This window comes from Quercus lobata, chromosome 3, assembly GCF_001633185.2.
Source record: "Quercus lobata isolate SW786 chromosome 3, ValleyOak3.0 Primary Assembly, whole genome shotgun sequence".
NCBI lineage: Eukaryota > Viridiplantae > Streptophyta > Magnoliopsida > Fagales > Fagaceae > Quercus > Quercus lobata.
This window is the reverse complement of record NC_044906.1, coordinates 39,348,659-39,492,837: the sequence shown is the minus strand read 5'-3', so window position 1 is coordinate 39,492,837 and position 144,179 is coordinate 39,348,659. Positions and strand designations below refer to the sequence as shown.

At 34.0% G+C, this 144,179-nt stretch overlaps 7 protein-coding genes across 12 annotated transcripts; 2 read left to right on the top strand and 5 right to left on the bottom strand.

The window, feature by feature from the left end:
* Positions 1–7,428: 7,428 nt before the first annotated feature.
* Positions 7,429–12,900, bottom strand: LOC115982098 (D-galacturonate reductase-like). The gene is made up of 4 exons (XM_031104613.1): positions 12,476–12,900; positions 12,088–12,331; positions 8,243–8,422; positions 7,429–7,835 (listed from the first exon to the last, which is right to left on the bottom strand). Exons 1-4 carry the CDS (start codon positions 12,793–12,795, stop codon positions 7,623–7,625), a joined length of 957 nt encoding a protein of 318 aa, XP_030960473.1. The 5' UTR covers positions 12,796–12,900; the 3' UTR covers positions 7,429–7,622.
* A 13,960-nt stretch (positions 12,901–26,860) lies between these two features.
* Positions 26,861–29,055, bottom strand: LOC115979225 (D-galacturonate reductase-like). Its single transcript, XM_031101205.1, has 4 exons — positions 28,682–29,055; positions 27,976–28,219; positions 27,612–27,791; positions 26,861–27,314 (listed from the first exon to the last, which is right to left on the bottom strand). The coding sequence occupies exons 1-4, from the start codon at positions 28,996–28,998 to the stop codon at positions 27,102–27,104; spliced, it is 954 nt and encodes a 317-aa protein (XP_030957065.1). The 5' UTR covers positions 28,999–29,055; the 3' UTR covers positions 26,861–27,101.
* An 11,824-nt stretch (positions 29,056–40,879) lies between these two features.
* Positions 40,880–44,039, bottom strand: LOC115982004 (transcription factor JUNGBRUNNEN 1-like). Its single transcript, XM_031104474.1, has 3 exons — positions 43,810–44,039; positions 43,146–43,450; positions 40,880–41,509 (listed from the first exon to the last, which is right to left on the bottom strand). The coding sequence occupies exons 1-3, from the start codon at positions 44,003–44,005 to the stop codon at positions 41,129–41,131; spliced, it is 882 nt and encodes a 293-aa protein (XP_030960334.1). The 5' UTR covers positions 44,006–44,039; the 3' UTR covers positions 40,880–41,128.
* A 2,904-nt stretch (positions 44,040–46,943) lies between these two features.
* Positions 46,944–58,790, bottom strand: LOC115981709 (CBBY-like protein). 6 transcript variants are annotated; one of them, XR_004089415.1, is made up of 12 exons: positions 58,428–58,788; positions 56,667–56,716; positions 56,481–56,544; positions 56,014–56,062; positions 55,831–55,899; positions 55,090–55,151; positions 51,820–51,900; positions 51,160–51,314; positions 50,953–51,037; positions 48,677–48,820; positions 47,320–47,534; positions 46,944–47,174 (listed from the first exon to the last, which is right to left on the bottom strand). XR_004089415.1 is itself a non-coding variant. In XM_031104030.1 (11 exons), the coding sequence occupies exons 1-11, from the start codon at positions 58,709–58,711 to the stop codon at positions 47,432–47,434; spliced, it is 1,146 nt and encodes a 381-aa protein (XP_030959890.1). In that variant the 5' UTR covers positions 58,712–58,788; the 3' UTR covers positions 46,944–47,431. The 6 variants fall into 6 exon arrangements, 3 of the variants coding, with proteins under 3 accessions (XP_030959890.1, XP_030959892.1, XP_030959891.1); XR_004089416.1 differs by having other exon boundaries at positions 55,090–55,148; XR_004089417.1 differs by lacking the exon at positions 48,677–48,820 and having other exon boundaries at positions 58,428–58,790.
* A 12,538-nt stretch (positions 58,791–71,328) lies between these two features.
* On the top strand, positions 71,329–71,943 carry LOC115980871 (RING-H2 finger protein ATL57-like). Its single transcript, XM_031103078.1, has one exon. It carries the CDS (start codon positions 71,329–71,331, stop codon positions 71,941–71,943), a length of 615 nt encoding a protein of 204 aa, XP_030958938.1.
* A 10,921-nt stretch (positions 71,944–82,864) lies between these two features.
* LOC115980870 lies at positions 82,865–84,491 on the top strand. Its single transcript, XM_031103077.1, has 2 exons — positions 82,865–83,110; positions 83,415–84,491. Exons 1-2 carry the CDS (start codon positions 82,865–82,867, stop codon positions 84,489–84,491), a joined length of 1,323 nt encoding a protein of 440 aa, XP_030958937.1.
* Positions 84,492–96,973: 12,482 nt separating this feature from the next.
* On the bottom strand, positions 96,974–97,742 carry LOC115982927 (dirigent protein 11-like). Its single transcript, XM_031105693.1, has one exon. It carries the CDS (start codon positions 97,683–97,685, stop codon positions 97,104–97,106), a length of 582 nt encoding a protein of 193 aa, XP_030961553.1. The 5' UTR covers positions 97,686–97,742; the 3' UTR covers positions 96,974–97,103.
* Positions 97,743–144,179: the final 46,437 nt, after the last annotated feature.

The window sequence follows — 144,179 nt, the reverse complement described above, 5'->3', positions numbered from 1 at the left end:
ATTGCCACATGTTTGAAATGAATAAGGTACTCGTTGGTTTCAGTAGTAATATCTGAATGGTCGAGGTATCATGCAGCTAATGGTTGAGTATAACAGGGTTGGACTAGAGTCACTTGACTAGCTGGGTAGTGTGGTATCTGAGGTTACAAGTAGTTCCCTAGAAGGAGCCAATGCTGGGAGGTCTTGGACTCCTGGTAGTGAATTTTGAAAGGTTTGCACCACAATAATGTCTTAAACAATGCTTCATTTTTCTTTCCCGGCATAACAGGGTCTAGTTAAGATCCAAAAGAAAGGGGTAGATCTTCCTATTTTTATTTTTATTTCTTGAACCAACTAGTAATCCATAAATATACTAAAAATAAGTCGCAATAGTGAGATCACAATAATACCAATCCAATGATAGGAATAAGATGAACATCTAAATAATATAAAAAAGAAACGCATCAGCAATTGGTTTGTCGTTTCTGCTGGTAGCCTGGTATTCAAGAAGTCTTCATTAGAAATTCTAAGAGGTGACAATGACAATCCTCCATTTCTATTTCGGAGGAGTTTGGTCTACCAAAAGGTCATCTAGAGGGATAAAGTGACTGGAGTTCCTTCGTTCAGTTCACAGTATTATAACCTGGATGGCCCTCTACTCTGGGCTTCTTACAGCAAATCGAGTTAGCAAATTTGTTGCTTTAGCTGAGTTCTAAGGGGTTTTTGTCTAGAGTGATATGCCTCTTTGAGCCAGCTTTTAGTGCCTCCTATAATTGCTGTCTTTTAATTCAACAATTGGCCAAATTTTGGATGGTTGAGGATTCAGGAGATGATTTTATTCCTTGGTGCCATTAGTAGCATGGGTGACTGTATTAGAGGTCATATTTAGGACCATCTTCATTTCCTTGGCCATCTGTTTACGTTTGATCGGTCATAAAGTGGACTTGGTTAATTTGTGGTTAGTCTTCCTCTAGTTTGGTTGCTGGCCTGCATTGAGGTTAGTGACTTGGCTATTAAGGTAGGTTCTTTCTTCAGTAAATCTTTTCTGTTTATTTTTTTGGAGGGGGGGAGGGGGTGGGCCTTCATAAGCTAACGAAAATAAAAGTGAAAGAGAACCTGGATACGGATAATAGTTTCCTTCCTTTTAATTAATTATATATATAAATATATATATATATATATATATTTATATATATTTGCATGTCCATCTCCATGAGACATGATATGTCTTGTCATTTAAAGTTAAACCAACACCACCACAAACACCCCCCCCCCCCCCTCTAAAATGAGCTTCAATGCGTATTTATTTTCCATTTTTATATACTAATCATAGTGAAATGCAACACGTCTTTTCTTTATGGTGGATCTACCGGCCTGTTTATCTATGGCTACTGTTTCTATTATTACTATGCACGATCAGATGTCTGGTTTTATGCTGACCTCATTTTTCTTTGGTTGCATGGCTTGCATCTGCTATGGCTTCTTTCTCCTGCTTGGGGCTGTCGGAAAATATAGAGATGAAAAACAAGTTTTGATTCAACAATATAAATCCTAAAACTTAGCAATAACAAAAAGTAAATAGATAGAGTTAAAAAGATTTCACAAACTACAGAATTATGCAAAATTCGTTGTCCTTAAAGGTTGATTCGTGTCACCTGGAGTAAAACTTGGGTGCGAATGACTCTCTTAGCCGAACAAACTCCCATGATTAGATTATAGTAATTTCTTCAAGTTGAATGCACACTCAAGCAAAAAGAACTAAGAACAACCTTATTTGCCTTTCCTAAAAACGAAAAAATTGATGTTGAAATTTTGGTTAAGATGAGCAAAAAATAGAGCAGAATAAATGTGTAGCTGAGAAAACTGAAGAAAACAATAGGGGAATAAGAGGTTTTGCAAGCCAACTAAGTAGAGGACTTATGGGCTGCAACGGTCATTGTGCATGCCCAATTGGCAGCATATTAAATGCCCTCAACGGGCTGTTTGGTTAATGCCCAATGGGCTGAACTGAATTGGACTAAAATGAAAAAAAAAAAAAAAAGAAGGAAAAAGGGTATAGCCCAAGAGAGATAGAGATAAGTCTAAATCCAACCCAAGCCCAACTCTAACCCTTAGCCCATTATCTTTCAAAGTTTCAAGTTATTACTTAAGTTGTACTATAATTTATAAACACACATAAAGACTCATATCTAATCAATGTGAGACACAAGCAAAGTTTTAGTGTTTAAAACACACACACTCCAACAATCCCCCACATGTTACAAACACTAAATTAGGAAAGACGATAAACTCAAGAAGACATAAATCAATATGGTAACATAGTTATTGTTCTTATTGTTGTTGAAGTTGCCTCTTGCCCTACATGTTGTCGCATAATGATCTACCTTGCCACAAATAAAACAATTATCTTTTTTCTTTTGGATTTGAGGATTTGGGCCATTTTCATTATGAAAATTTTCTTTTCCCTTGAAATCATGTTTCTTATTATGTTGTGGAGTTTTAGAGGGTCTTCCCTCTACAACATTCACATTGGAAGTAAATTCTTTAGCTCTAGAAACATTTTCTGACATCCTATTTGTTTCTTCAATTTGAATATCAACGATAATTTGTTGAAGATTCAAATAGGTTCTATGGTGGCTATACCAGTGTTAATACTCTTTCCAAGAGTCTGACAACTTAAACACAAGGCCATGAGTCACAAACCTCTTGGGTAAAACATCACCCTCTTTAGTTAGGTCGGATACTAATTTTTGAAAATCTTCAATTTGGCAAGAAATACTTTTTTCTTCAACCATTTGAAAAGACATAAATTTAGCCGTAGCAAACTTTTTAGCACCCCCATCTTCAAACCCATAACGATCATTAAGTTCATCCCATAAATCTTTAGCACGAGTAAAATGATAATAATTATCAAACAACTTGTTAGATAAACCAAACTTAATAGTATGAACACATAATTTATTTGTTTTTTTTCCCACTTTGCTATATTTTTAGGATCATCTAAGGTTTTGGCTCATAAAGAACCCAGTCAATTTCGGCAAATTCCAAGATGAGCAAAACCCTTTCTTTCCAATGTTTAAAATCATTTCCATCAAAAGCCTCAAGCTTTGTAATTTCTAAAATGACCTTAAGAGAATCAATAACTTGTTTCTTCTTTTTTAAAACACAAATGTCAATCTACAAGATTGTTGGAAAATATAGAGATGAAAATTTTTTTTTGATTCAACAATATAAATCCTAAAAATTAGCAATGACAAAAAGTAAATAGATAGAGTTAGAAAGATCTCACAAACTATAGAATCACGCAAAATGCGTTGTCTTTAAAGGTTAATTCGTGCCACTGGAGTAGAATTCGGTGCGAATGACTCTCTTGGCCAAACAACCCCCCCAAGATTAGATTATAATGATTTCTTCAAGTTGAACGCACACTCAAGCAAAAAGAACTAAGAACAACCTTATTTGCCATTCCTAAAAACCAAAAAATTGATGCCGAAATTTTAGTGGAGATGAGTAGAAAATAGAGCAGACAAAGGGAGAGAGGCGGTTGTGTGTAGTTGAGAAAATTGAAGAAAACAATAAGGGAATAAGGGGTTTTATAAGCCAACTAAGTAGAGGACTTATGAGTTGCAACAACTACTGTGCATGCCCAATGGGTAGTAGATTAAATGCCCTCAACGGGCTGCTTGGTTAATGCCCAATGGGCTGAACTAAATTGTGCTAAAAGGAAAAGAAAGGAAAAAGGGCCCAAGAAAGATAGGGACAAGTCTAAATCCAACACAAGCCCAACTCTAACCCCTAGCCAATTATCTTTCAAGTTATTACTTAAGTTGTGCTATGGTTTACAAACTCACATGAAGACTAATGTGGGACACAAGCAAAGTTTTAGTGTTTGAAACACACATACTCCAACTGGGGCTTTGGATTTTCGTGCCTCTTTGCTCTTTGTCCATCACAGTTACTGGTCAATCAAGTGTGAATAGTGGCTTGATTGGTCTTGTAGGTAAATTCTTTCTTGCCTCTTTGTTTGTTATAGAGAAAGGTCTATGAATTTTGTGAAAAGTAGGTTCATTAGTGCCTCTAGAAGCAAAGGAAGCAAGCCTTTGACTAGTTCCCTAAATTCAGTTTCTTTAGATTCTGCTGTGTTCACTCAGGCCTTGGGAAATTATGGGTATTTTGGGATTTATTGATATTTGGCATATGTATTTATGAGACAGATGTATCTGGGGAAGCTGCTTGCTACATTCACCTTTGCTCTTAGGAAATAACTTCTTTCTTATATGATAATACTGAGAGTGACCTAGTATGTAAGTTCTTACTGTTCTGTACTCAATGTGTCTTTGCATCCCTAGTTGAGCTTATAATTGTGTTCACCTTTTGAACAGTGGGTTAAATCTTAAATGCCATTATTTATTTTTAGATTTTGTTTCTTTTACACAAATATTGAAAGATGCTATCACACAGACAATCGTACTCAATTTTATGGAATTGTTTGATCTTAAAGTTTAAAAAACTCCATGTGGCTTAGTGATATTATCATCTCTCTACATGGAGAACTCGAGTTTGAATCTCCCAAGTATATAAAAATCCTTTTAGGCCTTGGGGACCAATTCCTTACTACATGACATTGTTTGTAATCTCTCCCCCTTTAATTTATCGAAGCTTCTACTGACCTTGAAGTTGTATATATATATGTGTGTGTGTGTGTGTGTGTGTGTGTGTGTGCGCGCGCGTGTGTGCGTGTTTATGTTGGTGAAGTTGTAGAAATGTGCTAAATAGACGAAAAAGTTTTAGTTGGCTTGGTGTAAAGTTTGGCTAACCACTTAAATAATAAAGCTTTATATACTATCTCCTAAATTTTCCCAAGTACCTTACCAACCTATAGTTGAACCCTTACTCCAATACCCAATTGCACTTGTTCTGTAGTGACAGTTCCCCTTTTCAAATGCACGACTCCCAAGTACGTGACTAACCAATTGCGTGGATCCCAGTACGCAACTTCAATCACCAACTAAGAAGGTTGTTGGTTGCAAAGTTCTTCAATTCATCCACACGATGAATATCAAGAAGATGCTTGGTTACAAAACCTTACGGTACACATACACAGCAACTTCTTCAAGAGAAAGAGATGAACTAGGGCAAGAACTTCGTCTCCGGTCACAATTTGCTTGAACAGAGTTTGCTCAATGCTGGTTCAACTTGTGAACTATTTGACGGCCCTTAAAACAATCATTTTATATGTCTAGGGTTAGGAGAAAAGAAAGCCCAAAAACATATTCATGGATCTCAAGAAAATCATATCAGAATTCTGAAATTCTTAAACCTCGACAGATAGGAGGTGTCGAGCAGCTGTCGAGCACACGGGGCTTAAACAGCTTTCTTAAACTTGATAGATGCAGCTGTCGAGTTTTAATGAATTTGCACTATCAGCTTGTTTTCTTGAACAGACTTGAAAGCTTCAACACTTGATCTTGAAACATAGTTTCTTAAAGTATTTAAACACATCCTAAATCTACCCAAATACAAGTAAAGTGCGTTTTGTCAAAGGATAAGCCAATTACATAAAATAGTGACATATGTTCTTAACAAGTGAAACACATATGTCCTAACAGAAAGAACAAAGGTCAGCCTTCTAGGACCCCTTAGAATGGGAAAGTTAGTTAGAGGCTTTTGAAGAAGGAATTTTAAAAGAAGAAAATAACGAAGAATGAGGAAGGGACCAGCCACCAATGTTGCTGACACAACATTGGTTCTGGTACCCAGGGGAGCAAATGGAGGGAATCAATGGTATCCTATAAACCTTAAGATGACACTAAAAAAAGGGTAAGCAGCCAACAATGAAGGGATTCAGCAACAGTGAAGGGGAGTAAAAATACTTGAGAAAACTCTACCAGAATTCAAAAAAGGAGAGAAAGATAGGGAAAAACAACGTCCGGGATCCTCAAATTGCCACTAGAGAACACATTTGGATTCAAGGGGATTCAAACTTCATAATTCTTATAGGCCTGAAGAGCTATCAAAGTCTATGATTTTTGAACTTATTTGAACCTTGTAACCCGTCCTAGTGAGTGTGATGTATCATAAAAATTAAGAAAATAATGAAGTATTTCACGTTATTTTAAGGACCCCTAACACCTCTTACATTATTTTTCCTTTCTTTTTTCTTCTTTATTTCGTTCTTTACTGTTCCTTTCTGTTCAATACGTATATGCTTGTTGTATGTTAGTATGCATGTGTTTTAGGATCCATGCTTTGTGCACCACTTGATTTGAAATCAGCCCAATTTAGCTGCGGTGAACCAAGTTTAGTCCCTTAAAGCATAAAGCATCAAGCCTAGGATCCTTGCTCTTTAACTTGGGCCTATGTGCTGTTTTACAAAAAAAAGAACCCACACAGATGCCTATAGCTTTCTTGCCAAACCATTAACAATGACACCTAAAAGAGCCCCATTAATTAAGCTACAATTGTGACTACTTTGATTTTAGAGCATTTTTGGAGGATAAAAACTAGGTATGTTTGTTTATCAAATACTTCTTGTTTTAATTGGATTTATAATAGAGTATCTCCCCCCCCCCCCAAAAAAAAAGCAACAAACTAGTTGACGACATAGTCATTGCAAAGTCTGTGAGCTTTAAGAGATTTAGGGCTCCAAGAACACCATCGAGTGGCAGTGTTTTCTCAAACTGGAAGTTGCTTCACCCAAAAAACAAAAGGTTTTTTCTCAACCTAACAAATGGGTTTAACAGTGTTTGCTCACTTAATTAATTAGCCATGTGGCTAAAATTTAAGTATGGAACTCAAGGTGTAACACATAAGCACTAGCATTGGGGATTTTCAGTTGCTATTTTAGCAACTCACAAGTCAAAATCCACCCACATCCGGGGGTGGGTATCTATTTATTTATACCAACTATGAATAGATTTTTTTTTTTTTTTTCTCTCTCTAAGAGTAGTTGGTTCTCATATATGAAAACCAACTATTCACAAAGATGTAAAAAAATATTATTTTAATGAGGAAGGAGAGACAAAAGGTAGAGAGGAAATATAGATGAAAGATAAGAGAGAGAAACTAATTTTTTTTAAATATTATTTGTTGGTATAGTTTATATTATTTTAATGAGTTGTATGTAAAAATAGAAACTGAGATGTTTGGTGAGTTGTAAAATGAGATGATAAATAGATAAAGTAAATTTTGAGAATGCAAAATAGACACTTCATTGCATCCCTGGATGCTAATACTCAAGGTACTATATCTATAAGTTTTACCCAAAACGAAATCACATTAATGTCAAAAGTAGTCGCATTCGTGTTTATTTTCTAACTCATGTATCCATGTGAGAACATGTTGAATAGCGGTATATAATTTTGTCTTCTAAGAAATCGGAGAACTAAAGAATGTCTAGCTTATCATTTGTCTTAGTCAAAGCTTTGGATAATTAGACACAAATACATGGACAGTTGTAAGAATTGGTTGTTTTTTTATTATCCCCTTTCATATATAAATAGCCTTATCCCATAAGTAGTAAAATCCATAGCTCGAATGAAAGACAAATGACTCGTTTACTTTTGGCATGCCTAAGGTCCTTTGTCTATCATACAAGAGATTATTATTATTATTATTATTTTTATTATTATTATTACAACAAATTATATTTCTGCTTCAATCTCCCTCACTAGGTCACTCGGTTCCATCATCATGCTAGGGAGAATCCCTCTGCGCTGTGGAAGCTTACTGATCTTGTTTAGCTCCTCCTCTGTTAGTGACCAATCGAAGATATCAAGGTTCTGCTTCAACCTATCCTTGTTGAAGCTCTTTGGTACAAAACTCACCCCTTGCTCATACACCCATCTTAGAGAAACCTACAATGCATATGCCAATTACCCAAGAGTATTGCAGCGTCAATATTGGGCTAATAAACCAAATTACCCTATAGGTTTACAAACTCGTTTAAGGACAATGTGTCATAAAGCAAGTCTGTTCTCGATTCTACACAGTTTGAGATGAATAAATATTTGGTATTTCAGATAGAATGTTTCTTGCTTTCATATAATAGTGGATCCTATTAATTAAGTTCATAATAGGATTCATCATTCATATGAGAAGAGAGAACATTACCTCAAAATATTGAATATTTCCGTTTAGAAGAAGTGGTTATAGAATTACTCTCAAAGTCTGAAGAGTCTAATTACCAACTACTCATTCATATGTATCCTTACAATTATTTCGATTTAAGTAGAAATAAATAAAAGTAGTAGAGAAAATAAACCTGGGCAGCAGTTTTCCCTTTAGCCTTGGCAATCTCTTCTAGCACTTTGTACTCAAGGCTTTCGCTGTCTCCCCATTTTGCGCCTCTCGAACCCAGTGGCGAGTAGGCAGTAATATGAATACCCTTTGCCTTGCAAAACTCCCTCAGATCCTTTTGCTGCCAAAGTGGATTCATCTCCACCTTTCATTTGAACCACAAGATAGCATTTGTTACTAGCTAGCTTAGCTATCTAGATAGAACACTATATAGTTTTTTGCTTCTTTAATTTTGATTTTATTAAGGAATTAATACTCCAATCCCTGCGTTTCATTGTTGTATTATCAGTTTTTTCTTTTTTACACATCCTCCTTTTATAATGTGAAATCATGGCTGTTGGGTTATTTTATTTTAAATAGTTTGATAGTTGGAAAATGAGAGATTTGAATTGTGGACATTTGCATTGGAAACAATAGAAAGTGTGAGTTGAGCTACAAAATTCTTGATGAATTTATACTCATTATACATTAACTCTATCTAGGACTTGGGTAATTGAATCACTTATCAACTGATTTGTCATAGGTTGAACTGCTTGATTAATCAAAAAATAAAAAATATATTTTTATAAAAATAAAAAGTAAATAAATATAAGATTGTATTCAATGGACAAAGTTTTTGCTTCTGCTGGGTTTAAGAGAGGTAATTTGTATTGCTGTATTATAGGCATTGCTCCTCTTGTTTTTTTTTTTCTTTTCTTGAGAAATTGATTCTTGAACTTAAATCTCCAACATCTCGCTTCAGTGGAAAATAGTTATAATTGCACCAAGGCTCAAGAGGAATATATATATATAGACACACATCACCGAATATGACTATTATAACTAAATATGATGATTATATTTTTCCTTTTTTCCACTTTATTAGTATATATATTAGAGATTAAATAAAGCAATATAAAAGAAAATTATAAAATTAACTCAAGATGTAAAATAAAATATTTTATAAAGAATATATTTATGACATTTAATGTTTATCAATCTTAATAAACATTGTCTTAGATTAGACAAAAGAAATTAGACACTATTTACAAATCTTTGCTCAATTATTAGTGAGTTATAATGTATATACAAAAGGAAATATAATCTCGTAAAATATGTAAAGGGAAATGAAATACAAAAACTAGATTTTTCAATCAAAACCATAGCTAATGATGTATCAAATTTGTAATAAAATTTTCATTAATTTCTCTTTCAATATAAATTATCAAATTATCTAACAAATACTTATCCGTGGATATTCTTAAGATGGTAGTTGGAAATTGAAACTTTAGTAATATAATCTAAAGATGGGCTTGACCATTGGTCTCAACTCTCAACCAACAAAAGTAATGTCTAAAAGAAAAATGAATTATTTTGTTTTGGAAAATGTATCTTACACCTACGGTACACTTACATACATATGCAATTTTTCATGATTTCTATCTTGAAAATTGTGACTTTTGGTAAAAAAGTGGCACGTGTGTAGGTGGGCGTGTGTGTAATCTTAGTCTCCCAAATGTAGTGTAAAAAAACTGTGGATATATATATATATATATATATATATATATATATATATATTTTTGACTTTTTGATTGAGGTGATAAAATCAATTTAGTTTAATATTTTAATATTTTATTTGAGGGTTGTGGACAATTATAAAAATTGTTGAGAGAGAGAGAGAGATACACAATCCCATTATTTTTTATTAGAATAATATTTTTTGAAATTTTAATGTTGGTTTACATATTCTCTTTATTCTTAACATGTGTACCAAAGTTTGTATCAATAAGATTATATATATATATATATATTAAACTCATGTTTTGTGTAAAATTTTAAAGTTAAAATACTTGAAATTTAAATATTTTATGATGAGATAATTATTAATATCTAATTTTTTGATATTTTACAAGCATGAAGATTATAATTAAAAAAAATGTAATTCAATGATTGATTTGCCAAAATACGTGTTTAATATAGAGTGGTATAATAACTTAGTAAGACAGTGTTACACTAGGTATCCGTTTGGCAACAAAACATAGTTTTTTCTAAGACTTTTTGCCAAATGGACACTAGTTATAATTTGACCTTGACTATATATATAAATTTATTTATTTATTTTTTACTCTAGGATATTAATCCTTCAAATTAAACAAATAGTTCATCTTAGGTAACAGTTCATTAGATTACACTATTATAGTAGACTGGTTTGATTTAACAACTATATATATATATATATATGTATGTATAGTCCTCACTAGCCACTACACTATAATAAATATATTAAAATTATTAAGCTAATTTTACTCTAAATGAAAATTTATCACCACAGTTCTAGTGAGCTAAATACCTATTTTAGAATAACTCAAGTATTTTTTTTTTTTTTTAGTAGTATGTTATTGTTCTATAAGAATAAATTTATGTATGCACAAGAGCGTACCACTTATAACATCTTTCATAAGTAGGGATGACAATTTTACCCCACCTCGCTTGACCCGTCCCTCTCTGTGTGGGTTTTCCCTGCCCCACAAAGGTGGTGGGGTAGGGATGGGGGGAGATTTTAGCTTTGCACCACGGGGCGGGGTGGGGCGTGGATGAGTTTAGACTTTTTAGACCCACCTGCCTCGCGTTGATAGGGTTAAATTGTAAATTTTTCATACCCTAAAACTCTAAAATTTAAACAAACATATAATCAACTTATTATATTCTACCTAATGTGGTTCTCTACATTTTTTTTTTCTCTTTCTCTCTAGCAATGTTGGAAATAAGGTACCAATTTCAACGTTTTCTTTTGTATTTATTAGAAACAAATTTATATACCATTGAATCATTGATTTTGTACTATGAGATTTTTGTTTTTATTATGATAGTGTCTTGTTAAACAATTGGATAATATTATTCAGTATTTGCTAAAAATTATTTTGATTTGATGGAATAAATTTATTTGTAATTTCAAGTATATTTTTATTAATAAAATAGGTTTATCAATTTTTTTTTAATAACTTGGGACAAATAAACAAAAACTAGAGTTTTGCGGGATGGGGCAAGGTTGAGTGGGGCTCCAAGGGGCGAGGATGGAGGAAGACAAAACCATGTAGGTAGGGACGAAGATCCCATCCTTCAGCCCCGTTCCGCCCCATTACCATCCCTATTCATAAGTCACATTTCTCTAGATATGAGTGCATAGTCTATGGGAATTTATATGCATTTATTATATCTATTTATTCTATTTCTTAATCAAAAAAAGCTCTTAAATCTCAACAACCCATTTATTGGATAAGCCTCACTCTAATTAGAATAATTAACTTATTAAGAAGCTTGTGGGTGGGGGCGAAGATCCCATCCTTCTTCCCTACCTTGCTCCATTGCCATCCTTATTCATAAGTCATATTTCTCTAGACATGAGTGCATAGTCTAAGAGAATTTATCTGCATTTATTATATCTATTTATTTTATTTCTTAATAAAAAAAAGCTCTTAAATCTCAACAACCCATTTATTGGATAAGCCTCACTCTAATTAGAATAATTAACTTATTAAGAAGCTTATTAAGAAGCGGATTATTGACGTCAACTCATGTTAAGGCCACACAATGCTTATCCAATAAAACAAGATAAAAAACGAAGCTATTGGTTAGATGGTTATTACACACAGTTGTTTGTTAGTCTAATCTAATTATACCTCTCAACTTCATAAAGGTGAAGGCATTCTTTTTCTTTTTTATTTTTAATTATTGGTGAAGGTTCTTAGTCATTATTGGTATCGAAAATCATGGAGTTAATTAAACTTTTTTAATTGTTTGAGAAGAAAAATTGAAATTATTTAGACTTACTTGGTTGACTGATGGAGGGATTTTGGCAAAGGAAAGGAGTTCATCAAGCCTCCTGGTCGAGAAGTTGCTTACACCAATGGCTTTGGTTAGGCCAAGATTTTGACACTCTTCCATAACTTCCCAAACTGCCTTGATATCAATGGGAAATATAGTTTCTTTAGGAATTGGGAGTCGTTTTACCTCCCCACTAATCTTCAATGGCCAGTGAACCAAAAAAAGATCAAGATAGTCCAGTTGAAGATTCCTACATGCAAACCATCACAAATAACTTTAAAAAGCAATAAATAATTTAACTATAAGGAAACACATATGTGCATGTGTGTGTTTGAAAAATGATTTCTCTACGTGTTATCATGGAACAGATGTAATAGGTTCAAGTTATATGTACTTGAGACTTGTCTTAATTGCGGGCAAGACAAGTTCTGGACTGGCAAAGGTGCACCATAGCTTGGAAGTGATGAAGAGTTCATCTCTGGATTTGATAAGGCCTGTTTTGATGGCCTCAGCAATTGCTTCTCCAAGTGGTTGCTCCGACCCATATATAAAGGCTGTGTCAAAGTGGCGATAACCGATTCCGATTGCATCAAGAACGGCAGATTTTGTAGTCTCTGCCACTTGGGGTTGTGTTGCTGTACCCAGCCCAATTACTGGCAGTGGCATAGTTTGGCTGCCATTGCTTATTGTAACCTTTGGGACATTTGCAGCCATTGCTAAAATCTTTTGCAAATTCTTGGCAAATTGTGATTGCTTTGCTCTATCTAGGACAGACTTGTTTTGGACAGACTACACTAAACTTAGGCAAAACTGACATCTGAGGAAGTAGCTATAAATACAGTAATTTCATGCTCGCCAGGTGGAATCAGATCGCCTGCAATAATTTCTCCTGCAATGTGGTAACAGAATAATTTAATTAGACAATGACAGCTCATCTTTAAACGCAATTACCATAATACCATTTACCAACCTTATTTTGATTTTTTTTTTTTAAACCATAAACTTTTTTTTTTAGGAAGAAAAAAATCATATACCTGGAACAGCAAAATGTATAACAAAAATAAAAAATAAAACCTAGAATACATGGCCTTGGGTGAGGTGCTCCTATGCGCTGACCCGACAAAATTGTAAGATATGGTCAAAAGTGAACAAATGTCATAATTCTAATGAGTCAAATATACAGGATTACTAAATCCTATCTTTACCCCCCTAGTTTTGGGCCTAGGAGAAAGGTGGAGACTGGCAAAGTCATTTGCAATGTATTCTATTTGATTTAAAGGGTAATAATGTCCATCATTCCCTCTTATCTTTTTTTGTAACAATAAATTTAGTATTTACCATATTTGTAATTATTTTTCATCAAAAAAGTGTCGAAAACTTTTTTATTTTATTTTGATTTAATGAAAAATATTAAGAATAGAGGTAAAGTGCTCATTAGGAAAAAGTAAAATGAGGACATTGCTGCATAATAGGGAATTGAAATTTTCCCTTGTAGTTATCGTTTACTTGAAAATAATAATTAGTTAAGTTAGAGAAATGTTGGATATAAACCGAGGCAACAAAAATGAATTTTATTTGATTTTATAAATTATGGGCAAATCATATCATATACTATATAATAAAAGTTGGGTTTCTAAGCCGTGATTGTATCAAGTGATTTCACCAAATTACAGAAATGTTTTTAGAAAAATATATATAATTTTTTTTCTCCTATAATTTCTAAGTTGATAAAAATTATAATTTGATTACAATCCAAAATTTTCATCTAATCCATCTAATCTTTATTTTTTACATGTAGTGTATTATAATCCAAAATTTTCATCTAATCCATCTGATCTGGATATTAATTCGTTATCTACTTTTTTTCAAATATATTTTGTTTTAATTTATTTTATTAGATAAATATCAAATTTTTGGATTTAAAAGAAAAGGCGAATAACAACATGATTTTTACATTATAAAGGAAAAAAAAATTATAATTAACGTTAACAGCTTCATTTTTATGATATTTGATTTTAAATAAATTCCTTATTCTTTTTGCTTATATCAACTTCATCACAACTTTCATTGAGGATATACACAAGGGGAGTTATTGATAATAAATTTGTAATCTACTTTTTTTTCAAATATTTTTTTAATTTAATTTTTTTGGATAAATATCAAATTTTTGAATAACCAAAAAAAAAAGAAAAAAAAGAAGAAGAAGAAGAAGCTAATAACGTTAATTAACAACATGATTTTTATGGTATAAAAGAAAATAAAAAATTGTAATTAACGTTAACAACTTGATTTTTATGGTATTGGATTTTAATTTAAATTTCTTCTTTTTTTGCTTATACCAACTTCTCCACAACTTAAAATTATTGCTTTAAATAGAAACAACTTCTTATCAACTTTTGTTTTTTGGTTGAAGTTTAATTTTATTTGTAGGCCGGATATATATAGGAATGATTATGGATAATAGTTTTATTATACCACGACTAGCTCTCATCTTTAAAGTTCTAGGACACTATAAATAATAAGGCTAGATTCATGATTTTTTTATTAATATTTTAAACGTCCAAGTACCTATCACTTTTTAGGGTTATTTGTTATTTGTTTAATTTTTTTTTATGGAATTTCCTTGAGGTTTCAAAGCAATCGATCAAACAATACTCTTGGTATTGAGTTTTTCTCAAAAAAAATTCTTGAAGTTTATATTTACACATTTTGTTTCGATAGGGTGAAATTTGGTGCCTCTGACCTCATTTTCAAAGACAAAAATTCAATTAATTTGTTAGTTTATATACTTTTATTTTTTAATGTTTAGTAATTTGGGTTGTTCATAATTCTTAACTATTACGTTGAGGTTACCACTTAAATATGCTTTCAATTATTTTTTATTTATTTATTGAAGTCAAGGTTTTTCATTTAAATATGCACTTGAGATTTAATTATGCAAACTCCCTTTATATTTTTTAGGCATCTCCTTTTATATTAGTTGCATAGTTATTTACCATATTCCATTCAATTAATTTTGGACTTATATATGATTTTATTGATTTATAAAAACTTAATCTTACACAATATGCATTCACTATATAACTTAAAGTAAAGGGTTACTTTGTTTTTAAAAAAATAGAGTAAAAGATTACTTTATTTTTATTATCTATTTAATTTTAATTAATATAAAAATTATTATTTTTTCATTAATATACATGTAGGGCCGGGAAGCTTATGATCCGGCCCACGCTTTATCCGGGCTCAGGGCCCGTGCCGAGGAGGTAGTGTGCCAAGGACGAGTGATCAAAGGCCGAGGGGTTAAGGGGAACAGCTGAGGACGACCCTGTCCTCGGCACTCCAAGGTTTTGATGAGAAGAGCAACGTCTAAGTGAAGGTCATCCCCAAACAGTCCCCTGAAGGGGATGTGAGTGGAATAAGGCCCACATGGAGGTACGGTGCAAAATAGGTTCAAGAAAAATACGTCCCAGAAAAATACGTCCCCTTCGCATTAAATGCACCGGCCAACGTCTTGATCATGTTAATGAGAAAAGACGCTTGGACGATGTAACTTCGATCCTCGCGACTAAACAGAAAAGTAAGAGGGGACAGCTGATGGGACAGGTACAGAAGTAAGCACCTGCCTGACCAATAAGTGGAGGGCTAGGATCAACTAAGAAGGACTATATAATGTAAAAGTTAGTGTGCCAAGGAAGGGGCTGGAAAAAATGGCCAAAAACCAGAGCCTCCCAGCCCGCCTCCAGGAGAAAAACTCCTAGGGCGAAGACGACTTAACCATGTATAGATATCACGAAAAACCCACCGTTTGGCGACCAAGGCCTAGCCTTTCAAACCCACGCTCTACAAATGATATTGTTTGGGCCTTTTTACGTGCGAACCCAACACTGTTACGGTTCGTTACGAATCGTGTCCTTACAATACACATGATTCTTGATTAAGCCATGCATTGCACGGACATAATACTAGTTAACTATAATATTTGACTTCTCTATTTTCTATTGATATGACGAAAAATATTAACAATAAAGGTAAATTTCTTATTAGGAAAAGATAAATGAGGACCTCATCACATTTTGGTTAACATTAGGTCTACAGTATACTTAATGGAAAACTGAAACTAGCCCTTTTCATTATTTTTTAACTTCAAAATACTAATTAGTTTTTTAGCTAGAGGAATTTTTTTTTTTTTTTTTTTGATAAGATTAGCTAGAGGAATATTAGATATACATTGAGGCAATAAAAATGAATTTTATTTGGTTTTATAGATTATGGGCAAATTAACATAATAGTTGACTTTTCTAGCCATGAACATTACATAAAACTAGTGTGTAGTCCCGTGCATATGCACAAATACAATTAAAAATAATCACAATTATACGATTCAAATTATACATTTTTTTTAGAAGAAGTTCAAATTATACATGGTCTGGACGCCTAAAAAAATTCCCCCATTGGTGGGTGTTTGGGGAATTTCTCTTCTAAGTTGGTTGCACATTGGGCCCTTGATGATGTGACTCTTGTGTGCTTGTGATTCTAAGGTGGGGTGTGTGCATGTGAGTCGATTTTTCTTATTTTTATTTTAGGAGTTGCCACCAACCATTGATTTTGTGTTAGGTGTGATTGGTCACCTAGGGGGTCTAATTCATTTTAGGTTGCCAAATTAACTAAACCAAATTTTAAGAGTTCATTAATTAAGGCAAACCAAAAAGACTCAAAACAAGGATCTTGGACTCAGAAGTTTGGTTACGTGTGAGGAAGGTGTTAGGCACCCCACAACGCCTATCCGAAGATAGTTTCTTATTTTAATTTATTTCAAACATTATCTTTTTGTGAAGAAATAGAAAACTTGGCATTTTGATTTTTGAAAAGAAGAAGAAGAAGGTTTTGCAAACAATATATACATATATACGCATGTGAGTAATTATTTAACATATAGCTTGCATGTGAATATTAACTCTAATGAATATTTACAAACAAAGCATGTGAGGTATATACATAAGTAACATGTAGGAGAGCATACAAAAATAATCTACAAGAGTATGTGAATAGAATACTTAATAGGTAGGTAGCATGTGAATGTTAACTATGCATGAACAAACTATAACAAAAAAAAAAAAAAAGAGTTAGTAGAGTAGCACCTTGTTGTCATCCACAATTCTCATTCATTATCATGTAAAAAAGATGACAAGTAAAATAAATTAGTGCCAAAGAAATGAGAGGGAAAATATAAGCTTGATTGGTGTTCAAGGATTCAAGAAAATGAACCATGGACACAAATTTTTAACAACACTATTCTAGGGAAAAGTTTGAAATCATAATGTATGAACAAATTTTACAACATTAACTTTTTATTATTATTTTTTTAAAATGAAGATTGAAAAAGAAACTTTTTTTTGGGAGGTAGAATTTTATTGAGAAATTTTAAGAAAACATTTTCAACACATTTTTAAGAACAGTTCCTTTTGAACAAGCAAAGTTGCAAAGGCAAAGTAAGTTTTCAAACATTTAATTTAATTTTTTTTTTGAAAAGTGACATGATTTAAAAAAAAAAAAATTTAAGTTCAAAATATTTCTAAAAAAAAGGTTCATGGGTATTTATTTTTGAAAGAAATAGAGTTTTAGGCTCCAAGAAAAATCCCATGATTTTTATGCAAAGACAAGTTTCAAAAGACTTTGCTTGTTCAATAGATTTTTTTTTTTTTAAATGAAAGAAATTCCAATGCGGTAAAAACATTCTTGAATATATATATATATATATATATATTTTTTTTTTTAAATTTTGAACAAAATTTTTCGGATTTGGTTTGAAAAATCAAACATTCTTTTTAAAAGCATTTTTCACCGTGGTAAAAACATTTAAAAAAAAAAAAAAAGAACTTGATTTTCAATTCTTTTAAGAAAAAGAAGAAAACATGTTTTTTGAACAAAAATCTAACGTGGCAAAAACATTTTTTGAAAACAAATTCTTAGACACAAAATTTTGGGATTTTTGCAACAAAATGAGAAAACATTTTTTTTTAAAATGCTTTTTTAGAAAAAAGGCATTTTTTTTTTTTTTGAAAGAAAAGGGGATTTTTTTGAAAGAAACCTTTTTTAAAAAAGAAAGACTTTTTTTTTTTTTTTAAAGATCTTTGTTTTGAAGGAACGTTTTTCTTAGAAAAAGGGAGGAAAAAGAAACTTTATTTTGAAAAGCATTTCCTTAGAAAAGTGTGTAAAGAAATTGTTTTACCCAAGCAATTTTATTTTATGGCAACATTATTGATGAGAAAGGTAAAGGAGCAAATGTAAAGTGCAGAAAAAAGAAATTAAAGGGATGACATAAAAATAAAAGGGAAGGGATTTCTTGAAAATAAAATGGATGACATAAATGTAAAGGGGCAGGGATTACTTGAAAATAAAATGAATGACATGAATGTAAAGCAAGAACAATAGAAATACCTTGATGCCTAGATGGAATGGAATTTCTTCCCCTAAGGGTACTTTCCATATAGAGTCTAGGAGATGGTCCAATACCCATCTAGAGAAATAATTAGAATATCACAAAAAAGCACTAACAAGATAGACATAAAAATAAAGATATATTTACACAACAATATAGCAAGTAAAATAAAGAGATAATGTACCGCTTTTCTGTAAAAAAATAAAAATAAAAATACATAGACAATGTAAAGAAATGAGCTTCATATATATAAAGACAATGTTTACATAATAATAAAAAGAAGATGGGATGGGTGTAGTTATGGAAAAACTACCCATCCCTACAAGCTTACCCACAAAATTACAAGCAAAAATGGAAGAGGCTTTTTGTGATAGGTTTCCAAGAGAGAGAAAGGAAAGAGAAACCTTTTTTTTTTTTTTTTTCCAAAATTTCTAAAAGGTTTTTCTGATAACTTTTCCACTCTTTTTCTATTTTTCCCTTAATTTTCTCTCTATTTTGCCACAAAAAGTTCCTATTTTTCTCAAAAATATAAGAGGGTATTTATAAGGAGACGAGGGAAATGGTAGGCTAGCTGAAGTGTAACATGTTACACTTAGCTAGCCTCCCATTTTTGCCACCTCATTGGATTTTTTTTTTTTTTTTTGGTCCGATCTTCGTGTAGCTGTTAGGAGGCATTTTCAAGCTCCGTTTTCTTTAAACATTATATGTCTGAAAATCTCTGGATGTTTAGTTTCCAATGGTCGTGACCTTTTCAGATTTGGAGCTATGATCGAGATATTGCAATCAGAAGGAAGGTGACACAATGCTAAAAAATTCTGTGACGTTTTTCCTTAATAAATTTGTATCTTCCAATTTGGGGTAGATATCATCGAGCCTTTTTTATGAGAAGTAGTCAAGACCTTTTTCTTCTAGATGGTTTAGCCAGATCACTCCAATTCTTGCCCAATCGATACAATTTATTGCGCAAAAATGGCCTAAAAACTGCATGTTTGTCTTGGAAAAAAGTGAAGATTTTATTAGAGTTTTAGTATTTTGGTGATATCTCATCCGTTTTAACTTCGATTTTGACCTGTAAGCTATCGTTCCAAAGGTAAAAATATGCCCTACGAAGTGGTCTAAAATTCAACTTAATATGACAGTTTCAACTTTTTGACCATACTCGGTTAGGATTTTGGCCTTAATTGTTATAAAAAGGGATTTTAAATGTTGTGACCCTTTGATCCACTATCCAATCATGTTGTATTTATTTTTACCCTTTTTAGCTTTGAAATTTGTAATTTTGCACCTTTTCTCAATTTTTTTTTTTTTTTTGGATTTTTGGTCTTTGTTTTGATGTGTGAATCGGGGTTGAACAAAATACGATATCATCAACTGCCCCTTCTTTGTTTAATATTTATTAGCATAATAAATATTGGACAAAGAATTAGATAAAGTATTTTGTCCCTCCCAATTTTAGTGTAAACAAGTTCTTTTTTTGTTTTGATTTGTTTTTGATTTTTTGATTTTTTTTTTTTTTTTTAGGCTAAAAAAAAGTGCAAGGGTATTTTAATTTAGATATCATAATTAGACTAACCCAGATGAGTGTTATTCTTTTAAAATATTTTTCCCAAAGTTTTACGGAGCTTGTAGCACTTCGTTACTCAAAATTCCCATTCTGCTAGGTAAAATTGGGCATAACTGCACTAAAAGATGAAATAGGGAGTTTTAGAGAGAAAAATTTGAAATTCAAAATTGTGAGTGGAAAGGGAGCCAATAAAAGAGGGGGGGGGGGTGGTGGGGGAGAGGAGGGTTCCCAAGGCCATTTGGCCGAACCCCTCTCTCTCTCTCTCTCTCTCTCTCTCTCTCTTATTTCTTCCAAATTTCTTGCATTTTCTCGCCAACCAAGCGCTTCTTAAGAAATTTTCCAACAACTTTGGTCTTTGGAGGGAGGTTTCTTCATCCACTTGTTCTTCCAACCTTGTCCATTTTGGGTCCTTGAATTATTTCTCAAACTTTCCTATTTCATTGGTTAGTTGCAAGACATAGGTAGATAATATATGTATGTGTATATATAAATATATATATATATATATATATATATATGCGAGAATATGTGCTAGAAAATGTAACATGATATGGGCAGATTTTTATTTTGCACTTTATTTATTATTATTGGAATTTTCTTATATTTATTAGAAGTATGTGAAATAAAAGGCAAATGCATGAAAAATGATTATGAGCATGGAAAAATTAGCATGTTAATTAGGTTAAACTAATTAAACAAGCAAGATGATAGAGCAAGTATTATGCATGGATATTAACAAACATAAAGATAGAGCAAGCATTATGCAATATGTATGGGTAAAAAAAAAGCATAAATAGGCTAATTTATGTTCGGGCTAAATTAAACCTAAACACATGAAAAAGGTAGATTAGAGAGCATAAATAGGTTAATTTATGTTCGGGTTAAATTAAACCAAAGCATGTGAAACAACAAGTTTGATTAACATGAGAAAGGTGATAGATGAATTAAACAAGCTATACCCAAAAATTGATTGTCATAGACAAGGTAATAGATGAATTAAACAAGCTATACCGAAATTAACAAGGTGACAGAATTAAACAAGTTATACCAAAAAGTTTAATTAACAAGGTAGTAGATGAATTAAACAAGCTACACCATAAGTTAATTATCATGAAAAGGGTAGTAGATGAATTAAACAAGCTACACCCAAGAGATTATCATGAGAAAGGTAGTAGATGAATTAAACAAGCAACATCATAAGTTAATTATCATGAAAAGGGTAGTAGATGAATTAAACAAGCTACATGACATGAAGTAATGAACTAAACAAGCTATACCAACATGAAAGGATTTAATTTAAGTTCGGGCCAAATTAAACCTAATCATGTAGAGGGGGGCTTTAAGCATTAATAAGGGGTAGATGAATTAAACAAGCTATACCCATAAGGCATGAATAGGTTAAATTAGGTTGAGCTAACTTAAGACCTAAACATGCGAGCATAGAATTAAATACGTACCTTGTTTGTTGAAAATGTGAAATTGTTGCAGGTAGATCATGGCACAGAGGAAGGTAGATAAAGGCAAGGAGCCAATGCATGAGTCCTCCATTGAGGGGAATGATTATTGCCCTATTGATTATGTTGATGTGAGAGTGAGGTCTGAGAGTAATTCTTCTTCCGAGGGGAGATCCTCTGTTTCGCGAAAATAGGGTCGTTCCTCTCGTAAGGGATGTTCTTCCTTTCGGACCCACGGTCCACGGGCTTCGCATTTTGTCTTACATCAGGGAGTCATTCCTTCAGCTGGACTCTTGAAGGACTTGAGATCACATCCTTCTTTTTGCATTTGACACAACATGGTACAAACTCTTCTATTTTCTTTCCTTTGCATTTCCTGCTGCTTCTTGTTCTTATGTGTTAGAACTTCCTTTTCAAGAGAGGAAGTCCATGGGTTGTGGGCAGAATTCCTGGATTGACTTCCACAACATTTTGGGTTGGGCTAAAGGGCAGTATCAAGATTTCTTGTGCAGTCTAGGCTTTTGGGACTTCTTGAGCATTTCCCCTAGTGCTTCTTTGTCATTCTGCCTAGGAGCCTTATGGGGGAGATATTTTGCCGAGACAGGGACTTTCCATTTGTCGACCCTGGAGTTGGCACCTTCTCCGTTGGACTGGAGTGTGATCCTCGGTATACTGATGGGTGGTGACATTTTACCCTTAGTATGATCCTAAGTCCCTAAACTTTAACAAAAGTTTGTTTTTCGACCTTAAACTTTAAAAAATTATTTTTTCATCCCTAAACATTGTAAAGAGTTTTTTCAATAATTTAGAGACAAAAATAAGGATGAAAAAAGAACTTTTTTCAATAGTTTAGGGATGAAAAAAGAGCTTTTAGTAAAGTTTAAGGACATAAATAAAACATTTTCAATACTTTAGGGATGGAAGATGAAAATTTCAATAGTTTAAGGATAAAAAATGAACTTCTTAAAGTTTAAGGATGAAAAACAAACTTTTAGTAAAATTTAAAGACCAAAGTAGTATTGTACCCATTAAAATTTAAATAGGACACGTGGTGCAAAATTGAGAATCCAATTAAAAACTAATTGGATTTTCTCGTAACTTTATCTATTAATATATATGTGTGTGTGTGTGTGTGTTGGGGGGGGGGGGTTCAGTTAGCTCAATTGGTCTTCAGTTAGTCTTTTCTTTTATTTGATTTTATATATCGAATAAATGCTTGTTAACTTGGATTTTCATGTATTAATTTAGTTTTCCCTTTAAAAAAATTTATTAATTTAGTTTTGAATTTTAATATATTTCTTATTTTGGAGAAAATTTAAAATTGGATGAAACCAATCAGTGAAAATGAATCCAAATACAATGGATTGGGTTTTCTTGGTTGACGAGTTGGGTTATGTTCAAATAAAAAAAAATTGTTTATGTTGATTTTGGTTTTGGTCTCAACATAAATAACCCAACACGAGGTGACATATATTATACAACTAGCTTCTTTGAATGCACTATGCGTGTACTTAGAAACTTTTCTATTTTTTCAAAATGTTAAAAATTTTCATTCATCCCAATTAAGGGTTTATACATTTATCAATTACCGAAATAGATAAAACTGTGATGAGACCTAGTAACAAAAAAAAAAAAAACAAAAAAAAAATGAACACTACAGTTACAATGAAGTTGTTATTTCATGATTGGTTGTGAGAGTATTCATTTTTTGTGTTAGGTCTCATTTCAGTTCTATGTATTTTAGTAATTGGCAAATGCATAAAATTCATTCGATAAATGCTTAAACCCGAATTGGGATGAATCAAAAAATTTTAACACTTAAAAAACAAAAGCCTTTGAGCATGAGCATAGAGAAAGAGGCTAGTATGGTTTATTTTTTAAAATATTTTGGGGATATTTTGGTCATTTTCGAGATTTCAAGGTCTTTGTTTCATTGTAGAGATTTGTGAATATTTTTGTCATTTTAGAGGTTTCAAGGGGTATTATGGTCATTCTAGCAATTTTAGGGAGTATTATGGCCATTTGCAATGGATTTAGGGTGTTTTTGGTAATTTTAGAGGTTTTATTGGTATTTTGGTTATTTGGGAGGCTTTCGAGGGTATTTTGAGGTTTTAGGGATAATTTGATCATTTTGAGTCTTCCAAGGGTATTTTTTTTGTTCAAGGGTAATTTTGTTTTAGGTGTTGAGGCTATTTTCAATCAATTTATTATTACAATAATTTTAATTGTTTCTAAGAATGTTTATGAATTTGTAGATGCTTTGGGCCGGGCTTTGGTTCGTGGCCTATACAGAATCAATTATGGGAATGTTACATTTTTGGATTATGAAAGTTCAATAAGTGTATAAAACACCTTGAACGTTTAGACCCCCAATTTACAAATTACCAATTCAAGCTTAATATCAAACAATTAATGTGCGTAAAGTGAACGTAAGCTTAATATAGAATTGATAAACAATCTAAACCAAATAAATTCACATCCATAGCAGAAATTAAATGGAAAAGATTAAGGGAAGAGAGATGCAAACACAAGGACAACACTCGATGTGTTATCGAAGAGAAAGCCGAAACTTTCAGCGTAAAACCTCTCCACTGTCCTCCAAGCGGTAAACAATCCACTAAAGAATGTAGTTGGGATACATGAACAGCAGAAGACCCTCCAAGCCTAATCTACCCAATGTACCTAAGCCCTCCAAGCTCCTACTCCAATGAGGTTACGTCGAACCTATTTCTTCTCTAACTTGCCAAATTCCGCTACTTGACCATAGCATCTACCAATATGAAATTGGTCCCTTCTTAACTACTTCCCAAACACCAAATAGCCTCCTCACATATATGGGTATGGTGAGAAAAGGTTTTGGTAATGTACCTCTCAAGGATTTGACAATGGAGAGGAAGAGAGTAGAGGAATTTGAAGAGTCTCTATGTGAAGATTGAGGATGAATCAATCTTGTTTTTCTCTAGGGTTTCTCTCTCAAAATTCTCTCTAAAAGCTCTTTGAATATCGTGGGTATAAGGGTATATATATATATATATATATATATAGTAAGGTGAGAAGGAATGTGAAAAGTCAGTTTTTCTCAAACAAGGTGTTCTGGCGACTTGACCTCGTGACTGAGTTGAGTCGCGAGTTCAAGCCGCGAGCTAACGGCCTGGCCAGCCTGGGACTTTTATCCTGTAGTGCAACAGCTGACGCGACTCTTCAGCTTCTGGCATGTTTGGCACGTGTGCACCTTTTTGGCGGCTTGCAAGTCGCGAGCCACCCGCGAGATTCAGTCGCGAGTCTCTACTTCTTTGCACAATCTTAAGCATTTCTTTACACTCTCTCACACACTACCCTTACATGATTCCCACCTAAATACAAGGTTACTAATTACTAAAATACAAGCAAATTTGGCACGGAATAAAACTAACAAGATGGTTGATAAAATTCAACCTTACAGATTATGATGGTAATGTAATTGATAAACCAAACCATAATTTTATATTGTTGTGATGTGATTCCATGGATTAAAAATTATAATAGTGTAACATTACAATATAATGTAGAATCAAGCAAACAAAATGCCCCCTAAATAATGATAGATTTGTTGACAATGGTTCTTGACTCAAGCCGGACTCTCAAATTGATGATGATGCAATTGTCCTTGGATGCCATAATGTGGTCTTTGTGGGGTTTTATTGGTTGCAAACTTCAGATTTATGAAATTCAAATATGTAAAAACCGCTTTATTTTGTTGTGGTTTTTTGTAATTATTTAGTAGTTATTCAAAGGCAGTTGTGGGTTTATTAGTTTTGAAATGTATAAGCACAACTTTTACTCAAAATTCATTTTTACTATTATACCCTCAATTGTTTTTTAAGTTTGGAATGATGTTAGGTAAATATTAATGATGTTTAAGAGAATTCAAAGAATCAATAACTAAGGCTATGTTTGGTTTTAGCATTACTCAAAACTCTAACCTATATCTCATATTCCATTCTCTATTTTTCTCTTAACTCTTTTCCAATTGTGTTTGGCTAAAAAATTTGGATGTGGTTTTCAGCTAAAACACACATCTTTAACTCAAAATAGTGGACCCCACAAGCTAAAAGTAGTTAGAACGGTTCTATACCTTAATCTGTGTGTTCTTTTCTCTCTCCCTCATTTGTCTTCCATTTTTTTTTTTTGTCTCTCACACTCCTCTTCCTCTTTCATTTTTCTCTTCCCCACTCATCAAAGAAAGAACAGTAACATCTCACAAATCTCTAGCTTCATTCTCCTAAGCTAATTCAAGTGACTACCCCAGATCAATACTCTCTCTCTCTCTCTCTCTCTCTCTCTCTCTCTCTCTCTCTCTCTCTCAATTGTTGCTTCTAGATCCACCCATATAGTTAGATCTTGTGTTTGATATGTACCATAGCCTAAAATTTCCTATTTTATGTGGTAAGTGTGTGTGTGTTATGTTTTAACTATTAATAATATTTTATTACATATACCACACTTGCATCTAATAATTTCTCACCCAATCCCTATCAAATACCCATTTGGTCCCATTTACATTGAACCCAATGGTATAACATTCCTGTCAGCCTATGAGATTAATTTCTTGATGGTGGTTGTGTGGAAAAAATAAAATACAGTGCTTTTCCTTTTCCACTAAAAAATAGACACCTAAATATTTAGGCTGTGTTTAGTTTTGGTGAAAGGATCTTATGGGTGTTTGGTTGGACTGGAAAACCCGATCCAATTGAAATCAATTTATAGTTGATTGTAAAATATGGCCGGGTATAGTGTAAAATATTTTTCACTTTCATTTTCACTTAAATCCCTCATTCATTCATTCATTCTCATTCATTCATGAGAGAGAGAGAGAGAGAGAGAGAGAAGAGGAAAAGGGAGAAAGAGAGATGTTACCTTGATTGATAGTGAGGACGACGGCCACAAATGGCAATGAGATGGGTGGCTAGAGCTCTACAGTCCTCTCTCTCTCTCTCTCTCTCTCTCTCTCTCTCTCTCTCTCTCTCTCTCTCTCTCTTTGTGTGCAAATCTGCCACACCCTCTCTCCCAGCCAGTCCAACCTCTCTCATGAACTGATCAACATCAATTGGTAATTGGCGACAGTGGTTGGGTCCGATTTAGGTTTTGGCTGAGTTTTGGTTAGGTGGTTGGCTGGGTTTAGATTAGCATGGATGGGTGGTTGGCATGAGGCTTTGAGTTTTTGTGTGGTGGTTGCTAGGTTTTTGTGGGGTGGTTGTTTGAATATATAAATATTTTCTGGCAAAAATTTTACATGCAAGACAAATACTGGAAACCATTGTCTAACACATTTTATAGAACACAACCAAACACTTGAAAATATTTTATACTCTAAAAACATTTTATGCTCAGTTCAAACACAGCCTTAATGTATGGCTTGGAAACCAATGACTAATACACGGTAGATCCTAGAGTCCCATATCATTCGAATTTAATTAGCTCGTGACAAGAACATTATTGGAATTTGAGTGATATTCGAAATACTATAAGTTTTATTATATAAATATTTATATTTTATTGAAGCAACACCAATAAGATTATAGCATCATGTCTCTGCATCAAGCTCCAGCACAAGGTCATGGGGTCCCAAAATAGAGGCAAACGTTACTCCCTTGCGCTGAGGAAGCTGATTGATCTTGCTTGACTCCTCCTCAGTCAAGGACCAATCAAAGATCTGAAGGTTCTCGTTCATCCTTTTCTTGTTAAAGCTCTTTGGAACCAAACTCACCCCCTGCTCGTACACCCATCTCAAAGAAATCTGCAAAGCATGTACTAATAATCAAGTAATCTGAGTAATCAAGCTTTGAAACTTAGTGACATTGCCTAATTTTCTCATAAAGGAGAACCTGAGTTCAAATATCTCGTTCTTCCACTTCTCAATCTATTGTTTTTAAAAATATGTTTTGACTAGCTTAATATTAAAAGTATTTCTTTAATGTTGCAGTAGAAATCTTTTTCCACACTTATCATGGGTCATAAAAAATAAAACAAGTTTTCTAATGGTGTTAGATAAAAGTAAAACATCAAAATTTCCAGGGAAAAACAGAGTGTATACCTGGGCAGTAGTTTTTCCATGTGCCTTAGCAATCTCTTCCAGGACATCACACTCTACAATCCTATTGTCTCCCCATTTAGTCCCATTTGCACCCAGTGGAGAGTAAGCGGTAATATGAATATCCTTTGCCTGACAGAACTCCTTCAATTTCTTCTGCTGCCAAAGTGGGTTCATCTCGACCTATAAAAAGAAATCATGTAAGCCACCAGAATTGGAATTCTCAGTTTATTTTTTAATGAAGTGGAACCTCATCAAGGCAGAACCCTTTAGACCCATCATTGTCGAGTAAACCATAGTAAGTTGGAATTCTCATTATGATTCAAGTGATATGATATTTGAGACATTTGTTACAAGTTTTACTCACTTGATTGACAGCCGGAGGAATTTTGGCAACTGAAAGAAGCTCCTCCAGCTTCTTACAAGAGAAATTGCTGACACCAATGGCCTTAGTGAGGCCAAGATTCTTACATTCCTCCATGCCTTCCCAGACAGACTTGATATCTAAGGGAAATGCTTGTTCCTTTGCAATGGGCATTTGACGCACGTCTTGGCTCAATTTTAAGGGCCAATGTATTATATACATATCCAGGTAGTCCAACTTAAGGTTGCTGTATGTAAGAGTATTAGCATACTAGTTCTTAAAAAATTTGTCATTTTGCACTCTAAAAAATTATTTTATCATACCATTTCACAACTCACCTAACATCCATTTTTTATAACTACCCAATCAAATAAAATTATTGCTTCTGAAATTGATGAATTAATATTGTAAAAAACAACGAAATATCATGAAATTGATGAATTAAAATTATTTTTAAAGCAAACTGTCCTAATTCCTGAGTAATCCTGACGAGTCAACCCAGTCAAGCCATAGTTTAATAGTTTAGGATCTCAAGTTTTGTGGCCAATATTTCCTCAAACAATACCCTGAAAGAAAAATTATCCTAGTACTATATTTGATATAGAAAAACAGATTAAAAAAATAGAGAATTAGAAAGAAGACAAAGATTAGTACTTTTCTAATCATGTATTGCTTTCTCTAGACATTAATTAAAGAAAAAAATGGATACCTTAAACTCATCTTGATTGCTGGCACCACAAGATCTCTCCCAGCAAAGCTAGCCCATAGCTTGGAAGTGATGAAGAGCTCGTCCCTAGACTTAATAAGGCCCAGACTTAGAGCTTGGGCTATTGCTTCTCCTAGAGGCTTCTCAGACCCGTATGCATAGGCTGTGTCAAAGTGGCGATAGCCTGCTTTGATTGCTTCTATGATTGCAGCTTTTGCTGTTTCAGGATCTACAGGAGGGTACGATGATGTTCCCATGCCTATAACAGGCATTTTAAGATCACAAGAAGAGCTTAGACTTACCTCAGGAACCAGAGCCATTTTCCTAACTCCCAACTACTTTCTCGCGTTGTAATTTGTATACCAATCCTTCCTCCTATATATAGAGAACAACAGTTACATACTAAATTTTCCCTATATATATATATATATATATATATATTTTTTTTTTCTTTTTTTTGATGGGAGAGGCTTGCGTCTAATGACCAGTTCCATTGGACATGTTAGGATACAGATACATGTCTAAAACTAAATATGTGTTCGTATCTTAATGTATCCGGTGGAACTAACCACTTTACACAAGCCTAACCCCCCCCCCTTTTTTTTTAACAACTAAGTTGATAAGTTCTTATTCTTCTTCTAGAAAGCATGTGGACACTTAGGGTCTGTTTGGATACTGAAAACTAAAAAAACTGTAGCAAAATAATTTTTAAATATGTAAATAGTGTCGTGGGACCTATTTTTAATTAAAGTTTTGTTAGAAAAAAAGATTTGTAGGTCCTGTGAACATAAATTAAATTAAGTGTTCTGTCACCACATCCCGGTGATTGGGCAAACCAAATACTAAAGGGTAAGGAAAATAAACGCAAAAGAAAGGAAATGATTAAAAAGCATTAAGCAGCTGGGTTGGTAGGGAAAAACTGGACTACATTATTGGCAGGCTGATCTGGAACTCAGTTAACGCTCTTCTAAAAAAAAAATAAATAAAAAAATAAAAAAACGTGAAACGCAGAAACATAGGGATGTGGACGTGTATCCAAACGGATACTTATTTCCACAGAATTTGTTAGAACTTATGAGAAGTGCAACTATGCCTGTAAGTGGTGGGTCGATGTGCTATTGATGGTTTACCAATTACAGTCAGATATATCATCAAATTGTGGCAAAGTATATGATCATAAAAAAATAAAAATAAAAAACTAAATTCTTTATCTAAGTTATCATCGAACATCATGTTTTTACTTATTAATAGCAATTTACTATGTTTTGTGACTCTTGACTTTATTTATAGAATAATAAGTATGTGTTTCTACAACAAAAAGGGTACGTAATGAGATCACACTCTCGAATTGAGATTAGGTGTAATGCCTAGGGTATTGTACGTGATGCAATAGTTATGAATTATTGAGATTTATAGTTACAAAAAATAATTTTAAATCTCAACCATTGAATATAAAAAAATAAAAAAATAAAAAAAGAAAGAAAGAAAGTAAAACTAGTAAAAAAATTGTTATGCACGTTGATCTCAATCCCACTCTCACTGTCTCAGAACTTCAAAAGATACCGTCTTTGTTTGTTTCCTTACAAAATTCCTCATCGTCTCATCCCCAAATGACAAAAAACACACATGCACAGCATATTTTTGGAGGGGATTTAATTTTTTAATATGCACAACATGTGTTCCAATTCATAGGTACTCATGATGTCACTATATATTTTATGAGTAAAACTTAAACACAAATTTTTAAATAATGTATTTTAGAGGCTCAAATGAAATTTAACCAACTGGCTACAATGGCTTATAATCTTAAATAACACCGTTTTAAGTTATATTGAGCAATACAACAACATAATTGAATTTAATTAATAAATCTAATATAAGCACTAAGCAGCTATCTAAGTTTTGTCCATTTTGTACTCTGAATAATTTTTTGCTGTTGTTGTTGTGTCCATCGCTGTCCTCTTATTTCTTAATACATTGATTAAGGTCTTCACGAGCTCAGTGGCCTGTTTATTTCTGGAAAATATATATATATATATATATATATATTTATGATTTAGTAGGGAATTTCAACGAGTCCTGCTTGGTTTGTGTAAATTTTTCAAAGTTTTGGACCTGAAAATGATTGATTTGCGTATGTTCTCTGATTCTTTGAATTCGTTCACGATTCTTTTGAATTGAATAATGAGGTAATGGATAAAGGCAGGAGTGGACATTTTGGACCCTCTAGATGGCATTATTAGATTGACCGTTGAATTCGATGCACTGCCCTTAATTAATGCAAATAATAATAATAATAATAATAATAATAACCAACCTAAGCTCAAGCTGAGGAGGTTGTATATTTTTGTTGCATATATCTTCTTTCTCATATCAGGTAGACCCCATATTTGAGAGTGAACCTCACAAGTGTGGAGTCCACCCTCATGTGAGAGAAAGGATGCTTGCAATGAAAATATAATGAATTTTCTCCAAGTTGAGAGTGATGGATAAATCCCTTTCACATAGATTTTTTTTTTTTTTTTTTTTTTTGAGATACTTTGACATAATCTAGGTGTTTATGTGTGTGAAACTCTCTTTTAGAAACTTAAACCCTGATTCTTGCCTCTTACATCCTACAAGTACTTATACTTGTGAAGTAACCATTGCGCTAAAGGTGCGCAGTGGTCCCTTAGTGCGATGGTCGACTAGAATAAATTCTAACCATACATATAAGTGATACATTCTGCCAATATTACTAAAATTGTCTACAATATCATTTATCTTTTATCTTAAATAATTGGTTTATTTTTAGAAGAAAAAAAAAAGCGTTTTCCGTTGAAAATAATTTTGAGAAGAATAGAGTTTGGTTGAGTTCTAAAAATAAATATTGAATCCATCCAAAATTTCTATCTAAATGTTAATAAAAACTCACAAATAAATGGAATAATCAATAAAATACAATTAACAACAGTTAACAAGGTGAAGGAGTTAGGAGGGAGGTGTTGGTGGTGGCATGGAAGAGTTACAAGGGTAGGAAAGTAGAGGTATTTTGTATTTGGTTTAGTCGAGGTTAGGGAAAATTTTGGACCAAACCGAACAAGTTTGTTTTATACATATAAAGATAGGCATAATGGGCTCCTCAAACCAACTGATCATGTACATAGCCTATTTTCATTAAGCATTCCCATTAGGTATTTTAGATAATTTTTTTTATCAAATTTGGCTATTCGCATATAAAAATCAACCTATATTCCACTAGTTACCAATCTTCATTTAAAAAAAAAAAAAAAAGTTAAAGTGACTGTTTAATAAATTTTATTCTCTCTCTCTCTTCCTTCATAATTCTAATTCCTTATAATAGATTTGACTTTGAATAGTACTGTTTATGCGTTGCTTTGATTCTTTTTGGTGGCAATGGTGTGGGGTCGAAAAACACTGAATGGTCAAGAGAAAGAGGGCGAGCAAGGTTTTGTTGGGGAAAGAATGTGGATGAAAGAGGATCCCTTGCGTGGTTGAAAGCGAGGAAGCACAAAAGTTTATGATAGAGATAAATTGTTTCGCGTTCAAGAGAGTGAGGTCAAGAATGATGGTCAAAAGCATAAAAGGATGAAGAATATAATGTCACTACGATGAGGAAGACTTTTGAACAGCTCCTAGTCTCCCTTCCACCTTAGTGTTACGATTGTTACACTGCGTTTGCTACATTTCATAAGCCTCTCTCGTATCATGAGGTTGATACTGACCTCCTTTAGCAGCAAGCAATGTTTGAAGAACTTAATATTCTTTGTAAAACTCACACTTAGGACTTGGTGGATATGCCTCTTGGAAAAACTAAGTGGATCCACAATTACAAGACCCGTCTTGTAACAAAAGGTTTTACATAAGAGTAAAAAATTTATTATAAGGAGACCTTGCTCCTATAGCCCGACCCACCATTGTTCATTCCTTACTCGTTGCCACTGTATGCCTCCGAAATATTTTTCAAATGAATATTAATAAGGTGTTTCTTAATATGGATCTTGTTGAAGAGGCTTACATGTAGCCTCCTGTAGGCTATACACATCTTCCCAATAAAGTTTGTTGTCTCTACCGTGCTCTTTATGGGCTCAAACAAGCCCCACAGGCTTGGTTTGCTAAGTTAAGTAGCACCATCGCCCCATTGGAATCCACCTCAAGCTCATATGACTTTACCTTGTTCATTTGCCCCACTGAGACTAGTATTATACTATTATATTCTTCTCTTACTTTACGTGGATGAGATGATTATTACTATATATTGATGATGTGCGTGGTATTCTTATACTTCAGACATTACCTCAACCAGCATTTAATAAATAAAAAAAAAAAAGAAAAAGAAGGATCTAGACACCCTTAGCTATTTTCTTAGCATCGAGGTCTTCTCTAATCCGGAGGGCTCTTTCTCTCTCTTGAGCCAAACACGCCTTTAATCCTTTGTTTTGTGTTGGCTTCACTCATTGCAAGACAGCTGTTAGCCCACTGGAAGCCAATTTCAAACTCCAAGTCACAAATGGTGAGTCTCAATAAGATGTTTCTCTTTATTGTCAGTTGGTTAGGAGCTTCACTTGACTAGATCATTTCTTACGATGTACACCTAGTTTGTCAATTCATGAGAGTATCCCACTTTGTGCATTATGCCATTGCCTTTTGGATCCTTCAAAGGGCAAGCTCTTTCATGGTCTTCCTTTCTCATCCAAATCTTCTCTTGATTTTAAAGTTTTTTTTTTTTTTTTTTTTTTTTTTTAACTTTAAAAAATGTATATTAGACATGGAAAAATTTCCACTAATTATTGCTTTCTTCTAGGCGATTTTCTCATTTCTTGGATGTTAGTTTTTAGACCCCTTAAACAATTGATTAAACCTAGGTAATTAGCCAAGTTGTTACTTAGTCCAATTAAACAAGTCTAGGTTATCACAATAATAAAGATCAAATCATGCAAAGCAGCGGAAAATAAATAACACAAGATATGATCACCCAGGAAACCAAACCGGTAAAAACCTGGAGAGGATTGTTCTTTTGTTTTAGATCTTTTGATCTAAGAGCTGATCCTTGACTCTTGTTGTCATGGATAATTTGAAGTGTCTTTCTGATCATGTTTCTGTTCAAGCTTCTGTTGATTTTATTGATGCCTGTGAAACTCTTCGTAAAGAATTATTGAAATTTATGAAAATTGCTAAGAAATTCAAGGAAGAGTTAAAATTGGCTAATCTTGAAAAAGAGGAATTGATTGTTAGATTAAATGAATCTAATAAAAAGAATGAATTTTTGAGAAATCAAAGTTCCTCTCAAGATGAGAAGATGAAAAGTTTGGAACAAGAGTTAGTTGAATCTAAAGCTAAAATTGAAAATTTGACTTGTACCAAGCCTGCTGTTGATAACAGAAGTATTTTTGCTTTTCTTAAGCCTAAAACTGAGAAAGTTTATATCCCTCCTTTTAAGAGGAATAATAAAGAAAAGGCTTATTTTGCTAGGTTAGACAAAGGTATAAGTTCTGATGTAGACACTGAAGTTTCTAAACCTAAGTCTAAACCTACTGTTAGAGAGCATAATAAATCTGTTTTTATGCCTACTTGTCACCTTTGTGGTGTTGTTGGTCATATTAGACCAAATTGTTCCTTATTGAGGCAAAAACCAAAATCTGAGACTAGATTTGTTATTAGGAGTACTGATGTTCCTAAATTTGTTCATGTTTGCCACTTTTGTGGTGTCCGTGGTCACATTCGTCCTAATTGTTATAAACTGAAATTTAAGCATTCTATGTTTCAATCTAGGATATGTGATGATATTTCTCCTGCCATAAGTCCATATAAATTGTTTCATATTCTTTTGAAAAATTTGAGCTTGTTGGCTTGTGAAAGGAATTTGCAGGATTTTAGTATTTCTCAGAAGATTGGTGTAATTCCTCAAATACACTCTACTTCACACGGATTTTCACCTACAAAACCGAAGACTCGTGCTAGATGGGTGAGAAAAGATTCTCTAAGGTGAGTGTTGCTGACTTGTCCCTGATTTAATTCTTTCAATTAATTGTGGACATGTCTTGTTTCTGTTTTTGGTTGTTTTGTTTTTTTGGTTGTTTTTTATTTTAAAAAAAATCCAAAAACATTAAAAAAAAAAATTTCAAAAAGACAAAAATATTTTATTTTGTGTCTAGTTTTATTTTTCTTGAGGATTACATGAGTTATGATATCTCTCTCTTGATTTAGAACATGCTTGACATTGTGGAGAAACTTGAATAGAATGTGTTATATATGTGCTAAGCTATTTTTTGATTTTGTATGAGTATGTACTAGTTTGTACATGTACTCATGGGTTAATTAAGAAATTGATATTTCTTGTTTGTGTACCCTCTATAACTTAGTTAAGCACTGTCATGCATTGCATTTGCATTGTTCATTTAGTATAATGTGTGCTTTTTGTTTTTGGTCATAATTTTTTTTAATCAAAAAGATTTTTGTGTTTTGTATTTCACATCTTGGATTTATAATCAATGATTGACCATATTATCATTACATAACAAGTTTATGTACCTTGTTTACCTTTGATGAGCTTAATTATTACACTTTACTAGTTGAAACTTTGTAGTGCATGTTGTGTGGGAGATGTTTATAGTTTTTGATCACTTTGTCTTGAGCTTGAAGTCACATGTCTTTGATTGTCGGACTTGAACCTTTAGAGAAAGGCATAAATAACCATCTCACCACTGTTCATTAGCCAATCATGAACACCTTAGTGCATATCATAAGATTTTGTACTCGAGAAAGTGTAGCACATGCACAAAAAGAATATAAGGTGAAGTCTCGGTTTAAATTGCTTAATACTTAAAATTGGTGTGTACTATTAGGCTTGATGCCAAAATCACATGACTTAAAATTGGTGTGTATATTATGAGGCATAATTCAAGAAACTTACATGATTGCAAGCTTATGATCTAGGAGATGTGGGAGTTATATGATGTAACTCTTTAGGTGATAGTCTCTTTTTAAATTCTTTGTGATGAATTTTGTAGACTTTGTGATTGATTGCTATTCACATATCACCTCACATGTATCTCAAGTTTTTGCTAACTGCACACACTACACAAGTTATTCTTTGTTAAACTTGATACATTATATTGTGTGTGACCTTGTTGTGGCCATCCAAGATTAAAGTTCTTTGATTTTGATGCAAAATATGTTTAAAGTTTGAGATTTGAGGACAAATTGATTGAAAAACTTGTTTTTGGAAAATCTAGATTAAATTCAAGTGTTTTTTTTAAAAAAAACTTTTAATCTCATACTCACGCATTTCATTCATGAAATATTGTGCTTTGAGGAGTTTCTGCATTAAATTGCTCTGTTTTTTTTCAAAAAGTTGATTTTTCCATGCATCATTTATGTTTAGGATTCACATGTATTGCATTGATTTTTTTTGTATCCATCTTGTAGTTTTGTGGTCATATCTCTCATTGTTTTCACACATAACATGCATACACTTTGCTACATTGGGTACTCAACTTGATTTAAAAATTTATTAATTAATTTTTGAGTTATGTACTTTCTAGTATATGCTATTTTTATGCGTGAATTGTAGAAAATTATTTTCTTAAGAGTTATGATGGATAATCAATGTGCAAATATTTTCTTACTCATGCAACTGTTTATGGGTTACATAGTGCCATGTTTGCATTTTATTGAAAGAGAGAATATTTTTTCTTCATGTGTATCCTCAACTTAGTTTTTTTTTAAAAACTTGGTTTGTGTCTTTTTATTTATCCCCACCCCTTTATTTTTCCCTAAAACTGTTTTTCCCAAAACTTGTTTTGTTTTTCCTATTTTTATAAGGGGAGAAGCTTGTTTTTAACCTTTGTTGTTCATAGGGGGAGTTGTCTCTATTTCCTATAGAGTTGAATTGTTTTGTGTTCCCTTCTTTCTCTATTTTCTCTTACTCTGTTGCGTATGTTTTCTGTCAACTCTTTGTTTGAGTTGTCTTTGTCAATGCGTGACAAAAAGGGGGAGAGATTTAGATGAAATGTGTGGAAAATACAAGAATGTTCTGTTTAGGGGGAGTTAACATTGAGTAACATTGTTTTTGATGTATCTAACTTAGGGGAGAGTTAGATTGCATATTTGTTGATTTACTGTTTTTGTTTTTCTGTCACACATGCGGTTATGCATTTTGTTTAGTGTTTCAGGAAATATACAGATTGATTCAATTGAGCTGCTGTCTACACTTGCAACTGATGGATAGTAGTTAGGATTGAATTTGGTTTATGAGCATTATTTTGTAAAGGGCTTTTCATTTTGTAAACTTTGAGCTTCTAAGTTGTGTTTTGTCACGGATTGCCAAAGGGGGAGTTTGTTAGGTTCTAAAGTTTAGGATTTTATGTATTTAGAACTCTAATGTGTATTGTTGGCAAACCATGATCAAAACAATATGTTTAGAAGTGTTTAAAGCTAGCTCAAAGTTGTGTGTCAATGTAAAGTTGGAATCGAGTTAAAGCAGGAAGCATTGTGCCTTTCGGCCTGGCTCTATCGATCGAAGCTCAGGCTCGACCGATCGAAACTTAGGCAGAATACTTTTCTGCAGATTTATCCAACTCAGCCCTATTTGTTTTAAAACGTTTTTAGGGTTTCTTATTTGTCCTAAGTATAAAAGGTAAACCCTAGTCACGTTTTAGTGTTGCTCATTTTTGCAGTTTGTGTAAATCTCTTGTGAGATCAAGATGAGCTTTCCTTTACACAAACTTAGGGTTTTCAAGGAGAAAATTTATCTACATCTTGATGATCAATTCAGTTGCTGCCATTAAAACTTAAAGAAAACACAAGCGGGTGTGCTTGTAGCTGGTGGTAAATCCAAGAAAGAAAGAGTCCGTGGATTCGGAGATTGCACGTGGTCGTGTCAGTAAGTTCTACTGGTTGATAGCAATAAGAAGTCGAGCGTGGGGGCTTGTAAGTCTTATTGTATGAACTTCGATTCTTTCAAGATAGTGGATTCAAGTTTACCTTAAGGATAGCTAAGTCAAATCCTCCCCAGGTTTTTACAGGTTTGGTTTCCTGGTTGATCATATCTTGTGTTATTTATTTTCCGTTGCTTTGCATGATTTGATCTTTATTATTGTGATAACCTAGACTTGTTTAATTGGACTAAGTAACAACTTGGCTAATTACCTAGGTTTAATCAATTGTTTAAGGGGTCTAAAAACTAACATTGGAGTAGTAATATATAGTTTGTTGCAACTCACTTCAACACTAAGGTTGAGTACTATGTGCTTGTTGGCAACACCTTTAAGCTTCTCAAGTTATGTTGATCATTGTATGGCCTTGGTGCACTTTAACATGCTACCTTAACTATCTTAAATAGATGATGGGACGAAGATAGGTTTTACTTGCCCCATTCCACACCAAATGTGTGTGTATATTGTGTACATATTCCATTATCATCCCTCAAAATACTTTTTTTTCTTTTCTCTTAGCATAATCATGACTAAGGATGGAAAAACACTTCCAATTTGCCAATAATCCAACCTAACCCGCTCTTGCCTTGTGCAAGTTTTGCCTACCTATGGGCAAGGACAATGTACTTGTGAATCGATCCCACCCTATTCCATTGCCATTCTTAATTGTGATAACTCAAGTGTTATTCGAATTGCTCACAATGACGTATTTCACGAGCACAGAAAACATATTGAGATCAATTGTCATTTGTGTCATCATTTGTAACATAGAACACTTCATCTTTGTCCTGTTCCTTCCACTATGCAACTGGTTGATGTCTTTACCAAACTGTTTTTGTACACTTGTCACCAAACTCAAGTTCCTCTCTTAACTATCACCTTCAGTTTGAGGAGGCATGTTAGGGCATCTCCAATAGGCTCTCTAAAGCCTTTTTTGGAGAGCAAACACACCAAAAACACTCTCTAACAGTCTCTCTAACTATAAATTTTTTTTTAGAGTTGCTACAGTAGCTCTCTTGAAGAGGAAAAGACTGTAACAATTACTGTAGCAACTCCAAACTTTTTTTTTTCTCTTAAAATAATCCCCTGGTTGATTAAAAGATGAATTCTCTCTCTCTCTCTCTCTCTCTCTCTCTCTCTCTCTCTCTCTCTCTCTCTCTCTCATTAAAAAACAAAGTTAGACAAAGGCCAACTCTCTCTGCTAGTTGTGTGTGTGAAGTGGATGAAGAGAAAAGAAAATAAAAACAACAATGTAGACACAAAGGGGAAGTCAAAAGAATGTGACCAGCAATGTGTGTGTGCGTGTGAAGTGGATGAAGAGAAAAGAAAATAAAAACAACAATGTAGACATGAAGGGGAAGTCAGAAGAACGTGGCCAGTAGTGTGTGTGTGCGTGTGAAGTGGATGAAGAGAAAAGAAAATAAAAACAACAATGTAGACACGAAGGGGAAGTCAGAAGAACGTGGCTGGCAGTGTGTGTGTGTGAAGTGAGATGAAGAGGAAAGAAAATAAAAGGAGAAATGTAGACATAGAGAAGAAGTCAAAAGAGTGTGGTACATGTGTGGAGGAGAAACAAAAACGTAGATACATAGGAGAAGAGAGGGGTACATGTGTGAAGGAGAAAAAACAAGAAGGAAAAAAGATTTAAAAAAAGAAAGAAAGAAAGAAGATAAAGATGATTCTAGAAAGCGAAATGTATGGATGAAAAAAAAAAGAAGGAAAAAAATTATATATATATATATATATTTATATATATATATAAAAGAAGAGAAATCTTATGTCACAATATTTTTATAACTTTTCACAAAAAATTCTAAATAGTAGGTAGTTATCAACAATTACTACTAAAAATAATAATAATAATAATAATAATAATAATAATAATAATAATTTAATTTGTGGGTTCAAATTAAAATCAGAAACAATTTACTACCTAAAATTTGTTGTGAAAATGTTGTGACCGTAATACTTCTTAAAAAATAAAATAAAGAATAAGGGAAAAAATTAAAAAAAGAATAAGGAAATTAAAAAAAAAAAAAAGGATTAAAGAAATAATAAAAAAAAGAATGAAGAAATAATATTTAAATGAGATAGAGAAATGATAGAGAGTATGTTGGAAAGTGTATTTGAAAAAGTAGGTAAGTAAAAAGTAAATATAATTGTTCACTCTCCAAATAGTACAAAAATTTTGAGAAGCTGCTGAAGATACTCTTAGAGTAATTAATATGTAGTTTAGTTATTTGTAGTCTCAAAGGCCTAATTTAGTTAATTGAGAACTCAAAGACCCAAAACCATTATCATTGCTTGTGTAATACTTCTATTTCTACTACATCACTCGTAGGTGTGCCTATAAATATATACCTCTATTTGTATAGTTAGCAAACACAAAAGTACAATTTTCTTTTGCCGCTCTATTTCTTTAAAAAAAATACCTTTTTTTTTTTTTTTGAATTACTTAATTTGTTTTATTGCTTTCCTACAAAAAGAATGAGTGGAACAGCCATGATCATGGAAATATTTTGACCAAGTTTGGGTGGGAAAAGGATCCTTTCCATTTAAAATGGTTTTATTTCATTGTTCATATTAGATTTTAAAATTTTAGATGTGTACAGATTGCAAGGTTATTTAAAATTTTAATGACATGGAATTACGTCCAATATTTGATTTTGAAATTAAAATTTTAACTGTGAAATGAACAAAATTAAAAGGAATTGAAATGGAGAGAATCCTATGAGGATTAAGTGGCGCATTGGTTTGGTCACACGGGCATGCACAAAGAAGTCAAAACAAAGGCAGATAGCCGTTTCACATAACAAGGAAGAAAAATGCATTATGTTTCGACTCACATGTACTCACCAAACAGAACACCAATTAGAGGTGCAAATCACTTTTCAATTATTTGGTATCACTTTGAAATTATGGAGAGAGTCTTGTTCATTTGAAAAATTCTAAAACCACAACCAGTTTTACACTCATTTTTACAATTATTCATCGTAACTGATTATGAGTGTTGAAAAAAAAAATGTTATTGACCCATATAAAAAGTAATAGATAACTAGTTATAATTTGTCGTATAAAATTATTGTAAAAATTAGTTTAGAATTAATTGTAGTCCAAAAAGGTGGCGCATTGATCACCAAAGATGTATGCCAAATAAAGTCAAAACATGGCAGTTAGTTGTTTCACATAGCAAGAAACAACAATGCCACATATTCCAACTCAAATGTACTCGCCAAACAGAACGCTAATCAGAGGCAAGATCACTCTTGAATTATTTCGTTATCACTTTGAAGTTAGATAAAATTTCTCTTTCTCATCTGTCATTTCATATTGCAGTTATAACAAGGAACAGAAGTCAGACACAGTTTACCCAAAAAAAAGAAGTCAGTCACGGGTAAGCAAACATCAAGTAACAGTACGTTACAATCAATAATGCATTATTTCCGTGTCTTTTTTTTTTTTTTTGGAGTAAGTAAACGAGCAATAGTATATTAGAGACGTCAATTTTCTATATCTACCTAAAACTATATAGCATTGATGGATCAGTTGCAAATTCAACCATTGGCATGAGCTCATCCCAGTTTCCTTCTTTAGAATAATCATCTCCGTTTGGGTTCAAATCGCTAACACATGAAGCCATATATGGGACTTCACCTGTTAAGCTCAGCTGTCCTGCACTGAACTGGTTCCTTTCATAGATATCACTGAAATGCTTCCTTTCATTTTCTATTGCAGCGGAGGCTCCAAAGTTCAAATACCTGTCTCTGTCAATGTTGGAATCAAAGCTGCATGATGTTGTACAGCTTGAATCAGTCAGACTTGGTTTAGAAGAGATCTCTTGCCACTTTTTATAAGAAACATCTCGCTTTAAAATTCTACAGAGTGTCCAAACTTCCTACAAGCTCATCACAAAAGAAAATATTCCTGTTAGTATAGAAAAGCCTAGCTATTTGATCTTCATATCATATATAACTATTTTGATAACGAAAAATGCTAAAAATGCTATAGATTTTATTGCAAAAGGCTTACAAATTAGGAAGCACGAACACAGATTCGGGTACGGGTACGAACACGAGTACGACATGGTAACACGAGCAATTTATGAAAAAGTATAACATGAAACAGCTGGTACGACACCAGTATAATACAAATACGATACGAATACGACATCCTAAATGAAGTGCCCAAGTTTCCTACCTTATAAATTGACATATGATTGGTGTCATTTGAATAATGCTAGAGATGTTACAAATTTGACTATATGATGTCACTAACTACAAAAAAAGAAAAAAGAAAAAGGGGGGGGGGTATAAATAACATTTATTTTTTATGTTATTGAAAGTCATGTTAATTACCACATCATAGGTTTTTTTTGTGATGAAATTTGTATTAACTTCAAAATTTTTTGGTGCAACTAAAGCAACATAGTCAGTGGCGGCTCATGGAATTTTGTTTAAGGGGGTCAATAAAAAATTTTAACAAAAAGAAAACTTGAATATATTGAGTTATCAACAAATAATAATAATAATAATAATAATAATAATAATAATAATAATAATAATACATGAAGTTTTACAATTTTATTCTACAAGTTTTCAAATTTGGAATGTTAAATGATAGTTTGTTTTGAGTATCTATTGCTAATGTGGGTAGTTATGAGCCTATGACCATTTTATTTTGTTAAGTTTTATCTAACATTTTTATCTTTATACAGTTGTTATTATCTATTTGACTTTGTTTTTATAAAAATATTTTAGACTAAATGACTAATCTCAATTCATTGGCTCCATATTAATTAATGATGCACATAATTATACTCATTCATACATAAAATTATATATTACGTATTTACTTAACCAATCAAATGCTTGAACAATCACTAACTTTACAATTTTTTTCTTTTATTTTACTAACTTTATAACAAAAAGTTATTATAATATGATAATAATACACACACATGTAAAAAAAAAAAAAACTCTATTTCCTAATTATTAAATTATATAAAGTTATATTATATTTATATTGTACACACAAACATTCACACGCATCATAATTTACACAAATAACATTATAAAAAAAAGTAATGTACATAATCAATATTAGACACACTCACACACATATAATATAAATTTATAAAAAAAAAATTACACTTATAATTCACAAACACTTACTTTTTACTCTAAGAGTCAAAATACTTGTAATAAGAGTGTGCAAAATTTAAGTCAAGGGTGTGCAAAAAAATATGTTTAAAAATAAATTAAAGTATTAAACTAATATATATATATTTTGAAGTCAAGGGGTTCAAATGAACCCCCTAAATAGGCTGTAGCACCGCCCCTGAATATAATAAACAAATATTGAATTAATTTTTGTGATTAGGTTTGTAAAGTTTATGTAATTAAAGTTGTAGTATCCTAATATTTCTCGTTTTATAATAAAGTACTAATTAATGATATGCTATTTATGGAAATAATATATATATATATATATATATATATATATATATATATAGTAAGTCAGATGAATCTTACTGCTTCTTGAGTAGTGTTTTTAGTGACGGAAGGGTTGGTGCTTTTACTTGCTGGGAGACGGAACTCATGCATCATCCAATCAGTCTTGGTACCTTTTCCAGCGCTTCCTCTATAATAGACTAAGGACTTTTTCAGGCCAATGCATTCATGAGGTTCTTTGACAGAATATATAGCCTTGTCTATGCCAGTAGCTTTCCAAAATCCAGATCCGGTGACCCTGTTGGGTCTTACACTATTCTTGTACTTTCTTCCTCTTCTGCAAAAGAAGTACCACTCTTTTTCTCCAACACTACCAGCTTCATTTTCTGCAATATATAAGAGCCACCAAGAACAAAGAAAGAGGAACATGTCAATGAAAGTAATAACAATGATTTGCTTGAAAAAGGGGGAAAAAAATCATGCCAAAACACTCTTTAACTGTATTAAAATAAATGTATTCATTTCATAGTTCTGATTAAACATTACAAATTTAGAGGTGTATTAAGTGTTTAAATGACATGACATTTAGTACAATCCTATAAATTAAATCTTAAACATAAAATGTAATCTTCTAAGTTAAACAGAGAACATATAAATTTACTTTCTGGCCTCTCATCCAAATCATTAAAATTTAACTGCTGTATTAAAAAATAAAATGAAGATGAAGAAAATATATAGAACATACTTGGAAGATCCCATGGATCATGTTTGTATATATCAATATGTTTGATGAGGTCAAGACAAATAGGTTTCTTATCCACCTTCCTTTGAAGATAAAACCCTACAAGTTCTTCATCAGTTGGATGAAAGCGAAACCCAGGAAGGAAATTTTCATCATCTTTACCACCATTAACTAAAGCGCTCATCTTCTTCACCTCCATTTTCAACCGCTCTCAAAGTCTCAATATAACCATATTTTGAAACTACAAAAGAACCTATTTATAGTGTGAAGAGGCAATTTGGTTTGGTCAAAGTAATGGGGTTTGACTTTCAAGCGTGGAATTTTCATCAGAATATCGTTGAAGACTCAGTGTGCATGGAAAATAAAAAAAATAAAAAAATTTGAAATTTGTCAGTTAAAAAGAAATGTTGCTAGGTCAGACGTTTAGACCAAGAAAAAGACAGCCCACAAATAATGTAACGTACATATTTGGAAAACATTTACTACAGAATGGAGTACAAGTCAATGAGGGAACAAGTTGTTTGACTATGCTGCATCAAGTTTTTAACCTTTCCGTGTTGCCAATCAGCCAATGTGAGAAAGCGGTTGCAATTCGTCTAACTTTTCGCATGCATTAAGTACCTGTCTATAAATTTTAGGGCCCACAAGCCAAGTCAAATTCTTTTTTTATTTTTTATTTTGGCGATTTTATGGAACAAAACTATGCAAAAAATTAACTCGAATTAAAACAATTTAGAAGTTGTTTAGTTATGTTGTTTAAACAATAGTTTTTATTATTTAAATAATACATGTTTTTTCACAACATTTTTCACTTACATATATTTTTATAATACTTAAATAACGTTACTAGAACAACATTACCAAACAGACCATTAATCTCAAATAATTTTTAACAACCTTTCTATTGTACAATAGCAGCACATTGTTTTAAAATTTATTATTAAAAGAAAAGTTTTCAAAATTTCAATTAAAATGACATTCTTAATGTGAAGTGTGATGGGTGAACTGGTGAAGTGACACAAATATGATTTTTCCAAAGATTAAAAGAAATTGATATTCAATAAACTTCAGATTAATGGTAGGTACTATCAAACGAACCATTAATCTGAAATCATCTTAACAACCTTTCTGTTGTACAATAGCAGCACATTGTTTTAAATTTTTTTTTTTTTAAAAAAGTTTTCAAAATTTCAATTAAAATGACATTCTTAATGTGAAGTGTGAAGGGTGGAATGACACAAATATGACTTTTCTAGAGATTAAAAGAAATTGATACTCAATAAACTTCAGATTAATGGTAGGTACTATCAAAAGTTTTCAGAAATATCCAATTTTCTCTCTAAAAATAAAAGTTACTTAACACGGTTTGAAAATTTTTGTACTCTTCTTTTCTTCTCAATTTGTTTTTTATTTATCTACCATTGACTACTCGGATATTTCCTCATGCATATAATTGCGATAATGCAATCACTATGAAACTTACGCTACTAAGAGAAGCTATTGGATGGAAGCAGAATATTTGGAGTAGAGAATTTTCAAACAGCATTAAGTGTCATTTATGCTTACAGAACAAACTTGATATTTTTGAAAAGTTTTAGCAGTGGTTAGTATTAGCCCAAACTTTAAGATGGTGTTTAAATTATACCCAAAAAAAAAAAAAAAAACTCACAAGTTTTTACCCCCAAAAAAACCCTCTCTCTCTCTCTCTCTCTCTCTCTCTCTCTAGAATACACATCCTTGTCTCACTTTTAGCTTGTCATGTGTTATTGCATGGGAAAAACACAAATCACAGCAAATCATAAACACAGGATGATTTATGGAGAGGCAAACTCGTAATGGGAAAAACCTCTCTAGGACTTAAACTAGAAAATGAATCTATTAAAGAAGGTAGTTGCAATACAATACACTTACAAACCCTTCTAGTCTAGATGTACTTGTCTCTGAGCACCCCACTCTTGTTATCAATCGATTGCACTAGCCCTTCTCGTACGTACTAGAACCGATTCTGCAAGTTGAGATGCCAATTGTAAATCCAAGTAAATGGATACTTCAAGGCTATTTGAAGGTTTAGGGATGATCTCTGTGATGGATACTCAATTGATGGCTCACAAGACAATTTGGAGTAATGGCTTAAAGTTCTGTCTATTTGGTGCAATGTGTATCATGTAAAGACTCTATACGCCGATCTCTTATCCCACATCCTCTGCAATTTATATATTAATTAATAGAATTTTTTTATTTTTTATATATATGTTAGAGTTGAAGCTTTGATTATTGGGGTCTCTCTCTCTCTGAGCCCAGACTTATTGTGGCGATCCAAGAATTTTATTATTTGAATTGAAGGGCTATATTATAAGACTTATATGATCTTATCAATTGTTAGAATTTTTTTTTAAGAATAAATCATGATTTTTCTAGGATAATATTAAAGATTTCATTAAAAACTTTCAGGCAAAAACTTGCCAAACAAAAGCTAAGATTAAAAAAAAAAAAAAAAAAAAAAAAAAAAAAAAGCACAAGCATTACTAGTACTAGTATAAAATCTACAATTGGAATTAAAAAAAAAGCGTAATATTTGTTATTTTTTAAAAATTTGATTTTTTTTTTTAAATTTGATTTATGCTGTGCTTGCTCTATTGAATTCATTTCATATCATGGTTCAAGTGTTAAAAATGAGTGTGCTTTACTAATCCTTTTCAAAATTCAAAAAAGTTCCCATGGAAATAAATCCATGGATCATCTATCAAGTGACTGCTCAATCAATTGTTTATTCGGAATGTTAAAAAAAGATTTTGTGATTCTCTTTTGTTAATATACGCTTGTACTCCGCCCCTTCTACTTCAGCAGAGAACCAAGCAATGCTATTGAGCCACAATGCCCAATCTCATTCATTAGCTAAAATTTTCCAAGGAACAGAGTTGAAATCAAATTTTGGTTATCACAGAGGACCTGCATGTGCAGGAACATTCCATTTTGAAAACATTGCAATTGCTTCTATTACATAAGCCTTAACGACTTTGGTGTGGAGGCTTTCCATTCTTTGCTTTCAAGGTTGCAAACAATGTGCATAAGCAAATCCTGCACATATCTCAACAGACTAGATAGATACATTCTTGTAGAGACATGCTCAAGTATTGTAGTAGTGCAAGTGGAGTTATATTATGGTTCAACTTAATTCAACTTAATTATATTTATGTCAAAAAGAGCTCATATATACACAAGATATCACAGAGAACAAACCTCCTACTGAAAATCTGTTTTCCATCTAGTACTACGCCATTGGTATTGTCTGAGATGGCAAACTCAAAATCTCAACATTGAAACTTACATTTTGGACATCAGTGAGGGTTCTGTCACACGAACAAGCTCTGCAGAACAATGCATTGATAAAGTTTAACAATCCACATCGTTTTTTACAAATGAACTCAATAGTCTAACAAAAAAGAAAATAAAGACGTGATGTAGAGGGTACACCAAAAGAAATACAGATTAAGATAGAACTGAATGACGTACTTTCAGCCTTAACACATCTGTCTGAGACAAGGATGTTGCGGTTATCACACTTGTAGACAAAAATAAACAGCTAAGATGAATGACTAAGGTCACAGGAACAAGTACTTGACAATCAGGACCATTTCTTCTGACGTAGTTTCGAGATTGTTAGGTCGGCACCTCCAAATCCATCCATTATAGCTTTTGCTGAATGGAACTCAGCTCTTGAGGTCAAACTATAAATAAATAAATAAAGAACAATTAATATAGCAACATAGCTGTAACATTTGAGAACATTGGAGTGGCAAGTAATCTGATGGGGCTTAGCAACAAGGGGTTGACAAAATGTTGCAAGAATAACATCATAGTTAACACAGCTGTCCATCACAAAATTTCATGTTCAAAAAAATATTTTTTTTTTAAATGTTTATATTTAAATAAAATAAAATAAAAAAACAGGGTAGCCTACAACAGAGCAAGCTACTAGACAGCCTGAAATAAAAAATTCTAGTCATGCCCAATTGGTTACACCAAAGATTTTCCATCACCTACTGGTCCAAAAATCTCAGGTCTTCATGCTATTTTGCACAATAATACATCAACATGTACACTTGAAGGATGATAACAATGAAAATAGTTAGGTGGTGAATCGGAGTGGTAGGCAGCCCCGTAGTGGGAGGGGGAGCCTCGGGGTAGTAATTACATACCCCATACAAAGCGTTCCATAAGACCTTAAAAGAAGTTCAATGCTTGTTGGCAGCCTTTGATCGGTCTTTTGCTTCAGCTGTAGTGAACTCGGCTCGGTCTTTAAAATGGAATTGAAGCAAAAATAGATAATTGAAGTGGGTTTTTTTTTTTTTATTTAATCACATTCTGTTAACAAATGTAATAATTATTGAACTGAGCAGGACTCTAAAACAGATTAAAATCTTTTCCTGATTGAAAATAGTGACTTAGAGTTCTACAAGAAAGAGACATAGATAAAATGTAATTAATTTAAAAGTAAAAGGCTAATAACTCTGAGAGGGCACTGTGCAAGAGCGGCTCATTTTTCTAGGATCTTCAAACATTTTTTTTTAAAAAAGGACTCCCAGCATTGATTCATTCTCAATTTCCATTAGCAATATCATTGCAGCTCTAGTAACTCATGAAATAATTCTGTAGGACTAATGAATAGGCCTCCAATTCTTTTCATATGTACTAGATTCCAAATATATCAATCTCCCATTGAGTTTCAGTTTATGACTGAAAATGTGTCATTATACCAAATTGATATTGGAGACACCATGCTCAACACGGTAACATTGAAGGGGGAAAAGGAAGTGAAGAAAGCATAAATTCAGATCGCTAACTCTAAGATTTAGAAACAGGCCTTTACCTGCTCCGTAGAACAATGCATGGCATGCCTATTCGCTCAGCTCCAGCAACTCCAGTTTGGTTTCCGGCAATAAGGACACAATTTTGGAAAGGTAGCCCTGCATATTCTGCCCCAGCACGCAATGCAGCTACAGTCTTTCCTAAGCTGGATAAGTCTCCCCACATCAGATAAAACTTTGGACCACCATAAGAAAACAAGAAACTAATCAGGGGCGGAGGGAGGGGGGCACCTGCCCCCCCTGAACTTTCAAATTTTTTTAACTAATATGACCTGAAATACCATCTTTGCCCCCCCTACACAAAAGACAAAAAAAAAAAAAAATCTCAATTAAGTAAATTCACGTTACCTTTCCAACTTTCCTAGTAGCAGTTGACTTCTACTCCTAATGGTGGTACAATTCTATATGTAAAATCAATGGCCCTACTTAGTAAACTTGATAGACTAGACCAAGCTGCCTGTAGAATTTTTTTTATGCTCTACCAAGCCGCCTGTAGAAGTCTATTATTAAATGAATTCACCTTATTCAATAAAACCGTGGGTCCCACTTGGTATTGATTAAAAAATAAATAAATAAATAACAACTTTGCTACCCCTACACAGAATAGGAATAGGAATCAGAACTAGCATAGAACTCTTAAAAAAAAAAAAAAAAGTATATATAATGCAAACAGAGCACGGCCTCCCATCAAAAAGAAAAAAATTTCTTTTCATATCCATTGGTTTACTCATTAGTGACTTTGGCATTGATCTTACCAGTTGCAACAGCTACTATTGAAAGAGCTTTTTCAGCAATGAACATAATTAAAAATCGATTACGCAATCAAATAGGAGATCAGTGGAAGAATGATTGCTTAGTCACATATATTGAGAAAGATATATTCAAAACTATTGAATGTGAAGAAATCATGTAGCGGTTTCAAAATATGAAAAATCGTCGAGGGCAATTGAGTAAAATAAGCTAGGTGTGAAAAAAGAAATTAAAGTTTACATTTTATGTTAGATTCTGTATGACAATTACATTATCATATAGTTGTTTACTTATTTTGTTATTAATATTGATTAATTTTTTACTTCCAATCTTGTCTTTTAATCTTGCCCCCCGATCTAAATTCCTGGCTCCGCCACTGAAACTAATATATGGTCATTAAATGAACTATCAAATGCTTAAAAAGTGTACTCACTCACAAAGAAAAAAAAAAAAAATTATGCATAGGCTCTCAAGAAATACCATGCCCCCCTAAGTTTTTATAAATGTAAATGTATTCAAAAGACCAAGCGTATTTATGAGAAGGTAATTTGAAAAATCAAATTAGGGCAGGACAGGGTAAGATGGGACATAGTAGGCAAAATGGACAAGTAGTGAAATATATTAAATTGAGGAATACTTCTTATGTTTTGATTTTTAAGTGGGGAAAAAAAAACTGGGAATGTTAAGGACTTGTTTGGTAATGTTGTTCTATTAACGTTGTTTAAGTGTTGTGAAAATATGTGTTGTGTTGTTTAATCAACGAAAAATGTTGTTTAAACAACACAACCAAACAAGCCCTGAACTTCCCAAGAGTAAGCAGTGGGAAGTGAGTATTACCCTTTCAATAGTTCCATGAATACCCCTAATTAATTTAAAGGAACAAAGACAAATACAGAGGATAAGAAAAAACATTTCTTGTGGAAGAACTAATATCCCTTATACCCAACCACGAGAAGGAACTTTTAATCCATGTTTCACCACCTCTATTCTCATCTCTTCTCTTCCACCATTACACCTCTTATCATTTATTATCTACCCAGATTACCACTTTTCCCAAATTTTTAAAAGTTGTTAGGAAATGATGAATTTTTCATCATTTAACCATTAGTAGCTCCCTTTCATGTGTGAGCCTAGACACTCCCATAAAACACATACCACATCCTAATAAATAAATAATTTATTATTAAAAAAAAAAAAAACCCAGAAGTTTTGATTTTCTCCCAAGATGCCATGCCAGCTGACTAAGAAGGAAGAGAGACTATCAGAAATGGATTTCTATGCACCTTTGCTGAAGTTTTAATAATTATGCAAGTATTAAGAAGAACATAAAATCTAGCACCTCAAAATCTACTGAAAAACAACTTCCAAGTCTTGTGTAAGCAAAATCAAAGCCAAAAGTAATGAATCCTAATTTTCTTCCAGTGGTCTTTCTTTCTGAACTCAGCCATTATACAACAAAAAGAACTGGCTGACTGCGACAGATTGTGGTGAGCATCAACAAATAAATAAATAATAGGAACTGACTAACCTTTCAGATGAGCCGGTATCAATCTCAACACTCAACTTCAGCACGGAAGCAACATCTTCTGCTATTTTTTGTTTTTCAGCCGAAACTGGCTCAGGAAGAAAAGAAAGAAAAAAAGAAGCCCTTTAGTGATCAACCTTCTGTGCTTAAAAAAGGGATAAATTGATGATTGAATAAATGCATGCCAACCAACTCAGGATTTATAATTACCAGCTTTTATTGCTTCCTTAGCAATTTGCTCATCCAAACCCGAAGACAGTCCTTTATTAGTAACAAGTTGACCATAAAAACTCCTTTTAACTTCCTCATTCCCAACAATCTTTACTTTGGAAATTCTTTCATGGCCAAGCTTTTCAATAATTGATCTAACAAACAGGTAAAAGGAAGCATTAGCTTGCTCCTATTCTTTTCATAGAAGCATAAACCCTACTGTAACTCAATAGTAAGTCACAAGGGTCAAGGATATAGAAACTGAATACCAGGAGTTTCTTCAAAAGAGAATGAACTCCTGTGCATTTCTACATATAGAACAAATATCTATAGCATGTAAAAAAAATCCACTACATCAAATAAAGGGGAATGTAACGATCAGATTACCCAGCCTCAACCAACAGTAGTCAAGCCAGAGTTAAAGCTGAGTCCCTCATGAATTCAATTAAGTAAGATTACCTAGCTTCACCTACATGAAAGCTTATTATCTAACTCTTTACTTTGCACTAATGTCTTCAGGTATGCCATGAATACTATGTAAGTTGTCTCATTTCAAAATTGAATTACATCCCAAAAGGAAATAATGAAATATGCTAATGTGTTTATTGCATGTCCCTGGAGTTTTGAAGAAGCATCTGAGATGTTTAGAATAGAGCATACCTGGCAATTTTATCCCCACTTTTACTGTATGCTGTTACTATGACCAAAGGTATTCCTTCATGATATGCATCATCTATAAAGCTGCAAAGAGGAATTGCACGTAAAGGTATAAATTTTTATTGAAATAATATTACATGAGAAAGAAGAAGAAAAAAGTGGGGATAACCGAAAAGTATCACAAAGGAAAACAAATACGAAAGTTGAAGCAACTCAAGAATAATCATTTTATGTATCTTGATATAGTTTTTGTAACATTTTAAGTGCAGTTTATTTGCCAAGAAATTTGGCTCATCCAGGGACTATTGCAAGCCACATCATTTTCCTGTCATTTCACTAGCTGCTGACTGTTGCAGGACCTGGGACCTATGCTTATTCATTGTCTTGAATTATACTACTATTTTATGCTTTAGATAATTTTTGGAAAATCAGAAATAGGAAATAAGGTTGATTATATATATATATATATATATATATATTGAGGGAATTATGTATACCCTTTAAGGTTGGTTATACTGCATCAAACATATATTATGATAGCAAATTTTCTGTTGACAAGTATGCAGTCAGGCAGTACACATCTGTCAAAACCGCATCAACTTTTACCAGTTATGATAATGTGTACTTTAGTTGCAAGCGTACCTTTGGCTCATTGTTCACATATGTGCCAATTATTGCAAATGGATTGGGAAATTTCCAAGTGGTGGCTGAACGCAGATATCTAATTGCGCTGATTAACTTGTGTATTTAGATGATACATCAGAGCAAGTAAAGAATTTAGTATTGGTACCCTATCACCAAATTTAGCTCGTCAATTAAATTGATTTTTTTGTACTGAAAGACCTCTCTGTGTTCCAAATAACACTTTTCTTACCAAAGTAAAGAACTTTCTGTATCACTAACATCTGAACAGCACAGTCAATAGTCCTCTGACCAAATGCCATTCCTCCTTGTTGGCATTGGGTCTCAATTGATGTGATCTCAACCCAGCCCAATAGGTTCACTCATTAGTAGGCAGCCCATTAAGGTTATAGGATTTCCTACTAGCAGGGAAAATATCTATGGATCTGTGTTATGTTCAGAGAGGCAGCATACACAGTAATATATTGATTTACACAAAACATAGAGTTTTACACATAATTCTTACCATAACTCTCTCTCTCTCTCTCTCTCTCTCCATGGGGCTCCAGAGTTCAGTGCTATCACCTTGGATCTTGGTTTGTGGAATCTCTATGTGATTCTAGTAATCATATACTTCCAAAAAGTTCATTTACATTGGAGATACAGTGACCATGGAGATGGTATGGGTTATGAAATAGCTACAAAGATCCTCTATTCTGTTGCATCCAAGCATATTGTAGGATTCGTTTGGATCCATGTATAAGGTACAAGCATTAACATCATTTATAGATCCATTCTATGGATGTGAATAATTTTTTATCAAAATTTGAGCCACTTGGCTCATTTAAGTCCCTAGAAGACCCCAATGGACCACAGTTGAGAAACCACATGGTTTAAGTAGTATTTTAAGCTTGTGATGCATTTTGTGAGAGTGAATGTGCGTGGAAATAAAATGGGGTAAACTGAAACCTAGAAAAGTTTAGTATGGTCACTAGTTGGCTAGGCCAAACTCCGTGAGATATCAATAAAACTACTTAAGCCTTATTGGAATTACAAAGACTATCATACATGCTGCTGCTTTGGTAAAATAATTGAGGGAAGAGATTCCTAAAACGCCTTAGAGCTGCATTTGGTTGCTACCCTTAAAGTTATGGTAATGCAATTGTATGGCAATATAAAAAATCCTTAACAGAGAAAACACACATAATTGTTGCCAAACCACATCAAGTTTGATTTGCGTATAAAAATGGTCATGGAACACATGTACAAGTATGTTTAATTTAAGCATTTTGCAGTTGACCATTAAATTTATATTGTTGTCCTAGTTTAATCTACATCATCATAGCAAAACTGAGTGTTGGTAGCCAATATAATAGCAGCCAAATTCTCAATGTGACAAGGTCGATGGTAAAAAAAGGTATGTCACAAAAATTAAATTGGCTCACTCAAACAAAAGATCACCTTTGACACTCGATAATGAGCAAAAACAAGACCTAATATCTTTTGTTGGTTGGAGGCGAGCACAGTATTATGTAAGACCATTGGCATTTTTAAGCAAACAAAGATGAGAAACAATTATTTTCATATCACCTTAGCTGCGCTAATAGGAGGCCCATTAAGTAGTATCATAAGCAATGTGCATGATCTACCTATAATCATGTAGCCTGAGGGAAGCCATATTCAAGACTTTAATTAGGCACTCAAGGAGAGTGACCTAATGGAGAACTTGGGTTAGGTGTTGTAGGAGCAACTGGACTAAGATTTTGTATGGTATGGAAGAATCCATCAAGACACATTACTTTAGAAAGGAGAATTCTACCATAGCGTGCAACCATACTAAACGTGTAAGTTAGCTAATCAGCCCCACGAACTATTTCCCTTGTATGAGAAAATCTGTTGGATGAGCGAGACGCATGGACTTGTAGTTTCTACCATATGCAAAGTTGAAGAATGTTGGTATTGGACCTTCATCAGTGTGGATCCAACCTGGCCTAATACGAGTGCCCATTAGTAGGCAGCCCATAATGGTATTGGAAACCTAACTCGAATGGTGTGTGTGTGTGTGTGTGAGTGCATATATATATATTAGGGTCCAGCACTGTCACCCTAGGGCTTAGGTATGGATTCATAGAAGCCCTACGTAGTTTTAGTAATCACATTCCGCCAACAAGTTCATGAATTCATATTAAACTGCCTACTCCTAGTTGTACATCCACAGTAACAGATGACAAATATCTACATGCAGGGAACAAGGGGAAATAAATTCATGACAAATAATTCTGTATCAAGATCTGTCTTCTGTGCTTGATGTGGAGCCTACAATTAGTAGCAATATCATATGTTGAGGGTTTTCAGCTCCAGGTGCATAAGGTGAAGCATATTTCCCTCAGATTTTCATTTGAGTTATATGTGGCATAGCGTAAATATGAAGATATATGTGAAGTCGGAAATCAGTGCGCAAACTAAAAAGTCACATGTATCACCAAGCCAGACATTGTATCAATCCATACCAAGGTTCCAATATGGGAAATAATAAAGGCCTATGATTTTAAACAGGCAGGCCTTTAATTTTGAACAGGTAGTTAATCTGAGGAGAATTTAAACAAGTCATAAGATGCATATTTTTAATTTAAACAAGAGGAGACAACTCACCTTTCAACTCCAGGTCGTAAAGGTGAACTTTTTGACATCACAAATTCATCCAATGCATTCTTCTGCCAACAATTATCCAATTGTTAAACAGCTTGTTTGTCTCAACAATTATGAGCATCTACATTCTCAAAGGGGAATTTAAATAATTGAATGATCAACAAAGTAAGCCGAAACCGTAAATAGTTCAATGACAAGCTTAAACAATCCAAACAAGAGTTCTAATAAGAAGGCACAAAGCAACTTTCCAAACAAGAATTTTTATTAAAATCAGAGAACACTTTTTGGATGGAGAAATGACACCCACCTTGAAGATAATCTAAGAAGGAATGGCACAATGTAAATCACAAGGACTAAAATTATTGCCAGGTCAAGTTTTAGCTGTTTTTCCCCCCTTTCTTTCTTCACAAGCATCAGATATGCTTTCTGTGTTTCTTATTATAAGAATTGCTTCATTAAGTTTGGTTTGGGAGTGGGGGTTTGTACTCTCGGTCATATGGACTAGCTAAAATATTGGGATATATATATATATATATATCATTACATCCACATTTATAAATATAATCAAATTAATTATGTATATGGTTTTAACAGTCTATAATTGCTGTTTTCTGATGCGCAACTCTTAAGGCAAAGAAACCTATTAAATGAACAACATACTAGGATTGGGACATGTATCGGGTAAAGGTAAAAGTTAACTGAATTATACCATGACTGGATTAATTAATTGTAATATAAAGAAACCTTTTCTCGCAGAACACTTTTTATGAATGGTCCCCTCTCATTTGTAGGCAATGAAGTAGGCCAACCAATCTGTAATAAGGTAAGAGGTAATTAGGCAGATGGGGCAAAAGACATAGCAAAGGCATGCTCAGAGAGCTACCTATAATCTTTTCATCTTTCAAAGTCACGGGAAAAAGAACTAACCCGGTTAAAATACAGATTTAGCATCCTTTCCTCATCACCAGAACACTTCCTGGAAAATAATTACATAATGCTTTACAAGAAAATAATCACATTTATATGTTAAATCAGCTACCCCACTGCTTGCCAAATTTTAAATACACATTTTCATGTAACCATCAAAAACTAATATGAAGAGGAAAATTGGCACACTGAGGACAGGTCATTTGACACACAAAATTGACACGTCATATGAGCCCCCAACAACATTAGTGAAAGTCAGTATATATGTTATATCTGGATGTATGTACACCAAAACCAAAGTTAGACCTGGCAGACAAAAGCTAGCATTGAAACAAATGCAACAGAGTTCCTTGTACAACAATCAGCCAATGATAATTTCATGTTCCAAAACTATCTATTCCACATAAAGAATATATCCTATTAAGACAACCCATAGTAAGAAAAGACATTGTTAAATGACCTCACACCTCACAAGGTCCAAATACACAGGTTCACTCCAATTCGCACAGTCAAGCCCAAGCTTTCGAAATGCTGATAACATCAAAAAGAAAAAGAAAAAGAAAATTAAACTCATAAACATATATGGAATATGGTTACTGAAACATTAAATTGATCATTCTATGCAATACACATAATTACTGTGTCTACCGCACCTACATTGAAGGCTTGGCGATTACCCACACGATAAGCATCCATTAGAACCCTGAAAAAAAAAATACATTAAGATTTTAAAAAATGCAAGTGAAACAAATACATATTATACGGATTTGAAAACAGAAAAAGGGAGGGTGGGGACACATTACAAGCAAGAGTAAAGAAGTTGGCATAAACAACATCAGAAAAACAATAGTAGAGATCACCCATCTAATCAAGTTCATGAAAATAACACAAAACCAGGCAACATCAGATGGGCACTAGTATTAGAATTGTTGTTTATGAAATTGAGATCTTTACTATTGAAATCTATATAATATAATGAACCAATTTGGGGAATAAATAGAGAGAGAAAACCCTAGGTTATCCATAGACTAACCCTAGGGTATAGTATAAGTTAAACCCACAGTACAACTACTTCAATAGTAGTATTACTAGTAGAATGAACCCAGACGAATATCTCTAACATCCCCCCTCAAACTCAAGGGAGAAACTTGAGGACGCTTGAGTTAGGATAGGAAGTGTTTCCATGTAGGAGCAAGTAGGATCAGATCAAAAATAGAATGGATTGGGCTTGACATGAAATGGAACATGCAAGATGGAAGGTGGCAGTGGTAAACGAAGACAGTTCGCAATGGATGGAGGTCAGAAGATAGCTATTGTAGCCAGAGGAAGGCTGCACCAATGACCAAAGGACGGTTGCTATGGTTGAAGGATGGTTGCATCAGCATCAGTGGACAGAAACATCGGCAGAGAAGCAGTGATAGCAGGATGGCATATGTGAGATATACATTGGCAGGAACGATGGTCAGCAACAAATGATGGCCGAAGATCTTTTGGCAGAAAACTAGTGACAGGAGGATAGCATATGTGAGACATACATTGGCAGGAGCAACGATCAGCAACAAATGATGGCTGAAGGACAAGGACGCCAATGACCACAGGAGAGTGGCACCGTCAGCCGAAAGACATTGGCACAAAAAACGTCGCAAAGAGCCAAGATAACATGTTTCAGCCTTAGAGGCCTACATCCACAACAAAAAGCCTTGGAGAAGCTAAGTTATGTTTGGTATACTGTAATAGACATTGTAATATAATAGCTATTCTTATGATTTAGTTTTTGTAGTAATTTAGTTATGTTTTTATTACAAGAAATAGTAATTTCTTATGAATATTTATTCCTTATATTAAGGAATAATTATTATCCTCTCTAAATTATTCCATTACAACACCTTCTATACCTAGTAATAAAGATTACCATTTCTATCATAATCTTTATTTAGTGTACCAAACATGCCCCTACATATATGCTATTGACATCATTGTTATACAATTAACCAATTGGGGATATATAAAGACTAAAGAAACCAACCTAGGCTATCCATATATGCATGCTATTCTTGCAATACAAGTTAATCCTGGGTCGTAGTATAAGCTAGACTTGTAATCAAGCACATTAGTACCCAGAAAAATATCTCTAATAATTAGAAAAAACGAATAAAAAGGAATACATAAAAACTCACTAGTAAATTAGTAAATATCAGAACACAGCCAAATAATCATAATTTTATTTTTGTTTTAAACTCAATCCCCTACCCATTATTTACTGCATAATTGAAAAAGAACACTAGTCTAGAATCAAACGGAACAAGGAAGCATAAAATACATAGGATGGTAGCATCAGATAAAACAGAAATATAAGGCAAACTATACATAAAATTAAAAGTCCATAGACTAAGAATTAAAATAAGACAAATTACCCTTCGACTTCAAGAAGAACAGCGAGTTCCTGAGATGGGTTTGGATTGTCGGAGCTGGAAAGCGAGCAGAAAGCAATGGAGTGATTGAAGTGCAGACATTTTCCAGGAGAAGAGAAGAAATCTCTTCTTCTTGTTCTAGGGAAAGTGGAGGAAAATGGGAGAACCAAATAGGGGTTTCTCCTGGGCGCGTATAAGCAGCAATATCTTCTGCTATTGATGACGTTGTTGTTGTTTTTGTTTGAAAAGCACAGAGAGCTGAGAATCGAACAAGAAGCTGTTTCCATTAGCAGTTGGTTCTGTTTTTTTTGGCTCGGGGACTGTTTGATGATGGCTGAACTGTGATACCACCTTATTGAATGTTTTTGCTGTTTAAATGACCCTTATATCCTCCGACTTATTTGTAGTAGCATAGAGATGTATCTTAAATTACAATCTTGCTCAATATCTTTTTATTAGAGGTCAAGTAAATTTTGACAATCTACTATTGGATTCCATCTTTTTTTTATATCTTTCATGGTTACAAAATTTAAAAAATAAAAATAAAAGATTAATAGTTATATCATCAATAAATGATTTAAATTACAAGTTTTGTAGTTTAAAATTATGCATAAAATATAGCCATATAGATCATTTAATAAATAATATTCGATTAACACAAAATTTGACATGTGTATTAAGAGTATAAAGAATATACAATTCAACGATTAGATTTTTAAAATATGTAGCAATGTTAATTTTACTAAGGTTGTAGCCTAAGGTTATAACTAATTTTGTAACTAAATTTTGTCCTAAGGGAGACCTGATGATCTGACAAGTTTAATTATATTACAAATTAAGTTGATTCATATCATTTCACATGTAAAAAAATATTAATAATAACAATAACATTAATGGTAATGATAATAAATATTGATTATATTGTCTTTGTCTTCCTTTAAATACAAATAAGATAATTGATAGAGTCCAAACCAAGTTTAGTTTGTCCATGATGGTCATCCATGGCAAGCACACATCTGTTAGGACATATGTGATTCACTTGTTAAGAACATATATCACTATTTTATGTAATTGACTTATCCTTTGACAAAATGCATTTTACTTGTATTTGGGTAGATCTAGGATGTGTTTAATACTTCAAGAAACTGTGTTTCAAGATCAAGTATTGAAGACATGCAAGTCTGTCTAAGATTCAAGCTGAAGAAGTGTTGTTCATTAAAACTCAATAGCTAGCTCGATAGCTAGTTATCCATCGAGCTTAAGAAGCTGTTCTAGCCCCGTGGCTCGATAGTTGCTCGACAGCACCTCGACAGATAGCTATCTATCGAGTTTTATGAAAAACAGAATTTCAGTTATGTTTTGACTCTAATCCGTGATTATGTGTTTAAGCCTTCTTTTCTTCTAACCCTAGACATATAAAAGGATTATTTTAAGGGCCGTCAAAGTGTACACAAGTTGCACAAGTGTTAAACAAAGTTTGTTCAAGCAATTTGTAACCGGAGACAAAATTTTGTCCTAGTTCATTATTCTTGTGAAGAAGTTGTTGTGTATGTGCACCGTAGGGTTTTGTAACCAAACATCTTCTTGATCTTCATCGTTGGGATGAACTGAAGAATTTTGCAACCAACAACCTTCTTTAGTTGGTGATTGAAGTCGCGTACTGGGATCCGCGCATTGGTTAGTCACATACTTGGGAGCCATGCATCCAAAAAGGAAATTGTTACTATAGAACAAGTCCAATTGGGTATTGGGGTAAGAGTTCAACTGTAGGTTGGTATAAGGTACTGGGATTCCTTTACTTGTAACTGCTTGTTGTGATAATAGTAGAATTTCGGAAGTAGTGACCTGAAAATCACCCGGTAGGGTTTTTGCCATTATGTTTTCCCCATTCATAAAGAAATCACCGTGTCATTTATTTTCCGCTACATAATTAGTTTATTGGTGATTTGTTTGTGCTACCACGCATTTGCATGTTAATTAACTTAATTAATTCACCTGGCTAAATTAATTGGTTAATTTATCACAAGGGGTCAATTCGTTTTTGGCCTATCAACATCTATAGGGTTTGACAAGAGAAGAAGCCCAATATAAGTACCCTATACATGTACAAGATCCCTCCATAAGATATTACAATCGTCTAAATCAGGTTGGTCGTCCATGCCTTACAAAGTTATGGACAACCAAGGATGATTGTCCATAGACCAAAAGGGTATGGATGACCATACAACACTTAGTAAATTTCAAAGGAATTTTCTACAAACTTTACACAATCAAACCATGATCTATCATTCCAAAACGTGGGGAGAGTTCCCCAAAATTCTCTCCATTTTCTCCATTAACTCCACACATCTCCCATGATGATAGTGGATCCGAACAAGTAGACCCACTTTTAACTCTCTATAAAAGGATCAAGTCTTATTCAACAAAGGTAAGTTCTATTATTCACAGTTTCTTATCTTTGTGTTTTAGAGAAAAACTGACTTAACCGTCGGAAGGTCCTTCCTTGGTCGAGTTACACCGGTCACCCTTGACAATCTTTTCTTTCCTTTCAGGTCCTAAAGCCATCACCGTAGTTCGAAGCATTCTAGCCTACTGATTTTCATGCATCATCCCAAGTGAAAAGCACCTAGCTTTCCAAGACAAAAAGGCTGCATAGTTCGGACTAGGTCAATGGCCACTAGTCTAGAGCACCAGGATAGTGGAAACACCTTTAGTCACCTAAACTGTGCACCAACACCACCACTAACCGTCAAGCAACAGTTGTAGTCCATGGCTACTACAATGGCAAACTTGACACAATAAAACCAAGAGTTAACTAGAGAAGTTAACAGACACCGTCGACAGTGCTGTGGTGAGGAGCACAGGTAAAATTTAGAGAATGAAAGGGCTGAAAACAACGTAGAGGAAGGAGATCATTCTAGAGGTGCTGTCACTCATAGAGTACCCCACTTGGAGAGAAAGATGGATCAAATGAAAAGAGCCATGGAGGAGATGAAGGAATCCATGAGAAGGGCAAGTCACATGGATGACCTTGTCCACAGGATTGACTCTCCTTTCAATGCGTCCATCACCAATCACCCCTACCCTCCAAATCCAAAATGCCTACCTTGGACTCATATGATGGAACGCGGGACCCTTGCGATCACATTGCCATGTTCAAGACAACCATGCACCTCCAAGGTGTTCCAGACGAAATCATGTGCAGAGCCTTTCCAACCATGTTGAAAGGCCTAGCCAGAGTATGGTTTGGTAAGCTACCACCAAACACTATAACTTCGTTTCAGGAGATAAGCAAGTTGTTTGTCAACAACTTTGTTGGGGGCCAAAGGCATAAGCGTTCCTCGTCTAGTTTGCTGAACATAGAACAAGGAGAAAATGAGAGTCTGCATACTTTCATTAGCCGTTTTAACAAGAAAGCCTTGTTGGTGGACGGGATGAATGACAAAATTCTCTTAGTAGCCTTCTACAATGGAGTCAATTCAGATTTGTTCATCCATAAATTGTACGACTGGGAGGCGCAGACGATGGTTGAGTTGATACATTCAGCCAAAAGTTTCATGAACGTAGAAGGTGCAATTATTGCTAAGAAAAAGAAGAAGGTTGAATGAGTGGAAAATGGTTATGTACACCATCCAAAGCAATGCCCTCGTCCAAAGAAGGCCAAGACAAGGGAGAAAAGGGATCAAGATGGCAAGAAGGTAGGGTCGTCCTCAAGATGATACTCCAACTACATTCCCCTGAATACCCCACTTGATCAAGTACCGATACAGATGAAAGATGACCCATCATTAAAATGGCTCGAGAAGATGAAAGGCCTAGCAAGCGGAACAAAAGCAAGTACTATCGTTTCCACCGAGACCATAGACATGATATGGACAAGTGCTACGACTTGAAGTAGCAAATTGAAGTTCTCATTAAGCAGGGAAAGTTGAAAAATTTCCTTGGATGAGACCATAAAGACGAAAGGCAGCCAATGAAGGGCAAAGCAGAAGAACCAGTGCATCAACCTCTTAGAGAAATAAAGGTCATTATAGGGGGCACATCAACTGGAAGCTCGTCCAAAGCCAAGAAGACCTTCTTGCAGGTAGTCCAAAATGTTCAATTATCTGGACAACCACCAAGGACAGTCCGAGAAGACGAGTCTACACCATCCTCATGATGATGCAATCGTCATCACTTTGGTGATTGCAAATTATACAACTAGAAGGGTGTTAATAGACAATGGGAGTACAACAAACATCCTTTATTATCTAGCCTTTCAGCAAATGAGAATTAACAAGGAGTTACTTCGTCCAATGAGTGTGCCTTTAATCGGATTCGGAGGAATTAAGGTTCTACCAGTGGTTACTATCTCCTTGCCAATTGTGGTCGGCTTTTACCCACGGCAAATCAATAAGGAAGTGAACTTCCTTGTTGTGGACTGTTTGTCCTCGTATAATGCCATCATCGGACGACCAACTTTAAACAGTTGAAGAGCCGCAACGTCCACCTACCACTTGTTTGTCAAATTTCCAACAAGGTATGTGGCATTGGGGAAGTATAAGGAAACCTACTAGCTGCTAGAGAGTGTTACTTAGCAATGTTGGCAATGGATGAGCAGATATAAACGATGAACACTGAAGAGAGAAGAACAGTGGTAAAACCAATCGAAGTATTGGAAGATGTACCATTGGATGAGTCCAACCCCGTTCACTAGAATTGGGACAAGCATGGAAGAGAAGACAAAGAAGGATCTTGTCCAATTCCTCAAGAAGAGCAAAAATGTTTTTACTTGGAGTCATGAAAACATGCCTGAGTTTGATCGAAGCATGATTACTCATCGTCTGAATGTATCCCTATCTCACAAGCTCGTTTGTCAAAAAAAGAAAATGTTTACCCTAGAACGAGACAATGCCATTAAAGAAGAAGTCCAAAAGTTGGTAACCACAGAGTTTATCTGCGAAATCTACAACCTTGATTGGCTAGCTAATGTAGTAATGGTCAAAAAGCTAATGGCAAATGGAGAATGTGCGTGGACTTCACAAACTTAAACAAGGCATGCCCCAAAGATAGTTATCCTCTTCCACACATTGACCAAATGGTGGACTCAATAGCTGGACATAAATTGCTAAGTTTCATGAATGCATTCTCAAAGTACAACCATTAAGATGGACGAGGTAGACCAAGAGAAAATATCCTTTATCACAAACCAAGATTTGTTTTGTTACAAAGTAATGTCGTTTGGTCTAAAAAATGCAGGAGCTACCTATCAAAGACTAGTTAACCACATGTTTCGTCCACAAATTGGGTGAAATGTAGAAGTGTACGTGGATGATATGCTTGTCAAAAGTGCAAAGGAGATGCAACATCTGGACGACCTCTAGGAAACTTTCGACACACTTAGACGATATAAGATGAAGTTGAATCCAAGTAAATGTGCTTTTGGATTTACATCAAGGAAATTCCTTGGTTTTATGGTTTCGTAGAGAAGAATTGAAGCAAATCCTGATAAAATCCAAGCAATTTTGAACATGGAACCCTTAAAAAATGTCAAGGACGTTCAGAGCCTCACTAGACAAGTAGCTATCTTTAATAGGTTCATTTCAAAAGTCATTAACAAGTGTTTACCATTTTTCAGAGTGTTAAGGAAAGCATTTGAATGGACGGACGAGTGTCAACAAGCGTTTGAAGACTTGAAGACTTATCTCACCTCAACTTCGTTGTTGAGCCCATCCAAACCAGGTGAAGAGTTATACCTTTACCTAGCAGTATCCCTTTATGCAGTAAGTTTGGCCTTAATCAAGAAAGAAGGAAAGGTGCAAAAGCTCGTCTACTACACCAGTAAAGCTTTAAGAGGAGCTGAAGGATGATATCTACCAATGGAAAAGTTAGCCTTTTCATTGGTAACAGTAGTAAGAAAGCTCAGACCTTATTTCCAAGCTCATGTTATCAACGTCCTAACAGATCACCCGCTAAAAAAGGTTATGAATGAGTTGGAAGTCGCTAGATGTGCGATATCGACCAAGAGAAGCAATAAAAGCCCAAGCCTTTGCAGACTTCATTACCAAATTTACTCCTACCTGTGAGCAGCAGAGTGGACACCAGGGGATAAAGAGTGGGTCGTCCATGTAAATACTTCGTCCACATAGCATGTAGGTGGAGTTGGAATAGTACTACAGTCACTAGAAGGGGATTGTTTAGAGTATGCCGTCTGTCTACAATTCCAGACGACCAACAATGAAGCAGAGTATGAAGCCCTACTCTAGGGTATGGAGATAGCCAAATCACTTGGAGTAGAATCAGTCCTCGTCTAGGGAGACTCACAATTGGTGATAGGCCAAGTGAATGGAACATGTGAAGCCGAGGAAGAATGAATGAAGAAGTACTTGGGCAAAGTTAAACAGTGCATTGAAGGCTGAATAACAGCCCAGTTTCTACAGATACTAAGGGAGGAAAATGCGAAAGCCGACGTCTTAGCCAAGATGGCATCTTCAGACGAGATAGTGGATGATCAAATTAAATTCCGGTACATCCCAAGTATAGATGTTCCAGAAGTGAATTAGATAGACGGAGTAGCCAACTGGACCACTCCCATCATGTCTTATCTTAAATATGGAATTCTCCTTGAAGATAGAGAAGAAGCAAGAAAGCTGAGAGTAAGAGCAGCAAAGTTTTTCCTCATGGACACGGTGTTATATAAGAGAGGTTTCTCTCAGTTCTATCTGAAGTGTTTGACTACAGACAAGTCACACTACGTCCTAAGAGACGTCCATGAAGGAGCATATGGAAACCATTTAGAGGCTAAGTCCCTCGTCCATAAGATGGTTTGTGTAGGATACTACTATCCGTCTATGCAAGTAGATACCAAAGCTTATGTTAAAGCGTGTGACAAGTGTCAACGCTACAACAACATACCAAGGCTACCATTAAAGTAATTCACTTCAATGGTGGCCCCTTGGCCCTTTGCCCAGTGGGGACTTGACATCCTTAGTCCCTTTCCCGTGAGGACAAGGCAAATAAAGTTCTTAGTGGTAGGGATTGATTATTTCACCAAATGGGTAGAAGCAGAGCCCTTGGCAAAAATCACCAAGTAGAACATCAGAAGCTTTGTTTGGAAGAACATTATCTACTGTTTTGGAATCCCTAGGGTGCTCATCTCAGACAACGGACGCCAGTTTGACAACGCACCCTTCAGAGAGTTCTACGAGCAGTTAGGAATCAAGAATATCACCTTCCCACCCATATGCTAATGGACAAGCAGAAGTTGCAAACTGATCCTTGCTGAAAATCATCAAGACTTGGTTTGAGGGGGCAAAAGGGATATGACCAGATGAATTACCTAGTGTCCTTTGGGCATATAGGACGATAGTAAGGACTCTTACTAGAGAGACTCTTTTTAAGCTCGCATATGGAAGTGATACAGTGGTACCCGCAGAGGTTGGTTTGACTAGCTACAGGGTGGCCCATTATAAGGAGGAGGAAAATGAGAAACAACTCCGTCTAAGCCTCAATCTCATTGACGAGGTAAGGATGGACGCAGAATAAAGGGTGGCGCGTTACAAGAACCTGATGACTAAGAACCATGATGCGTTGGTAAAACCAAGGCAGTTTAACTTCGGGGATCTCGTCCTGAAAAGGGTGTCCCTGACTACTAAGGACCTCACTCATGGAAAGTTGGAACCTAGAAGCCTTGGATGGTCGAAGGCTGGAGCACTTGTGGAATGTGAAGCACTTAAGGAAGTACTACTAGTAAAGAGGACTCGTCAGGAAGGTCAGCATGGACAAAACTAAAGATTAATAGTGATCATGAGTAGTTTGTTTATGTTATCTTTTAGCACTTATGTTTTCTAGCAATATTTTATATTTTCTAGCATTTGAATTCCCTATAAAGCACTAGCTACTAGCATTTGCTATGTTTATGGATGATGTCATGAACAAAGTCGTTTTGTATATAAAGCAATTTGACTTCCCTAAAAAAGAACTAGTTACTAGCATGAATGATGTCTATGGACGATGTTATGTACTAAGTTCTCTATTGTCTATGGACAATATTATGTGCAAAACTCCCTATTGTCTATGGACGATGTTATGTACAAAGTTCTCTATTGTATATAAAGCAATTTGAATTTTCTAACTTAAGTGTTGATGATTTTGTGAAATTAACGTCCATAGAAAGTTAAAGACGTCTAAAATCTCTGGATGCAGAAATGTATCATCATGAGCCATCCTTAGACGAAGAAAAGGCAAATTGTCATAAAACCTTAAGGTAACAATATAAGTACAAAGGGAAGGAACATACTGTTGCGATTTAAATAATGCTCCCAAGTGTAGGATTGTTGCGAAGTAATAACTCGGTAAATCTGAGGTCGAATCCACAGGGAAAAAAGAATTGATTAGCAAACCACAAGAGAATAAAACTAAAATAATAAAGTTTAATTGAAGAGATTTTTAACAGTTTAGTGAAAGTAATTTAAATTGAGTGAAAATAATAATATATTAAGGCGCTAAGGTTTAGGGATCCACACACAACACATCTATTAGTAGTCTTAACAAAATTTATTTTATAAATCAACTAAAATTCATACGAAGGATGATTTTAGTCAGATGATTTAACAATAAAAACTCAAGAATTAATTGTCTAAGGTAGTTTCATGCAATTGATTGATTTTAGACAAAACAAAACTAGTAAATTAGTTCGCAGGGAATACTAAGCATTTAACATGCCTGGAGTCTATGATAAATCAAAGGATTATATAGAACTAAACACTTTTCTAGATGAGTAAAACAATCAAAAACATAAAAATTAAAACCAATAAATAATTGTTAAGAACATACCAATAAACAGTTGGGTTTCGCCCCTTGCCTTAGCAAGGCTTCTAGCAAGTCATAACACAAATAAAACTCTAAAAACTGTAAAAAAAAACTTTAAGAAGACCTAAATTATGTTCTACAGAAACTCCCCTCTGAATGTTTTAAAGGTCAAGGAATCCTATTACAAGTTGAATTCCCGTTTGGAGGAAATCCCAATTTTTTAGGCTTCACATAACCGACGTTTGTGGCCCATTTAACTTTAGAATTAGGAATTTTGGTAAAATAAAAGGTTGTAGCCCTTTAAGATAGCTTTCCAGCCCAACTTGAATCATCTCGATTGGACATCTGAGCAGAAAGTTATGCTCCAAATACTAACTGGTTTGCAAGCTGGAATCTTAATCCGAATTGGACTTGGATTAGGTGCAAATTTCCTTTGATTCCTTGCTCCAATTGGACTTGAATTTAATTGGGTTGGCCTTCTTTGACTTCATCATGGCCCTTGTAAAATTAAAGTCCATTAGCTTTTTTCTTTGCACAAATCCACTTATTTAATTTCATTATCCTACAAAAGACAAATTCACCCATTAAAATTCAATTAAACACAAAATTGATTATTCAGTATTATTCCAAAATCAACTATAAAATGCATGAATTAACTCAAAATAAATATCATAATGCTTTCTAATAATGATATAAATGTGCAAAAGTAAGCTATTATCACATACACCTCCTAGTACACTAGTCCAATAACAAAGGACGAAGAAAGGCATGCATGCAAAATACCACAAAGTAATCCAAACTATGGACGAAAGGAAAAGCATAGCTAATTAAAAATTCCAAAAATTTCAAAATAAGGATGAGGAAAATACTTAGTCATTCCATGATAGTTCAAACCACGAACGAGAAAATACTTGGATATTGAAATTGGCTACAAAAACAAACGTTCAAACATGGTTGAAAATGCATTTATAACTAAAACTAAGGGTAGACGACCACTGTCCAGGAACCCTTTAAAGTAACAGGCCTAAAAAGGCAATTGTATGAGTACCCCATCTGTAAACATGGACGAGGAAATGTACTTTAGGAAATTTAAATGATCCAAAACAACGGACCCCCAAGAAAGAAAAAAGAAAGAAAACAAATAAAGATGAAAATAGATTTCTACTTTGATAAACCATTGAGGGTAGTGTCCCCAGACTTTGAGACGTTCTTCACTGGCTGAGGCGTGGAAGCATCATCCTCAAAGCTCGTCTAGAGTAAAGAGCTTTCAGCAGCAATGTGGAGTTTGATAGGGCTAAAATCCACCCCAGGAAAGGATTTGATGGCGTCCATACGAAATTCCTCAAAACCCGTAGTGTAGTTCTTGTCCAAGAGGTCAGTGAACTTGTTGAACGCCTTAAACTCTCTAATAGATACTGCCTTGGCCTCTCCTAGGGAAGAACAGAGCTCGTCGTTTCTCTTTTGAAGGTGGTCTAGACAGTTATCCTTCTCGACAGCGTCTGCCTTCAGCTCTTCAACAAGGTTCTTTAGATCTTTAACCTTGTCCTCCAGCTTGGCCCTCTCTCCAGCTTGATGGCTAGATTCCTTCTCCCTATCACAAATCTTATCCTCAAGCCTAACCTTGGTCTTCTCTAGCTCTTAGACTTGATTGAACACCGCCATAAACTTTGACATGACCTGTATCAAGAACTTCGACGTAAGAAAACAAAGTAAAACTCAAATCTTTAAAAGATTAAGGACGAGTTTACAATACCTTGAAGAGGTTGTGAACCATAGACTGTTCAAACTCATCCACAGTAAGAGGATGGTTCCCATAAAAAACTTCCCTCCACAACACCTGCATGGATATGATGAGCCTCCATGCGTTGAGATTAAGTTGGTTTATACCTATTTCTAGCCTATGGAGGATCTTCCTAGCAAAGGCATTAAGAGGTAACCTAAGACCACCTAGTAGGTAGGCCTCATATTTACCAACCCCTAAGTTAGGAGTACAACACCACTTACCAGGTACGGCTAGACGAGGGTTGAGATCGTCTGGAATCTGATACCAACCCCTAAGAGAAGTTTCTTCTCATTGTCTTAGAGGAAACGCCTACTGCACAACAGTATGAAATGTCCTCCTCATCACTTGGGGAGGGAATGGACGAGGGGGCACTAGTGGATGGATTAGCAAACGACCCAGAGGCGGCCCTTGTCCTTATTTCCTCTTGGAATACCTCTAAAGGAACCCCAGGAACTCTAGACGAGTATTGCTCGTTTGTGGTTTCCCCCCCACTACTACTGCTACAACTACTATCACTCTCACTATCACTACCACTAGTATTACTCTCATCGTGATATTCATCTATTTCTCTCTTGTCCCTATCACTAGACGAAGACACTATAATCTTAGTCATTTGTAAAGAATACTAAAGAAGAAAACCTATAGATGGGAGAAGGAGGATACTTGATTCTAGATAGAGAGGACTAAGGACGAGAGGGAACTTCTAGACGAGGCGTAGAGGACGACTGATGTCGAAATGGAAAATATGAGAAAGTGAGAGGGTAAGAGGGGTATTGGACTATTTATAGGCGGTAGAAATGGACATTGAAGCGACGCGAGCCAACTAGAACATGCCACGTGGTAGCTTTTCTCGAAGAATGAAATGACATGACTAGTGGGCCTCTAGGATTGAGCCATATGTCAATATCTTAGGCATCAGATTTTGAACACCTTGACACACCACTTGGACAATCTTCCGGCCAATAAAAAATCGCCACGTGTAAAGGCCATGTAGCATGGATGACATAAGGACAAAGGGGCAACTGATAGGGTCCAAACCAAGTTTAGCTCATCCATGATGGTCGTCCATGGCAAGCACATGTCCATAGGGTTTGACAAGAGAAGAAGCCCAATAGAAGTACCCCAAACATGAACAAGATCCCTCCATAAGATATTACAATCTTCCAAATCAGGTTGGTCATCCATGCCTCACAAGGTTATGGACAACCAAGGATGATCGTTCATAGACCACAAGGGTATGGACGACCATATGACACGTAGTAAATTTCAGAGAAATTCTCTACAAGTTTTACACAATCAAACCACGATCTGTCATTCTGGAATGTGGGGAGGGTTCTCCGAAATTCTCTCCATTTTCTCCATTAACTCCACACATCTCCCATGATGATAGTGGATCCGAACAAGTAGACTCACTTCTAACTCCCTATAAAATGATCAAGTCTCATTCAACAAATGTAAGTTCTATTATTCACAGTTTTCCATCTTTGTATTCTAGAGAGAAAACTGACTTAACCATCGGAGGGTCCTTGGCCGGGTTACACCGGTCACCTTTAACAATCTTTTCTTTCCTTTCAGGTCTTAAAGCCATCTTAGTTCGAACCATTTTAGCCTACTGATTTTCGTGTGTCATCAATAACAAATAAAAAAATTCAAAAAATATATATATAAATTCATATTTACACAATCCGTATTTCACCATTTCCAAAAAAAAAAAAAAACCTAAATGTCATTGACCATAATTTTTTTTTTAAATACAATATATCATCACCATAAATATTAAATGATGAAACTATTAAGAACTAATATACTGTGTTATTCCTTCTCAATATAATATGTAGAAAAAAAAAAATCACTTTACAAAGGGTTTTGGTCGAGTCCAGGTTTTTTTTTTTTTTTTTAATTTTTTACTCCAAGTTTAAAAAATTGTTCAATTATGTTATCAAAACCCAATTGTAATTAAAAAAAAAAAAAAAAAAAAAAAAAAAAAAAACAAAACAAAACAAAAATCCTAAAACAAGGTTGTAACGTTTTCAAAATCCAATTGTAATAATTTTTCTACCAAAAATAAAATAAAATTGCCTAATTAAATCCTCAAACTGGCCCACTACCGAAATTAGGTTCATTGACTGTGTTGGGCCCACCAAAGAGAACCTATCTTACTTGCCACGACACCTTCTCCTATTCGATTTTGACCTCACCTTATCGAATCCAAACCAGGCTATATAAATAAAGGCGTCACTCCGAAAGTACTCACCCACACTACTCTCTCTCTCCCTCTCTAAACACAAAGCCTTCGACTCCACTTCAACAACCCAATACTACTCTACAACGATGATGATCACCTCGTTTTTCAAAGCCATGACCTCATCATGGGCAGCTCCACCCTCATTGCCACAACCTATCACTACCTGCCACGACAACAACAACAACAACAACAATCCACTTGCAGAATTCGCTTTTATAGCCCTCATAATAATAATTGGGATTCTCATCAGGTACATTTGCACCAGGTTCAAGCCCAGCGACGACTCAGACGATTTTTCTGAGACCACTCAGACTCAGCGCCGAGACCACCGACGACACCTATGGCCAAGAAATAATAACAATAATAATTCTTCTTCTCAGCCTCAGCGGTCGGTTCAAAGAAATCATGGACTCGACCCCGCAATCATTCTTGCTCTGCCCGTCTACTCTTATCATGGAGACGACGCTAAGTACCAGGTTGATTGCGCCATTTGTCTGAGCGAGTTCGAGGAGAAGGAGGACGTGAAGGCGATTCCGTTCTGTAAGCACGTGTTTCATCCGAACTGCCTCGAGAAGTGGCTTTCGGTGCAGGTGACCTGCCCGGTTTGCCGTGGGGGTGTGAGTGCTCGATCGGATGATCAAAGAAGAAGATCGACGTCGCGGAGTCATGACGTGTGTATAGAGATACACGAGGGAGTGTGAGGAGGAACAGGAGTTGTTCGAGCTTAGTAATTCGAGTTATGTTGCAAATTAAAGAAGGTCGAGTTTCTGATGAGTGTAAGCTTACGCTTATATTACCTGTATATAGACAGTATACAGTCATTACTAATCGTTTTTTTTATTTTACGCTATTTTCACATCAAGTTTGTGCTTTAATTTTACACTACCGATGTAAGATACCAAGTTGTACGCAGAAGAATCAAAAGTAACTTGTTATTCACCATGTTCTAGTGTTTTTTTTTTTGGGTAAATTTTTATAAATATTGTTGGTGAGGGTGTGTGTTATAAACCCATTAGAACATACTTTTCCATCATATTTGTATATATATATATATATATATATATATATATATATATATATATATATATTGTTTTGCTCTCCATCTCAAATAGAACACAATTATGTTTCTGCTTCCTCCCCCCCCAAAAAAAAAACATTTTTTTTTTTGAAAAATTGCTTCAAATTTCAATTGTGACTTGGAGAGTCAATTAGGTATTATAGTTGAAAAAGAAAAAATTAATTTGATTTTCTTTGGTTTGGAAGGAAATACTATTCCTTGGTATGGAAGAAAAGTTTAAGTCCTGTTAAAGAAGTAACGTATTCCTAATTCAAGAAAGAAAAGATAAATTTTTATTTGGGAAATAGCCAAAGAAGAGAGAGCAGAGTGTTACCGCCTTTGAAAAGATAGCCAAGGAGAGCTATGTGGATAAGAGAAAGAAGAAGAAAAGAAAGTTAGAGAGGAGAGAGTAAAGTGTTGCTGCCCTCTAGATAAATAATTAGTGTGTGTGTGAAAGTAAAGAAAAACAAGAAGGTTTTTCTTTAGCTGTGAGACACAAAAGAGTGTGTGTGAGAGCAAAGAAAAAAATATGAGTTTTTTTTTTTTTTAGCTGTGAGATACAAAGAGAGTGTATGTGAGAGAAAAGAAAAACAAAATAGATTTTTCTTTAACCGTGAGACATACACAAAAGATATTATAATTGATTTGATAATAATGAAATTAATTCAAAATTTGTCCCGTGATTTTTCTCTTAAAGGAAAATTTTTTTCCATGTAAATATTTTGTATTCTTATGTGTAGTTGCTATTTAAATTTGGTAATATTAGTGATAATATTATTTGAGACCCAACACTTTTTTCTCTTGTGCAATTGGCACTCTAGCTTGTGCGATTAAGCTTTCATGCTTCATTAAGAATAAAGCAAGGTATATTAGAGGGTTGTATTTGAACATCCAATGGAAGTGCGTCTATTATTTTCATTCTTCTAATCTTCTTTATTAGTTAAACACTTAAACCTATGAATGAAACCATTGCCCACTACAGGGAAAAAATGGCTAAATAGTTTTATTTTTTAAACTATTTTGCTAAATAGTCTCATTTTCAAACTATGTAAGAAAATACCACTGTTTTGAAACTCAACATTATTGATATTAAATTCTATGTATGTTTTGTCACTTCAACTTATTTAAAATTTTTACATAGAACTCAACATTGCTAATATCGAGTTTTAGTTAGAACTAGACATCAGTAATATTGAATTCCAAAATAATGGTGTTTTGTTACATAGTTTGAAGAGGGGACCATTTGGCTACATAGTTCAACAATTAAGGCTAAACAACAAATTTTCCCCACTATAGACTATAACGCACCCTACCCCATGGAATCACTCCCTTTGCTTCATCAACCCAATACAGTGATTATCAACTCGTTTTTGAATGCCACGTCATCAACAGCTGCACCATCAATGCCACCTATCCACAACAGCCCATTTGAAAGCTATTTGAATTACGCTTTTGTTGGCTACATGATTGAGCTTCTCTTAATTTTTAATTGCGTAATTTGCTCGTAAGGCTCCGCTTGGGAGGAGGGAATGGAATGGAAAGGAATGAAAAGAATCATTTTAGAATATTCTTCCCTTCCCTTGTTTGGGAGTTTTAATGGAGGGAATGGAAAGCCCATTTCCTTGTTTGGGAGTTTAAGTAGGAGGGAATGGAATGGGTAAGAGGGAACACTCATTCCTCTCTATTCCCTTAAAACCTCAAATTTTCATTCCCCCCGAAATTGAGAGGAATGGGAGGGAATGGAATTAGATTTAATAATTTTTTTACTAAAACTCCCAAAATACCCCTGTATATTCAATTCTTTATTTTAAAATAGGGATCTAATAGTAATATTGTCATAAAATGATTTCATTCCACTCCCTCCATGTTACTCCCAAACAAGATTACTTACATTCCATTCATTTTCATTCCTTTCCATTCCTTTATTTTAAAACATCCAATCAAGGTTACTTAATTCCATTCCATTCCATTCTTTTCCATTCCTTTCCCTTACTAAAATACATTCTATTCCATTCCATTCCTTTCCATTCTTTTATGATCATTCTATTCCATTTCATTCCCTTCCCTTATGAACTCCCAAGCGGAGCCTAAGAGTCTTCATCTGATACTGTGAGACTATGAGTGAAGGCCAAGACTACCGACTTGGCAGATACAGATTGCCAAGAAACTCTTCTCAGAGCAAGAATCAAAAAATGGACCCACCATGATTCTTGCTCTTATCATGGGGATGCGAAGTACTAGATCGCTGCGCGATTTGTCTCGGTGAGTTCGAGGAGAACAAAACTGTGAAGGTCATTCTCAATTTCTTTTTGGGTTTTTAGATAACTTTAGTATCACTTAGTAGTTCTAATTAGACATGGCATACGGTCGGGTTAGATCAATTTGGTTGCGGGTTAAAATAGGTCATTTTAAGCCTGTTAGAAAATAGATTGGGTCAATTGAGTTGCGGGTCAAGCTAGGTTAGGTTGACCTATATTTTTCACATAATTTATTTATTTATTTATTTTTTAAAGAAAACAACATATGTTTGCCATTTGGAAAGTCACGCAGTAAATTACTTGATGTATAATGCATTATTTTGAATTTCCCACTTATATCAAGAATGAGCTAAGATTAACAAATTAATACTTGTTCAATAATTTTAAAATTATAAAAATTATTCCAACATTAATAACCAAAACAAAATAGTACAAAGAATAAGTAAAACAAATACACAAGTTTCATTTCTACACAATATCAACATCCCAAAACATAAAAACAAAATTACAAATGCCTTATTGGATAACTAATTTGACAAAGAATAAAAGTATATAAGAAATTTATAATCTTGAAAACTAATTTTATAATCTATTATCAATTGTGGTTAGCACTCTCTTTCAATTTGAGAATATACATTAAAGTTTGATTGTTTACTTATTTGTACATGGTCCTTTTTATGAATATCATGTCATTGTTAAGCAACACATACTCTAGGAAATATCATAATTTATTTTGAAAATCCGTTTATTTTAGACATGAATTGTTAAAAATTAGGCTTAAACATTCATAATTTATGCTAATTTCATTGATACTTTGGTTTTAGTCTTTTCACACTTATGAGTGTTTCTCAAACATGTCTATAATTTTAAATATATGTTTTTAACTCTACTGTAACTAAATCATCTTGGCATGTACTTTGTTATTTGATATCTAAAAATCTTTACTCATTACAAAATGCCTTAATCATTTATCTTTCAAATCATTTGCATGCAGTTATGTAAATGTCTCAAATATTTCCTTAAAGTTCACAACATACAATTAAACTAATATTGTCTTAATTTTATTTTTTTACCCAAAAAAAAGTTTTAAACAAATGGTTCAGATTGCGGGTTGGGTTAGGTTAACTCACAAAAAATTGGGTCGAGTCACAGGTCAAACCGTTTTTGCTTTGAGTTAAAATATTTGGGTTCAGGTCGAGAATTTTTAGGGTCACGTTAGGAAATTCTAACCCGTTTTGCTATGTCTAGTTCTGATGGCCAACTCCTAATGTGATAATTAAAAATCTTATTTTTTTTTTTTAAAATTAAGAGAGAGAGATTGGATGTGGGATCCTTTGGGATCCTAATCTTCAACTGTAGGATCAATCAACAACTTTTTGAATGTTATTGACTTAGCTTGAAACTCTTTCAAAATTATTTCTAAATTTTCTCAACCATATCAAGAAAATATTTGAACTTCTATAGATTGCAATAATTCCCATCAACACATTGAAATTGACTCCTGAAGATTAGAGAATTACAGATGAGGTCCCATTAATTACAATTTTATATCTATGTCCTTCCACCACACTATATTCTCATAAGCCACTAGTACTGGATTAATATTACTATCATGTCCCTGGCTTATGTAACCCTTAATTTCTTGATTTCATAATTTCTATTGAATGCCAAAATATCTTTGAAAAACCTCTTGCAAGGCAAAAACCTCACCGAGTGAATTTCAAGTCACTACTCTTAAGAATCTACTAATCAAGAACAAGCATTTACAAGTATAAAGAATCTTTCCACTACCCTGGACTATTCCAAAATACCAACTTACAGTTGAACCTTTACTCCAATTCCTGATTGGACTTAATCTTGTAGAGACTTCTTCCTATCTACAGGGATCCCAATACATGTTTGACTTCCCAACAACTGATTGATTATTGTTGGATGTAAAGTTCTTCACTTCAAAGCACGTTGAAGATCTGGAAGCACTTGGTTACAAAACCCTAAAGCACACAAGAGCGCAATAGTGCAATAGCTTCTCACAGAGTGTATGAGTTCTCTAATTGAGTCTCTGTGTCTTTGATTACTTTAATATAAAGTTTTTATATAGTTTAGAGGTTTAGTGAACGAAACCCTAGCAATCAAAGTCATTATAGGCTGAAATTTAGATTTAAGAATTCTAGATTTGTGAAGCTTGATAGATCAAGAGATGTCGACCTTAATGTCAAGAATTACTCATTAAGTATCGATAGATGCTAGTGTCAAGACTAGGTACAGGGTTCACTATTTCAGTTTTTCTTCACTTGTTTCTTGATTCAATCTCCATGTCTTTAATGAACTTGTGATGCTTGAGAAACACACTTCTTGATACATTAAACCCATCTTAGATCTACCCAATTACAAGTAAAGTGCATTTTTCAAAGGATAAGCTAATACATAGAAAATATGACCCTAACAGAGGAGAGTTTAAAGTTTTAGAAAAGGGGGTCAACTACAAAAATGAAAAAAATAATAAGTAAAAATAATTTTTTTTGGATCGGGGTCGGGCCCCCTTGGCCCCTCCGAGTTTGTCCCTAATAATAAGGTATAGAAGAATCAAAAGTTACTAGTTGTTCACCATACTTGTGGATGATTCAATTTGAAACTTCATAAATATAGCTGTCCAGGAAGTCAAGGACCCAACCAAACCGACTGGATCCAACTGACTTGGTGCCTAGTGGGCGCACCTGAAGCCCATGGTCGGTCGGATTGGGGTCTTTTACTAATAAAAACCTAATATTTGGTTCAGGTAATAGGATTAAAAACCCGTATAACTAGAACCAACCAATGGTTTCAGATTTTTTCTTTTAAATTATTATTTTTGGTTTCTTTCTAGGAGAAAACGTGGAGACTGAAGCAATAAGACTAAAGTACTGACTTATTAAGACTTACACACTGATAAAACGTACAAGTAAATCCAAAATCAAATCAGAACAGCTAAATTTCAAATCAAAACAAAGTTTCAGACATCTTCCACAGTTCCACTTCCACATGACCACATATTTTTTGACTTAGTCACAATCCTCATCTCATTGTCTCAGAACCTCAGTCTCCATTCTTTCTAGTCTCTCTAATCTCCTCTCTCTACTCCACACTCTCCATACTCCTCTCCAAACCCTAGTTGCTGCTGTCGCCGCCTCATCACCATGCCATAACATTGCTGCTTCCTTGCCTTACTTTCTTTCCACCATGGGTTAAGTCTTCTCAGCCTCTTGGCCTTAACTTTTCAGTCTCAGGCATATTTTCTTCATTTTTTTTCTCCATTTTTCTCTATTTTGAGATATGGGTCTATCATCTTTTTCAAATTATTTAAAACTTAAAGTTTATATTTGTGAAATTTTTTTGGGCCATAGAGTTGCAGGTGCTTGATTCCACTACAAAATATAGTATCTAGTTGTGGGCACAAGGGAGTACGCCTCGGCCTTTGGAGTGGACCAGTGCAAAGGGTGAAAAATGGAGTTGCCACCTAGATTACGTCTAGGAACCATATTGGACATTTTGGGCCACTTAATTACATGTATAGGTCTCCATGCCAGATTATGCGTCTAGAGTTTATGTACAAATTGGGAAGGTATTAGGCACTCAAGACTGCCCGACTTGTGGCCTAGCCTCCATTATTTGTTGCTATGCCATATTTAGACAAAGAAATTATTAAAAGAGCCCTAATCTTTAACCTAAACATATATCATACACTTAAATGAAAATAACACACAGAAAATGTTAAAAATCACATCACAATATAAAAGGAAACAAATAAAATACAATCAAACAAAATAAATTAAACATGGAAAGTTGACAATTAAATAAAACACACAAGGAAAAGATATCAAATAAACCAAGCATGGCAAAAAGACTCAAAAAAACATGGAAAATAATTAAACACAAATAATCAACCTAAAACATAATTAAAAAAAAAAAGTGAAAATGATCAAAATAAGTTTTTCCCTAATCTGGGTTTGGGGTGTGTATGTATACTCAACTATGTGTACACATAGTTGAAACCATGTGCATGCATACTCAATGATTCGTATGCATCCTTTAACACAGAACTGAAAAATCACATTTTTATTGATTTAATCATTCAAAGATATAAACAAAGAAATCAAACAAGCATGTTAGAAACCCTAAAAACTAAACTAACATAAAACAAATAACACAAAGCATCAACATAAAAAAAAAAAAAAATAAAAAAAAAATCAATAAGTATAGTAAACTACATCAAATAAATAAACATGTTAAACTTTACATGAAACTAAAATAATAAAAGAAGAACAACCTAAAACAGATTATAAAAAATCTAAAATCATATTAACACATATTAAAAGAATGAAAATCAACAAACAAATCAAATAAAACAATTAGAGAAACTATATTAAGAAACTCATGTGAATCCTATTAAATGAAAGAAAGGGTTCATGGAAAGAACATTCACCTTGCTTAAGATTATGAGTTTGGGATTTTTTTTAACCAACCTCTTAGTGCCTCCAACACAAAGATTAGATTGACAGAATAAGGGAATTAAAGAACACAACAGTTTTTAGGAATCACAACTCAAGAACAAAGTTTAATTGAAAAAGCTTTTGAGAAATCAAATTAGAACATTAGTTTCTACCTTAGAACTAACTAAAGAGAGGTTTTTTATTTGTAAAAAAACGTGCTTAGGTGCTGCGTGGGAGTTTTGGAAAAGAGGATTAGGGTTTTAGAGAAGATGGAGGCCAAAAAATAACTCTTTCTAGCTAGGGTTTTGATTGGAAACATAAGATGAGTATTTACAAGTTAAAATTAGGGTTTTGGGGGATTTTCAATGGTCTTTGTATGTTTCCAATGGTCTAGGGACCAGCTCATATCAAAGGATGATGTTTTGGGCCCTTAAAATGAAGTTTTAAAACTCAGAAAATTGGACTGCTCAGTTGGCCCAAATTCAAATGGTCATAACCTACTCAATATAAGTCCAAATCAGGAAAATTTTTTATTCAAATTGAAGCCCAGAATGTTTAATTTCCAATGTAATAAACTTCACTCAAACACTCTTGGTGGATTAAAAGTTATGGTCGAAATAGTGAGCAAAGGTTATTTTTCAGTATCGATTTCAAAGCGATTTGAGCACTTTTGAGTTGTAATTACTTCTAAACTATTGTGAACTCTTTAATTAACCTTGGTTGATATATGTCAAGCTCATCATTGGGGCCAGGGACCAAAATTCATTAACAGGTACAAAATATGGTGTCTACACCTGTGTATTTCATTGAACAGGATTATAGTTGTAAATTATAATGACTAGTCAATGTAGTCACTCTCTCTATACTTTTTCTATATAGCTCTTTTCTTGAGCAACACATTAGGAGACCAAAACTGAAAAGAGATTGGATTCAAAGATGAAACCCTAATTTTTTTTTATTTGATTTGTTGGGTCAAAGATTTGAATTATCACTTTTCAAAGATGAACCCCTAATTTAAAAAGATGAAATCCTAACACATTTTTATTTTATTTTTATCTAATTTTATTTTATTGCTCATTTGTTTGATTTATTTTGTTTTCCTAACTTAAAAAATTGAAACCCTAATTTTATACAAGAGTTGAAAGTTTTTCAAGTAGGCTACTCTTTTTTCTTCCTCTTTAATGTCAAATCCCTAACAGCTAAGGGTTCTCAAATGTATCATTTCTCTTCTGTTGTTTCTCTTTTAACTTGTTGTTGTTGTTGTTGTTTTTTTTTTTTTTTGTTTGGTTAATTTTGTCGTTGTTTTTGTTGCTACTTTGACCTATTGTGGTTGTTGTTGTGTCATTTGTGTGTGTGTGTGTTTGTTCTTGTTACTTCGTTAGTAGTATCATTGTTCTAGTAGTTTGCTGATGCTTAAATTTGATGTCTTTAGGTTATGGAACCCTCTAATGATCTACCCCCTTCCCAAGCAACACCTGCTACCTAAGCTGAACTTGCTGCCCAAGTTGAACCTATTGCCACTTCAATGAATGTTGAGGTTCCTCCACTTCCACCTAAAGGTAAAGGCAAGGTGAGTAAGAAAGCTGCTAATTGTGGTAATAATAGGAAAAATCTACTGTTTGGGATCATTTTGAAAAAATATAGATTAGTAAGGGTCAGTTTAAGGCTGTTTGCAATTATTGCCAAAAAACTTATCTTGCTAATAGTAAGGGGCATAGTACTACTAATTTATTGAATCATATGCCAAATTGTGTTAAAAACCCTAATAGAGATGCACTTAAAGGAACACAAACCTTAGCGTTTGAACCCAAAATAGATGTGGAGGAAGTGTTTCAGCTTATACCAACAACCTTTACTATTGAGGCTTCTAGAAAGGCACTTCCTGAAATGATTATAATAGATGAGTTTACTTTTAGGTTTGTTGAAGGGTATGGGTTTCAAATATTTTTAACAACCTTACAACCTAAGTTTCATATGAGGGATATCCCATCTCGTCAAACTGTGGCTAGAGATGTGATCGGCATTTATGGTGTTGAGAGAGAGAAACTAAGGGAGGCCTTGAAGGGTCGTAGGGTATGCCTTACTATGGACACATGAACTAGTATTCAAAATCTGAATTATATATCCCTCACATGTCATTTTATTGATGATGATTGGAAGTTGCATAAGAGAATTCTGAATTTTTGTTAAGTTGAAGACTATGAGGGGAGACTATAGGTAGAAAGATTGAGATGTGTTTGCGTGCGTGGGGTATGGGGTTGTGAGAGACCACGTCCTCAATAATAGAGAAAGTATCGGCACCTCTCGTTTGAGATTTTGATTATCGTGAAGTTGCCATTTATTTTTTTATGTATTACACACACACACAAAAAAAAAAAAAAAAAAAAAAAAAAAAAAAAAAAAAAAAACCTAAAAAATACATAGTACATGAATAACATTGAATTCTTATTTATTTGAACATTGACAATTGATAGAAAGAAACTATACATGGCTTTGGTCCTAATTACAATCTAAGTAAAGAATTACAAAGCTCTTTGTCTTAGTTACAATCTACCAACAATAAAAACTACTCTATGAACCTAAGATCTAGACTCGGGGGCTAGGTTACAGGATAAGAAAGTGTTAGGCACTCATCCTGCCTAGACAAAGCCTAGTCTTCTAAACTCTAAATGACCATTTAAGTACCCATGACCAAGGATATGCAACATGTTATGTTACCTTTAATAGATCTATGTCTAAATGTTATTCAAAGACTCCATATCTAAATTTTACTCGATGTAAAGAATCAAATTTGATGTTTAATGCGAAAAACAATATTTTGAGCAAAAATATGTAGATATGATGTTAATTATGTGGAAAAAAAAATCCCAAGGATATGGTGTTTTGATGACAAAGTGGAGATCTAGATTCTAATGCGAAAATCTATGAGTTTTGGAGAGAAAATTCCAGGTCTGATTTTAGATATGGAAAATGATGATTTTTTAATGAGAAAATCTCCTATTTGATTTTAGATATGAAAAATGAAAAAAAAAAATTTTGAGAAAATTTCATATATGATTTTAGATGTGAAAAAGGATGAATTTTTATTGAGAAAATTTCAGATATGATTTTATATGTAAAAAACAATGAGTTTTTATTGAGAAAATTTCAGATCTGATTTTAGATATTGACGAGCATCAAGATAAGATTGTCTACATAAAAGATGATCTTATCCATACTGAAGTCGGGGACGAGAGTAAACGTAAAATCCCGTCATCGTACATCGTCCTTTGAGATGAGCCAGGCCAGCACTCATTGAAGGCACAAATAAAAGCCATTAGGACAACTGACAAGTAGTGATTGTGTCGGAATAGTTACAAGAGCAATAATGGCTCAACGGTCATCCGTTACACCTTAAATGGAATCATCATTATCAATTAATGCCGCATTCCACTTAGGAGAAAAATGCTTAGAGTAGCATTAACAGACATAACTGCACCAAATCAAAGCAAACTATAAAAAGGGAAATGGAACCCAGGTAAAAGGACAGGAAAAATTAGAGAGACAATTGTGAGAAACTTTTTTGAGAACTGATAAGCTGACTTTAGCATCAGAGTATTCTTAGTTGGCCTTATGCCGGTGAAAACCTCCTTTGCCTTTCTTTTCTTAACAGTAGGTACCGGAGATCGTCCATCGATATTGATGAGGAGCAGACTGACGAGGTCAAGTTTTGGCTTCATCAGTTTGGCCCCGTTTGTGGGGAACGACGAGTTGATCCTTTCTCAAATCATCATGCTCCTATTGATAAAGCTCCTATCACTTGATGGACTCCACACTGGCACCACCCATAGATCCTATGGTGATGGCTCAACAGATCCAAGCTCTAACAGCAAATGTACAAGAGCTAATGAAGCAGAATGAAGAGTTGAAGCGTCGAGCCCGTCCTGAAGGCAGCAATGCATCGTATCACCGACGTAGCTGTAGCAGACATAACGAGGAGGCTAGTAGCCCTGAAAACAGTAAGGGAAAAGATGCAATTGAATACACAGGGCAGTCCATGCAAGACAATGATCACATGATGAAGAACTTAAGAAGGGAACTTGATGAAGTAAAGAATGCTATAAAAGGAAGACGACGATGAACCTTGATGGCATGCTCAAACGAACAGATTCACCTTTCACAGCCAGCGTTTTGGAATGCTCCCTCTACCTTCGAAATTTCGTTTGCCGCAACTGGAGTTCTATGACGACACGAAGGACCCTCTCGACCACATAGGGGCCTTCAGGACCATTTTGAACCTTCAACAGACCCCGGACAAAGTTATCTGTAGGTTTTTCCCTGCCACCTTAAGGGAGGCTGCTAGGGTATAGTTTAGTAAGCTGCCAGCATCCTCAATAGTGAATTTCGAACAGCTCAATAACTCGTTTGTTCGCCATTTCATTAGGGGGCAACGTCACAAAAGGCCAACCTCCTACTTGCTCACAGTAAGGCAACAGGAAGGAGAAAGCCTACGGGAGTATTTGAAACGTTTCAACAAGGTTGTGCTGGAAGGAGAAAGCCTACGGGAGTATGTGAAATGTTTCAACAAGGCCGTACTGGAAATTGACAAGGCTGATGACCAAGTGATAATGACGACCTTTCAGGCTGGACTCAACAACCCCGATTTTATCTTTTCATTGGGAAAGACCCCGCCAACCTCTACGACAGATCTCCTGTTCAAAACTCAGAAGTACATGAACGGAGAGGATGCCTTTATAGTAAAGGGACCAGCAAGAAAACGGAAGAAGGACGAGTCTAGTGATTCCCAAGGAAAGAAGAAGGATTGTAAAGACCTATATTCAGAGAATAAGGCCAACAAAAGTATTCCTGACACCCCAAAGAAGAAAATGAACTTCACCCTATTGGTAATGCCCGTGGATAAAATCTTAATGCAGATTAAGGACGAACTAGGCCTGAAATGGCCCAAGTCGTTGAAAACCTCTTCCAGGAGGCAGGACCTAAAGAAATTCTATCATTTCCACAAGGATCATGGCCATTACACTAACGAATATCATGATCTGAAAGAGCAAATAAAAGAATTGATTCAATGGGGAAAGCTCCAAAAGTTCATCAAGAGGGACCACCATCCTCAGGCAAGGACTAACGACAAGTCTCATGATAATGCCAAGGATGATGGTCAAGATCATCCAAAGCAGGCTGTGGGGGAAATACGAATGATAACTGGAGGACCTGTATCAAGAGGATCATACAAGTCTTTGAAGAAGGCTCACCATAGGCAAATTAACAATGTTCACATCAAGCATCCATCCCCAAAGTATCGACGACCAGAAAGTGACGATATCACATTCTCTGAACGAGATGCAAATGGGATTAAGCAACCCCATGATGATCCACTCATCATTGTACTAGAAATTGAAGGTTTCAACACAAGGAGAGTATTGGTTGATAATGAGAACTCCGTGGATATAATGTACATGACGACCTACTAGTAGTTGAGGTTGGATCCAAAGAGGCGTAAACCTTTCAAATCCCCATTGGTTAGCTTCAATGGAGATCAAATTTATCCAAAAGGTATCATCACATTGCCAGTCACAGTCGGTACACAACCAGCTCAAGTAACAAAACAGGTCGATTGTTTGATCGTCAATTGCCCATCGTCCTATAATGTCATCCTAGGACGACCTACACTAAATCGGCTTAAGGTTGTAACCTCGACTTATTGAATGAAAGTGAAGTTTCCAACCCCAAACGGGATAGGGCAAATATGCGGTGATCAGCTTTTGCCAAGAGAATGTTACCAAGCGGTATTAGCTTTAAAAGAAAACCATGCATGGATGGTAGAAGAAGAACCAAAGAAGCCTACACAAGAGCTGGAAGATGTGAACCTAGTGGAAGAAGACCCTACCAAAGTTACAAAGGTGGGAGCAGGACTTGACTCAGTCTTAAAGGAAAAGATTGTGGAATTCTTGAAAGGAATCTGGATATCTTCGCCTGGACTCATGAAGATATGCCAAGCATAGACAACAAAGTAATAGAACACATGTTAAATGTCGAACCCATTAGGAAGCCTGTCCTGCAGAAACGAAGAGTTTTTGCCCTTAAGAGGAAGAAAGTTGTTGTGGAAGAAGTAGACAAGCTTTTGATTGCTGGGTTCATTAGAGAAATCTATTACCCTAAATGGTTAGCCAACGTTGTCATGGTGAAGAAGTCCAACGAGAAATGGCGCATGTGCATTGACTTTATAGATCTCAACCGTGCCTACCCAAAAGACAGCTTTCTGCTTCTCAGGATTGACTAGCTGGTGGATTCAATAGCTGGCCATGAGCTGTTGATCTTTATGGACGCATTTTCAGGTTATAACCAAATTCGCATGAACGAAGAGGACCAGGAGAAAACAACTTTTGTTACTAGCCAAGGGTTATACTGCTATAGGGTTATGCCATTTGGCCTGAAGAACATAGGGGCTACTTACCAGAGGTTGGTGAATCAGATGTTTAGCAAGCAGATTGGGCAAAATATGGAGGTCTATGTGGACGACATGCTTGTGAAGAATTGAAAGTAGAATTACACTTGTATAACCTTAAAGAAACTTTTGATACATTGAGGAAGTATCAGATGAGGTTGAACTCGGCGAAGTGTGTATTTGGGGTCTTGTTGGGCAAGTTTTTAGGTTTCATGGTCTCACAACGAGGTATAGAGGCAAACCTTGAGAAAGTCAAAGCCATATTGGATATGACATCCCCAAGGAGTGTGAAGGAGGTTCAGAAACTGACGGGACGTATAGCAGCTTTGAACAGGTTTGTCTCTAGAGCTACAGATAAATGCCTCCCATTCTTTAAAACATTAAAGCAGGCTTTCCAATGGACAGACGAGTCCAAAGAAGCCTTCCAAGCACTCAAGGATTACCTGTCCAAACCCCCACTTCTAAGTTCGTCCATTGAAGGAGAAGATCTATTCCTATACTTAGCTGTCTCCCAAATGGTTGTAAGCTAGGCATTGATCCGAGAAGAGCTCCAGATTCAAAAGCTAGTTTATTACACAAGCGAGGCCTTCCAGGGCACGGAAGTGAGATACCTAAGGATAGAAAAGTTAGCCTTCGCTTTAATTGTCACATCAAGAAAGCTCTGTCCCTACTTTCATGCATCCACGATACTAGTCATAACGGACCAGCCACTACGAAAGGCGATGGGTAGGCCAGATGCTACAGAGAGAATGGTCCAATAGGCAGTGGAATTAAGTCAATTTGACGTTGATTATAGGCCTGGAACAGTCATCAAAGCCTAGGCACTAGCAGACTTTGTTGCTGAATTCACTATACCTGATCAAGATCTGAAATCAGATTACTAGACAGTGTATACAAATGGCTCGTCAACGTCAGGTATAAGTGGAGTAGGTGCAATCCTCTTACCCCCTGAGAAATACATCCTTAAGTACGGAGTCCGGCTTTAGTTCCCAGCAACGAATAATGAAGCAGAGTACGTAGCTATCTTGATGGGCTTGAGGTTTGCAAAAGCCATGGGTGTGAGAAACTTGAAACTGAACTCTGATTCAAAGCTCATGATAGGGCAGATGAACAATGAATACGAGGCTAAAGAAGACAGGATGAAGAGGTACTTAGCAGTGACTAGTCAGTTAATTTCTGACTTTGATGATGTCAAGATTACTTAGGTACCTTAGGAAGAAAATTCCAAAGCGGACGAGGTTGCTAGGCTGGCATCATTGAAGACCAATGAATGACGACCTAGATTGTACATGGAGGTGCAGTACCTTTCGAGTATTGAGGGATTTGACGTGAATTATGTCCAGTCAGGGGAAAGTTGGATGGATCCAATAATCACATACATCAAGGATGGTAACCTCCTTGCAGATCCCTCGGAAGTTAGAAAAGTCAAAGTTAGGTTGTCCAGATTTACAATCCTAAATGACGAGCTTTACAAGAGGGGATTCTCAAAACCCTACTTGAAGTGCCTCAATCTAGAAGATGTTAAGTATGTACTAAGAGAAATCCACGAAGAGGTATGCGGAAATTGCTCTGAATCACGATCACTCGTTAGGCAAGTTGTTTGTGCAGGATATTTCTAGTCAACTATGCAAAAAGATGTAGCTCAAGTTGTTCAGAAGTGCAACAAGTGCCAACAGTTTGGAAATGTGTAGCATGTCCCAGCGGAGCACTTGACTAGCATCACCTCACCATGGCCATTCTCCATATGGGGAATCGACATAATGGGCCCCCTACCTCCTGGTAAGAAGAAGGTAAAATTCTTAGTCGCCTCTATTAATTATTTCACAAAGTGGGTGGAAGTAAAGCCTTTGGCAGTTATATTAGAGGCCAAGATACAACACTTCGTGTGGAAAAACCTTGTTCGTCGATTTGGAATTCCACGAGTCATCATCTCTGACAATGGACGATAGTTTGACAACCATAAGTTTAGGGATTTTTGTAAGGAGCTGGGGATAAGGAATCACTATTCTTCACCTGGACATCCACAAGCCAATGGCCAGACAGAAGTCATAAATCGGACTTTGCTCAAATTAATCAAAACCCGACTTGAGGGGGCTAAAGGGGCCTGGCCTGACGAGCTCCCAAGAGTGTTGTGGGCTTATAGAATGATGGTGAGGACTCCAACAAGCGAGATGCCCTTCAAGATGGTGTTTGGAATTGAGGCAATAGTTCCAGTGGAAGTTGGAGTGTCAAGCCTTAAAAGGGAGAGGATGATAAGGTAATATAACCAGAGGGTCAAGCTGAAGTGCTTTAATCCTGGAGATATGGTTCTGCGAAAAGTTTCACAAGCTACCAAAGATCCAAACGAAGGGAAACTGGGCTCCAACTGGGAAGGCCCATACAAGGTCGTTCGTTATTCAAGAAGAGGAAGCTACTATTTAGAGGACACAAATGGAAAACCTTTGCCTCATCTGTGGAATGTGGAGCACCTTTAAAAGTATTATCAATGAAGGAGTAGATTCTCAGCCCTAATAAGTTCCCGAGTTTGGAACATCTCGTTTATTTATCCACAGATAAGCGGGACATCAATTTCATTGTTTTTATGCATTTATCCATTTTTTCTTTCAGTACTTTATTTTCAGCACCTTTTGTGTTTCCATAAATTAGTACCCTTGAAACCCCTCTTTATAAACAAGGATGAATAAAACAGGCAAAACGTTTGCAAAAGTTATTTCTTTTGATGAAAAACATTCCAAAGAGAAAATCTACCTCATGCGAAAAGGAAAGTCCAAAGCACAATAGTCATGATAGAAACCCTGATGAGTTTAAATCATGATCCAGTGATAAAAACGTTAAGTTTAAATCACAAGGATAAAAAACTCGTCAATATAAATGACGTGGTCAAAATCCAAGTTAAGTGATAAAAACATTTAAGATTAAATCGCAAGGATAAAAACCTCGTCAATGATGTGGTCAAAATCTAAGAAAAGTGATAAAAACGTTAAGTTTAAATCACAAGGATAAAAACCTCATCAATATAAATGACGTGGTCAAAATCCAAGAAAAGTGATAAAAACATTAAGTTTGAATCACAAGGATAAAAACCTCATCAATATAAATGACGTAGTCAAAATCCAAGTTAAGTGGTAAAAACGTTAAATTTAAGTCACAAGGATAAAAACTACGTCAATGTAAATGACGAGATCAAAATCCAAGTTAAGTGGCAAAAAACGTTAAGTTTAAATCACAAGGATAAAAGTTTTGAAATTAAAAATCCAACTTACGAAGGACTCCATCAATATGAGAGATGAAGTTAAAAAGCCGAATCATGAGGACAAAAGATTCAGCCAAGTCCAGCTCATAAGCTAAGCAATAAAAGTTAAATTCGCGAAGATAAGCAACAAAGTTATAGCATAAGCAAAGCAACAAGTTGTCCAAGATAAAAGTCTTAAAAGAAGGAGGAAACCACTGTTTGTTAAACACCCCAAAACAAAAGGGGAACTCATTGTTCTCAAAAAAAAAAAAAAAAAGAAAGAGGGAGAAAGAAATCATGAAGGAGGAATGGTAGATTCGTCAGCATCCTTTCTGTTAGCAACCTTGTTCACAGCAGGGTCTTTCTCCATGACACCAGATTCAGTCTATTCCTACTCCTTTGCTTCGTCTTCAAGAATCTTCGTGTCAATCTTCTCGAAATCCAAACTAGAAAAGTCCATGGCCAAGCTATGGTGCTTTATTGTCCACTAGTGTAGAAGCTCAAACCCTTTAAAGTACTGCATGAACTGAAGATCTGAAAATTCCTTTGACTGCTTAAACTTCTGGATGATCTTATCTCTCTCGTCATCAGTCTTTAGAAGGGCAGCCTAAATTTCTTTGTCCTTCTAAACAACAAGAGCCTTTTCCACATGCAGGGCCTCTGTAAGCTCCTTTAGTTTCTAGTTCGCATCATTCCTCTTGTTCATGACAACAATCAAATCTTTCTTCAACTCGGAGCATTCAACCTTGACGGATTCTGCCTTCGAAGTGGCCACTACGACCTTCTCCTCTGTGTCCAAATAATCAGTTGTGATACGCAATGACTCCTCAAGGACCTAATGGAAACAAGTAAATAAGGAAAGAGATCATGCATACCCACTCTTACAGACCAATCCAAAAGGGATGTTGGGAGAACAAAATTACATACCTACACCAGCTTATGGATATGTCGATTGATGAGCTCATAGGAGGGAATGGACGATAAACCCTTCAATTCATCGTTGGTAATCACGTTGTGTGCACGGCCCAGAGTTGTAGTAGGGTCGTCCCATACGCTCATCCCAATTTTGCCTTTACCTTTTGCACGGGTAATTGGGGGCGTGACGGCAATCACTTCCAAAGATGAGGTTGTAGAAGAAGGGGTAACATGTGCAGATGGAAGAGCAATGGTATCAGCGTTCTCGTTGTTTAGCTTTCTTTTCTTCGAATCAAAAGTCAGGTTGGCTAGAGGTTTGTTTTTCAAGTTTTTAATGCGGGCAAATTTATCTTTGCTGTATCTGGTGGCCATTTCTGCTATAAAAAAAAAGAAAAAAAAAAGAAAAAGAAAGGAGAGAAGGAGAGAAAGCAAGAGGCAATTAGACAGTTAGATGGAATTAAAAAAGATGAAGTGAGAGGTAGACGATCTTACTCTTCCCTTCTCGGCGGATTTTCTTTAAAAATTACTTTAAAGGTTCGGGGCCTAGACAATAGTCAAACAAGTGACGAGGATCAACGAGGTCGTCAAAATCCTCTATTTCACAAGCGTAGGCAAGGGCAGCACGATCCCAGTGATGATGTTTATCTTCCAGATCAAGACGATCAAGAGCTGTGAAGAATCAAAAGAAGAACTTCGTTAGACGAGTAATCAAGATATGGAAGAAAGACAAAAGAGGATAACGAAAATAAGCACTAAGTGTTGGGACTTCCCATTTTCATAGTAATCTTGGGACTTCCCCCTAGAAATCGTCAAACAAGGTTTCTTGGCCCGTTCCTGAAATAGAAAAATATCGTGATTTCCAATCACAAAAAGACAAAGGAAAACCCCTAACAATCCTGGATTTCCTATCCCAGGGCAAAAGTTCAAAATACCCATAGTGGGTAGAAGCTTTCAAACGATACAAAAACAAAAATTCATTTAAAGTAATCATCTCTTCGTCACAAGTAGACACTTATTATCGTCCTCTAAGCGTTAGGGACGAGCTAACTAGGGGCAATCTAAAATTCATTTAGGAGGTGCAAGATAAACGGGTGGATGGGGAAGTGAAGGCCACACAGAAAGTTAGCCTTATAAAAACACACCTCCTCGTGAGCAAAGTTGCAAGCTTTCTCACCTAGGCGAGGTAGTCTAATAGAGGTCCCTTTGGGAAATTGAAACCTCTTGCTAAAACCGGTTAGATGTTTTGCTTTCAAGGAACAAGACTCCAAAAGAGCATGTAAGGGAGGTAAAGATGAAGACGAAGGAAATTTTGAAGTAGCGGTGTCCACTACTTTACTCAAAGAATCCGCATTGGAAGACAACCCAGTCTCCAACTCGCTAGATTGAACATCATCCACCCTATACTCGATGGCGGCCATCTCCGAGTGGTGTTTTATCAAAGATTGGCAAATTAAAGGATAAAGAAAAAATCAAACGGGCCTAAGGGCAGAGAAATGGGGAACAAACAAGCCTACTTGAGGATGTCGACCTGAGGAATATTCTAAGAAAACTCCCAATTGAGCAAAGAAAAATAGACCGAGGGGCACTTTTGACTAAGGAAATCAAAACCAACCATCAAAGCATAGAGAAAAGAGGTCTTACCGGGAAATTGTGAAGAATGAAGATTTCTCAAGCGCGTTGAAGTTCAAACCAAATAAGAGGAAGAGGAACAATTTTTTTCTAAAAGGAAAACTAAGAATTAAGGCGTTCCAAAATCAAGGAAATTTCACGCGTACCACAAATTGAAGAATGACACATGTTCGCTTCCTAAAAATAGTTGTTTCGCATTTAAAACAAGAGCCAAATTTCAAGAATTGAGAAGATATGAAGCATCATGTCCAATCATATTCCTAAGATTGTCCAACTTCTTGATGACCTAGGAATGGGGGGCAACTGACGAGCATCAAGATAAGATTGTCTAGATAAAAGACAATCTTATCCACACTCAAGTTGAGGACGAGAGTAAATGTAAAATCCCGTCATCGTACGTCGTCCTTTGAGACGAGCGAAGCTAGCACTCATTGAAGACATAAATAAATGCCATCAGGACAGTTGACAAGCAATGACTGCACCGGAACAGTTACAAGAGCAATAATGGCTCAACGGTCATCCGTTACACCTTAAATGGAATCATCATTGTCAATTAATGCGACGTTCCTCTCAGGAGAAAAACGCTCAGAGCAGCATTAACAGACATAATTGCACCAACCCAAAGCAAACTATAAAAAGGGAAATGGAACCCAGGTAAAAGGACAGGAAAAATTAGAGAGACAATTGTGAGAAACCTTTTTGAGAACTGATAAGTTGACTTTAGCATCGGAGTATTCTCAGCTGGCCTTACGTTGGTGAAAACCTCCTTTGCCTTTCTTTTCTTAACAGCAGGTACCGAAGATCGTCCATCGATATTGACGAGGAGCATACTGACGAGGTCAAGTTTCGACTTCATCAGATATGAAAAAGGACGAGTTTTTATTAAGAAAATTTCAGATTTGATTTTAGATATGAAAAACGATGAGTTTTTATCAAGAAAATTTCATATCTGAAGCATTTAATAACAAATAACCATAGATATAAGATTATGTCATTAACAACCCTAAATCTACATGTTCAAGCGTGTGAATCAAATAATCATCATGTTCTAATCATGGAATCAAGATTTAAAAAGATCACGCTAGATTTTGATATCCACATGTTAACATGGAATGCACAATTAAACATACATGGAAATAAACAATTAAACATACATGCTATTAAAGAAATAAACTCAATACTTGCATCAATGCACAAATGAATTCTGTAGGGGAAATTGCTTTAGAAGTCAAAGGGAATGGATCTCCCTGAGTTCTAAAGAATTATCACTTTACAGAAAAGAAATTCTTAAAGTCAGACTTCCAGAGTTTCTTTAATGTTAAAGGGAGAGGAGTGCCGAATTTTGGGTTTCTCCTCTATTTATAGAGGTGTATTTGCTTAAAAAATAAACTAGGGTTGCTTTGGAAGTCAGCAGACACGAGTTGGGTCAGATTTTATCCCCAAAAAAATCAAATATGATGAGTTTTTACTTGAAAAAAAATGTATCTGGACTAATCCTGCAATTTGTGCTAATTGGCACTTTCCAACTACCGATTGACACTTCACAAGTGCTAATTGGCACTCTCTGTAGTTTCAGCCTAATTTTGTCTTCTTGCATGTTTTGGACTCTTTTTGGGTGTTTTTCTGAGTTGGAAATTGTACTTGGATGTGTCTTGGACTTATATTCCTGATAGAATTCATCCTAACTTGGTAATAAAATATTTTAAATAATTATCTCAATTATAATTACCCTAAAAACTTAATTATTAATTCAATTTTAACATTATTAGATTTTTTTTTTTATTCCCATACAACCAAACTTATTTTAATCAAAATAAACCACCAATCACAGAAATTCATTTAATTAATTTTAATTACTAACTAATTAAAATTAATTTCAATTAATCACGTGTGATCAATTCCACCCAAATGAATGCATGCTGACTGTTAACACTTGATCTTATGATATCTTTCAATTCGATGGTCCGATTTGGAAACCGAACATATCATCGCGATCGTTAGAATCTCAAGATCATTTTTATGATATGTGATGAATGACTTGATGCATGAAATGCAATCATGATTTTTGGGTACTTAGAATAATTATTTTGGTTATTTCCCATGGTTAAATTATGAGTGTAAAATTGAGTGTCTATAGGGGTATTAATGGCATGTTCACTTTGACAGTGGACAATGCTACCTTAAATGGTGCCACCATTAAGTTTTTGCAAACTGTAACTAAAAATTGGAAGTAGACTATTTTAGAATATGAGTTTTTACACATGAGGTGTTGTGCACATATCCTAAATTTGGTTGTGAGGGATGGTTTGAAAGAAATTGATGCATCCATTGCTAAGGTGCATGAAGCTGTAAGGGATGTGAAGTCATCCCAAATTGAAATCAAACTTTATGAGTTTTGTGGAGAGATTAGGTATTGAGTCTAAATCTCTTCTTTGTCTGGATGTACCAACTAGGTGGAACTCTACCTACCTCATGTTAGAAACTACTGAAAATTTTGAGAAAGTGTTCATACGAATGGACTTTGAGGATGATAATTATTCTTCATACTTTATGAACAAGGAGAATAGTGGTGGATTGGAATCTCCTAGTGGTATTGATTTCCAAAATTGTAGGACATTTGTGGGTTTTTTGAAGCTTTTTTACAATGCAACAAAGAAGTTCTCCGGTTCTTTGTATGTTACTTCAAACATCATTTTTGATGAAAAATTTGTTGTTCGAGAGAATATTTCTCATTTAATTAAATCTCAAAACCACCTCTTGAAAAACATGGCAACTAAAATGGAATCTAAATTTGATAAGTATTGGGGGAAAGTGGATAAAATTAACCATCTTTTGTATGTGGCTGTGGTTCTTAATCCAAGAAAGAAAATGAGGTTTTTGAAGTTTTCTTTTTTTGAAATTTATAGGGATGAATTGGTTGATGAGATGATTGATTTGGTGAGGGGAACCTGGGTCAAGTTGTATGATTATTACTCTTGTACCAATCCATATGTGATGATTAATTCTAGATATGAGCGTTTCTTGGAGGCTGATTAGTCCATGGGTGTAGTAATGAGATTGACAAATATTTGGTTGAAAATTGTGAAAGTAGAAGGGATGTGAAATTTGAGATATTAGGGTGGTGGAAGGCCAATTCAAATAGGTATCTATTGCAGTCCAAAATGACTAGGGATGTGTTGGCTATACCTGTTTCTATTGTTGCTTCTAAGTCTGCATTTAGTACTGGAGGATTTCGGAGTTCACTTTTTCCTCTCATGGTTCAAAATCTTGTTTGTGCTCAAAATTGGTCTCAAGACTTAGATCCAATTTCTTTTCACAAATCAAGGGATGAGGTAGAGGCATTGGAAGATGAATTTCATGACTTAGGTGACATGTTTAACTTCCAAACTTTTTTGTCTATTTAGTGCTATTAAATGTGTCTTATTCAAATGAAATTTAATCTAATAGCCTTCATTTATTTTTCTTTTCTAGTTATAAATCAAGTAGCAGTAGGTGGTGGAAGTTCAAGCAAAAGCTCAAGCTCAAGCAAAGGTATCTCAATTAGTGTTGATGACTAATCACTAGCCGAGTAAGTTTCTGCCCTTACTGTTATTTCTATTGAGTTTGGTTACTGCCCTTTCTATTGATTTTGGTTACTGCTATTCTATATTTTTTCGTCTTGTCCTTATATATTTTTTATAAATATTTTTTTGCCCCTTTTTTTGGAGGAGGAAGGACACATTTTGTATAGGAGGCAAACTTTTGGATACATTTTGGAAGCTCTTTTAGACATATTGCTTTTCTAACTCATAAACCAACTCTTGCTTATATAAAAGAAAACTTATAATTTATAGGGTTTTTTTTTTTTTTTCCTCCTATAAGTCATGGACTTAACTATATATAGAGAATAGAGTAGTTGTTCTTTAATGCTTTAGAAAAGCTATGTTTTGGAAATACTTAGGTATTTCATAATTGTAACTAATTATATATACTATTGGGAATATTGTAACTATCCCTTTGCCTTACAGACTTGCAGTAACTGCCATCTGCCTTCTCTGCCTCTATGGCTTACTAAGTATATGTATATGTATATGTGTGTGTATATGTATATATGAAAATATTGCAGGATGCTCTTCTTATCTGTTGTTACCATACTTGTTGTGTGGTTGTGATTGATTTATTTGTTGGAATTTTTTTTCTAGAATTTGTTACATGTGTGGAATGGTTGGCAAGTTTAATAGGTTGAGATGGATCTTTATGCCTATGACACTATTGAGTTTTCCTGATTTGTTTATGACTTTTCAAGGTACTGCCCAGGTCTTAAGTCGAAGGCATTTTGAATATATTTCTTACTTGTATTGTGTGGTTTCTAAGGTGGTTAAAAAGTGATATTATGTGTGTTTATTTGTTTGCTATTTTTCCCAGGCTTTTACATGCTATTTTGTGTATTTGTTATCATCATTTGTTTATATGTGGGAACTAAAAACATTAAATTTGGATTGATATGGCCTAGAGGCCCAAAAGATTCAAAGTTGTGTAGTGGCTGAATGCAAGCTGAGCTTGAAGGCTCAATTTGAAATAAATGATGTAAAAAGAGGCCCATTTGATATATATATATATATATATATATATATATATATATAAGGTTCAAAAATATATAAATCTTTGTGAAAAGTAAGCTCGTTAATTTAGGCCCAAAAGGCCCGTAAAGAATAGGAATTAAAAAAATTCATGCAAATCCACAAAATTGGCCAATCTGAAGCCCAAACCCTCCTAACCGACGAAGTCGACCCACTCAACTGATGACCCAAGCCGCCAGGTTTGACCCGTATGTTCGGTCGAGTACACATTTTCAGTCACTCGACTTGATCAAGTCGAGTACAGGTCAAGCCCAAACCCAAGCTTACCTGACTCGTGGATAGCCCTTCCATAAATTTAAGTTTGGCAACTACTGTTTTATCCACTTCTTGAACTTAGGCTTTATATCCACTATTTTATTTCTATTTATAAGCTTATTTTTATTTATTCTTAATATTTCTTATCTTATATTTTAGTAAGAATAATATGAGAAGCTAGCTCTCAAAATATAGCATTCAAAATCTCTACATTAATACCATGAGGTTTTATTCAAAAACTCTAGTCTACAGTAATATGAGAAGTTTGCTCACTTTTAATCCTCAAACACTCTGAACCCTTCTAATTGAAGTGGGCTCATACCCCAGGGCTGTCTCATGGAAATTTCATGAACCTCTATCACTCCTAATTTTTGAAGTGAACTTCTTAGATTGGCTCCAATAAACATTTCAAACCTCATAACGGATTACTTCACGAATGGATCGATTGACACTCACAAACAATCAATACTTGACATAGATTGGCTCCAATAAACATTACAACACTTAACACGGGCCCAAAGAAAAAATGAAAGTCAAGAAATTTTTCATTGTTATTCATGACTTGTAGTATATGTACATATTAAATTAAGGATTTCTTTTTTCATACAAGAAAATAGGAGAAAGAGAGTTATATCCAAATTCTTTCCATTAAAAATATATCAAATAGTGTTATGCTATAATTCATAATTTGTGGGATGTATAAATTTTTATTTTTTGAGATAAGTGGATTGTAGAAGAGAGGAAGATAAGGTTCGAATCACACACATGAAACACCACAAATAATATAATGGTTACTTGAATCTCGAGATAAAGAAATTAATGTAATAGATTTAATTTTATTTAATTTTATTTCTTCCAACAAAAGCAGAGAGGGGTCTTTGAACCCTCCAATTCATATTGTAGTACTAAATTCAACGAATTTTAAAAAATAATAAGAAATAAAAGCTAACAACTAAAGTTTGTCATAAAGAAAGGTGGAAAACACACGTCAATAATGGAAGACATAAACATTGTACTCCACAACGGCATTACCATTGTTCTCCCTCGAGTAAGTATGAGCCTGAGCGTACCCACGTGCGAAGCGAAAAACCCCAGTCCCACCAACAATAGGAAGTTCCCTGATATTCGAGAACACACTATTGCGCCCTAACACACTGAGAGTACTACCATTGAACTTTCCTGAAGTGAAAACAAAGTTAATCGTCGTTGCAAAGGCGAATTCACTTTGCGAAGCCGCAGCAAATATTCCTTGAGCACTTCCCACTCGTTCGGAACTCAGTTCGGGCTTTATAGTCAATGGGTCATCAATCACATTCACAGCTCCGAATATTGTGGGTGATGTTTTTGTCCCTGGAGCCTCGGCAACTCTCACGGCCGTAACATTTTTCCCACTGATTATGTCATGGAAGTAGAAGTGGAGGTGGCTTAGTTTCTCAGCCTTTATCCCTATTTTAGCTGGAGATAAGGCTCTTGCGAAGCGATGGTTTTTTGTGGCGGTGGTGGTAAGGGTTGAGATTGAGAAAATGGTGAAAAGAATGAAGAGGAAGGTCTGGGTCTTGGTCTTGGCCATGGTGATGATTTTGGTGTTGCTGCTTCTTAATTGAAAGGTTTACAAATGACTTTTTCTTTTTTTTATGAAGGTTTACAAATGACTTGGTTCGGAGCAACGATGATATTTTATATGTTTTATTATGGTTTGAAGAAATCAATTCAACACATTCTAATTCAAGTATTCAACACATCCTCATAATAGTGATAATAATAATAATAATAATAGAATATTCTAAAATTTGAACTATTATATTGACCAGCCCCTGACCACAGAGTGGTGATAAGGATTAATATTTAATCAAAAAAAAGTTTTACTAACCATGATTAGAATTTGATAAAGGAAATCTTTTCCAAATTTGGAATAGTGTCTTACTGTCTGTGATTAACAGAATAACAATTTTTTTGGCTTTCTCCAACCTCAAATGGAGTGTTAGGGCCCGTTTGGTAGCAAAGTTTAAACCAAAGTTTATAATATTTACGTGCGGAAGATTGTGAGCTAAAAAAAAACATATTTGGTAACATTGTTTAACAAAGACTGTTTGAGTCACAGTTCTCAATTTAGAGTACACTTTAGTGGTATTTTTAATTGGGTGTTGTTAACGGGTGTTGTACCCGTTAATGTGATAAAATTTAAAATAAATTATTCATGTTTTTTTTAGGGATGTGAAAAAAACTGAATATGTATTAAATGTGTATCAATTTAGATGGAGAAAGTTAAATCATTTTGTAATAAAACATAACTGAAAAGTAAAACTTTGCCAATTTTCTATGAAGGTGGGATTTGTGATAGATCATAAATGAACCACAGCTAATTCATTAACAGGTGCTGGTCAGTACCTGTTAACAAAGTCCTTTTTAATTATTAAGTAACAGTTTTGAGTAGCATTGTTGTAATTGTTTTGAAAATCGTGAGAACCACATGATGTTGCCAACACATAAAAAACACTTTTTTTTTTTTTTTTTATAAGTACTCAAAAAATCTGGTAATATAAGAACATGAAATATACTTTTTCACTACACTTTTTAGATCACATTTTTCAAATCAATTTGAAAACCAATACCTATTCACTACTATCAAACATGTTTCTTAAGGTTTAGAATAAAGTGTCATTCAACTTATTCTCAAAAACCTCAAGGGAGGCTTGTGTAATTTACCCAAAAAATTAGATACAATAGTTTATGTGCAATACATTCTCCAACTGAATTCAAACACTTGGCTGCATTGAAAAATAAATTACAAATTAATAATAATAATTTTTTTAAGAATAATTAAATTCCAATTCAACTATTTGTTTGAATTTAATTGGAGAATTTAATTATCATGACTTTTGAATAGATTTTGTGGTATGCTTTTATGTTAGAGCATCATTTCGTCTCCCTTATTTGTGTGTGTTTGTTTCTCAAAAAAATAAATAAATAGGAACATCATCCTTAGAAACCGTGCTAGGAGGTGTAGCGACCAGCTGCACTGTTGGAGTCGAGCTTGATTACGTTGATTCCAAAATGACCACATGGTCACAATAAAGAGTTTTGGGTTTTTGTTTTCCTGCAATATCCATGCTACTAGACTTTCGAAATCCATAAAGTGCATACCTGACCGAAATTCCAGAGCTTCACATCTAACCAGACGACATCAACCTCCCTGCAAGACCATAATGTATGGATCACAGATTCTAGATCATTTTGGCAACGGTCACATATGGGCGAATCAATGATCGTGCGACCGACCAAACTTGTTTTGGTAGGTAGTGAGTTTCGGCAAGCCATCCATACTGTCACGACCCAAATCCATGGAACATGAATTTAGATGCATGACTAACCTGCTAAACTTATCTAACTCCATAAACATAATTAATCCAAAATAAATTAAAACTCCAAAGAAACAGTACTCTTAGATAAAACCTCTTACAAAAATCCAAACTCCACAAATCGAAAATTAATCTCCACCATAACAAAAACATGAATTACAAATTAAGGGTAACTAAAATCCTTTAAGGCTTCAAGTAATACTAACGTTGCCTAAAACTCCCACGCTCTACCTTGCACCTTACGAAGCAATCCAAAGGTTCTGTTCCCCCAACTAAACTTTAATCTGAAAATTGTAATTGATGGGGTGAGCCACACATCCAGTAAGCAATTATACACAATATACAACAAAATAGAGTCAAGCGAAGCACGAGTTTGATTTCACAATTTCACTCAAAATATTCGATATAGTTTTCCAAACATATAAAGAACCACTAAACACATATATATATAATCAAATCTTAAAGTTATTCAAAAACACATACAGATAATTGATCAGAGCACAGCGTCACATATACACATCACATATTCTCACATACAATCCTGTGAGCGGATACCAACATCTAACCCCTGTTGGTGAGGGATCAACACATATTCTCACATACAATCCTGTGAGCAGATTTACACACATATCTGATATATCTAATCAATTCTAAAAACACTTATTTTAAGTCACATATCACAGAGTAAAGTTTATACAAAATAAAATAATTACTTGATATTAACAATTTCTTTTCAAATACATAGGCATATCAAAGATCACAAAATCGAATAGAACATAAATCAAAGGATGCTTGACTCTCTTAGGGAATGAATAAGAACTGAAGAGTTTATATAAATATCGTTTTTTTTTTTTTTTTAACAATTCTTGAGTAAGTTTGAAAACCCCATTTTGCTAAAAGAAATGCCTTAAATACCATTTGGAAAATATGACTTTGAAATCGCTTAGTTTTAAACAAACTTAAAGGACAAGAACTTTTTTAGAAAACTTACTTTGAAACTCAATTATTTTCTAAAAGTAGTTTAGTTTAGAAATCATCTTTTAAATGAGACTTAGACGTTCAAAACTTCATTTAAAATTCAAAGTTTCTCTTTAAACATTATTTAAAAGTCGAAGTTTCTCTTTCAAAATTGTAAAAATGCTTTTGATAGACTTTAGAAAACGTAAGCTTAAAAACATAACTTTTAAAAACCTTTGACATCTAAGAACCTGATGAACAAAATTGTGCATATTATGCATAATTACTTACAGCACTTGAATCTCTCTGAAAGTCCAGCTGAAACACCCTCCAATTGTCTCAAAATACTCTTAGATAGGACCTAGAATCAATCATGGAAATTACTTAATATCCTCCATAAAATATAAATCTTATTAAACTATACAAATTGACTCACTAGTAAAATACTTTGCTGAATTAAATGATAGCACTAATGCAAAGCATCTCTACCCAAAAGTGTGTTTCCTCAAATTTATCAAAACTAAGAGGCAATAGCCAATATTTAAGGATTTAATATAACAATATTTTGGGATGCAATAACAATTCGGATAAAAATCAAGTCTGTCAATATCCTTCAATACAATTGTAGAAGTGTTGAAACTGAATGGTTCATTTTGTTTGGACTAGTCAAAGTCTAGTCAAAGACTACCAAGGCCATTAATCATCCATAAGAGGACTTGGACTTTGACAAGATGAGATTACATGTGTGGGGTCGGTTGCAATTTGTCCAGCAATTCATAATTAACCCTACGGAATAGATCAATAGCCCAAAAGTTCCTATAGACCTTAAAGCCCTTATAGTACTACAAAATGATGCAGTCTTATTCATGCTTTAATTAATTTCGGCTGTTCTTTTAGACTCCGAACAATGGCATTCTAAGATTCAAGAATAATTGAAACAGTATAAAAATTGTAATCTAAGAAATTACCAATCTCACAGTCTACACATCACTAAAGTTTTCCATAATAAAAATTCCAACTCTTTAATTCTTGTTTCTAACGGTGAGAAATCATACCTTGAACAATCTGATTGCTTTTTCAATTGTATGTGCTCTAAACTCCAAGGGAAAAGTACACCTCCTAGCCTCCTAAGCGATGAAACCCTTTCTATGAAAAACCCTAATTTATCTCTTCATCTACCTTATATTTGACGCATCTGAGATGTGGGTTTAGTGGGGTAGTGGGCTGTAGATTAAAACCCACTTAAACTTATCTCTTTAGTCTCGAAGAGGCCCATAAAACATCTTCCTCTTTTCTTTTTATTTATTTATTTTAATTGCCTCACTAAATTGTATGCACTAAAACTTTAATTTTCTCATCTATTTGTAGCATCACAAAATTGTCTACTCCCATCTTACTGTGCACACACATATAGTACCTCAACTCTATATTAAAATTGACAAGGTACAGTGATAATCATAAAAACAAAAATTGGGGTATTACACATACCATATTCTTCACCTTATTCAGAAGATGTAATGCCCAAATACCCATCCACAGTCCCTTATCCTGACTAGCTTCATTATGTCCACCCTCAAACTCTGCTTCCTCCTTTAGAAAGCGATAACCCTATTTGCAAGAGTAGCATCCATATTGCGTTAAGGGCCAAAACAAAGAATCCTCTTGACTCCATCCTTGCCAAAGGGATGTTTTTGATCAAATCTGCTTCCTCCGGTGCAAAAACTCCATCATTGATGCCATGGTTCCATTGTCTAGTTAATGGATCAATTAACGTGGCAACTATGGTCTCCTCTATTGAAGCAATCACAGGAGATGAGACCAGCGGTGGGTGCTTTTTGGGAGCCAATGATTCTACTATATTTTAACAGATTTACCATTCCCAATCTACCATTGTGCCCCCCTTTTAATAACCTCCCTTCCCTTGAGAATGTTATGCCAAGCATAAGAGCCCGACTGTGAATCTTTGGCCTCCATAATAGAGCAATTAAGGGAAAAAAGGGCTTTGAAAACTTTATATAAAAGAGAGTTTTTGTTGTGCAAAAATCTCCATGCTTGTTTTGCCAATAGGGAGTCACTGAACATTTTCAGGTCTCTAAAGCCCACCCTACCCACCATCTTTGATTTTGGTTGTTCATCCCATTTAATCCAATGAATCTTCCTACTTTCCCATGTTGTCCCCACCAAAATTTCCAAATCATGGGGTCAATGTCATTACATAAACCAATAGGTAGCTTGAAGCACCCCATAGTGAATGTTGGAATCACTTGGATAACTAATTTAATCAAAACTTCACACCCAATCAACTTGTTTTTCAATGCCATGTCTTCAGCTCCTTCACCTTCATTGCCACTACCTAGCTAGAACACACCACCTGAGGTTTACCTGGTTGTCATTATTATTTTTTGCATCGTAATGGGGGCGAAAACGCCTACATGCCATTCTTTAGGAAAATACATATGGATTTGTCACTGTTTGCAAAATATTTAACAATTTACTACTTTTTTGAAACTCGAGATTGCTGTAAAACTCGAGTTCTTTGAAAAAATAACCTTCAAATTTGCCGTGCTATTTTTTATGGAACTTAAGTTCCATAAAAAAAATTTCAAAATTTTTCTATGAAACTCGAGTACCATAGAAAACTCAAGTTCTCCAAACTCAAGTTCCCATTTAATGATAAATCCCTACATATTTTAGAAACAGTGATAAATTGTAAAATATTTTCAAAAATATTGATATTTGGCCATTTTGACATCGTAATGGGAGCTTTCTTCAAAGCCTTGATTATTTTTGAAGACCGACGTGTCAGACACATTCCCAATAAATTATTCTCTAGGACTGGACAACCTTAGCTACATGGATTCTGGATCTACTCGATTTCAATCCTTAGCTGTTGAATCCAAGTAATCGAGGAGGATTGGATCTCACTAAGATTGTTGCTCTGCCCAGCTTTGCTTATCTTGGGGACTACGTGAATTCGCAGTAGATTAACGATTGTGTGATTTGTCTGAGCGAGTTCGAGAAGACCAAGGTCGTCAAGGTTCCGTTTTGTAAGCACGTGCTTCATCCAAATTGTCTTGAATAGTGGCTTTCCGCGCACATGACCTACCCAATTTGTCGGTCCAAGGTGTGACTAGTGAAAGAAGATCTACTATGGGGATGGGGAACCATGATTTTGTGAGTATAGAGATGCATATATGAGATTGAGTGAAGAAGACCGGTCAAGGAAGCACAAGCACAAACACTTCATTTAGAGTGTATTAGCATGGTTTTTAAACTCGGACCGTTCTTTGAACCGTAAAAGGGAGAGGTTCAAGGTTTTTAAGGTCGAACTGGGGTTGAATTGTGATGACGTCATAATTAATTTAATAATTATTTAAATATAAATAAATATAATAAATTAGTATAAATAGAAAAATTGACTAAAATGGTTTAAAAAAATATAGAGATTTATCTTTCAAATGTTTTTATTTTTATTTTTTATTTTATTTATATATATATATATATATATATATATATATCATAACTTTCATAAAGAAAATAAGAAATATTAAATTCTAAGCAAACATAAATAATTTTTGTTAAGGTTTAATATTATACTCTTTTTATAGGTGCTTGTCTAAATTATCTTAAATCATTACCACACCCATTTGACAACCCAATAATTTGTCATGCCCAAGCCCATTTGACTAGAATCATTTATGAAAACTTTAAAAATAACAAAAAATAAATAAATAAATAAATAACAAAAAAGCAAAAACAAAAGCTAGAAGAGTAGCCGGCCAAACCATTAAAATATTGGTGTAAATGCACTTTTAGTCCCTACATTTTGACTCTATTTCTATTTTGGTCCCTACATTTTCATTTCACCACTTTTAGTCTCTAAACCAATTAACGCGTGTTATTTTAGTCATTTCCGTCAGTCAACAAACAAAAATAGCTGAGGTGGCTAATGGACTAATTAAAATATTAATAAAAATCCACAGTGGCTCTCGTCACCCATGCCACATGGGTTTCCCGCCCCTTTATGTCACACATGACCCTCACTACCTTGTAAATCCCCCAAATCAATACCAAAAACCCTAAACTCACAAAATTCAAGCTTGGACCTCCACCCATACAGCTAATCCTCATCTCCCTAAACCATGATCAAAACAAACAATCTTTGAAGCCCAATGGAAGAAAGCTGTTCAACAAGTTCCAGTGTGAGGAGGAGAGCACTAGTGACATGCTACTGTAATAAAAAACTTGTCCTAGTTGTGGCGTGGACTGAAGACAACCCTGGCAGAAGGTTCTATGGTTGTCCAAACTACTGGACATGTCAATTTCAGTAAATTATTTGAGTGGGTTTTAGTTAATTTCAGTATGTTGTTTCAAATTGTTGCTACAATAGTTTATGAATTTCCATTTTTTATTTTTCAAAGCATTATCTGTGTTTCAGGTAGGGCAAAAGTGTAGGTTCTTCCAATGGCATGATGATGAGATATGTGAACGTTGTAAGGTGCTTATCCCACAGCAAAGGCAAAGGATCATCAAACTTGAGGCTGAGCTTGCAGATTGCAAGAAGAGAGAGAAGTTTTTAGTTGTAATTGTAGCATTGTTAGTGGTGATATTTGCAGTTTTATGTATGGAGGGTTGGCAGTGTGCTTTATTTTGGTAGGATTAGTTATTAGCAATGACACACCTGCTACTTATTTTGTACTCTTTTTGTTAAGAAATAAATGAATACCTTTCTCATTCAATGTGTGGATTGGAAATGTCCTTGTTGAACCAAGTAGCAGATTTCCAAGAGCATGCAACAAATAAAACTGGTATTAACAGATAACATATTCCAAGAAAGCACTATACTACACATATAAAACAAGACAGAAGGAAACAACAAACTCAATCTTGAAATCCAAACATCTTAATTAACATACTGCCAAACTTAACCTGAACATCTTTATAGTTATCATTAAAAAAAGCAAAAGTATGTTTAAATAACAAAAGGGCATTGTTCAATTGCCAATCTTGACCCAAATAGCAGGGCATTGTTTAACTAATACCAATTATACATTATAAGGGCTTGGCTATAATTATACAAAACACAAGCCATTCATCAAAAGATATAAAACAACAAGCTATTCAATTTTTCTTGGAGCATGCTTTGATGACTGACTCCCAGCAAACTTGATAGCCCTCATGTATCTAGATGCATTCTTGGAAGCATGCAGGGTCTCTAATGTGACCATCCTTTTCCTCCTCAGTCTTGGAGTTGGACTGCTGCCTAAGTTGGGTAGTGCAATTGGATTGGAGTTGGACTAAACTTCCTAAGCTTGAAAGAATGAGCTTCTACTAGCCTGAACTGGATTGGATGATCTTATGGGGGTCTGGTGTGAACTTGGACTGGAGCTATGGATGCTAGACTGGGGTGGTGAAAAAGGTGTGGTAGAGCTGTGCATGTTGAACTGGGTTGGTGGAAAAGGTGTGGCAGAGCTATGCATAGTGTACTGGTATGGTGCACTTGGGCTAGATGAGAAGTGCATGTTGGTCTGATATGGTGCACTTGGGCTGGATGAGAAGTGCATTCTGGTTTGGTATGTTGCACATGGCCTGGAAGAGCTTGTCCATGGCTGAGGAAATGCACAAGAAGTAAAGGTGTGCATGCTGGACTAGAATGATGGCAATGGACTGGGAGAGCTTGTCCATGGCTAAGTTGGTGCACTAAGAGTGAAGGTGTGCATGCTGGACTGGGATGATACAGATGGCTGAGATGGTGCAAATGGGGTGGCTGAGCTTGGTTGAGCTTGAGCTTGTCCTGTTGGCTGATTGATGTTGGAATAGTTTTTGCATCTACTGGTCTACAAACAAGAAATCCACATTTATTGACATGATATATGTAAAAACTCTCACACATTTACTTGATAGATATGGTAGAATGTTACATTATTGGCTGCACTGGTTCTGTTTGTGGTGCCTGGTAAGGAAGAGTTTCCTCCAATCTCACCCTTGCAACTTCTTTTATTGTGTCCTATTTTACCATAGACCCTACACTGTTTGGAGATACTAGCTCTCCTACCTGCTAGTTCACCAGCCTCCCTTGCTCTCTTTTTCTTGGGCCTGCTTAGTGGTCTTCTTTTGATAGAAGGCTAAACAAGTTGGACACCACTAGGCCTCCACATATTCTGCCCATTGATAGGTGCAATTACTGGCTCATAACAGGTCTTATATGTGGAGACATGAAAACACTTGTTCACATACTGCTCAACATCTTGCATATTGAAGAATATGCAGGAAATTGCATGGGCACATGGTATGCCAATTGTATCCCATTTCCTGTAATTACAATGTCCTTTTTCTAAGTCCACAGTGAAGCTTTGCAGTCCATTTTTAACCTCAAACTGTGTATGACCTGCCTAACAAGCAAGCCACCTATTACTTGCAGTTTTTCCCTATGCAACCTCTTAAGCACTTTAGGGCATATCTCTAATTCCACTTTCATGATCTTTTGTCTGTTCTCTTGAAACCTGGTCATAAGATATAACCTGATGGACTTCAGCTGCAATCACACACAAGATGTTAATCAAATAATGTATCTGACTAACTGTTACTCAAAGGCTTAAATTCATACCATAGTAATTATAGGCTTAGATCTAAACTTCAAAATCCTGTTATTAAAACTCTCACACATGTTGTTCAGTACTGTATCACTCAACCCATCCTCACTAAACATGTGTCTGGCCCATATGGTGGTTGAATGATTTTGCAACCAACTGTGTGCATCCTTATCAATTCCCTTCAGTTCATCCATCAGCCTATCAAACTCAGCTTTATAAGTAGCTTTGGCTGCTTTCCAAAACAACTCTCTGATCAAAATACCAGGATGGTTCTTCCTGAGATTATTGTAGAGGTGTTTGCAGCAGATCCTATGCTCATATTGTAGCCAATTATTAATGAAGGTCTGCACCAACCCCTGTGAGTACAACGAAAATTGTGGTGTTAGTAACTCTATACATCCAATATGGTAATGCATATAGATATGGTAATAAACATACATACCTATTGCTGGTCTGATATGAATGTCCATCTTATGGTTAGACCTATGTCTGCAAGATGCAAATTTATGAACCAAGTCCAAGAGTCTTTAGTTTCAGCCTCCACTATAGCATATGCAAGTGGGAAGTACTCTTCATTAGGGTCTCTAGCAACTGCTGTGATTAATTACCCACCTGACTTAGTCTTCAAGTGGCAGGCATCCAAACCAATTATTGGCCTGCATCTAGCCATAAACCCTTTCATGCAACCTTCCAAGCATATGTATAACCTCTCAAAATAAGAAACCCCATAGACCAAGTCTATCTCAGTAGCCAAATCATTTTCATTGAAGGTATGTACCTTCGTTGAAGGTATGTACCTTCATAAATATGGTACTGCCAGGGTTAGCCCTCTTTAACTCTTCACAATACTCCCAAAGTTGATTGTATTGCTATGTGTGAGCCCCAACAACATATTCTCTTGCCTTCTCCTTAGCCCTGCTGGCTTTTCCTGCGGTTATGTTTAGTGTAAACTTCTCATTTATAGCATCTTGGATGTCTTTTAGTTTCATGCTAGGTTGTCTGCTCACCTTCTTCATCAACTTCTTTCCAATGTATGAAGAAGTGCATCTTGGATTCCTATAACTCCTAGAGCATGTGTTCCAAGTTCAGTGTTCTTAGTTGGTAGCTCTTCTCTCTTAGCAACTTTGTTAGATATGCCACAAACTTGTAGTTTTCCTGGTAAATTGCTCTTACCCTCTACAAATCATTTTTTGCAAATCTGATCCCTCAACCACCATGAATTGCATAATCAGTTATAGCTTCTTTGAATAGCTTAGGTGTTGTGAACAACATATCTTTCTCAAATCTGATATGTTCAGCCTTAGCAACTGGCTTAAACACTGGGAAGGTCCTCTTTTTGTCCCCTTCCCTTTCCCACAGGTGTTTTCAGTTCATCCTCAGAGCTATCATCAGTATCATCCCCAATATCATCATCAGATGATGATTTCTTAAGACTATGCAACTCCCCACTCTTATAATCAGAGTTCATTACACCAGCACTCATTTGTACTGGTTCAGTAACATCCTCATCAGAACCATCCCAACTATCACTACTGTCCTCCACAAACTCCCTCTCATTAGGATTCACTACATCTTCATCCTCTTGGCCACTTCTTTTACCATCACCTCCTCCACTGTCACTACTATCAACTACATCCTTGTCCTCAAATGGGTGCTGAGTCATAGGTTACTTACCTACTCTCCTAGAATACACCTCTGCAGCATCAACCTCAACAACATCATCATCATCAACCTCCTCAACCATTGGTGTGTTACTTTCTCTCTTAGAGTAGGCTTGTTCAGCATCTACTTCAATGTGATCCTCATTATTATTCTTATAATCTTCACTACTAGAATTACTATTGTCACTACCTTCATCATTACTGCCATCTCCTAAAAGGTTTTGCTCTACTGCCAATGGCTGCACATCTGCCCTTATATGCTCACCTTTATCCACTAGTGTAGGATTATCCACGAGGTGCTCTAGAAACACATGAATTTCTTCATGACCAATCACTAAATCGGTCATAAACATGGCATCATCATCATCAACTATAAAATGGAAATTAGCTCTTTCTAGATCATTACTAAGCATTTTATACCAAATCTTGCTCATAGAGGTGTACCCAAAGTCCTTGCATATACTCTCAATCTCTATCTTGGAGCACCTATCTAGGTCACAATTTTCCACTATATCCACTTTACCTCCCACCACTATATCCACTTTACCTCCCACATATTTTCGAGGATTATCAGTAAAATACCCACCATGATGCACAAACAAACTAAATAGCTCACTCATGCTGCATGCAAACCACATATAAATCATTAGTTAACAAAACAACACTCATTACTTAACAAAATATAAACCATTAGTTAAATAATACTGACTACATTCCAAAACAGCACTCATTAGTTAACAAAATATCACACATTAATTATTTACCAACTCAGCACTCATCATTCCACAATCGACCTCAGTTGTTTTGAATTATATAATATGGTAATGCACATTATCTTCAACAGGGGAGTAGAGGGACCACATTGGAAAGCACAAAAAAACACATATTAAACAACAATGTCATAAAAAATAGACACGTGCATAGTAATCCACAAACAAACACATGTTAACATTATGTATCATAAGCATTTTGGCCCACTAATTCAGTATACATCACACACAGAATCAGCCATTATCTTCAACAGGGGAAAATGGGGACCACATTGGAAGCCACAAAGAAACACATACCCAGACAAGGACCAACAAACAGTCAAAAGTAACTAAACAAACATAATAATGTCAAAACCCAAACAATGAATATACAAAAGCAACATGTAGCCCTTATGCATAATATAAAGCTAGCTATATATAAGGACATACACATAGAGAGAGCTAATACCTGTGCGTTTGGTCTCTATCTCATAGAGATAGAGATCTCACTGCTTTTCTTTTCTCTACTATTCCAAAAAAAATGGGTTTGGGTATATATATTTATAGGTTTGTTTGTCTGCGATGGTGGCTTGTTTGTTTGCGATGGTGGTTTGATGGCTATCTTAGATCGAGAGAGAAGGTGGACTGATTTGGTTTGGGGGTTCACAGAAAAAGAAAGTGGACTGATTTGGTTTGGGGTTCACAGAAAGAGAAGGTGGACCGATTTGGGGGTTCACACGGGCCATAGGTTGTTGTAGTGAGAGTCACATGTGACATAAAGGGGCAAGAAACCCATGTGGCATGGGTGACGAGAGCCACAGTGGATTTTTATTAATATTTTAATCAATCCGTTAGCCACCTCAGTTATTTCTGTCTGTTGATTGATGGAAATGACTAAAATAACACGCGTTAATTGGTTTAGGAACTAAAAGTGGTGAAATGAAAATGTAGAGACCAAAATAGAAATATAGTCAAAATGTAAGAACTAAAAGTGCATTTACGCCTAAAATATTTGATTAAATAAAGAACAACCCAATAACATTTTCTAAAGAGAGTGGTTGACAGCAAGTATTTAGTGGGTGATAGGAAAGCAAGTTGTCCATCACGCAGAGAAGAGAGTAGACTAGAAGACTCTAGAGTGTAAAGGAAAAAGCAAAATGCAGAGAGAGAGAGAGAGAGAGAGAGAGAGAGAAATGCAAATGGAGCAATCGGAAAAAGTGCAAAGAGAACAATGTTGAAGCAACAGTCGACGAAAACCATGATAGAGAGATTGAGCTAGTGAGAGTGAGAAGAAGAATAAAAATAAATGCTGGTGTGATCTAAAGGTTTGAGGTTGCAAAATGAAGATTCAACAATGGCTAAGCCTGTAAGTACCCAAAAAAGAAGAAAAAAAAGCTTTGAACTGAACCCGCGAGAACCATCCACAATTTTCAAACCCAGGAGGTTCAACTGCGGTTCACACGGTTCACTAACTTTTGTGTATATGCCAATTTTTGGAGTTAAAAAAACCATTTTGAAGGATGGTTTTTGGTTAACCCGGTCGGACCGTACGGTCTGGTCTGGGTTTCAAAACCATGTGTGTTAGTGTCATACGTTTTATGTTATAATTTTTTTGAAGCTATTTTTGTCGCTTTTCTTATATGTGTCTATACAGTACGTGTGTCCATACTTCTTAGGAAATAGTAGTTGTTTGAGCTTAACAAATTGAGTTATGCTACAACTCCTTAGTAATTTTTTTTTTTTTTTGGGGGAAAAACTAATCATTTTTTCTTTATTCAATTTTCATGTCCAGTCTTATGCTTTAATTTTGGATGACCAATGTAAAATAAGTGTGTGGAAGAATCAAAAGTTATATGAAAATATTTCTTACCAAAAAAAAGAAAAAGAAAATTCTATACTAAATTATTTACTGCAAGCTCAATTTTAAACTTGTGTAGTCTTATCCGTTGCATGGCATGGCCTACTTGTTGTGCATGATCCCAGAACTTGATTCTGAATATCCATGAAAACATCAGTCCTTTCAATTTATTATATTTCTTTTATTTTGTCTACTCCAAATTTAAGCTTCAATTTTAGATAAAGATACAATCCTAGGCTTTTATATATATATATATATATATATATATATATATATATATATTTATATATTTTTTTTCTAGACAACTCTACTCTACTCCGCTCTCTCTTCTTTCCTTTTTAATCCAAACAGACCCTACAAGCTAGCTAGGCTTGCAATACAAGTTAATCTTTTTTTTTTTTTTCTTTTTTGTGAAGATAATTGGTGATTGGATTAATGACTAGAAACTAAATCAGCATGTCTGGTAATAATCTTCCTCCATCAAGACGCTTAAATCAGAGGATAAAATAGCCCTTCTAACTAGTGAGTGGGCAATTGCATTCCCTTGTTGATTGGTGGCTAAATCAACATGTAGTACATATAAAATGCCTTTCTAGCTAGTTAGAAAAAAGCTTAGAGAGAGATGAAGATATACTTAGAAAAGAACTTCGATTTTTTTTTTTTTTTTTTTTTTGTGATAAATTTTTTTTTTTTTTTGGGGGGGGGGGGTTGCTTGGTGAGAAAGTGTGGGGAAGTCATATAGATTTTTTTTTTTTTTTTAGTTTTTTTGTGGTTATTTGCTTGTGAATATGACTGAATGAAATTATTTGGTTATTTTCGAGAAAGTGAAAAAAAAAAAAAAAAAAAAAAAAAAAAAAAGCAAATGTTTTTTTTGTGGAGATTTTAGTGGTTTGGTTGGTACTTCAATTTAATATTTTTAGAAATTCATTGTAAGAATTGTAATGATTGCTAGGAATGTTAGGAACCAACCAAAATATTAAATATTATATACTTGGGAAAATGTAACTAATGAATCAAAACTCTAATATTATATTATATTTATTTAATAAGATTCCATGAATCCAAGATTTCAAGAATCTAAACTCTAAACCCTAACATTACATCATGTGAATCAATGCCCTCATATGTACTTTTTTTGAAGTTTTAATTACCTTTATGCCCTTTCCAACTTTTAATAATTATTTGATTTGGCATTGTTTGAAGTTATTTGTGAATTTAGTCTTTCTCTGAAATCAAGTTTTTAAGACATGATTTTATATAAAAGTTTTTTTTATTTTTTTAAATCAAATTATATAAATTCACATTGATTCCCATGTTTATTTATCCTATATATTATTCCCTAGCTATGACTTACAAGAGTCAAGTTTAAAAATATCATCGTGTACCATTAACATGGTAGTCACTTTATACAAGTATAAGTTGCTTGTGTGGTGTTAGAGAAGCAAAGGTCAGGGTTCAAGCCATTTCTATAAAAGAGTTTCACACACATACACTTAAATTAGACTATAGTAGAATTCTATCTTATATAAATTATTAAAAAAAGAAAGAGTCAAGTATAAATTACAAACTATTTTATAAATTATTAATGTGACAAATTCTTATTAGTTCTAATATGAGTCCACCACTAACATCACATTTATGATTATCAATGATTATTTGAAAATTACTAAAACCACATCAACCGTTTGTAAAAATGTTGTAAAATAGTTTGTATCGGTAGCATTACTCATAATTTTTATAAAGTGATGCTGTATCTCAGTTAATTGGCAACAAAATAGAATACGTAGTAATAAATTACGTAACATATATGGGCTGCATAATGATTCCACATAAAACCTCTACTGAGTAGGATGAGTTTGTGGTGAAACAGTGTTAAAAAAAAATAAACAAGAAAAAAAAAATTTGTGTATCTAAATAACTTTCAAATAGTGTCAATTTAAATAATTAATAGTAAAATAATTTTGCCCTAGAAAAAATATGAAGATTACCTTTTATTTGTTAAACAAGAATTACTAATTCGATGTGAACCTGGTAATCCTAGTTGACTACGCAAAAGCAATCGATTCCTATAACAAAACTAATACTTAGAAGTCCCTACAAGTCTAAGAGTTTTTCTAGTATTACAAACTTAGAATTTTTATTATCAACTGAATCCATCACTTTTTATTCACCAATTACATTTAGCAGCACAGAGAATTATGGTAAAAATTAAAAATTAAGTACTGATTTTTTTTTTTTTTTTTTTGCCCAGCAAAGGCGGCCCTATCTTATACTCTAGGCTTATAAATAAATACAGAGGCAAACCACAATACAATATAGTAGAAGCAAAGACCTGGAATTGGACGTTTTCAATAAGAACCCTACACTACAGAATCACTCCCTCTGCTTCACGATGACCAACTCGTTTTTCAATGCCCCACACCATCAACAGCTGCACCTTCAGCGTGATAGCGTCTACAAATTTGACCTAATATCGGTTTGGTTTGTAAGAATACTTATGATCCTCCTCCTATCCCTCGTAGCCATATGGTGTACCTGCCTATGCTACGTATATTTTGAAGATTTAATCCACATCTGCTGCTCTTATATTGGAGCTTTAATCCACAACTGCTGCTGCCGAGGCCGAACAATTTCATCGCCGGTGGCTCGTCCTCCATCTTCGAATCAGACTCGGACTCAGGGTCAAGATCAACGTGGGATGAGATACACATTTCATTCTAGGCCGCGGCCATGGAATCAAAGTTACAATGGCGTCCACCCAACCAAGATTCTTGCTTTGCCCTTATACCCTTATCGCGCAAATTCAAACCAGATCAACGAATGTGTGATTTGTCTGAGCGAGTTCGAGGAGGAGGAGGCTGTGAAGGAGATCCCGTTTTGTAAGCACGCGTTTCATGCGTACTGCCTCGACATGTGGCTTTCGGTGCAAAAGACCTGCCCGCTTTGTCGTACTAGTCGGCTGGATGCGAACCATGATGTGTGTATTGATATCAATGAGGGTGTGGGAAGAGGACCAGTAGTTGTTCAAGCTTAACGTTGAGTTTCTTATACATGTACATCGAATACTTGTTACTAATTTATTTTTTACCTTATTTTTGCATTCAATTTATACTTTAATTTTAGGGTACACATGAACGATAACAAGGTGTAAAAGAATCAAAATTTTATGTGAAAATATTTCTTTAATTTTGTCCATGTTATGATCAGATTTCTAACAACTTGTTTTAATGGGATTTTAGTCGAGTTCGAGATGACTAACCTCCTAAAACTCTTTATCATTATTCACTGCAATATTTACTGCAAACCTCAATTTTCAACTTATCCTTTGCATGGCCTGCATGATGTGCATGATCTCTTATTGCCTAAAATTGATTTTGAATTTCTATGGACACAACAGTCTCTTTCAATTACTCCATTTCTTTTATTTTGTCCGCTCTAGATTTAAGTTTTTATTTTCCGAATAATTAGAGATCACAAACCTAGGCCATCCATATACTAACCCCAAGTTGTAGTACAAACTAGGATTGCAATACAAGTTAGTCATGTGTTGTAGTAAAAACCAGACTTGCAATACAAATACAGTAATACTGCTGGTACAATCAACCGAGGAAAATATAATATCTCTAACAACTAGGAAAAAACATCAAAATGAATGCATAAAATAATTATCATAGTGAATTAGATAACTGAAAAGAAACATATGCAACAAGGAAGCATCAAATACGTAGGAAGATAGAATCAGATAAAACAGAAATATAAGATAAACTATACGTGAAACTAAAAGTATGTAGACTACCCTTCCAACTTTAGGAGAAAGCAATGAAGTGATTGAACTCACGGGTGGCGGCACATAGTGTTCACGGGGTTCAAACTTGAAGAAAAAAAGTTATATTATGCATATAATATATATTTTATTAGTTTAATTTACCTTTAAAAATATTTTTGCACAGTCTCACTTAAATCTTGCACCCTCCATGGTCATTGTTAATTAAGCCTAAAACCAAAAAATATAGATCAATCAATCCCAAACCAAACAACAACACAAATTACAGATCTCTCTCTCTCTCTCTCTCTGATATGATCTCTAATCCAATGCTCATGAATCTTGTTTTATCTCTCTTCTTTATTTGACTATTTTAGTATTTCCAACTCTAAGAATAAAAAGTAGGCATTTGTGAGTTGTTATTGTCCTTTATTATAAATTTACACTATAAAAATAAAAATGTTATATAAATTTAACAAAATAAAATTGTCACATTTACCCACATTTTCAATAGATAATTACAATTGACAATAAATTATCATGTAACGATTTCAAAATATAAAATCTCATAAAAGAAAATTGTAAAACTTCATGTATTTGAGTGTTTTTCTTTTATTGTATCGATAACTCAATATATTCAAGTTACTTTTTTATTAAATTTTATTTCATTTAAATTTCTCAATGATCCTCCTAAAAAGGGTTTATGGAGCCACCTGATTAAAGTGCCAACATTTTTTGAGAGAAGTGAAATCTCTTCTTTTAGGCAAAGTGAAGGAAAATGGGAGAACCAAATAAGAGTTTCTTTTGGGTGCATATAAGTAGTAAATAGTAATATCTGTTATTGATGATCTTGTTTGAAAAATAACAAGAACAGTTGGTATGGTTTTTCTGAGGGACTATTGATTGTTGAATCGTGATACCAACTTACACTACAAGAAAAAAGGGCTATTGCGGCGGGCCAAAACCGCCGCTAAAGCCCAAAAAAGCGCCGCTAAAGGTACATATGACCTATAGCGGCGGGAGCTATTGCGGCGGGCCATCCCGTCAGTGATTCAGTGCCGCTATAGGTCAATTGCGGCGGTCACAAAAAGCGCCGCAATAGATCCACCATTTAGCGGCGCTTTAGGTCTATTGCGGCGGGCTAAAAACCGCCGCCATATGAGGTTGTCATCAGGTCAAGTGGCCTTTTAGCGGCGGGATAGGCCCGCCGCTATATGTACAACCTATAGCGGCGGTCAATAAGCGCCGCTATAGGGCTTCATGCACAACTTACGCTATGTACCTTTTAGCGGCGGTTTTTGCCCGCCGCTATAGGTTAATTTTTTTTTTTTTCCCCCTCCTGGCTCCTAAAACCACATTTCTATTACAAAACATTTCTATTACAAATAACCTGTAATAATTTTAGCCCCACTAAGACATTATCACAAATGTAACTAGATAACACCACAAATATCTCCAAACTAACATTATATTCTTATCACTACTCACAAACCAATGATAAGATTCAAACAGACAAAAAAAAAAGTGCATGCAATTATTCTTATCACTTTTTCTCACTATAAAACCAGTATAGTTTTTCTTTACACATATTAATCTAGCACCTAAAACAGCTCCAATTTTGGTATTTGAAAATTTTTAGTATCCAATATCTACTGCTAAAGAGAGAGTTTCCACCTTGCCTCTTCTTTTTAAGAGAGTGTTTCCCTTGAAGAGAAAAAAAAGAAAAAAGAGATAGCTTTTCCTACATTGATTCATGGCCCAACATAACATTGACAAAATCATAGCTGTAGTTTAAATTTTCAAGTACTCCACTTCTACCGCTCAAAAGAAATTATTGTAAATAAACTATACTGCAAAATCTTGATTCATATTAGAGGACTTAGTCTTGCAATTAACAATACAAAGGACTGGTGAAAATAAAAGTCTTCTGAATATTGATGTCACTACTAGGTAAGTAAATCACAACAAAGCTGATGATGTTTTTACATTTATGCATGTGTTAATGGTGATTGGAAGCAACTTATAATTTTTTGAGTATCAAGGCAGACTAGTTTCACAAAAGTATATAAACAAAAATGAATTTAAATTCCAATGGCAAGACTAACAATTAACATAACTGAGCCTTAACTACATTCAGTTTCTAAGGAGCTACAATTTGCTTAACTACAGTTTGCTACATCATAGGTTTTCCAATCAAATTCAAGCACATACTTTCATTGACCAATAAAGTACAAAGATTGTCATCAATACAACCATAATAATAATAATAGGTGAAGTAAAGAGTAACTCAAACTAGAATTCCAAATTAGAGTTCCTATTTTGTGTCATATGTTCTAAATTATTTATTCTTAAAGAGTTTTATTTCTTAATTTTAGAATCAAATATGGGACCACATTATAAATATTCATCCAAATGAGTTATTAAGTACAAAAACTAAAAAGTCTAGAATAAATGAATAGTAAAAAATAAAAGTGCTTCACAATAATTAAAAAAAAAAAAAAAGCATGGACAATTTATATTTTATACATAATAATATTCTTACAAATTTTTTTAAAGAGTTAACAAAATATAAAAATGACTATTAATAATATTTAAATTATATATATATAGGAATTATATTATGCATATTATTGTATATCTTTAAATGTATCTATGCATATGCATGGGGTTACAAGCTAGTATGTATAAAGTCAAAGCTAGCTGAGAGAATATTCAATTATATTCTAAATTTGATTATAATTGTTGTCTAATTTTATGCCACGTGTACTATCTTTTTTTTTTTTCTTTTTTTTTCTTTTTTTTTTTTTAAGTTCTTAGTGAGTTAATGTTGTGCAAAAGATGAATAGTCTAATTAATATAAACATACCATAAAAACCCAATAAAAAAAATAAGAAAGAATAAACTCATGTATATATCCAAAAACAAAAAAAAGATAGTAAAATTCATGCATATATCTATGGCTTAAAAATTTATAACTTTTACACTAGGTAAAATTTGAACCCATATATGTATGTTATTGTGATTTTTTTAATGCACGGGTTACATACTAGTTAAATTTAATGCAACTATATATTGGAATATACCATTGGATTACATCCATCTTCTTATATTTTCTATACTTGCAAAATTTCTAGGAAATTAAAGATCAATAGTTATGTCATCAATAAATTATTTAAATTACAAGTTTTTGTAGTTTAAAATTATGCATAAAATATAAGATTATAGGTTATATAATAAATAATATTTGATTGATACAAAATTTGACATGTGTGTTAAAAGCGTAAAGAACATGCAATTCAATGATTAGATTTTCAAAATATGTAATAAAATTTATTTTATTGAGTAAGATTGTAATCTTAGATTACAACCATTTTTGTAACTAAATTTTGTACATAAAGAAATATTTGTATTTTTCAAAGGGCAGTTTTGCAAAATAATACATTTTTAATAAAATAAACAAATTTACACTATTTTGAAGTTATTTGGGAATCTAGCCTTTTCTTTATAATCAAAATTTTGAAATACGATTTTAAGTCGTGTTTTACATCAGCTCATCCAACTTAATTTCCAAAACATGAGTTTAAGTGTTAAAATTGAAAACACAATTACACCATGCACAACTCATCCAGTCCAATAAGATTTTATTAAAAAAAAAAAAATTTAGAAGGTGCTCGATCAATAGGATTTTAAGTGAATTTTTCAACAATCACAAGCGTCAATTAACTAGAAAAAACATTACATAATTGCCTTCTTTAGATGCAGCAACTATTTCTTCTATTTTGTCTCTACAAATCATTATAATTTGGATCTTTCATGTACTTTGGGTTGGATCAGAGTTCAAGTGCAATAGCTAAAAGCGTTGTTGTTAAGTGATATTATTTTCTCTACTTTATAAGAAAATCCATGGTTTGAATCCTCCATTCTCATTATGATAAATATTGAATTTAAAAAAAAAAAAAATCAACTGCAACATTTATTTTATTAATAACATAGATATTTACTTTACAATATATATATATATATATATATATATATATATATTAAAAGCCAATTTATCTGTTTTAAGTTACTTTTTTTGTCTCACAGTTTAACAAATAGGCATATAAATTAGATTTTTTTTTTTTTTAAAATCCAATTTATTCACCCAAAACCAATTTTGTTTCACCTCTTAGTAAATAAGCTAGGGATGCCAATTGTACTGTTTTGTACTCTGAAAAAAAAAAAAAAAAAAAAAAAAATCAATGTACGATTATATCTTCTAGAGTTCTTAGAATTACTTTACCATATAGGTCTTCAAATTTTGTCTACTTATTTTGAAATGAGTGGACTCGATTTTGCCATATTATTAATAATCTAAATAAATATAATCAAAAAAATGAGTCAATGTTTTTTTTTTTTTATAAATACGTTGATGATGTAATATGATCTAATTCACTCATTTCAAGATGATGGGATAATATTTTAAGAACATTAACGTAAAGACACCTTAAGAACTCTAAAAGACACCTTAATATTTTACATGTTTAACACTGTAAAACGTACTGGAAAAAATGGGTTTAATGGTTTAACTAGTCTTAATACTTGATTGCTTGCCCAACATATTTTCTCATGGCTACACAAGGGTGGGTTTAACATGGCAACTAAAATAATATAACATCATGTATGAGCGGGTTGGTATCGTCTTATCTCTCTCTCTCTGTGCCATGGAGTGGTGGCATTATTATGTGAAAACCTTAATTCGTAGCCATCAATGGTCATCAAATATTAGACTACATGGTTGATGACTTGATGTGAACCCCCTTTCACCACCGTATAAAATCACTGTTGTTCCATGAACCAAAATGATCATAGCAATGGAAGAGTTTCCATTACCATTTCGTCATTGCTACTTATATCCCCCGTAAAGTTTCAATAATTAAGAGTCCCTTACATGGCTATAGTTGACACAATTCTCGTTAGAAGACATTATGCCAGTAACCTTACTCTGATACTAATTGAAGAAAATGTGTATAAACCAGTTGTTTCGCTCGACAATGCTTCCATGTCTTTGTTCGTGATGGTGTTTGATAGTATGGAAATTAGCAAGACACATGAATCCTCCAGAGAGTCGTGGATAATATTTTTCTTTTATTTCTCATAATGTTATACCTCATAAATATATTACCCCAATCTATAATCTATATAAAAAATCAAAAGCAGTTAGACTTTGTTGATCTAATAATATCGTAACACATGAGCTTTATAACACATGAGCTTTTAAGGATTCATAAATATACATGTTATTATTTTAATATATATTTTTAATTGAATTTATATTTTATTTAATATTTTAAAACTTTGATACGTTATATTTTCTTTAAATGGTAAAATATAAAAAATATTTTATATACAGGTATAATCATAATAGCATTTGTATCAATCTATATAAAATAGAAAATGCCTCACAATTTACCCAATCAACCCGAAAAAACCTCAAATGCATATTTTAATAATTTTTTACTTCACACCATGAGGAAGAGAGAGATATAATTTGAGATAATAATAAAAAATTGGTAAGGAAATAATATTTTATGTTATATGAAATAGATAATCTGATATGGATGTTTTGAAAAGTAAGTATGTAAAATAGAAAAAAAATTATAATCTTATACTAAAATAAACAGAAATTTGATTGAATCTAATGCAAATACTCTATATTTCTAATGCTTTAATATATAATTCCACATATAAACACAATTATTATCAAATAGATATATTACACATACAAAACATGAGTACTAGGCTAGTGTCTATTTGAGATTAGAAAAGATGTTCCATGTGATTGATTTCTTGTATAATTGAATCTTATACTAAAATAAATAGAAATTTTATAGAAGCTGATGTGAATGCTCTATATTTTTAATGCTTTAATATATAATTCCATATATAAATACAATTATTGTCAAATAGATATTCACATGTACGAAATATGAGTACTAGTCCAGTGTCTATTTGAGATCTATTAAGACATTCCAGGTGAGTGATTTCTTGTATAATTGAATCTTATATTAAAATAAACAGAAATTTTATAGAAGTTTATGCCAATGCTCTATATTTCTAATGCTTTAATATATAATTCCACATATAAACACAATTATTATCAAATAGATATTCACACGTACAAAATATGAGTAGTAGGCCAGTGTCTATTTGAGATCTATTAAGACGTTCCATGTGATTGATTTCTTGTATAATTGAATTTTATACTAAAATAAACAGAAATTTTATAGATGTTGATGCTCTATATTTCTAATGCCCACATATAAACACAATTATTATCAAATAGATATTTTCACACGTACAAAACATGAGTACTAGGCCAGTGTCTATTTGAGATTAGAAAAGATGTTTAATGTGATTGATTTATTGTAAAATTGAATCTTATACTAAAATAAACAGAAATTTTATAAAAGTTGATGCAAATGCTCTATATTTCTAATGCTTTAATATATAATTCCATGTATAAATAAATTATATTATCAAATAGATATATTCACATGAACAAAACATAAGTACTAGGCCAGTGTCTATTTGAGATCAAAAAAGACATTCCATGCGATTGATTTCTTGAATAATTGAAATTAATTCAAGACACGATACAATTTTTATATTTATAATAAGACAAGCAGACAACAATTCAACCATATGAGAAAAGTCCAGATGCAGTAGCGTGGGGGTAGACCTCACTTACACTACCAAAATACACACACACAAATAAATAAATAAAATGGAAAAGGAGAGGGTACACCTCTCATTAGAGGCAAAAACAAATGACAATAGTTTTGTATGTCAACTAGAATTTATTGTTGTTTCTTACATACACATTCAACATTTAAATTATTTCCCTCCCAATCATCACATTAAAAAGTAAAGAATAAAAGAAATAATGATTGACAATAACATAGACAGAAATTAAAGTTTCTTAACAACAATCTTCATCAAATCCGGGTTGGCACGCTGGAAATCGAATAGTTCTTCTAATGAAATGAAACCATCGCCATCCAGATCGATCTCAGCCATCCTACGTTTTACTTCATCTTGAGAAGAAGAGCCAAGTTCTTTCAGTGCATTTCCCAGCTCTGCCAATGAGATTTTTCCATCGCCATTGGCGTCAAAGCGCTTAAAGATACGTTCACAGTCGGCCTTGTTCTGTGCTTCATCAGCCATCTTGTATTGTTGGTTGTAATGCCACAATATTTTGTTGCGATGGGTTTGTAATTAAATGTGAGACCAAAAGGTTGAGAGATTTTTAAGTGATGAGAAAGTTAAAGTGGTGGGGTTATCCTTCAAAGTCGGTGCTATTGCTGTAGCGTCGGATCACTGAAAGGACTCTTTATGAACGGGTCAATGGGGTCAATTAATGAAAGAGTGTAAAATTGAAATAAATATAACAACTATTAACTATCTTGAAATTTTTGAAAACAATGTTCCAATATATTAAAATTTTTGTAATAAAATTTCATCAAGCGATAATTACTAAAAACTACATTATCATTTCATTTGTTTCAATGGGAAACTTAATTTAAGGAAAACATTTTCTATGGGAAAAAAAAAAAAAAAAAAAAAAAAAAAACCATTTACTTGGAAAACGTTTTTTCGTTTTTATGAGTGGAAAATGTTTTCAGTACGTCAAATAATTGACAAATCACTACAAATTAATTACTATAAAATATCTTATTAAAAAAATTACTATAAAATATTGTCTAATTCATTTTTAATGTTACAATCAAATTATATGATATCTTGCCATGCATTGTGGTTAATATGGGTGGACTCTAGCTGGTATAGATGAAAATATTTGTAAGAATTACACTCTTGATATTTTATTTATCGTTTCCCATAAGGTAAAAAAAAAAAAAAAAAAAATGGTGACTAAGGTCAAATATTTTGGCATGCTATAACTAGCTAATTTAATTTATACTTACACATTTTTCTTCAAAAAAAAAAAAAAAAAATACATACAAATGCATGGCCTAATTTTTGGGGCAAACTTATGATCCTCTTTGATGCCGGCACAACACACGGCCTTGCTATTCCCGAGGGTGCGGAAGGTCATGAATAGTGTCAAGGTCAATGTTTGGGAGAATTATTATTTTCTAGAATAAGCTCTTTTCTTTTTTCTTTTTTCTTTTTTCTTTTTTTTATAAGGAATAAGCTCTTTTCTTTTCTTTTCTTTTCTTTTTTTCTTTTTTTCTTGATAAGGAATAAGCTTTTGTCTTTAATGTATCTGAAAGCCTACTTAGTATATAAAACACTTGTAAATGTTTAGACTCCCAAATTCAAATATTCCAAAACAAGCTTATATACAAATAATGTATGTGCGGAATGATAAATATAAGCTATATCCAAATATGCAAATTATTCTAAGCCATTATTTAATCACAACACAGTAGTAATTCAAAGCAAAGAGTAAGGGATAGAGAGAAGGAAATGCAAGATAATACTAACACGTGTTATCGAAGAGAAAACCAAAGAATTTGGCAAAAAAACCTCTCCGCCGCCCTCTAAGTGGTAAAATGATCCACTAGAAAATCAATTGGGATACATGAATAGTAATAGACCCTCCAAGCCTAATCTACTCGATGCACCTAAGCCCTCAAAGCTTCTTTCTCCAACAGGATTACGCCTAACCTTGACTTCTCTAGCTTATCGGATCTCACAATTAGCCCATTACATCAACCAAAATGAATTAGTTCTCTCTTGAACTGCTTCCCAAACACTAAGAACCTTCCCACTGCTCTGAATGTGGTGTGGTAAGGATTTGGCTTAAAATCCTCTCATGGGTATGACAATGGAGAGGGTGAGAGTAGAAGAATTTGGAGAATCAAATGTTTAATATTATGGATGAATCAATCTTGTTGTTCTCTAGGATTTCTCTCTCAAAATTCTCTCTAGAAGCTATCCTGACCCTTTAACTTCCTGCATGCTCTACACATGTGACATATTCTAGCGAGTCACCACTCAAGAGTCAGTCACGAGTTGCCTCTTGATGCATACACTTGATCAATTCTTCACATTCTCACACACACAACTCTTACATTTGCTGAATTACAAGCAAATTTGACACGGAATAAAGCAAACACATAATTGAATAAATTCAACCTTACAGTATCTTTTGCTTCTTCTTTTTCTTTTTCTTTTTTTCTTTTTTCTTTTTAAATCTAATGAAGGTTTTAGTCTTTTCATAAATAAAAAAAAAAAAAAAAAAAAAATGAAAGTCTTAAGAATACTTTATTCCATTCTTCATGTACTAAAGTCAATATAGAGACCATTTTCTAAAAAATAGTGGAAAACTCCTCTGGTCAGTTCTAAATTTGTGGCTGATCAGTTATGGCTATCAACCGGACTCCGACGACCCTTTTTGCTCTTTTAGGAAGCAAGTGGCTACTTTTATATACATCATCATAATTAATTTCTCTTATATTAAATGATTAAATTTAATAATTATCATTACTTAATAGTTTAAATTTTAGGAATAATCTGCAATTTCTAGTGGTACTAAATTTAAAAAATTTTAACTTAAATATCTGGAATAATCAGTAATTCATCGCTTACAATTTCTTATACTGCCGAAGAATACTATATTAATATAAATAAATGAAGGAAAAGCTTATGATAGGTTATATTGGAGTTGTTTGTTACCGTTGTTTAAACATCAGTTTTCAATGTTTAAATAACATTATATGTATTTTTATACACTTTTTCATCTACATATATTTCCAAAAAATACAAATAACGTTATTAGAAATCTCTTACCAAACGGACTTATGAGAACCAGCCATGTTCAATATCACCATGTGACAGTGACTCCCACACGGTCTCACCCATGACCCAATTACCAGTATGCATATATGGCAGCTTCAGTGTTTAGAGTATTCGCAATGGAAAATTGTATCCTATCCTAATTTACCATCTCAAAAAGCTACCTTATCAATTATACCATACCATTTTACAACAAATCCAACATCTCAATTTTTATTTTACTATTCTACTCATTAAAATAATATATATTACCCACTAAAATAATATAATATATTTCAATACAACTCTCCCTTTCTCTTCTCCCCTATCTCTCTTCCACTTTATCAATTAAAATATATTATAATTTTTACAATTGTGCTATAGTACCATCCTACATTTAGGATGACACTGTAGCACAATTGCAAAAAAATTTACAATTCTGGCATTTTATAAGTCCGGTTGCCAACACTTTTTTGTGCCTTGGTTGTACTTTTTCCTTACATCTTCCATTTGCAATTGTCAATAAGAATGCTCTTAAAAAAATGAGCGAAATTGGAATAAATAAATAAAATCAGATTATCGAAGCATGCGCAAGCCAATTGCATTTGCACTCACTACGATAAGTCACTGTAAACCGTCCACTTTGAGTCATTACCAGTAGCCCGCTGATTAGGGAGCGTGTTTGAAGTTGGATCAAATAAATAATAATATCTTTCTCAAAATAATAATAATAATAATATCAAGTGATCAAAAATCCTACCAAATCACCTCTATACATTATTCTTAATAAAGCTTCGTTCTTTAGGGGATGTTTGGTAGAGTAGTTTGAATAATGTTGTTTGTAGTTTTTTGAAAAAGTATGGGTGAAAAAGTGTGTAATGTTGTTTAAAAGTTATGACTTGTATAGCCATAGACATCAACTTACATTCATCAGTAATTGATCTCAGTAAGAGATACTGGTGGGTTTCCCAACCACACCGTTATATCCTCTAGAGCGCTTGTTGGTTTTGGCTATATTCTTCTAAATAAATTTGCAGAACTAAATGCATACACATGTATGCAGACAAATAGGTGTTGTATATATAGGTATATACAATGATAGGTTATAATAATAATAATATAAGATTGGAGAATATTTATTTGTAAAATGAATAAAGTGAAAATTCAAGTTTTAGAATTTTCTAAGTGAAATTCAAAATTAGTATGTTCGATCGGTTGAAACTTTTACTTGATCGATCGAAGTGATGAAGAAAATAATCCAGGAGTTTCTGGATGATTCGATCTCGCGCTATTCGATTCATGTTCAATCGATCAAAAAGAGCATTCGATCGATTGAAAAGAACTCTCGATCGATTGAAACTAGTAAAACTGAATTTTCTGCAGAATTTTCTGGTAACTATTCTGAATATTTAAAAAGGTTTCAAGCCTTGTGAACGATTTTATGAAACATTGTAACTCTCCAATGGTACTTTTTGAGTTTGAAGGGTTATAACCCTATAAGTATAAATAAAGGTTTGTGTTCAAAGAAACACAAGAAATTCTATGAGTATTCTCCAAAATTGCTATTGTAGAACCCAATAAACTTGATTGTATCTTGGGGACAAGTTTGTAAAAACTCTTTAGCAACTTGTGTATGAGGACAAATATTGTCTAAGGATAACATTTAATTGTGCCTCCAAGTCAATCACTAATTTCTACTTACTTGATGTGTTCATCTTGTTCATTCATCATTATTTCTTGATTTGGTGAAATCCCTAACAATAGGATGGCTACAACCCAAGTTTATAGATTTTGTTTTGTATGATAGTTCGCCTATGGACATTTTAGCAAGGGAGTCAATACCGTACCGGAGGCTGTACCGGTTTAGCCAGCGGTACGATATATTTCGGATACTGGTCAATACCGGTGTACCGTTTCAGATTTACTGCTATATATATATATATATATAGTGTTTAAAGCCCATATATATAAATTCATAGATTAAACTAATTTGTAATCTTAAACCCCACACAAGTCCAAGCCCAAGCCTAAGCCCAAGTCTATACATCTATATCTATAAAAAGAATTAAAAATCAAGTTAAATTTAAAATACTAAACTTACCTTTCAGTGCTTTCACACGTGAACTAACTGAGGGCTTAAAAAAAAAATAGAACAACTGACAATTGATAGGACTTTTGACCGTTTTAGGGGCTAGGAAATAGAGAATAAATTGGGTCAGGAGCTAGCGTAAAAGGGTTGTTTTACACCAGCCAATCCAAACCCGCCACGTCAGCAAAACAATTTATTTTCAATACGCTCAAAACACAAAACTATTACCCAATTAAAACCCATCAGCCCCTCTCAAACACAACACAACGACACATTCAAACTTCAAACCTGGTGCATGGCAAACCCAAATCTCATCTACTCCTCTGCCTCCTCACACCGGAGCTCCACCCCGTCACAGATGCTGCCGCCCACATCGTTTTTGGAGCTGGCGAAATCTATTGGAGCCATCACAAGTGTGGTGTCGCAACTCAAGGTGTGTTTTTTTTATGGTTTGTTATTTCCCCAAATTTTAGATTTAGAAATATTGATGGAGAGATTTAGAGAGTTACGAAAGCAAGCAATTAATTGAGGATGTGACCTTTCCAAAGAAGTTTGTATTTGAGCTTTTATGATCCTCATTTTGTTTTTTTAATTGGTACAGGATATTTGAATCCTCCACATCGAAATTAGAAATACTAATAATTTGCTAGTAGATACAAAACTCTTAGTTGCAATGAATAATTTATTTGGAATTGGTGGAAAATATAGCTAAATAAACAAGTTTTGATTCAACAATATAGAGCCTAAAAAATTAGCAATGACAAAAATATAGAATTACGCAAAATGCATTGTCCTAAAAGGTTAATTCGTGCCACCTTGAGTAGAACTTGGTGCAAATGGCTCTCTTGGCCAAACAAACCCCCAAGATTAGACTATAGTGATTTCTTTAAGTTGAACGCACACTCAAACAAGAAGAACTAAGAACCTTATTTATTTTGTCTTTTTTTACACCCAAACAAATGTATAAAAATCCGTGGGAGAAGAGAAGAAATAGAGGAGCAGAGAAGCTGTGGAGTGGAGCTGGAAAAGAAAATATGCTAAGAGGAAAAATAAGGGCTGAAGGGTTTTATAAGCCAAAGGAAAAGAAGGAATAGTGGGCTGGCTCCAACGATTACTGTGCATGCCCAAAATCTGTAGGGGAAGAGAAGAAATAGAGGAGCAGAGAAGCTATGCAGTGTGACTGGAAAAGAAAAGATGTTAAGAGAAAAAATAAGGGTAGAAGGATTTTATAAGCCAAAGGAAAAGAAGGAATAGTGGGCTAGCTCCAACGATTACTGTGCATGCCTAAAGGGCAGCACATTAAATGCCCCTAATAGGTTGCTTAGGTATTGCCCAATGAGCTGAACAGAATTGAGTTGGATGAAAAAAGAAAGGGGAAAAAAAAAAAAGATACAACCCAAGAGTGATAGAGTCAAGCCTAAACCCAACCCAAGCCCAATTCTAACACCTCACCCACAATCTTTCAAGTTACCACTTAAGGTGGATAGTGGCTTATAAATACATAACATGGTTCACTCCTAAACAATGTGGGACACAAAGCACAATGCTAAGTGTTTGAAACACAACTCACTCCAACAATCCCCCACATGTTACAAACACTAAACTAGGAAAGACAAAAAACTCAAGAAAGCATGCATCAATATGGTACCATAAGGTTTTAACCATACTTAGGATAAATAAGTTGGAACTACTAGACAATGGTAGAGTTAGACTCTTTTAACCAAGCTATTAGATAACCAATACATACTTTCTTTACCAAGGTTGTTCCATAATCGGGTTGGCGCCTTATACAGGCCATGTGTCACTGGGTTTCATGAGAGCTCTAGAGACCTACCCAAGTCTTATAGGAAGCAGCAGAACTTCCATTCCCACATAGGTGGCATCCATCAAGAGTGTGTGCAGTACACTCCATCCCAACAGATAGGGACTATGGATCCATTAAGAGCTAAAGCTCAACCTCCAACAATATGCAACTTAGCATTGTCTCACACCATAGGGATAGACTCATCACTAATCTCCTCAATGAGATAACAAAAAACAAAATAACTGACAGTTCTCATATGGACCACAAATAACCTCTACCCATTTAACCACCTTCGTGGAATCACCTATCATAGAGGTTAGGTATTGGTCATAGTGTCACAATTTGGATATCTGTCCTATCCCTCTCGATGTCTCACTCACCAGCCTTTTTGCTAGTGGCTTGATCAAAGGATTAGTCAAATTCCTTTCTGACCTCACAAAGTCCAAGAACATTACACCATTATCAATAAGATACCTCACAATATTGTGCCTCAATCGGATATGTCAACTTTTCCCATTATAGATTTTGCTCTTAGCACATGTTATGACAGCCTGGCAATCACAATGCATGCAAACAGAAGCAATAAAGTTAGGATAAACACTAGGCTTCAAACCCAGCCTTCTCTAAGGCCATTAACTCTAATTCTATGGTGGATCTCGCTATGCAAGTTTGCTTGGATGATTTCCAAGAGACAGCCCCTTGAGCTAATGTGAACGCATATCTACCAGTGGGCTTTACCTCATTTGTATTTGAGATCCAATTAGCATCACAATATCCTTCTAATATAGTAAGATAACCAAAATATGACAAACCATAATCAAAAGTATCCTTCAAATATCTCAACAATCTAGATATTGCATTTCAATGTACAATACTGGGATTATGAGTATATCTACTCAATCTACCAATAGCATATGCAATATCAAGGCAAGTACAGTTTGTCAAAAATATTAAACTACCAATGATTTATGCATATTTATCTTGTGAAACACTATCACCACGATTTTTAATCAAGTGCACCTTTGAGTCAAAAGGAGTAGACATAAGTGACATATCAAAGTGTTCAAATGTTTTAAGAATTTTCTCTACATAGTGAGATTGTGATAATGTAATGCAATCATTATCCCTAAGGATCTTAGTGCCCAAGATTACATTGCCTCACCCAAATCTTTCATATCAAGGCTAGTTCCAAAAATAGGGACATCATCAACATATAAACATATAATGACACCTTCATTATTAATAAACTTGCTATATATGCATTTATCGGCACCATTGATCACATACCCATGTGTAAGCATAACATTGTCAAATTTTTCATACTATTGTTTAGGTGCTTGTTTTAAATCATATAAAGATTTAACCAATTTACAAACTTTATGTTCTTGTCCAAGAACTACATAACTCTCTTGGGCTGCTCCATATAAATTTCTTCTTCTAAATCACCATTTATAAAAGCAGTTTTAACATTCATTTCATGTACAACAAGTTTGTAAATAGAAGCAATGGCAAATAAAATTCTAATAAATGAAATTCTAGAAATCGAAGAACAGGTATCAAAATAATCCACATTGTATTTTTGCTTATAGCCCTTAGCTACTAAGTGTGCTTTATACTTATCTATTGTACCATTTAGTTTTAATTTCCTTTTAAACACTCATTTGCAACTAATAGGTTTAACTTTAGGTGGAAGCTCAACTAATTCCCAAGTATGATTAGACATAATAGATTCTAATTCATTATTAATAGCTTCCAACCAAAAAGGTGCATCTATGAATCTAATTGCATCGTAGTAACTTACAGGTTCATCTTCAACAACATAGGCAAGGAAATTGTTACCGGAATCCTTTTCCTTTCTAGCTCGCTTGCTCCTTATTTCTTGCACATCATCAAAAAAGTCATTAGAAATTTCAATAGAATCATGCAACACCTTTTCCTTATTTTTCAAAGGAAACACATGCTCAAAGATACGATTCTAAGATATCACTTTTGATGACAAGAAATCTATAGCATAGACTATTGCAAGCATAACCAATAAACACACAATCACATGTTCTAAAACCAAGCTTTCTCCTTTTAGGCTCGAGTAGCATGACCTTAGCCAAGCACCCCCACACTTTAAGATATTCCAAGTTAGGCTTATGTCAATCATTTCCAAAGTTCATAAGGAGTTTTAAGATATTCCAAGTTAGGCTTACGTCAATCATTTCCAAAGTTCCTAAGGAGTTTTACGAGTTTTCTTATGAGGTACCTTATTTTGTATGTGACAAGCCAAAAGAAAGATAGCCTGAAACTAATAAGCATAGCATTCATCATCTCTTTAAGTGTTCTATTTTTTCTTTCAGCTATCTCATTAGATTCGGGTGAATAAGGTGGTGTTACCTCATGTATTATGTCATTTTATTCACAAAATTCATTTAAAGGATCAGACTCATATTCACCACCTCTATCGGTTATAAGTCTTTTAATCCTTTTATTCTTTTGGTTCTCAACTTCACTTTTATATTTTATAAACATTTCCAAAGCTTTATCTTTAGTTCTTAGTAAATAAAGTTTAGTGATTCTAGAGTGGTCATCAACAAAGATCACATAAAATCTTTTACCACCTCTAGTCATGGTGTGTTTTTAATCACCCAAGTCACTATGTACCAATCCAAGAAGCTCAGTTTCTCTTGTTATGAATTTACAAGTTTTCTTGGTGATTTTAGTTTCGGCACAAATTTCACACTTGTCCATATTAGCTTCATTTAGTGAATTAATAATTCCACATTCTTTCATTTTCTTTATATATAGGGATGGCAATTTTTGCCCAACCCGTGGGTACCCGACCCTAATGGGCCGGGTTTTACCCGATCCGATTAGGAATAGGGTTGAGTATGGGTTTTAAAAAAAAAAACCGAAGCAGGTCCGGGTCGGGTTCGGGTTTTATTAAAAAAATCAGAGACTCGACCCGAAACCCGGCCTAGATAAAAACTTGGTACCCTGAAATTACAAAAATACCCCCCATATATATATATATATATATATATATATAAACACCTATAATCTAACCCTAAATCCCTAATCCCTTATTTCTTCAGCAACAACTCAACTCACGCCTCCCTCCCTCAATCCTCACCCTCACTCCGACACTCCCTCTCCCTCAACTCAATCTCACCTCCGGCCAACTCTCTCACCGCTGGTCCAACTCTAGCCACCGTCCCAAGCTCTGTCAGTGTCACCGGTCCCAAGCTTTCTACTCTCTCAACTCTGTTTCGTCCTTGTCGTCATCGATCTCGCACTATCGCACAGTCCTCTGCCCCTCTCATCTTCCTCGCCCATGGCCACAAGCGTGACACGGCCTCACTCCACCTCGTTCTCCATTTTTTTTCTTTTTTTTCTTTTTTCTGGGTTTAGTTCGCCTCAATCATGTGATTTTGTGTTTGTGTTTATGATTTCTAAAAGGGAAAAATAAAAATCATAGATCTGAAATTTGTGTTTGGTTTGTAATTTTGAAAGGGAAAATCATAAATCTGATTAGGCCAAAGAGTATTCCTTTTAAAATGAGTTTAAAACTATATTCTATAAGTTTTGTTACTTACTCATCTCCATAATTGATATTTTATGTACTAAAAAGAAAAAAAGGCGCAGAGAAATGGGCAATGGCCATTCAATTCTTTTTTCTTTTCTTTTCTTTTTTTTGGTTGGGCCACGATTTGGGCCCAAATTTGGCAGGGCTTAACGGGGCCTGCGAGGCCCAGCGGAGGCGAGTCCGGGCCCCGGGAAAAAAACCCGGTTAGTAAACGGGCCGAGTTTGAGCCTCGGGCTAAGACCCGCAAGTCGGGTCCAAGTATGGAAAAACCCGGCCCGAACCCGACCCGTTGCCATTCCTATTTATATTGCCAAGATTAATATGTCCAAGTCTACCATGCCAAACATCAATGGAATCAACTAAGTAAGCACAAGAAGATGAACTATTTTCATTAATAACTTGATTAACATTCAGTACAAAGAGACCTTCATCATCATAGCCCTTACCAAAAAAGACTTCATTCTTAGTTAAAGTAACTATGCCACCATCAAATAAAACTTTAATACCAGCTTTACAAAGAAAATTACCAAAATGAGATTGTGTCGAAAATGAGGTACATGAAAAACATTATTGAGTGAAAGAGTTTTACCGAAAGTTAGCTTCAAGAGTACCTTCCCTTTACCACTCACCAACACAGACCTATTGTCCCCAACATAGACATATTCGATACCTTCTGCCATAGGAGTGTAGGAACAAAACTCTTCTTTGAATGCGCCAATGTTCCTTGTACAGGCCGAATCAACTACCCATCCTTGCCTTACACACCACCACCGTAATTATCTCTTCGATTTGCACCATATTTGCCTTATTTGATGTTGAGCCTTTGTTGTTGTTCTTATTGTTGTTGAAGTTGCCTCTTGCTCTACATGTTGCCGAATAATTACCTACATTGCCACAAATAAAACAATTAGCCTTTTTCTTTTGGATTTGAGGATTTGGGTCATTTTTATTATGAAATTTTCCTTTTCTCTTGAAATCATGTTTCTTATTATGTTGTGGAAGACTAAGGGGTCCTCCCTCTACAACATTAGCGTTGGAAGAAAATTTCTTATGTTTGACATCCTATTTGTTTCTTCAATTTGAATATCCACGATAGTTTGTTAAAGATTCAAATAAGTTCTATGGTGGCTATACCGGGGTTTGTACTCTTTCCAAGAGTCCAGCAACTTAAATGCAAGGCCATGAACCACAAACCTCTCAGGTAAGGCATCACCCTTTTTAGCTAGATTGGATACTAATTTTTGAAAATCTTCAATTTGGCTAGAAACACTTTTTTTCCTCAACCATTTGAAAACACATAAATTTAGCCGTAGCAAACTTTTTAGCACCCTCATCCTCAAACCCATAACGACCATTAAGTTCATTCTATAAATCTTTAGCACAAGTAAAATGACAATAATTATCAAACAACTTGTTAGATAAACCACACTTAATAGTATGAACACATAATTTAGTTGTTCTTTCCCACTTCACTATTTTTAAGGATCATCTTTGGGTTTAGGATCATAAAGAACCCGATCAATTTTGGTAAATTCCAAGATGGGCAAAACCCTTTCTTTCCAACATTTAAAATTATTTCCATAAAAAAACCTCAAGCTTTGTAATTTTCAAAATGACCTTAAGAGAACCAACAACTTGTTTCTTCATTTTTAAAACACAAATTTCAACCTTTAAGATTGTTGGAAAATATGGCTAAATAAACAAGTTTTGATTCAACAATATAAACCCTAAAAAATTAGCAATGACGAAAATAAATAGATAGAGTTAGAAAGATCTCACAAACTATAGAATTATGCAAAATGTGTTGTCCTTAAAGGTTAATTCGTGCCACCAGGAGTAGAACTCGATGTGAATGGCTCTTTTGACCAAACAACCCCCCAAGATTAGACTATAGTGATATCTTCAAGTTGAATGCACACTCAAACAAGAACTAAGAACAACCTTATTTATTTTGCCTTTCCTTACACCCAAATAAGTGTATAAAAATCTATGGGAGAAAAGAAGAAACAGAGGAGTAGAGAAGCTGTGGAGTGCAGGCTGGAAAAGAAAAGATGTTAAGAGGAAAATTGAGGGCTGAAGGGTTTTATAAGCCAAAGGAAAAGAAGGAATAATGAGTTGGCTCCAACAATTATTGTGCATGCCCAACGGGCAGCACATTTAATGCTCCCAACGAGCTGCTTGGGTATTGCCCAACGGGCTAAACAGAATTGGGATGGATGGGAAAAAAAATGATATAGCCCGAGAATGATAGAGACAAGCCTAAACTCAACCCAAGCCCAACTCTGACACCTAGCCCATAATCTTTCAAGTTACCACTTAAGGTGGATGGTGGCTTATAAACACATAACATGGTTCACTCCTAACCAATATGGAACACAAAGCATAATGCTAAGTGTTTGAAACACAACCCACTCTAACAGGAACTTTTAAGTTTTATATCGAGTATGGTTTGGTTGCAGTTTTTGCTTAAATACTTATTTGCCAAAAGCTGGTTAAAGAATATTTGTAGCTTGAAAAAAAAAGTAAGACTTTAAAAGAAAAAGCTCATGCCATGCATGCACTAAATGTAATAGTTTTGCTTCCACACTTTCCTAATGGAATTTTTCCTAAATAATGAGATTTTTTAAATTTTATTATCTATACTAAATTTTTTATTTAAAATTTGACAAAAAAGATATGTAACAAATTTTTATACTGATTTCAAATTAAAATACAACCTCTACTAAAATTCTTTCAAGTGAACTTGTTTCTCTAACTCTTTTCTTCAAGGAGACACTGATTCGAGCACTACGAGGAGCATGTTTCTTGAATCAAACTTAGGTGGTGACAAAATTTTGAATGAATCTCTAGGCTATAGCATGGATAGAGCTACTCTTTGACCAAGGGGGGCCATGGCCCCCTGGATTTTTGGGAAAAAGATTTTCTATAGTTATATTAAATTTTCAATTCGCCCCAAAAAAAATTAAACTTAGTCATCATTAGTCTCTTCTTGCTTATTATTAGCTCACTCAGGGCTAGGGACAGAGCTATGTTATGACCAGGGCACAACAACCCACGTATATGTTGTTTGCTATCTCATATCAGAAGATAAACTCGAGGATGAAGATGAAAGAAAGAAATTTCTCATTGAATGCATTGGAAAAGTACAGCTACTCCTCCCATCCCCACACGTAGGCTACTCCTTTACTCTGCACAAAGGCTACTCCTATGCTTGATGTTTATTCTTTCACTATCTTGATATTCGTTGAATCCATTAATAACCACAGTGAAGGAATGTTAGTTGTTTGTAACATTATCAATGATGTTTATTGTCTTTTTGAGTTATGAAAGTCAGTTAATGATATAAAGAGATTGTAAAGTGGATGGAATTTGTCAAACCAAGTGTCAATAGCAATCAAAAGAAAAAACCAATTGTCAATTGGGCTTTAAAATGCCTAGGTAATGTGGTAAGAGACTATGACAGAACATGGGGCCAAAGAACGTAGTTTTAAAAACATATCCAATCTCAACAATTCAATTTGAATTGTTGACCCAAATAGATGATAAAATATTAAATTGACCCCCAAAAAAATATTATTCTTGAAGTTGCAATTATATATTTATTTTTAAAAAGTCCAAACTTTGCTGCCCCATACCTTTGGCTCTGGTTCCATCCCTAGACTGTAGTCTTGTTTAGATTTTTTTTTTTTTTTTTTTTTTTTTTTTTTTTTTTTGGCTTTACTTTTTTTAGAGTTTCAATACTTGAAAAAATTATCTAAATGAGCATATTAGATACCTCTATTTATAGTGGTCTTTTATGGGGGTTTTTTAAATAATTTTTTATTAGTTTATTCCATCATTAGCCTAAACACATAAACCCTAAAATAAAAATAGTGCATAACTAAGAGACCCAATATGTTATGCCTAATCCCCATTAAGACTATTAGGGTTCATATATGTGTTGGTACTCTTCGTACGAAAATATATCAAATGTGGTTTGTATTAATAGAATTGTGTCAGGATGGAGTTTGGCTTAGAAGATGCTTAAAGATATTTATGGCACTGTTGACAACCCCATTTTGTAACTTGCAATTAACTTCACATAGAAGGCAAAAGTGTAATTACACTTAGAGATAAGCTTCAATTCGACCACATGATTGAAAGTTATCATTAAATCAAGTTTTAATAGTTAAGCTGCACTCTTACAAATTAAGTTCGACTTTATTTTATTGTATTATCTTTACTTTCCTTTAAATTCCAATAAATTTATTTTATTGTCTTATCTTTACATTCCTTTAAATTCCAAGCAATTTATTTTAATGTCTTACCTTTAAATTCCTTTACATTCCAAGCAATTTATTTTATTGCATGTCTTGGCTTTACATTTCTTTACATTCCAAGTTCTTTATTTTAATGTCTTGTTTTTTAATGTCCTTTACTTTTAAAGCACTTTACTTTCTTGTCTATAAATTTCTAGCACTTTTATTTATATACTCTTGATGTTCTCTATCCTTTCTCATGTGTAATATTGCCATAAAGTAAAAAGTATGAGTATCCAAACCTCTAAAAATGTTTTTCTAAAGTAAACAAAAATGGTTGCAATAGTCAACTTTTAAAATAAAAAAATAAAAAACAATGTTTTCTTCAAAAAATTTTCTATTTAAAACCCTAAAAAGCCTTCCAAAAATAGTTTTTCTAAAAGCCTTTTCATTTCTTTTCCTTTCTTTCCAAAATGATTTTATTTTATTACGTAAAAAGCTCTTTTTGAAAACCCATTTTGCATAGAAAAAGTTTTGATAAAAAAAATAGTTTTTACACATCATGTTTTCTTTAAAAAAAAAACAAAAACCATGGGATTTTTGGATTCAAAGCATCTATTTCAAAATAAAACTCAATGAAACATTCTCCGTCAATCTCAAAATTCCTTTTTCTAAATACGTTTTCAATTCATTGGTTTTAGTTTTCAATACAAACTTTTTTTTAAAAAAAACTTTTTTCATCTTAATAAAAACCATGGGATTTTTGGATCTCTTTTCTAAAATCTCTTTTCTTCAAACCACCCCTTTTCCAAAATCTTTTTCTTTCAAAAATTTTTCTTTTCACCCAAAAAGAAAAAAAAAAAAAAAGATTTCAAAACCTAAACTATGTTGCTTCAAAAGAAAATCTTCAAAATAGAAGATTTTCAAAATCTTAAAAGGAAGAGATCTTCAAAATCTCTCACACAATCACGCTCACTCTCCCTCTATTCTCCTGTGGCGCCCTCACTCGGCCCCACTGACAACCATAGATCGGTGACCGTTGAACCCATTTTGTAATCGATTGTCGACAGTCCCTGGCACTCTCTAGGTGTCGTGCTCACCAGTGACTGTAGGTTTTTTTTTTTTTTTTTTAATTTTATTCATTTTATTTTATCAACTAGATAAGAAGAATGAGATTGGTTTGGTTTGAGATTTGTTGGTTTTAAGTTGGTTGTGTTACACGTGTCTCACCTATTTTTCTGTACATGTGTTATATACATTAATTTTTTTATTTCTCAAAAAAAAAAAAAAAAAAAACACTTATTTGTTTTGACTTGTGATACAATTTATTTATTAAATAGAAGTATTTGTAGGTAAAATGAATGCCAAAAAATTGATTGATAATTTGCTATTAGTCATTCAGAATCTCAGATGATGGTCCGTGTCCTCTATGGAGATTTGTAACTAAGTTGGATAATTAAAACCTAAAATAAACATAAACATAAATTATGTCCAAAATATTTTAAATATACCTAAAAATAAATATTAATTAATTGTGGTATCTGTATTGTATTTTTTTTTTTTTTTTTAATGTCGTATTTTTGTATTTGTGTTGGTAACCATACAACTTATTGTGGATAGGGCTTTTAATATAGTTTGCATTTTACTTAGAGCATTCCCAGTACTTAAAACCCCCCAAAATGTAAAATATAGATTTATGTTCTTCAAAAAGTCACAAAATCACCCCCACATATGTGGTTTTATAATGCGACAATGTTGACAAAATTATGACTTTTAATATAGTTTGCATTTTACTTACTTAGAGCATTCCCAGTACTTAAAACCTCCAAAATGTAAAATATAGATTTATGCTCTTCAAAAAGTCACAAAATCACCCCCACATATGCGGTTTTATAATGCGACAATGTTGACAAAATTATTAGAGATGTAGCTGCCATGAAGTTTCCAATTTATTCCATAGGTTGATACTCTCTAAAAAAAAGTTTCCAATTTATTAAAGCTCCACATAACACATGTATCGCTTAGAAATTATTTTTTTATTCCATCTCTATGTCTTTCCTCATATTTAAAAATAGAGAATTTTGTGAGGAAAAAATATTATTTTAATGTATTAAGTTGTGAAATAAAGGATGGGATGTAAGGTATGTTGTTCTAGTGACAATGAGAAATAGATAAAATAATATTTTGAGGAGACAAAATGCATTTTTTTTGCATTTCTAGATGGGAATGCTTTCACACAGCGTTTTATTATTTTTTATTTACTTTTTTTTTTTTTGAAAAAGAAGAAGAAAAAAAATATTTTTAGGTGTTTAATATGACAAGTAAAATTTTTCAAATAAACCACCAAAACCAATAGCTTAGACCGAAGTCACCAAATACCGAACTATCAGCACTAGTTGCCAGAGCAAAGTCTTTGGCCACCAAACCACTGGCATTGGTCACCTAAGGGGTGTCTCCAACCACCATACTTGTGACCTAGTGACCAAATGAGAAAAATGAAGCCACTAAGTATTCTAGAAAATATTTTATCAAATTTTCAAAGATAAAATATTATATAATTTTTTATAAAGGATTTTACAATCAATGAAAGATATTTTACAAATTTGACTATATTTTACATATAAACAAACAAACGCTTAAAAATGAAAAAAAAAAATTATTTTTTTCTTCAAAACAAGGAGCTTCAGTCTTTTGACATTCTTTAATTTTTTTTTTTTTTTTTAACTTTTTTTAAGGTACATTCTCGTTAAATATACAATTGCAATATTTTAAATAACAATATTTGCCCTTAGTTTCTTCTGGTGGTTTAGTAGAGCTTCATTGATTATTGGCTTCAAAATTTAATTTAGTGCTGGCCCTGTACCAGATTTGAAATCTCTTGCAGATATGATGCACTCTTTTTAGTTTTTCAAGGTTCGATCCGATGCTATTGGGTGGCAATACAGGCTGTTGAGATTGCACAGGATATCAGTGTTTCGGATTTTGCTTTAGGGTGTCACGACTGACGAGGCTGAACTTCCGAGAATCTTACATAAAGCTGATTCTTGCTCAGGGGTTCACATTCTTTGGTCGCTTATAATAATCTATTTATTGTTAGAGCTTAACCATCTGCTGCAATATCACAGAATCACAATTGTGAGTTTATTAGCTAGCGATCGAGGTACTGCAAATAGCTAGGGTGCGTGGCGATTCTCTTTCTTTTTTTCTTTTTCTTTTTCTTTTTCTTTTTCTTTTTTTTTGGAGATACTGCAAAGTTGCACATCATTTGTAAAATATGTTAGCGATAATGGATGGGAAATTATTGGGTAATTGAAGTCAACTTTAATAGGTGGAGCTCAGTACACTGAATCCAAACCTTATCCTATTTTAAAAATAGTTTATGAATAGTTGAGATCAGGGAAAAAAAATTTAATAATCATTCAATTCTCACTTTTCCTTTTCTTTTTAAGTTCTACTTTTGTTAGTTATGCAAGTTAAACGTGAATGCTCTAAAAATAAGGGATCACAACATTGCAAGTGGTATCACATCACTATGTAAAAATAGGTTAGCCTTTTTGATAATGAATATATAAAATATTTAGAGGAGTGACTATAAGACATGGTTTTAAAAATAGGATCCGAGGCAAAATCAGATTTGCCTCCGATTCCTGGTTTTTATCGATTTTTGACCAGTTTTACTTCGGTTTTAGGCCTTTTTTGGGATCGGATTGGCCTCCAATTCTCGGTTTAACCAACCGGTCTGGTCCGATTTTTAAAATCATGCTATAACATTTCAAGTGATTTTCATAGATGCACTAATCTTGTCAGCTTAGCAATAAAAGAGAATGGGTGATACTGCAAAGTTGCACATCACTCTGTAAAATATGTTAGTGATAATGGATGGGAAATTATTGGGTAATTGAAGTCACCACAATTATTAGTATCATTAACTTTAATGGGTGAGGCTTAGTGCACTGAATCCAAACCTTACCCTATTTTAAAAACATTTTAAGAATAGTGAGATCAGGGAAAAAATTTTTTAGTAATCATTCAATTCTCGCTTTTCCTTTTCTTTTTAAGTTCAACTTTTATTAGTTATGCAAGTTAAACGTGAATGCTCTAAAAATAAGGGATCACAACATTGCAAGTGGTATCACATCACTCTGTAAAAATAGGTTAGCCTTTTTGATAATGAATATATAAAATATTTAGAGGAGTGACTATAAGACATGGTTTTAAAAATCGGATCTGAGGTAAAATTGGATTTGCCTCCGATTCCCGGTTTTTACCGATTTTGGACCAGTTTTACTTCGATTTTAGGCCTTTTTGGGGAACGGACTGGCCTCTGGTTCCCAGTTCAACCAACCGGTCTGGTTCGGTTTTTAAAATCATGCTATAACATTGCAAGTGATTTTCACAAATGCACTAATCTTGTCAGCTTAGCAATAAAAGAGAAAGTGAAAGTCTGTAAACACAACAAAAACAACAACAACAACAAAAATTATACTTGATCCATGTAGCAAATTATTAGTAGTAGGTAAAAAAATTATATTAGTGATGAGTCCAAATAAAAACCAATAAAAACTTATTAATTTGACTATTGTGAAAAAATGTTGTAAAGTTTTTTGTATTCAGAGCATTATTCAAAGATAAATCTAGGAATCAGTAACTACAAATGCCCCCCCCCCCCCCCCCCCCCCCCTTTTTTTTTCTTATTACAAATATTCACTTAATACTGACCGAGAATATTGACTAAGGGAATTAGTGACTTGAAAAATATAATAAAAAAATTGGCACAGTTTTAGTTCATTTTGAACTTAGGTAGAATTGAGGAGTTACGTACACGTTACATCGTTGATACAAATGGATAGTTTCAATTTTCAAACCTAAGCAACTAAAAATCAAAATATTTAAAACGTTTTTGCAAAAAAAAATATTTAAAACGTTAAGAAAACTGCCGATTGTACCTCTACATTTAGACTAGCAATATATATTTTTCTGACCCATGCAAATGCATGAATGCATTTAAAATTAAACATAATTTTTATTATAAAAATATAAATAATTAGTCAAATTATTAATATAAAAAAATAGCACGTAACACAGGCATTAATGCATATGTATAGATACATTTAAAATTAAATACAATTTTTATCATAAAAATATAAATAATTAGTCAAATTTTTTTTTTAAGTAAACGTAATTAGTCACATATTAAATTCTTACCTAAATTTAATACTAATTATGGTCTTTTTTTTTTCTAATTTTTAATAAAATAGAAGGTGTGGGGATTTTTATTGAGTATATGTGATTTTTTTTTTTTTTCCAGTTCATTAATATTAGATTCTTAGTATTTTGCACTTATTAACTCACTTGGCACAAAGATTAAAAAATTTAAGTAGACACATGACACAAACTTAAGTAAATAATTATGGTGTGGTCCCCACATAAATTTAGATGCATGACGTAAAATTGGATTCTAATTTCAAATTCTAATTGAATTTTTTTAAAGTTTGTTGAGATTGCACAGGATATCAGTGTTTCGGATTTTGCTTTAGGGTGTCACGACTGACGAGGCTGAACTTCCGAGAATCTTACATAAAGCTGATTCTTGCTCAGGGGTTCACATTCTTTGGTCGCTTATAATAATCTATTTATTGTTAGAGCTTAACCATCTGCTGCAATATCACAGAATCACAATTGTGAGTTTATTAGCTAGCGATCGAGGTACTGCAAATAGCTAGGGTGCGTGGCGATTCTCTTTCTTTTTTCTTTTTCTTTTTCTTTTTCTTTTTTTTTGGAGATACTGCAAAGTTGCACATCATTTGTAAAATATGTTAGCGATAATGGATGGGAAATTATTGGGTAATTGAAGTCAACTTTAATAGGTGGAGCTCAGTACACTGAATCCAAATCTTATCCTATTTTAAAAATATTTTATGAATAGTTGAGATCAGGGAAAAAAAATTTAATAATCATTCAATTCTCACTTTTCCTTTTCTTTTTAAGTTCTACTTTTGTTAGTTATGCAAGTTAAACGTGAATGCTCTAAAAATAAGGGATCACAACATTGCAAGTGGTATCACATCACTATGTAAAAATAGGTTAGCCTTTTTGATAATGAATATATAAAATATTTAGAGGAGTGACTATAAGACATGGTTTTAAAAATAGGATCCGAGGCAAAATCAGATTTGCCTCCGATTCCTGGTTTTTATCGATTTTTGACCAGTTTTACTTCGGTTTTAGGCCTTTTTTGGGATCGGATTGGCCTCCAATTCTCGGTTTAACCAACCGGTCTGGTCCGATTTTTAAAATCATGCTATAACATTTCAAGTGATTTTCATAGATGCACTAATCTTGTCAGCTTAGCAATAAAAGAGAATGGGTGATACTGCAAAGTTGCACATCACTCTGTAAAATATGTTAGTGATAATGGATGGGAAATTATTGGGTAATTGAAGTCACCACAATTATTAGTATCATTAACTTTAATGGGTGAGGCTTAGTGCACTGAATCCAAACCTTACCCTATTTTAAAAACATTTTAAGAATAGTGAGATCAGGGAAAAAATTTTTTAGTAATCATTCAATTCTCGCTTTTCCTTTTCTTTTTAAGTTCAACTTTTATTAGTTATGCAAGTTAAACGTGAATGCTCTAAAAATAAGGGATCACAACATTGCAAGTGGTATCACATCACTCTGTAAAAATAGGTTAGCCTTTTTGATAATGAATATATAAAATATTTAGAGGAGTGACTATAAGACATGGTTTTAAAAATCGGATCTGAGGTAAAATTGGATTTGCCTCCGATTCCCGGTTTTTACCGATTTTGGACCAGTTTTACTTCGATTTTAGGCCTTTTTGGGGAACGGACTGGCCTCTGGTTCCCAGTTCAACCAACCGGTCTGGTTCGGTTTTTAAAATCATGCTATAACATTGCAAGTGATTTTCACAAATGCACTAATCTTGTCAGCTTAGCAATAAAAGAGAAAGTGAAAGTCTGTAAACACAACAAAAACAACAACAACAACAAAAATTATACTTGATCCATGTAGCAAATTATTAGTAGTAGGTAAAAAAATTATATTAGTGATGAGTCCAAATAAAAACCAATAAAAACTTATTAATTTGACTATTGTGAAAAAATGTTGTAAAGTTTTTTGTATTCAGAGCATTATTCAAAGATAAATCTAGGAATCAGTAACTACAAATGCCCCCCCCCCCCCCCTTTTTTTTTCTTATTACAAATATTCACTTAATACTGACCGAGAATATTGACTAAGGGAATTAGTGACTTGAAAAATATAATAAAAAAATTGGCACAGTTTTAGTTCATTTTGAACTTAGGTAGAATTGAGGAGTTACGTACACGTTACATCGTTGATACAAATGGATAGTTTCAATTTTCAAACCTAAGCAACTAAAAATCAAAATATTTAAAACGTTTTTGCAAAAAAAAATATTTAAAACGTTAAGAAAACTGCCGATTGTACCTCTACATTTAGACTAGCAATATATATTTTTCTGACCCATGCAAATGCATGAATGCATTTAAAATTAAACATAATTTTTATTATAAAAATATAAATAATTAGTCAAATTATTAATATAAAAAAATAGCACGTAACACAGGCATTAATGCATATGTATAGATACATT

What these genes read in the sequence shown, in the direction of transcription:
- LOC115982098 (XM_031104613.1), bottom strand. Translation starts at nt 12,795, where the DNA reads ATGGCTGCAAATGTCCCAAAGGTTACAATAAGCAATGGCAGCCAAACT. An exon ending in GCAATTAAGACAAGTCTCAA is followed by an intron (nt 12,332 to 12,475) that starts GTACATATAACT and finishes GTTTGCATGTAG; the next exon opens with GAATCTTCAACTGGACTATC. An exon ending in TCCCTCCATCAGTCAACCAA is followed by an intron (nt 8,423 to 12,087) that starts GTAAGTCTAAAT and finishes TTCAAATGAAAG; the next exon opens with GTGGAGATGAATCCACTTTG.
- LOC115979225 (XM_031101205.1), bottom strand. Translation starts at nt 28,998, where the DNA reads ATGGCTCTGGTTCCTGAGGTAAGTCTAAGCTCTTCTTGTGATCTTAAA. An exon ending in GCAATCAAGATGAGTTTAAG is followed by an intron (nt 28,220 to 28,681) that starts GTATCCATTTTT and finishes TCTTACATACAG; the next exon opens with CAACCTTAAGTTGGACTACC. An exon ending in TTCCTCCGGCTGTCAATCAA is followed by an intron (nt 27,792 to 27,975) that starts GTGAGTAAAACT and finishes TTCTTTTTATAG; the next exon opens with GTCGAGATGAACCCACTTTG.
- LOC115982004 (XM_031104474.1), bottom strand. Translation starts at nt 44,005, where the DNA reads ATGGAGGTGAAGAAGATGAGCGCTTTAGTTAATGGTGGTAAAGATGAT. An exon ending in TGATCCATGGGATCTTCCAA is followed by an intron (nt 43,451 to 43,809) that starts GTATGTTCTATA and finishes TATATATTGCAG; the next exon opens with AAAATGAAGCTGGTAGTGTT. An exon ending in AAAACACTACTCAAGAAGCA is followed by an intron (nt 41,510 to 43,145) that starts GTAAGATTCATC and finishes ATGAGCTTGTAG; the next exon opens with GAAGTTTGGACACTCTGTAG.
- LOC115981709 (XM_031104030.1), bottom strand. Translation starts at nt 58,711, where the DNA reads ATGGAAACAGCTTCTTGTTCGATTCTCAGCTCTCTGTGCTTTTCAAAC. An exon ending in GTTCTTCTTGAAGTCGAAGG is followed by an intron (nt 56,717 to 58,427) that starts GTAATTTGTCTT and finishes TTTTTTTTTCAG; the next exon opens with GGTTCTAATGGATGCTTATC. An exon ending in TTACGACCTGGAGTTGAAAG is followed by an intron (nt 51,901 to 55,089) that starts GTGAGTTGTCTC and finishes TCCTCTTTGCAG; the next exon opens with CTTTATAGATGATGCATATC.
- LOC115980871 (XM_031103078.1), top strand. Translation starts at nt 71,329, where the DNA reads ATGATGATCACCTCGTTTTTCAAAGCCATGACCTCATCATGGGCAGCT.
- LOC115980870 (XM_031103077.1), top strand. Translation starts at nt 82,865, where the DNA reads ATGGCTCAACAGATCCAAGCTCTAACAGCAAATGTACAAGAGCTAATG. An exon ending in TAAGAAGGGAACTTGATGAA is followed by an intron (nt 83,111 to 83,414) that starts GTAAAGAATGCT and finishes AATTTCGAACAG; the next exon opens with CTCAATAACTCGTTTGTTCG.
- LOC115982927 (XM_031105693.1), bottom strand. Translation starts at nt 97,685, where the DNA reads ATGGCCAAGACCAAGACCCAGACCTTCCTCTTCATTCTTTTCACCATT.